Source organism: Saccostrea cucullata, unplaced genomic scaffold, assembly GCF_032062105.1.
Source record: "Saccostrea cucullata isolate Sc308-1 unplaced genomic scaffold, CSIRO_AGI_Scuc_v1 ctg5015, whole genome shotgun sequence".
Classification (NCBI taxonomy): domain Eukaryota; kingdom Metazoa; phylum Mollusca; class Bivalvia; order Ostreida; family Ostreidae; genus Saccostrea; species Saccostrea cuccullata.
In genome coordinates, this window is record NW_026923186.1 from 73,531 (window position 1) to 212,734 (window position 139,204).

The 139,204-nt window shown below is 32.8% G+C and overlaps 8 protein-coding genes and 2 pseudogenes across 11 annotated transcripts; 2 read left to right on the forward strand and 8 right to left on the reverse strand.

Moving 5' to 3' along the window:
* Positions 1–4,437: 4,437 nt before the first annotated feature.
* On the reverse strand, positions 4,438–21,195 carry LOC134263387 (serine/arginine repetitive matrix protein 2-like). 4 transcript variants are annotated; one of them, XM_062745718.1, is made up of 7 exons: positions 21,176–21,195; positions 20,103–20,232; positions 16,806–16,926; positions 9,379–9,446; positions 9,027–9,155; positions 8,851–8,912; positions 4,438–8,762 (listed from the first exon to the last, which is right to left on the reverse strand). In XM_062745718.1, the coding sequence occupies exons 3-7, from the start codon at positions 16,912–16,914 to the stop codon at positions 5,216–5,218; spliced, it is 3,915 nt and encodes a 1,304-aa protein (XP_062601702.1). In that variant the 5' UTR covers positions 16,915–16,926; positions 20,103–20,232; positions 21,176–21,195; the 3' UTR covers positions 4,438–5,215. The 4 variants fall into 4 exon arrangements, with proteins under 4 accessions (XP_062601702.1, XP_062601704.1, XP_062601701.1 ...); XM_062745720.1 differs by lacking the exon at positions 21,176–21,195 and adding an exon at positions 16,168–16,187 and having other exon boundaries at positions 20,103–20,436; XM_062745717.1 differs by lacking the exon at positions 21,176–21,195 and having other exon boundaries at positions 20,103–20,438.
* Positions 21,196–29,302: 8,107 nt separating this feature from the next.
* On the forward strand, positions 29,303–40,234 carry LOC134263389 (uncharacterized). The gene is made up of 11 exons (XM_062745723.1): positions 29,303–29,855; positions 30,371–30,522; positions 30,958–31,145; positions 31,536–31,687; positions 31,789–31,923; positions 32,189–32,316; positions 33,902–34,061; positions 38,387–38,535; positions 38,999–39,114; positions 39,431–39,554; positions 39,913–40,234. The coding sequence occupies exons 1-11, from the start codon at positions 29,308–29,310 to the stop codon at positions 40,167–40,169; spliced, it is 2,109 nt and encodes a 702-aa protein (XP_062601707.1). The 5' UTR covers positions 29,303–29,307; the 3' UTR covers positions 40,170–40,234.
* Positions 40,235–44,369: 4,135 nt separating this feature from the next.
* LOC134263378 (complement C1q subcomponent subunit B-like) lies at positions 44,370–45,337 on the reverse strand (annotated as a pseudogene).
* Positions 45,338–47,744: 2,407 nt separating this feature from the next.
* LOC134263379 (complement C1q-like protein 3) lies at positions 47,745–49,057 on the reverse strand. The gene is made up of 2 exons (XM_062745709.1): positions 48,865–49,057; positions 47,745–48,145 (listed from the first exon to the last, which is right to left on the reverse strand). Exons 1-2 carry the CDS (start codon positions 49,055–49,057, stop codon positions 47,745–47,747), a joined length of 594 nt encoding a protein of 197 aa, XP_062601693.1.
* Positions 49,058–58,437: 9,380 nt separating this feature from the next.
* LOC134263388 (uncharacterized) lies at positions 58,438–59,764 on the reverse strand. Its single transcript, XM_062745722.1, has one exon. It carries the CDS (start codon positions 59,350–59,352, stop codon positions 58,744–58,746), a length of 609 nt encoding a protein of 202 aa, XP_062601706.1. The 5' UTR covers positions 59,353–59,764; the 3' UTR covers positions 58,438–58,743.
* A 7,241-nt stretch (positions 59,765–67,005) lies between these two features.
* On the forward strand, positions 67,006–67,806 carry LOC134263380 (MDS1 and EVI1 complex locus protein EVI1-B-like). Its single transcript, XM_062745710.1, has one exon. The coding sequence runs from the start codon at positions 67,006–67,008 to the stop codon at positions 67,804–67,806; it is 801 nt and encodes a 266-aa protein (XP_062601694.1).
* Positions 67,807–80,421: 12,615 nt separating this feature from the next.
* Positions 80,422–82,578, reverse strand: LOC134263381 (complement C1q-like protein 2). Its single transcript, XM_062745711.1, has 2 exons — positions 82,389–82,578; positions 80,422–80,837 (listed from the first exon to the last, which is right to left on the reverse strand). The coding sequence occupies exons 1-2, from the start codon at positions 82,576–82,578 to the stop codon at positions 80,422–80,424; spliced, it is 606 nt and encodes a 201-aa protein (XP_062601695.1).
* Positions 82,579–93,685: 11,107 nt separating this feature from the next.
* LOC134263383 (C1q-related factor-like) lies at positions 93,686–95,114 on the reverse strand. The gene is made up of 2 exons (XM_062745712.1): positions 94,922–95,114; positions 93,686–94,122 (listed from the first exon to the last, which is right to left on the reverse strand). Exons 1-2 carry the CDS (start codon positions 95,112–95,114, stop codon positions 93,713–93,715), a joined length of 603 nt encoding a protein of 200 aa, XP_062601696.1. The 3' UTR covers positions 93,686–93,712.
* Positions 95,115–101,952: 6,838 nt separating this feature from the next.
* LOC134263384 (complement C1q-like protein 2) lies at positions 101,953–104,089 on the reverse strand (annotated as a pseudogene).
* A 4,874-nt stretch (positions 104,090–108,963) lies between these two features.
* LOC134263385 (complement C1q-like protein 3) lies at positions 108,964–111,002 on the reverse strand. The gene is made up of 2 exons (XM_062745713.1): positions 110,813–111,002; positions 108,964–109,379 (listed from the first exon to the last, which is right to left on the reverse strand). Exons 1-2 carry the CDS (start codon positions 111,000–111,002, stop codon positions 108,964–108,966), a joined length of 606 nt encoding a protein of 201 aa, XP_062601697.1.
* Between the last annotated feature and the right edge of the window lie 28,202 nt (positions 111,003–139,204).

Sequence of the window (139,204 nt, forward strand, 5' to 3'; positions counted from 1 at the left end):
TGTTAAAGCCGTGACTGAATAATTTTTATTAAACAGAAAACAAAATTATTATAACAGTTCAAGTTAAAATTATTGTTTATTTAGTTCTTGTTAAATTACTTAATTGCTTGTACCTTGTCTGCCTTAGCATGCTTTACAACAGGGATAGTGTCAACCAATTAGCCGCGCTTCACTGACCACACGCACCTGTGGCGGTATATCGAGATAATTGACACTTAAAAATGGACGTTTGTTGTGAAAACAGGGATTTGTGGGAAATATATGCGAAAATGGCGATGAATCGAATGGCGATAATTCGAGAATTGACTGTACTGTGGTTCTCGCTCCTTTATTTTGGCTGATTAAATATGATCCCCATTGATTAAAATTTAATTAAACTCGGTTATAAGTAAGTCATTAGTACCTATGAAATTACTTCGCTATATCAGTAATTTGTTATATCCATGTAAGGAATTTGTTAAATGTAAACAGCTGGGGATCCAAGATAACTTCACTATATCGGTGAATTCACAATATCCGTGTTCATACTAAAGTTTTACTGTAACTGCTTTCAACACATAATTGCTGCTTCTTTAAAAATGTGACTGTTGAGGAAGAAGGAAATTTTCAAATATTTTTCAAGATAGCAACAAAATTTTATTTGATTACCATCTGTGTTCAGTAGTTTTTCACCAAAGAACATTGAGCATTAATGAAAATCATTAGAGTGTGTGATTTTAAATTTTCTTGTACATTTGCTGTAGGATTCTATGGTGAGTGCAATTTACTATCATTTCAGGGATAATTGAAAATGATTTGCAGCTAATTGAAATTATTTAAGCACCAGTAGTTATGTTATGTTTGTTAGCCTTAAATTTTGTTTGTAATAGAGGTCATTATATATACTTAATTTTTGTGAACCAAAGGGTGCAAGAAGTGAGTACCATGTCTAAGAAAGTGCTACTTTTGGAAACAAATGTATTTATGTGTTTAGTGTAACTATTGTATTAATCAGTTGTTAAATTCGTGCTATTTTACTGTTATTTTTTCAAGGTTAGAAAATCTATACTTATATGCATATTATACCATCTAAACCTATGTATTGGAATTGTATCATCATCTCTATGATTTTCATTGGGTTAGGAGGAGAATAATTCTATCAATATATTAATTATGAATCAGATTTTTGTTAAAATCTGATAATTTTATTTTTGTTTTTGTTTGGAATATTTTGATGACAGAGTATGTATTAGTGTCCCAGTCAGGGAATATTTACTGGTATGATAACAGTTAAGGGAAATATTTATCCAAATGCTCACATTCCAACAAACCCCAGTGCTGTGTTTATTATTTATTTATATCGATTGTATGATAGTCCATAAATATGTTTGATTTACACACTTTAATTTAAGTGCAAAAACGATTGAAAATTTAGTGGGAAAGTTAATTAATGTTTTTCATTTTGTGTGTGCCATTTTGTTTTTTTTTTTTTTTTTGTTGAATTTTTATGGTTTCTTTCATTTAAGTTGTTCTTTTTGTATGTAACCACATTGTGCTTACTAGTTTAAAATTGTTTCTGTACATACGTAATACAGACCTGTCTGCTCTCCTTGTTTTCTCTTTAAATTGCCAATTATTGCCATGATTAAGTTTATTTTAAAACATACATGTATCTTCTGTGAGTTGCATGTAAACAATGAGTTTATTTCTTTCATAAGAAACCTTTTAAATTTTCTTCAGCATAAAAGTCCAATCTTGCAGAAAACTATGGAAAATGTGGGTTGGCAGGTCTGTTAACTCTGTCTTTTGTTCCAAGTCCTCAAGAGTAACCACCTTCTCGAAGTAAATGTATTTTTATGTGGCATACTTAAGAAGAAAAAAAAATGAATTCATAGCAGTTGTTTTTGTACTCTGCATAATATATTTTTCCCCATATGTGTTTCAGTGGGACATGGGTAGTTTTAATTGAATCATTGTTTTAATATTTCATTTATGGTAAAATTAGCTAGTCTACATTTACCGAGTCTAGATTAACATGAATTTCGATTATGATATTTCTTTAATTATTATGCAGTCCACATATACAATGTATGAAATTTTGATTCTGAAATTACTGAGTGTAGATTAAAGAAAAATGTTTAACTGTTTGTAATAAATTGTATTCTTGTACTAGTCACTGCTGCATGGTAACTCTACTGAATTTTGTGTAATGCTATGTTGTCAATTTTGTGCCAATTTTGCCTCCCTTTTTCAAGTGAAGTGAGGCCTGATGTTTGTTTAACATCCAATAAATTGATTGTGCTGTTGAACTTGTACATGTAAAAAATGGAATATCTGATTGTAGAATATTCTCTATATTCTGGATAATTGTGTTAACAATTAAACTCCAAGAAAAATATTCGCCTGGGTTGATATTTACATATGGTGAATGACAAACCATATTCACCTCCAAAGAAGTCCATAATTGTGTAATATTCTCTAGACCTATATTCTAAAACTGTGTTATTCTCTGAATAATATTGAATATTAGAATATAGAATATTACTCAATTATCTGAGAACATTTTGTTTGACTTAAAACTGATGCTACATTTAGTGTTAACAGTGACATTTATAAAAGATTATAATAGGAAAGCAAATGTTATTAATCTATTTTGCATTAACAATTAAAAAAAATCTACAAGTGCTGTAACAATTATTACCACCTTGACCATGTCAATTTTCATATGTTAATATTTATGAATATATTAATCTCCGTTTGAATTTTTTGTATTGTATGGTATACAAATAGTTCATACATGATTAAATTGTTGAACCTAACCATTATTGTTTTTATTCTGCTTGCTTTGCATACTTATCCAATTTTAAATCTAATGAGTGGTATTATACCTCACACTGAAGACTTGCTCTGTTGCAAGTGTGTTGCTGAAAGGCTGCAGGAAGTTTGAAAGAGGCAAAGACACAGTTGCAATGTATTGTGAAAGGACGTTTAAAAACTTTTTTTGTTTGAGAATTAACAATACTAGCGGGAGGTTATCACACTACATGACAATTTCATGGACAATTTACCCTTGCTTTTAGCAAAAGTTGGATACCGATGTATTAATAAAACTACAATTAAAGAAGCCAGAAAATAAAACTAACACACCAACTTCGTCAGTTCCTGTTCAGTGTACTGTTTTGTGTGTAGTCTTAGCAAATCAAACATTAACACTAAGGGAGGTGGCTATTGGACATATAACTTCTTTATCTTGGTCACACTTTCATGAAAAAGATGTATAGTGGAAATTTAATTTGACAATCAGAAGTGACATCAACTAAGTTCAATGGTCTCTGAGCCAGTTTCCAATTCACAAAAAGTCATATGACAAAGATAAAAATTTTACATCTCTCGTACATAATATCTTTGTTAAAAATAATTTTTAAAAACCTTATTCGCAATATATATTGTTATGCATTAGAAATATGGTTTTTGATAACCTACTTAAGCTTAAAAGACACTTTTGTCTTTGTCATGGTATTTTGTGAAAAGGTGCACTGCAGTCTATGTTAGCAAATGGGGCAAAAAGGTATTTAAAGCTCACCTAAATCAAGTTCAGGGAAAACGCAAAACCAATAGCACTGACATCTAAGGTGTTTAAAGAACTCTGCCCAATGTAAATCAGTGATGCATGGATGCTGTTTCTAGTCTGTATCCTGTTCTAGTTAATGTTTCAGATGCTGTGATTTCAGCTAAAGAATGATCAGGTTAATGTTGAAAGTTTTTGGGGCAGGGCTCATTTCATGAGACCATTATTGGCCAAACTTGCTTGGTTGAAACATACAAGGATACACACAAACAGACTTGCTTGGGATGCCGAATCTGACCGCCATTTTCATTACGAGTGACCAGGTCCAAGGTACTGGACAGATTCTATTATAAGTAACAAGCTAAATTTTCACAAATGCTGCACCGATGGTTCATCCATGGGTGTACACTGGACTAATGCTTTGAATACTTCATCTCATACTTTTGAATGATTGACCAAGTTACCATTTTTGGAGCAGTCTCAGTCAAGTGTCTTGGAAGTCCCACTAATAACAATGGATGAAGCTCTGAAAGATAAGCACATTCAAACTTGCTTCAGATGCTGGATTTGACATACCAGTACTTTATAATAGTCCATTCCCAAGTAACTGCAAGCCCTATCAATTTTTAAAGAAGTGCTTTTATAAACAATCTACATCAAACTACTGTATACAGGGAAATTTTCACCCCCAATTTATTTTCGCCCTTGTCACAAGTGGGCGAATTCAAAGAACACAGTATAAATTCTTACACAGAACTCGGACAGGGCGAATTTAAAATGGGTCAGATTAGTAAGCAAGTGTATAAGGGCGAAAAATAAAACAAGGCGAAAATAACCCTGTATACAGTATCACCAATGTCCTACTTTTTTGTGATCGATAACACACTTACGATTTGGTGTATTTGTTTTATTCCATGTTTCTCTTGCTTTGAGCAACATTGATGTTGTAACAAGGCATTAACAAAATAAAGGTTAATCAACATAAAAATTGTGTTCCTTTCAGAAAATTGTTACCATACATGCTAATATTACACCCCTAACAATCAATAAAACAACATTCACACATCTCTCTTAACGAACACATCATGCTATGAAAATAAGAATTTTTCATCCAAAAACACGAAAACTGCTTTTGACAAAAAAATCTGTTTTCATTTTTACTAAGCATTGATATAAATATGCCTAATAAGCCTCTTATTATTTAAGATGAATATCCCCCTATCAAATTACATTGTATATTGTTTTAAAAAACTAAGCAGCAAAAACATTCAGTTTATCTTTAAACAAAATATAATTCCAGGGGGTTTAAACATAAATACGACCATATGTAAACATTAAAATTGTAGCACTGTCTGGACACACAAACACACCATACACGAATCACCAGAACACCACAATATAAACTGATATGAAATGTTATTTTGTGAAACATAAAATGTATCACATAAAAGCACACATCTCCACGTCCAAGTTGCATAAAAATGTCTGACTAGGCATCAACTGTAATGCTTCTCAACATATCCATGTATTTAAATAGAATTCCACATATTCACATAAATTTGCATAAATGGGACATTCATCAAAGCAATGATCAGAAAATCACAATGTTATGTTCCACATATTATGATTAATACTATACTTGGCACTGGGTCACTGAGTTAGTTTCTATCACTGCCTTACGATACTTGGCAGTAATAGGCGGTTCCCAACTATAACAGGTCCTGCTGCATGTTGCAGTCCTCCAGAAAGCACATGGGGTGATGCTGCATGAAGCTGAGCAGCCGCCAGTTGCTGCTGAGCTAACAAAGGATGCTGAATAAGTGTTGGTTGTGCAAGTCCAACATGAACACCTCCTAAGGGCATCTGTGAATGTAAAGCAGAAGGCAAGTGAGCAGGCTGGGCCCCAGCAGCAGCTGCTGCAGCTAGAGCTGTTATGGAGGAGGAAGCTGATGGGTGGGCAAAAACTGGAGCTCCAGAAAACAGGGGATGACCAGCTTGTGAAAGACTTAAACCAGATGCTTGAGAAAGGGCTATAGTTTGTCCCAAAGCATTCTGTCCTAGAGTCACACCCTGTGGTAATGCCATTCCTTGTGGTAATGTCATTCCCTGGGGTAATGCCATTCCCTGCTGTAAAAGTACATGCTGTGGGTGCCCAGCTTGAATCAGTTGTGGGGCTAGTGTTAGTCCTCCAACGCCTGCCATTTGTGGTTGTGCAATAAGAATTGTTGGTTGAGCAATGGACAGTGAAGGAGATGGTACAGCCACTAAACCTTGTGCTAACTCTTCTGAAATTGCATCCTCTGATCCATCTAGATCTTCCTCCTCCTTTTTGGGTTCCTCTTCCTCGGACTCAGATGATTCGCTAAAAGGTTCACCAGCCTCCAATTTCTTCTGTCTCCTCATTTGTTTGTTGGCATGTTTCTGAGCCTGTTCCTGCAGACGTTTATATTGCTCTGCCTGCTCAGGAGGTATAACAATGGACGGATTGGGAGCAATTTCTTCTACTGGTTTTTCTTCCTCTTTGGGAGGTTCTGGAGGTGGTGGTGTAGAAGTTTTAGGTGGAGGAAGTGGAGGATGTCCATAACCTGGAGGTGGCCTCATTGGAGGATACCTTGGTCCATGGTAGCCATCATGCATTGGGCCCATTCTAGGTGGCCCATATCTCATGTCATGATGTGGTGGTCTTCTAGGTCCATAAGGTCCCATGGGCCCCATTCGAGGAGGTCCATATCTCATGTCATGAGGAGGTGGATACCTCATGTTTGGATGCATTGGTCCTGGCATTCTCTCACGAGGTCCATATGGCATTGCATACTGAGGAATAGGCATGCCATAGGGTCCAATCTCCTGCTGCTGCTGCTGTGATGGAGGGGGAGGGGGTGGATTTGCAGATGCAGTTGACGTTTTTGTGTCTGCAGTCGGTAAAGGAATGTCATTAAAGTCAGTACCTTCAGGAACATTTTTGTTTTCCTTTTCAGCTTGCTTACTTGCTTCAATTCCTTTCTTTACTAAGTCTGAGTGTTGTTGTTTTTTGTCCTGGATTTTCTTTACAAGATTTTCTGCAGGTTTTTCTTCATCATTAAAGTTTGGCAAGGGAATATCAAGAGGATCCTCTTGTTTGGCTTTTTCTACGTCACTACTGCGTATTCTATAATGCTTCTTGGGACTTTCTGTGTCTGATGAATGAGAATGCCTTGATGAATGACTATAAGTGCGAGAACGATGCCGAGATCTTGAGCGTCTGTATGACCTTGATCGTGACCTTGAATAACTAGAACTCCTACTTCTGCTCCTTGTGTAAGATCTATAAGACCTGGATCTTGAACGTGATCGTGAACTTGAATATGACCTTGATGAACGGGATCTTGATCTACTGTAGTCAGAGTAACTACTGTATGAAGAACTAGAGTGGTGTCTTCGCCTGGATCGTGACCTTGTCCTTGACCTTGAGTATGATCTTGAGTGTCTGGAGTCATAGGAAGATGAGCTATAGGACCGTCTGCTTCTGCTCCTTGACCTTGAATAACTTCCAGAAGATGACCTGTGACTTCTACTGGAGTGGCTGTGACTTCTTGATCTGCTGCGGGAATCCATACTGGAATACCTGCTTCTTGATCTCTTACTCTTTTTTTCTGATTTTCTTGACTTCCTTTCCTGAACAACTTTCTCTTTCGAAGTATCAGGTACACTTTTCTTTAACACAGTCTTATTCACTGCTTTATTTTGTTGTGATTTCTTCTTCTCTGCAACCTTTTCCTGTTGTTCGGTTTCACTCTCACTTGTATCCCACTTGGACTTTGGGTTATTGGGTACCTTAGCTTCAAACATATCCTCCATTTTGCTCCAAGTATCCTCTGTAACATTATCCAGCTCTGGCATTTGTTTTGGGGTTACCTTCTGCTTCTTAGCTGCTATCACAGGAGTAGCATTAGCGCTGGATTCACTGGTTTGGCGCTTCCTCTGAGATGACAAGCTTTTCCTTTCAGACCCACTACTACCTTGCTCTTTCTTGACCTTTTTAGCTGCGACAGGTTCCTTTGCTGCAGCTGGAGAGCTTTTACTTTTATCCATTGGAGACTGCTTTACAGTTTTTACTGGAGAGTCATCAGATGTCATTTCGTCTGTGTCATGCTTACGTTTCTTTTCATTTTTCACTACAGTCTGTTTCTGTGTATCTTTGACAACTTTCTTATCCACATTTTCATCACCACTACCAGATTTCACACTTCCTTTACTTTTCACCCGTTTTGGTTTTTCCACTTCTGCTGCCTTCTCCTCATCTGATGAATCACTTTCTTCCTTGATCTTCTTCTCTTTCTCTTTGTTACCTTCATCCTCATGATGGGATTTCTTTTTCTTCTTCTTCGACTTCTTGGTTTTCTTCCTCTTCTTATGCTTGGACTTTTTACTTTTGCTGTCCTCCAAATCAGAATCAATACTATCTTCAACATCACCCACTTCAGCCTCAGAGTCATGGCCATTATCATCAACATCTGCCCCCTCAATTGTTTTCTCATTTTTGCTTTTCTCTTCAGCCTTCTCATCCTGGTCTTTTGAGCTTTTATGCTTCTTCTTTCTTTTCTTTTTCTTCTTTGACTTCTTTCCATTTTCTTTTCCACCAGATTCTTTCTCTTCTTTGTCATTATCATTTTCTTTCGCTTCATTATGATGTTTGCTTTTCTTTTTCTTGCGCTTTTTCTTGTGCTTGCTACGACTACGTCTAGAAGACTCTGCCTTCACCTCCTTTTCTTTCTCCTCTTGATCTTCTTCCATCTTCTCCCCATCGCCCTTCTCATCCACTGAAGTTTCAGACTTTATGGCCTGCAATGCTGTGATGTCATTTTTAAATTTCTCCAAGGATGCAGGTTTTCCAGACAGTAACTCACTAAAGTCAAAGGAGAGGGGGTTACAGCTGTAACTAATGCGAGGCTCAGTGGTGGTGACCTTCACCATTTCTGTGGGCCAATCTAATTCTGTAACCTCGTCCTTACTCATCACTTTCAAAAAGTTTTCCATCAGAACTGGTCTGAATGAATTGATTTCCCTGGGTTCCTCTGGTTTTACGTTCTCTTTGGGAGATGGTGTGTTGCTGCTGTTCCTGGGTTCCTCTTCACCATTGACCTCTTCATCCTTCTCCTCTGGAAAGGCTGCAGAAGATCCAACTTTACTCCCCATTTTCTTGAAAGAAAAGGAAACGGCAGCAGAATTCTTCTCCCTGAAAGATTGAAATGAAGAGTAAAGCAGTTGTAACCCCTACAAAAATGTAGTAAATTTTGAATTAGAATAAAACAAGCAAAACTCACTTCTCTGAATCATTTTCAACTTCTGGGGTGTTTTCATCCTTCTCTTTGACTTCATCTTGTTTCTATAAAAGAAGTTAATCAAAAGAGTTAACTTTTCAGCCCAAATACATGAAAGCAAGAATATTTCTGAAATTGAAAATATGTCCCTGGAATGTCTTTTTTGTTATTCCTAATACCTTGGCTCCTCCTTTGAGTGGATGCTCCACTTCAAATATGGGCGAGTTTCCACCACTGAGCTTAGCATCTGTCTTTTCCGCAGGTTTGTTGGCCTCCAATCGTCCAACTGTGATTCGTCTGCGTTTCTCCTGCAAAACAAAGGTATATGTTAATAGAATGATCTTTAACTCACAAAAAGATAAATCAAGGCACTTGAACTCATACACAGGTGTTGCTCATAATTTGAACTGTGACTGAAACTGGTTCAATTTGCCATACTAAAAATAAATTCCAACTTTTAGGGTAAAATAACTCAATACACTGTACAAGGAATTTTGTAAAACTTAAAACTATAACATCAGAATTACTCACCTCTTTCACTGGAGCACTTGGCTGTAATTCAGACTTGACTGTAATTTTACTTTTAACGTCAGATTTTCCTGTTAAAGATAGAAATCAAAGCAGTTAGAGTCAGCCCAAAACAGCCAATTTCCTGGTCATTAAAATAATACATTATGGCTGGTATATAAAATAGCAACCCTATAATGCAGGCAGGAGGTACGTACTACACAGCAACTATCATCTAAATACATCAAAAAACTCTTTTTTTTATTTTCAAACAGGAAAGGAATAGGAATACAGATTATATATACATATATATAAAAATATATGCCTGTGGAGTGTTACCTTTGTGAAGAAAAAAAAACAATTAAACAGATAAATCATTATCTGATATTTTGGCTACAAATCCATAACCATGGTTACCACCGAAAGCCGATAATGCCAAATTGTGACAGATTTGAAAATGGTGTTAAAAAAGAGAAACATACACACTTGCTAACAACCCTTTCTACCATCAGTTGTCGAACATTTACCATCAAAGTCAAACAAGTAAAACGATTAGGTAAAGTTACTACAATAACATGCATTATAATTTTTCTTTTGAATGACAAACTTCTTTTGGCCCAGAGTGTTAGCAAGGTTTTCTGTAATTATGCCTAAATGATGCCCTACAGTCATGCAGATTCAAGATCTCCCATATATAAGCCACTACTTCAAACAAGGGGGGAAATTAGTAGGCCAAATATTACAGACAAAATCCACATCGGGGGGCCTCTCTTGATTACAAGTCATATTAACAGACATGTTACATGTCACAAGCAGATATGTATACCAATAATGTTCATGGTGCAACAATGAACTCTATTAACTCAAAGTATCACTTTATACATTAATTTTTATTTAATTCTTAAAATTATTTACTTAAAGCTAGTGTAAAAATTTTAAATTTTTAAAATTAAGTTAATTAAATGTAATTGCCCATTGAAACACCATGAAATTTGTAAGTGAATGAAGTGAAACATGTTTTGAATTGTTTAAAAATAAATAAAGGAAATAAATAGAAAAATATGAATGAAACAAACTTCTGGAAGTGGGCAAAGCACACTTGCAAAATAGAACAAAACATGTTTCTGAGGTGGATTTGGTGGGGGGTTTGTACAAAATCTTTCAAGATCCACTTCATTTTTCAGGAGTGACAGCATTACAAAATTTTAACTTTGAATTGAAATAAGTTTGTCCAACTAAATTTTAATCAATATTAGTACAGTGCATTCAAAAATGAAAATGAAAGTGGGTCACTTTAAAACTGAAAGTGAAAGTGGATCTCTGCTGGATGCAGCAAGACAAGTGTATGAAACAATGAAAAAGTAACACCACTACATACACAAAAGCATGGATGGTAAATCCTGTTAACAAAATAAATCAGGCTAGCAAAATACAGGCAGAATTCACGATTACATTTAGAAAGAGATTACATTTGAAATTTGAGTTCTTTACTTCTTTGAATGCAATTTAACGAAATGTTAACAAGTATTATAATTGAAAATTTCATCTGCCGAGAATTTAAGAATAAATATAATAGAGCAAATCCTGGATTTCACCAACAACAATTATATTACAATGTCTATATAGTCACATTATGAAGGTACTAAAGAAAGAGAAAACTTGTAAAGACTGAGGTTACCACAAGTCCTAAATATTGTCCACTGGAAAATTAACAAACAAGATCAACTTATATTCCCCAAGAAAAGTTTATACTTAAAAAAAACTAGAATATTTCAATACTTTAAAATTTAATGATAAATTATAACAAAATAAAGATGTTTACATTTTTAAATGATAAAAACTTCAACTATTATTTATAAGCAATATTAGTGCAAACAACCCAGGTCGGCTGAGCGTTTGATTCTGTGAACTATATACAGTGTCAAAAACTGTGAATGACTAGGTTACCAACATTCACTAGTTTGGTTTAGCAAGTGAATAATGCTTCATGATTATCTTTTGCATTTTATAGACAGGCACACACAAGAAGTCATTTCATTAGAGTTATAACTGATCCAGTGTAAGTATTAATCATATATATATACAAAAATACAAAATCTAAACTAGATAAATGAAAAAAGAAGAAAAAAGAGCCAAAGTCTTCAACCTTAGATTGATCATGCAAATTTATTTTTGGATTGTTAAAAAATAAGACAGAAAAGAAAACTACACACATATGACCGTTCTCACATGGTCAGAAAAACTCTGCAATGGTATATTAGATTTCATATCTTGTGTTTTTGTCTCAATCTCGGCATGCACTAAATTTTACACAGTCTACAATCCTAGTACAATATATGCCATACACAAAATATGCAAAGCCCAAATTAGTATATATATAGTAATAACACAACTATGTTGTTCTGTGAAGCCAAAGAAATGTGTTTTTGCATGTTTATCACAATTTTTTTTAAGTATCAATAATAACTAAATCAGAATATTTTATATTTTCTGGTCAATATTTTAAAATAAGGAAAAGGCATGTTGTCCAAAATTGATTGCAAATGTAATTTAAATCTTTATATCAATTAAATGTAAGTAATGTGCATTTTTGCTCAATTCTAAAGGTATGTATTATACATTGAACAACCTCTTTAGCAATTAAGCTATAGAAATGTGCAAATATCAATATGTATTGTGCAAACAAACTCCAGTTAGTATAAATGCTTTCTATATAAACATTAGCAATCATGTAATAGTCCTATCTTCACAAATTTCTTTTACTTTCAATTAATTTGACTGCATGAGCTCTTTAAGTTTTGTATATGTAAATTATTATTTGAAATCTTTTAAGTATAATTATTTCCAACTAACTTTGAATGTTTAGTGCATTACATATAAAAACTAAAAATCACGCCTGTTTGCCTCCACATATAATTCTATTAAAGAAACTTGACAAGCACATGGTAAGCATGAACATGGGTATGTAATGGAAACGAATGTCTCTCCACTTATTAAACCACAGCATGCTGAAATAAGCAACAACATAACAGTGCATTTTACCCACAGTGAGCAGGAGTTATTTCCCCCTGTTTATAACAAAACACTTTGTATAGTTACTTGGTTTTGAAAAAAAAAAAATCAGTACACATTCATTGAAGTTCATTTCTACAGCTTGTTCATTTTAAATATTTTAGATTGACATGAACTTTTCTGTTATATTGAAAAATCATAAAGCGATTTGCTTTGCTTGTTTAGAAGCTTATCGTAACCAAGAATATTATATTTTCTGTAACAAAGTCAATGCAAATTCAACTAGTTTCAATCACCTTACAATACACATGCAAACAAACGTGGGGGGAAATTAAGTGGGAATAAATGTGTATAGAAGCAAAATCCATGAAGAATTAAAAAAAAAAAAACTTTTACAATAACCAGTCTTGATTTTTCTGTGATTTTTGTATAAGAAGTGTACAGATTCTTTTGATAAATAGTGCTTTAATAACTTTATATATATGGTAATGATGAAAATGTTAAAAACACTGAGGAGAGAGCCAGAAAGGATGACCAAAACCACACAGTTAGTAAAAATATTTTTTGTTACATTATTCTAACTACCAGAATACTGTCTGTACACTGTTGTTTGTATTTTTTTTACCCACAAAACATCAAGAAATATCTAAGTGGAAAAAGAGAAAATGATTGACATTTATTCATGAATTCCCATCAGCTTCTGTTTTCTATCTGAATATCTAGGAGCACAGTGGCATATCTCGTTAATATTGACACAAAGTTAAAAGCATGAAGGTTTTGTCTGTTTATCAATAGTTTATCAATATTGGAAGTATAAGCAAACATTACTTCTGTTAAAATAAGTTTTTATTGTTAGAGCATTCTCTGTTTATCTTGATATATGCTTTGAAAGAAATTTAAAGGCATTGTAAAGAAAATCAAGGTTTTCCAAAAAAAAAAAAATAATAATAAAACTTATGGAAATGATAAAATGTAAAATCACATTGTGGTTTCATACAAAGAATAAGGGTTAGAATGACTATTTCTTCTGATTCTCTACAGTCAGTTGTGGTAATAATGGTTAAGTTAAACGTTTTGTGAACCTGGTACTTAAATTTCTGTCAATGGTGCTCTTTGCAAGCATAAAATGAAGCCAAGGTGGTGATTACATATTTGAAAATGCACACCCGAAGTACACAATCATACAATGGATTAGTTGCTTCTATTCTATGTCAAAGCACTAATAACACCAACATTATAATTTTGTAGAAATTTTCAAAATGTTCCCACTAATCAATAGTCAATATATTTTTTGAATATTTTTATGTTTTAATATATATATATATTATTGGAAGACAAAAAGATAAAATATTTCATATTCTTTTTAATTATGTTATCCCACATTTAAATTGCATTGGTGTTTGCTTTGCATGGACATAAAAAGATTCAGGAAATGTGAGAAAATTTCTATGTATTTGCATACATGAAGGTGTTTTTTTCTGCTTTTTTTTGTATAATGCAAGTAAGTATACCTGTATTTTATTGTCAATAAAGACATGATAATGCAATACATGTAATATAAATGTATATATATATACAAAAAGGACAATTAAAAAAAAAACTAAATATATAAACAACGACCAAACCCTGCGGAGCACGCACATAAGACATCTAGCAGAGATTATAAGAGAGCAGAAAAAAAAAAAGATGTTTGGGTGTTAGAAATATAAACACTTGATGTGAAGATGTTAAGAGCTGACCTGTGTAATCTAAGTCTGGCCTAGTTATAGAGGGTATGACATATAAAGAAGACAAACAAATGATTTACCAATCATAATTATCTGTAAACTCGCCACAAAATACGTCACATTGTTAATACATCATTCAACAATTCAGGTATAGATCCAAAAAAATTTTTTTACTCTCGTTTTTTCAATAAAAGCAAGTGAAACATACATATTTCAAAAGACAAAACTATTTTATAAAATTGTGTTTTAAAGTTTGGAGCATTGGAAAGCAATTTTATTGCTCCGTATCCCTAAAAACATACAATATGAAATGAAAAAAATAGTTCCTTTTTATTTGGAATAAAAACCATACTGTAACAATCGTTACTCTGTAATATATATACTCATTGTTACAAAGAAACACCCATGATATCTGCAATCCAGTTATTTCATAAAAAATAACACTTTTTTAGGGGAGGATGGGGTCATTCAACAAAGATATAAAAAAAAACTTTTTGAACATCAAAGATTTGCCATATATGAGAGCAAGCTTTGATCCTGACACGCTTGATTGCTCAACAGAGTGCATGACGCTTAGGAGCCTGTAAATTATCACTGAAACAATGCAGCATGCTAGCACGTATCACAGTTCCCAAATACCCATGCAGCCGCTCTCTCTCTTCCAAGTAGGGGGCGGCACTACACGAATACACACTTACAGAAAAGTTGCATCCTCCCAATATTATCGTTAACATGTATTAGATATGACCCAAGGCTAGTAGATATGTTACGTATAGGAAGATCAAAACACTACCTTTGTGTACATATTCTAAGAAGTCTATATAAGTAAATAATCATATGGTCTAGAGATTTTTTTTTTTTTGGAAAGCCATGAAATTGAATCCGATCAAAATTTGACGAAAATTACTTCATTTTTATTTTCACAGTTCAGACATCTTGAATTCTAGTCCATAAACAGGTCAAATGTGGTATGCAAGAAAAAAAAATCTTTTTTTAGTATTAAAAAAATGAAAAACATCTTCCACACTTGTAAGTAACAAAAAAAAAATCAACTGTATAATAAAAAGAGTTCTCGTACTACAAACCAAAGGCACGCAATATATAATGTATATATGTATATTTAATACTTAAATGTTGTCTCAGCGTTGGTAACTTGTATAATACAGAAGGCAATATTGTGAGGAGAGCATACTGTACCTGGTTGGTGCCTACATTGTCACCGACCTTGAATGCAGACAAATATGGAACAGATTAGAAATTCTGATATGCTTCGTTTATACCTATCTGTTTATATACACCATCATACAAAATACATAAATATAATTATATGTGTTCTAATATCTATACAGTATGTGTAATTTTTACGAGTTCTGGAGTAATTTCTGCCCACCCTTACAGCCCATCCCTAGTTCCCTACAACTACAGAAATATTATTCTTATCTCGAACAATAACTCCCAGAATAAAACATTTTCTCCATAAAATAAAATAAATATATTTTGATAAATAATGTGTTTACCTGGTTTCCTCATTTACTCCAAAATATTATCTTAACTGAAAATCAAATCATATAAGTAAGTTTGGACATTTAAAATTTTTTCTTTCCATTTCATTTTTTCATTATTTTAATTCATTTATCAAGAATATTAATTTTTTTTTTTTTAAATATCAATTTAACCCAAAAAAATTAATGGAAAAAAAGAGAAAATATAATAATTAAAGAACAAAAGCATGCAACATCAAACCTTGTATAAATAACCAGGGAAATAACTCCATTTACAAAATACTATCATCACAGGACAGTGATGAGAACACTTTCTCTAGTTTGTCTATAGTTACTGGTGCATAGAGGTGAATTAAGATGAAAAAAGCAAAAAAAAGTGAATGAAAAGGTAAAAACACAATTCTGTTGAGCAATCAATGATGAAACGACAAGAGACCCAAAGCAATCAACTGAAACTGGAAACCCCCCCCTTTTCTTGAAAAATCATCCACATATATGGCTTTCTCAAGTCCACAAAAGGTGTCTTGGTTGCAAATATCATCTAGGTGAAACCTATAGAATCTGGTACTTACTCATCCAGGATCAAACGAGTCTAAAGTGTAGGTACAATGAAGTTATGTTAGAGTTTGATCTCATTTTTGGATTATGCATATGTTTCATATCAATTAAACAGAGAAACTGTCATATGCATTTTTTTTTAAACAGAGAAAATGACTCCTTTTCCCTAATCTACTACACACACAGATCATTTCTCTGTTTAAATGCATAAAAATGACCATACCTAAAATGCCCTCATCTGAAAATAAAACTCCATACAAACCATTCATACAAATGTTTTTTTTTTCTCTTTTTAATTCAATAACAAAAATCCCTGAATACATGAACTGTCTGTCCATTTAATCTCCCCGGTTGCTCATTTGATTTGTATTGCAGTGGCGAGTTCTCTCATGTTTAGAGGGCAATTGAAACTTTAGATTCACAGGGGAGCATCTAAAAGTTTGGACCAATCAATGGGATTGCCAACTAATAACGGCATTCATTAACTGTAAATCAAAAGCCCACAAAGTGAGAAATGGTACCTCTGTCAATCATTCAAATTAACAACCACAGAGAGAAAAATCGGAAATCAGCAGACAGTTCCTGTTACGTTGATTTCCAGCCATTTTAGGCCTAAAAAGCAAATTATCGAATGAAGGGAAAGTCTTGATACCTGCGCTGACTTTTGCAGTTGTCTCCCCTGCTTTGTTCGCATCACTGTTGCTGTTCTGGGCGGGGGCTGGGCGTGTCACCATAGACTTCATCATGGTTTTCTTTGTCATCAACTCAAAGTCCTGCAAAAAGACGCAAACATGATGAATACTTCCCAATAAGACCACTGCCAGAAGATTTCATTGAGTCATAATCAATATGTATGAAAATACTTAAAAAGTCCCCCAAGACTCATTGCTGACATCACCTGTCCCAAGAGAGAAATCTAATGTCCTCTCATTAACAGTTTCCTCACTGCCTCAACACAATGTGAATGACAGTGGCCTGGATCAGAGTATCTCTGGAGATTTTGTACATACACTGGGTACAGAGTCAGGGAACCCTGCTCAACAGCAATATGTAAAGCACACTGTAATTCAATCTCCACTATCCAATCAGTCAATAAATTCTCAGCATATTGTGGTATACCTACTTTTTGATGAGGCAAAACTATTGGTTTAGGGAAAATAATTATGTTCCCCAAACGAAGTTGGGGAACATATTGTTTTTACTCTGTTTCTTATTATTATTATTTTTCTTCTCGGGAAAATTTTGTCCGCGAATGATCTTGTAAAGTACACATCCGATTAAGGGGAAACCTTTTTAGGGTAAGTAGGCATGTTATGTAGATTTGCGGAACGAAGGTCATTTTGCGCGCACGTGCTTGCAAGAGCGCGCACGTGCAACACGTGAAATCACCAATATACTTGAAATTGCCGTAACTTTTACATTTCTCGATGTAATGCTTTAATATTTATAATATATAGACATATTATAAATGTAGATAAGATGACATTGTCAACATGCCATTTTGTGTGCACGTGCTTGCAAGAGCGCGCACGAGCAACACGTGAAATGACCGATTTAATTGATATAGGCGTATATTTTTACCTTTTTGATGAAATGCTTTGAAACTCATAATATAAGGATATAGTAGTAGCATAGACAATATGACATGGTCAAAATAGCAAGATCTCACGCGCATGCACGTGTGCTTCGCTCTGATTGGCTGAAACTAAAGTCTCAAAATCTTTCTTGTTTTTTGATGAAATCATTTGAAATTTTGAACATAGCCATGCATTAGGATATCCTACACCATGAAATATAACAATTTTCATGAAAACACGTGCATGCACGTGCGCTGCAATCTGATTGGCTGAAACTTTAAATAGCTATAACTCCCTAGGTTTTCAACCAAACAGGATGGGATTTGGAACATAGATAGATATAATAAACTTCTACAAGAAGGTATGGTCACCATGCACATCCATACACCTGTGTGTACGTGCGCTGCAATCTGATTGGCTGAAACTTTAAATAGCTATAACTCCCTTGGTTTTCAACCAAACAAGATGGGATTTGGAACATAGATAAATAGTATGGACTTCTACAAGAAGGTATGATCACCAAACACATCAATACACGTGCGTGTACGTACGCTGCAATCTGATTGGCTGAAACTTTAATCAGCTGTAACTCCCTTGGTTTTCAACCAAACGGAGTGGGATTTAGAACATAGATAGATGTAATGGACTTCTACAAGAAGGTATGTCACCAAGCTCATGTATGCACGTGCGTGCACGTGAAATAAGTAAAATCAAAAAAACACTTGAATGAACGCATTTTTAATACTTTTGGATTAAATACTTTAATATTTAGTAAATTTAAGTATATAGATTGTGTAAACAAGATGATATGGTCATTACGCACATACATTAACATGCACACGCGTGCAATGCTAAAATTTGAATGAACTTGGTATCCATCTGGGTAAACGTTGTTAAAGTCTCAAATGCATAAAGATTGTCTTATTTAATGAAGCTTATAAGGAATATGGCACCAAAAGGGAGATGGGGAGCGTTTGGGGAACATCTGTAACGGTCCCCGTTACAATTAGCACTAGTTTACTCTTGTGTTAAAGATGACATATAATATCACAAATTATTCTGCTAGAAAAAGGTTTCTGATTACTTTTTACTGTCAGTTTTTCCATGCTCTTTTCTTATGCTTTTGTTATTTTACAGCCTGTTTTTTTTTTAAAAGGAAATTTTTTATGTCCTGTTTAATGTATGTCAGAACAAAAGGAAGTTTAAGAGAAAATGTCTTTTGTGAAATCAAGGAAGTCAAAAAAACATTTCCCTGACTAACAATTCAGATACAATATTAAAAGACCTCTTCAGTGCTAACTTTTGTTTCTCTTTATTTCTAATGGAGCTTATTAACATCAAACTTGTCTAATTTGGTGAGACAAAGGAGAGGCGTTCCATCATAAATTTTCACTGGTTCCAATTAAGTTATGCTTAATTACAATGCCTTTTGGAAAGGTGATGGGAACAAGATCTCTTGTCAAGGCAGACACCCCGTAACTAGACAGGCAGTGTTAATAGGATGCTTCTCTCTCAGCTCATTACACAAGGTGTCACATGAAAAACAAAGCAAAAAGAAAAATTTCTTTTCTTCATTTCTTCACCTTTCACATTAATGCCATGCAGTACACACCTTATAATAAATAAGTGTCAAGTCAAAAATGCAGTGAATTTTTTTCTTGGCAAGGAAAAAGCATGACATGTCCAACAGTAATAGTGAAAAAAGTATAAATATTTTCTTTTCTCATGAGGTGTACCTGAAGAAAATTAGCTTCTTCACAGCCTAGTGAACAGCTGCATAAGCAATTTCTCAGGAAAATTATTTCAATTATTCATAAGTAAAACAGTTGGAACTTCTTTTATTCTCTACCTGTGCATGCACTGAATTCCCCGGGTTGATTTACTTCACACATCAAATTTATCTTTAATCTGCATCTTCATTTTCAATCAACTCTATTTGTAATATGCCCCAACGGCTTCAAAGCCTCAATGTAATGGATTCATTATCTGGATTAACAAACTTCCCGTGAAAAATCTCATTCCCCGATGCTTGTGCTAACTTGTTCATCCATGTCTGCACTTTGCATTAATTATTTACCAGGCACTGCATAGTGCACTAAAGAAAAATTTTGTCTTAATCCCCTTGTGCTGTTACTTACCTTCCAAAATGTAGATTCTAGGTGACAAATATTTTCCTTATAATGTAAATTTATATAATTTCCTTTCCACACAGACAAGAATTCACGATCAAACATTAAATATACAGAAGTTAAATAACCCTAAATATTTAACTTAGAATTGATAGCAAATAACAACTTTGATAGCTGACATTTGTTTACTTAGGTATTACATTTATCACGTATACTTTAAATAAAATACAACACATACAGTACCTGATGAATTGAAGCTAACAGGCCGGAATCAATACCACCACCACTATGTCTTTGAAGAATCGAGATCCGCTCCTGGTTCTTTTTGGCCGGGCAGAAAAACACTTCGTAGGCTTCAAATTATCAACGCCACCTGTTGCAAAATTGAAAAGATAATGAAATGTCAACCCCCTCCATTGTCCACACAACTATAACTGTAAGTTCCTCACTCTCAAACAATCATCTCCTCTGCCTGAGGCATTGATTCAGGAAGTCATGTCCCAGCAAAGATTGATTTTTATAATTTTTCCATACAACAAAGAAAAAACAGAAGTCTCTCCATCATTTGCTGGGATTCCCTGCTCATGATCACAGACTTTTATATGCACATTGACATATAGATTTTAATCCACTCGGGGACACGATAGACTGATTATATGTCAGTGATTCAATAAAAGGGGTATTTGAAGATTTTCAAAGCGTATTAATAATACACTGTTTCACTTGAAACACTAACAACATAGCCTTGAAATAGGGCTTAACGATGTCATAATAGTTCCCTGTCGCTGTTACAGCATAAGGAAGAGGCGGGCAGGGCCTTTTCCTGATTATAGGGTGGGAGAATATACAGGGCATTCTCTGGAGACAGAGGATGTTTATTTACATAAAATATTTAAATCTGCCTGACAAGTGTTTTTCTTTCAAACTTTAGAGGAAGCTTTAAGATTAAGATTAAACATTAAGGTTTTTTTAAATTATAAAAATATTTTCTTAAACACATCTGCAAGCAACATTTTTATGAAACAAATCTATGAAGTATTTACAAATCATTTACTGCTTTGAACATGGAGAAGCAGATGTTATAATCAGGCCTTCATACAATCCTAAAATATAACACAAAGCATATTTTTACACGGAATGTTGAAACAAAATATTCCCTAGGCTACAATTACATGTACTAAATCTGCATTCAATCCATCAAGAAAATTCTGCTCATATGTTTAATAATGCACTTCAACTTAAACTCAAGGAAAATTTTATTTGCCCTCTCTATAAATCGTAAGATCATTAACAAACCCCAGCAAGTCTTTACTGACCTGTCCAGTTGGTCAGTTTGCAGGAAACTAACAAGACCCGTGTACATGTAAATATATCCCCCACACATATTACAGATACAGTCTTCATACACTTGTTCTTACTAAAGGTTATCTCCTTATACCCTTTGTCTATTTGGCTTACTGACAGCAAAACCGACAGCTGGTAAACCAAGGCTATGCTACCATGCACCGGCTAGGTAATGTCTTAATTAACACTGTCATAAATAATATTTAATTAAACACACATTCTCTCCAAAGAATATGATAACAAATACACAGACACGCATGCCAGCAGAACCAATCATCAATGGGATGCTATCCAAACTTGTTTTTCCATCTAGTCCCAAAAAGAGGGAGGGTTTACTTTTGATTTCATATTCTTTCTGCCACCAAGTGTCACTTGCTTGTTCAAAACCACAACGACCCAGGACATCAATGAAGTCAACCAAGCAAGGAAAAAGACAATGGCCTACCATCTGTGTTTTCAACCAACATTTCACAATGTCTGCAAACACATGTAATAACAACTATCAATCAATACTATTGATTTCTGAAACTAATATTTTCTTTTCAAACTCTGACAACATTGTTCATATTTAATGGCCTAGCTGCACTGGACACTCCTGCTTAATTTGCATTTATACAACCATTAGATTGGGTCAGGTTTCAAATTCGATAAGTCTCCAATTTCTCTACATGCATTATTTAATGCACTTGTATATATGAACTGTTCAACTTGATACCAATAGATCAGAGCCCAGCGTTATTCAATAATCCTGGATGGAATATCACAGGCTTTCGTACTGCACCGAAATAGAAAGTGAAGTCTAAATGTGGATCTTGGGAATTCAAGTCAATGATTTCTCCCCTGAGAATTTTGCAATTTATTTTGTTTTTCATCACTGCAAAACTGAAGATAAAGTATACATCTTTTAAAAATATTTCATTCTAAAATCCAGTCAAGTATACTTTCATTATATTCCAATGATGCACAGGCACCCATATAATATATATTGACATTTATACAATATTCCACCATCAAGATAAATTCACAGTTTAATACATTTTTAATCTTTTTTTTTAATTAGGACAACATGGCTTATATCTAATTCAGTACAATTTTACGATATGTAAGAAAGAAAATCATATAAAATGTCAGCTATCACAATTATAATGAAGTATTTATAATCAGGAAACCCAGATCCTAATGAGTCACAAAGCTTGTCTGTATTTATTAGGCTATCTCAAATCTGGGTGCAAAATACAAAGATACATCCTGTTAATGGTTGACATCAAGGATTTGTTTGCACATGTCAAGAAAATTATACTTCATCATTGAAGATACATTTACCAGATACATAAAAGATGTTAATCAACAGTGGTCATTCTGTGATATTAACTAATTTGACTATGTTATTTGTCCAGTTGTGTCCACACATCTCTGGCCCAAATAATAATCAAGAAAATTAATGACTGAATGAAATATTTACACATGCATAATAAAATCTACAACATTTTGGCTGGTACAACTACAAACCTGTCCAATATTGTTATGTAAATTTTGTGTTTATCTCTAAGAAGATTAAGCCATATCTTTTTTTAAATCTTTTGCATGAGAGAATTTGTTTTTATATAAGTTTTCTGAACATTATATATGCCTTTGCACTTTAATTTACAGAGGCACTTTAATCTCCTTTCACATAACTTTGCGACAAACTAGTCCTATTTTAGCAAGCTTTTATCTTTGGAAAGTGCAGTTTTTCTTTCAAGCATTAAATACACTAACTGACTTCCTGAATATTACAACAAGTTGGTTAATTCCACTTAGCTAACATGCAAATATTACCTTATAAAGTCAAACTTCTGATATATCCAGAAAAGTGTGTCTTTCTTCCTTTCAGTATTCTTCTCTTTATACAAATTTATCCAACCGAGAACTTATTTCAAACTTATCTGCATCTGAAAAGAATGCTTCAATTTATTCATATGATATATATATAATGCATTAACATGGCATAAGCCTAACTTTTAATAATATCCCTGCATTTAAATGTAAAAATATTTAATTATATTATCAAGCATAAAGAATAACCACTTATACTCTCTGTGTCTAATGACACATAAACATTTTGTATACAAAGAAAAGACATTGAATGTTTTTAAACCTGAATGTCTTGACTTGTTTTGTACTGAAAACAAGATACATGTGCACTATTTGTAGGTAAAACTTCCTGCTGGCTTTCCTTGTCAAGTTAAATTCAACAGGACATTTTTCCATTGTTATGTTTCCTGCCTAGCATTCGCCCAATGTTGATGTAAGTAAACATGACCCTGTGTGCACATTAAAGCACATAAACTGAACTCATTATACATGTACCAACAAGTCAATAACCCAGAACTTATTATAATGGACCAAATAAAAAGACTGTTGGGACTCAGATGTTATTAGGGTTTTACTGCATTAAAGATAATTAATTTCCTGTAAATTTTGTATGATGAATACTCTTCTTGAAAATAAATATACTCTAATGATAATTTGTCCCTGGGTTTTATAGACAGAAGAAAAGTCTGACTTACAAAATGAGTACCGGTAATAAATCCCTGTTTAAAATTGTAAATAAATGCAACATACACCAGTTTTTATTTCCAGGAAGTAAAAGATGAAGACAGGTGATAAAAAGGAAAACTGTGTCAAAAAATGACAGTGTTCAAGGAAGAAGATTTCACTGAAATAATGTTCTATATGAGTATATCCCTTCAAAACATACAGTCATATGGATCTATACTGGTATCTGTCTGTATTGCTCCAAAGCTACACAATTTTTTCCCCAGGATAAATAGTATTTAAAATTTTACTCTGCACTGAGATGTATCAGCATGAGTCCACATTATTTGAAGCAAATTCCATTCAAAAACAACTGATCAGTTGAAATTTTTCCTACGAGGGTTGAGAAAATGCAATTATCTAATGGGAGAAACTGGAGTTTAAATTCCGCAATTATGGAAATCAAGCCACAGTAGAATTAAACCATGACAATTACATTAACTGCAGTGTTTCAGGTCCTAAGCTTCCCTTCTAATGGGACATGCATTAATATGATTAAGTGCAAGCATTAATCTAAGCATATATCAGATGAGCGTACTTCATATAAACATCATATGTTGTCCAAAAACCAGGAACTACTAAAGATTTCTCTAAAAAAAATCATAACAAGTACCTATAAATATATGACAAAGTAATCCAGGGCTCCACTATATATCAGGGTACTTCCTTTTTATAGGGTTTTTTCTACATTTCAAAAATTGGATGGTAAATAAATCATACCTCAATTTTTAACCTTAAATATAATCAACGGAAATCAAAGCTTCATATCTAACACAACGACATGCAAGTCTAGTAAAGGGACCATGTCCCAATACATGTACTTAATAATGCATTTAATTAACTCTTTTGTGGTGAAGGTAGGTAATGCCCATTAGCTGGGGATGATGTGCCCTTGAAAACAATCCAAGACCTATCACTGTAGACTTTTCAAGGACACATAAGACAGCAGTGTTGATGATATTCTTGCCAAACATTCAATAAACTATGCTAATAAAACTAAGTAGGAGCTATAGCTTACTCCACTTATATTGAACTCACTTATCTTGAAATTTCGCTTATTTTGAAATGAACATAAATACCCAGTTTTTGCCTCTTATATTCTTTGCGTTATATAACAAGTCCACATAATTTTTGAACGGCCAATAATGAAATATTGTACAGAACACAAAACTATATTGGAAAATCAATATATGGAGAACAAGATGTGTTTGTGAAACACTATGCGCCCGACGGCAACAAAGTTCAAAAAAATATTTTCAGAAGATAAATCAAGGTCACAAGGTCATTGACCTTGGTGTCATTTGAAGAACTTCATTAGTGGAGTATGCACACCAAATATGAAGTCTCTATCTGTCAGGGTTCAAAAGTTATGGAGAAAGTTTGCAAAATCTATTTTTAGCATAAAGGTCAGTCAAGGTCACAAGGTCATTGACCTTGGTGTCATTTGAAAGAGCGTCATTGGTTGAGTATACATATCAAATTTAAAGTCTCCATCTCTCATGGTTCAAAAGTTAAGGCGAAAATTTGAAAAAGCTATTTTTAGCAAACAGGTCACAGTCAAGGTCACAAGGTCATTGATCTTGGTGTCATTTGAAAGAACTTCATTTGTGGAGTATGCAAACCAAATATGAAGTCTATATCTTTCATGGTTCAAAAGTTATGGCGAACGTTAAAGTTGACAACAGACAGACAGACAAACAGATAAACAGACAAACAGACAGGACAAAAACAATATACGCCTCGGATCTATCGATCAAGGCGCATAAAAAGATCAAGAACTCTCAAAATCCCCCATCATGGTTCCAAAGAGTTCCAAAGAGTAGGTATGACTTAGGATAGAGCTGAAACGAATGTTCGAACATTCGCGAATGAAAAGTTTTTCACGAATATTCGAATGGAAAATTTGTATTCGAATATTCGGTCACACGTTTAATGCCCGTATTTCATGCAATAAATTGTGTAGGCCTATCCACTAAGTTTTTTGATTATGGTGGAAAAAGAAGCAAACGAAAGCAAATACATGTACAAGACAGGTTGTAAACTTTGTCCACATGGTACTACTGGCCTGATAAAGACACGACCTCAAATTTATTTAATCATCTTCAAGCCAAATATTCATCAACCTCATTTGACATGTATCTCCGATTTAATTTAGATATATGACATTGACCGCCAAGATAATTGAAAGTAATAATATTGTGCAGAGAAAAATATTATGGACCAACAAACAGAATTATTTTTTAAGATTTATAATTTATAAATAATTGCAGAAATCATATATGAAAAATATACATTATATTATACTTACTTTTTTGAGAATGTTATATATTCTAAATTTAAATATAAATTAAAACATTTACAGGAGGTTTCCGGAAACGGACCTTTTTTTGTTTTGTTAATATAAAAGTAAAACATGGCGAGCACCTGTTGGTTGTGTGATTGCAGTTATACGTAATCGGAATGCAATACAGTGACCTAATTTAAAGAAGCTTATGATTGTTGATAAAGATTCTTTTTCTAATTTATTTTTTTTCTTGAAAATAAACGCGAGTCCTAATGTACTTTGTCCTGTACATGTCAAACGATTAGAACAGACGTTTTTTTCTTACATCTATCTTAAATACAAAGATATATTGTAAGAAACAATAGGATTTGTAAGTATATGAAAAGGCATAATAACTCCTTTATTTAATTACCGAATGTTCGAATACGAATCGAATAACAAGTCACGAATATTCGAATGCTGATTTATGGTATTCCTTTCAGCTCTAACTTAGGATGAGCATTTTTTCTTTTTACACATGAAGCCTATATATCATCATTTCTACTCAACCCAATCTATTTTACAACATGCTGTTTGCTAATGATATCTTTAGACTTTAAAGATGTCTAGTTCATCAAAATGTGTATAAATCAAAATTTTATTATTTTACACTTGATATAAAAAGTTTTACCTTGAATGTCACATCTTTGTGAAATCAGAAAACACACAGCATCATCAAGGTAAACCTTAGAGTTCTAAAATTAAAAAAAAAATACATTATTCAAAACTTTTTTACAATTTTATACAATCAATAACATTGATGAACAGAAGAACATTTTGTAAGAATAAAGAGAAAGTGGATTTAATGTTTTTAATCAATAAACCAGGGAAAAAATTTTCTTAATTCAATTAATTACCCAAAATATTTCTGCCATGCGTGCTAAATTTGAAATTCAACACTGAAAAAAAAAATCAACAGGTTGACCTCCCAAAATGGTGGCCATGGGGAATAACTCAGAGGAAAAATATATATTAACTATAAACCATAGCTAAATAAAAATTAAATGTAAATATCTAGCAATTTTATTCTTCCATTATACTGGTTGAGACCAATTGCCCAAATGGGATAAAATAGTCCGTTTGGGATATACTATCCCAAATGGGCTATAAATTTACAAAGCAAAAATTGAAGATTTTTATTTTGGCTATGAATATCATATATCCGCATCAGAACACTTAAAAAAGATAACTTTTGGTTGACAAGTTTTCCTGCATGCCCATTGTTTAGGAGATTGATCCCTCGGAAGTTCCTTAACTTCTTGGGGATCAATCTTACAAACTTTAGGGTTGCAGAAAAACTTGCTTACCAAAAGTTATTCGTTTATAAGTGTTTTGATGCAGATTTATGATATTTATTGCCAAAATAAAAATTTTCAATTTTTGCACTGTAAATCTATAGCTCATTTGGGATATTATATTCCAAATGGACTATTATATCCCATTTGGGCTATTGCAAGGATTTATCAAGGCTGTTTTTACTACCGGTAAACGGTACCTTTCCCCTCTTGAAAAAAGTGAAAAATTCCCCTTTTAAGATAGAAAATTCTCTGATTAAACAGAGAATATTTAAAACATCGTACTGAAATTTTCCGTTTTTGTCCGATTGAAGTTTAACAGCATATTCTAATTTACCATCCTAGTCATTCAAACGCTTTTAAAAGAGAGAGTAGAATATTCAAGCTTCTATTTGATATTGATCGGTAAACATGTGCCATGTCCATGATGTCAAAATATACGTCTGGATTGCAGAGTTAAGAAGAAAAGTGTAGATTAGTAAGACGGAGCTTATATCACTATGGATCGGAAGAATGGAGTAACAACAAAAACAATGTTAGTAGTGAAACATGAAAAACAGAATTGATTTGTGATAGATATTGAGAGAAAAAATTAAATAAAGTATTGACCTGGTTTAATTTTTTTTTTTTTTTTGTTAATTAATATTTTGTCTAAAAAGTAAAGTTTTTGTTGCCTTTGTAAAGGTCTACAAATGGCCTTCAGAAGCTCTAAGAATGCAGGATTTTGCTCCATTTATTTAAAAATTTTCCGGGGGGGGGGGGGGGGGGGGGGCATGCCCCCGGACCCCCCTAAGAATTTCGCGCCTCCGGCGCTCAGATCGAGCCTGCGGCTCTCATTTTTCCCCTTTACATATAAAACGGTAGTAAAACAAAATAGCTAGATAAATCCCTGTATTGGTCCCAACCTGTTATATGGATCAAATGGTATCCACAATCACAAAAGGTTTGTTATGATATTTTCAAAGTCACATATGTGACTTTATTTAATTTCTAAGAAGTCATTTTGGAATGATTTTGCAATTTTTTCTGCAACATTGCAGCTCAATGGGAGACATTTCAACTATGGTAACGACTGTCTTGATAGATTATTCTAGTTATAAACTGACTGAAAATGCATGATTAAAATAAGTAATCAATTCCATACAAGTGCATGAATGAAAATATATTTAATGATAAGGGGAGGCATTCCTATATAACAAATAATAAATGGTTAAATACTCAGTGATGATATTCACTGAGTGTTTTACATGTACCCTATAAACATTAATTCTATAAAATCATTATGAAAATACTACAGATAACCAATTTTGTCAAAAATGATTGAAAAAAATTAAACAAATAGTCAAACTATAATAGCAAAAAATATTAATGGTGTCTTAACTTATCTGTGTATTTTAGAGTCAAGATTAACGATATATTTGAGGCTGACCTGCAAAATGCACAAGAAAACAAGACTTGACATGAATATTTGGCACGTTTACAAGACCTATTTAAAAAACAAATCTGCAAGTTACTATTGATTAGTTATTGGAATATTATTTATTTTCATGAAAAAGAAAACATAAAAGTGGTTGAAACATAGCAAATTACCAAGAAAGTAACATATTCAAGTTGCCAATTTGTCCTCCGTGGTCGCCATATTTCGTTGGCATCTCCTAAGGCTTCTTGATTTTGATTGGTTGACGAGAATTGTCTTTCGATCCCGATATGTTTGAGTCCTTGATTAGATTTAGAGATTTAGAGACCCTGTAAAAATTTCTCGCAGGATATTATTTTCCTTTAAATTGGAATGTAATTCTATCCATGGTTAAACATATAATGAATACATCACTTAAGAATATCTTATGAAAAAAGAAGATAATTTACCTCGGACTCGCTGTCATGCTTAAATTGGTCACATGATTTCAAAATGGCAGACGACGTGAAACGAATGTATTTCTTAGTATGCAGTATTTTTTATTTATATATTCCAATTACTTTATGCACAGGGAACGACAACCAATTTGTGGAGGAATTTTCATTTGATTCATCAATCAGAAAAATTAAGGATTTCAAATTTAATTCATTACAAGAGGAAAAGGTTAATATTGAAAACAACAATATAGTTTTAAATAATGTGCGTTTAAGAAAAGAAGGTCATTTACTGAAGGATGGTGAAGTGATGGTCCTTAAGCCAGGAGACCCGGCACATTCTTTTAGCTTGTGGACACTGTCAGGAAAATTTGAATATCCCTCCAAACAACTAAATCGAGTGCCTTTAATAATACATTTCTTTGACCCCACAAGTTCTGCATTTCTAGATTGTCTATGGAATTCAGATGAAGCACTTTTGCCTATTGTTCAAAATGATATGAGAACACATTTCCTTCTTATTCCTTCTGCTGATGAAGTACATGCACAATATGGGGCAGCGTGGATGTATAATAGAATAAATACATTACTAAAAAGTATTGTAAGGTATTTATGCAAGTTTTTCTTATATAGGATTTATAACTTATGAATGATCTTTAGTGTTCATTAGTTATCCTGAATTATAACATAAGTTTTGATTGGATAAGAAACTAATGTAGTAAAACACACATATAACAAACTACCAGGCCTGAGAGACATATAATTTTGCTTCCTTTAGTTAACACATGCTTAATGTAATTTGTTACATCCATTTAGATCACAATATATTTTAGAGTCACTAGGAATAAAAGTTACTTTGTGGTAAGCATCAATTCTTTTTAAGCATGTATACTATAGGTGTGTTTTACTATATTAACCTTGAAAGATTTCTACTGAAGTTGTAGGTAAATCAAACTCTGGATTATTCACTGTAATACATGTATCTTTATATTGTACTGTACATCATGTACATAGAATACAAAGCATTTATTTTTTATTTCATAAAATAAACATAGAGTTTTTTTAATCTTTTATAACTAATTGATATACTGAATATTTAAATAAAGTTATTTTGTTTTTAGGTCAGAGGCAGAGAGAAAGACCACAATGAATCGGTTTCATTTTTCAGTGCTTCCACTTTGGAAACTTGGGAATTGGTTACCAACATTACTGAGGGAGTGGGAGTGTGTTGATCATAACTGTGGATATGACCAAGTTCTTATCCAGTCAGATGGTACTAACATTTTTTATATCTACTCTGCTGAAATCTATAGACCATGCTGAAAAATGCCTATTTACAGTACATTTTATTCCCTCAACTTTTTGAATGATGTGTATTTACTCCTGATTCCTCTAGTCTTGTTAGTAGGAGGATCAGAAAAAGTATAATAACTTCTGTATTAGTTAGACTAAAAACTTGATAAGGTGAAGGCCCAATAACACCCATGCAGTTTTATTCATCAATTACATGTATCTATAAAATCTGTACGATCTATTGAATAAGAAGTTCAAAGTAAGGGAACATGTATACTTGGTTTCATATTTTAATGGGCTATAAATTTCATGGTTTTTGTTTGTTTGTTTGTGCTTGCTATTAAACTTTTTTAAAAATTTCAATGAAAAATTAAGTCTTCTTTATATTATCTTACATGTTTATTGTTTCAAACAGCATTAGATTACCCTACAGTGCTAAAGAGGCTAGATGCACACTATGATTGGTTACCAAGTCCAGTATCTGTATTTGGAAACAAAACACTGCCACTGGTTCTTACAAACTCAGATGGATGTCAGCCTAGTACCAGTGTCAATGGTTCAGTTGCTCTTATAACAACTGGAGGATGTTCATATTTCAAAAAGGTATTAACCGACATATCAGCAAAAAGGAACTATAATTTATTTTAGGGAGTTATTTACTGGCGTATTATTTTTATCTCTGAACAGTACCGGGTATTTGTCTTAAAAGCATGCTTTATAAACTTCATTAAGTGAATTTTATGCAATACTTTATATATTGTTACAGATAACTAAAAAAATGATTAATACTTTCTGGTGATTTACGGTCAGTTTAAATTTGCCAGCCTAACTTGTATAAATTCAGTTTTCTTGAATTTGATTTCCCGTATAAACTGTGATGTTGCTGTATGTTCCTAAAACTTTCTCTTGTCTATTATTCAACAATGGATTTAACAGTCCATTTTTTCTATGAAATTGATTTTAATTTCATATGATATCATACATGTATTTTAGGTTCAAGTGATGCATGATTCAGGAGCTATTGGAGTTTTAGTGATGCAGAATAAAACAGAAGCACCACAAGACATGCAATGTCAAGACAATGAGTGTAGCAGCCCTGTACAAATCCCTGCCAGCATGATTGAAAACTTCAGCTTTCCTCCCAAGTCAGTATAGCTAATTATTAACAACATTTAGCCTATTCTTGGCCTTTTTTATGAACTTACTATGTATTTTATCTTTTTTTTATTTCTGGCTTCATTTTCAGGTCTCGTCTCAATGTAACTTTCCAGAACACACCTTCCCCAAACTTCTTTGCAGCCATTGATCCTCAGGGCTTACTACAGGAAGTTGGGTGGTTCCTCTATCCCTCAATGAGTTTCATTAACTGGCAAACACAGTGGTAAATTGTCCTTTTTATTTCCTTATCTCACTTAAATTTAAGATTTCAAGGTAAAGGTTCATAAATTCATGTTATGTTGTGGAGATGTTATGTTTTTAGAGAAAATAGAGAACAGCTGCACAAAAAATATTATAAAACTTAAAATTTACTTTTTAATTAGATGTTGCATAATATAAATAATTTTATAGATAAGAAAGTTTTTTGTTTTTGTTCCACATTATATCAACGTCTTGTTTTCCCTACATTTAAAACAATCCTTTTCAAGGTTTCAGTACAAAGAAAATTTGACTCAAAGGTTACAGAGACCAGCCCAGGTCATCCAAGTTTTTAAAGAACAAGTCATGCAGGGACAAGCAGGAGTGGTTGCCAACATTTCTACAGCACAGTTAACAAGTTAGATTCCCATGATCTTCATACTAATTGTAGAGGAATCATAGTTTTTACCCTGGCCTTAATTGTAACCTTTAACTGGTTCAAATGAACTCCTTTGATTAAAGTTATTCAGCAATCTCTGCCCAGAGTTATCATTCTCGCTACTCTCCACTTATTGTGACATAGTGTAATATGTCGTCTACTGAGAGATTGATTCAGCATCTGACCACAATCATTATAATGACTTATATAAAATGACTTACATGAAATGACTTACAATTTGCATTGTAATGCAAATTCAGGAAATATGACATTATATATTTTGCATGATCCCATCAAACTACGTATTTCTCAAAGATTTGAGTTACTTAATGTAGACGTACTTTGTTCCACAAGGTCATAATTCCACGGAATCTCAATTTCCATTTAATCCGCAGATTGAAAATTACGCGAATTTCTCAGACTGTTACTATGTGTCTTTTATTTATATTAAGTACTGTACAGCAGGTTAAAATCGCGGACGGAAAAGATCGCGATTTGTTCAATTTTCAGCAAATCGCGGTCGTTTGAATTCGCGCAAAGGAAAAAAACCATATATTTTTTAAATAGTACTTGCAAGCATTTTTCTTTAGGTATATATTGTGTGAACCTTTATTTTCAGTCTCTATCTTACGAAAGTATGTTCTTGTATATCGCGCATATCAGACAGGAGAGGCAAGTCTATATATTGTGTCAATTTTGAGCCCGATTAAATAATATATTTAACGAAACACCGGACTGATCCTGATTTGAAGTCAAAATAATGTTACGCATGCAGAATATTTCCGAGGCCAAATAAAAAAATATATAGTAGTCAAATTGTTGAACTTTTAACCATATAATTGAAATAAATTAATTGTCTTTATAATTACCCTGTTTACTTCGCAAGTGCCTTGATTAAAGGTAATGGCTGAGTGATACACACGGGTGAAATTATACAAGTTTGTTTAATTAAATAATTACATTGCACGTCTACTAGATGGCAAACTACTGTAATCGTTAGCTATAAAAATTTAACAATTAATAAGCTTTACAAAACACCAACAACTACGTGTTTGTATACACTCTCATAATTATAATGACAGTCTACATCTAATCACAGATAATAATAAAATTTCAGTTTACCCTTATAAATCTTTTCAAGAATTATTCACTATATGTTGAATTCGCGGAATTTCTTTTTCCGCGAATATAGCGAATATTAACTCTGCGAGTTAATTTCCTGCTGTACAGTATGCTTGGACAAATTTCCATAGAAAATTTGTGACCGTTTACATAGCGTAAATTAATACCAAGTGGAAAAAAGTACTTCTACAGTATATATATAAATATTGTATATTATATGTATAATTGTATATTGGAATAAGATTTTTTTGGCTGCAAGAAAGAAAAATTCAAAAAGTGATTAAAAAAAATCTTATGATTAAGATGATTGTCTAATAACTTAGTTTAAAGATCTGCATTGTAATCTGAAGTCAGCTAATTAACACTTTCGTGTTTCTTTTACATTTTAATAATTTAATATTTTGAAAATGTACACCATAATTCAAATTTGTCACTCTTTCAGACTATCAGGGATTAGAGCTGGACATGTCTCTGTCTTGTCCTGGTGACAAGGATACAACATGTGGTCATTGGGATCATGGGATCAGTTTGTTTGTTTGTTGTAATCCCAAATCCCCTCTCTGTGGAATGGAGATAGGAAGATGGATCAGTCCATTTAGAAGGTTGGTAAAATTGTTCATATTTATTCTGTATGATTTAAGAAAACTGCACTTCCACATTTTCTATATGCAAGGAAGATTTCATGTACTTGAAATGAAAACATGAGGTCTCTTCTTAGTCTTTTCTTAATAAGGTAAGTCTCAAGTGGCAACTGATTCAACTGATGCAATCATTCCAACATTCTCTAGAGTTATAATAAGTATGTGTCAATGTACCCAGAAGGACAGTATAGAACCCAAGAGGACCTAAAAGAAACCCCAAAAGACTGGCAATTGGTTTTTATGACTATTGTTTACTTAAAGGTGCATGGACACAGATTTGAAGTTAATATTTTCTGTATAACGATAACATTTCACACAAAAATAAATAAAAATCTTATTTCATCTAAAAGTTATTAAAACTTAAAATTTTTAGACGTGTTTGTCTGTTTGATTGACACATCCTTGCACTTTCACAAATTTTAATTTTATTCTTAATACTTAGGAAAAGCGGCAATCTTGTTGTGTATAAATGGAAAATATTAAAACTATAATCCAGAAAATTCAGAATAGATATGTTCAAAAGCAAAACATACACACAGTTTATTGTCAGTCCGTGCAGTTGTGATGAGCAGACTTTAACAATTGAACGCACCCGTTGAATAGTAATCATCAACAATATTAAACAGAGCTCGTGCCCTGTTTACAAAAACTGTGTACATTTCACGGGTGTGGACAATTTGCTAAACTCCGTACACAACACTTAGCGTGGAATGACGATACTTGTGAAGGGGTTTTGCTTTCTAACATTTCTACTCCGAATATGATTATTTTCTGGATTAAAGTTTTAATATTTTTCAATATAACACAAGATTGCCACTTTTCCTAAGTATTAAGAATAAAAATTAAAATTTATGAGAGTGCAAGGATGTGTCAATCCATCCAAAAATTTGAAGTTTCAATTAAGATGAAATAAAATCAATATATTTTTGTGTGAAATGCTATAAAATATATATGTCGTGATATTATACAGAAAATATTAACTTCAAATCTGTGTCCATGTACCTTTAAAATCAGTATTGTTTAATATTCGTATATCATTATATGTTCCTTTTGAGTTCTTTTGGGTTTCTATTGGGTCCTTTAGGATTCCTTTTTAAGCCTATTGGTTCTTTTGGGTCCATTTGTGTCCTTTTATGTTAAATGATGCATTTAAGTAATAGTTTTGTCTGAGTCCTGATCAGTTGGAATGAAGTGGGCCAAGACAGGCATCTTTAGTTTAAAAACAGACTCTCATGAGTGTTTGCCTACCAGCATGCTTTTGTTATGCATGACATCCAAGGGTATATAATTATACAGTGTTACATTTAATTTTTACCAATTGTTAGTAGTAAATAAAGAATTTCGAGTCATTTTCAACATACATGCATAACAATAATTTTTTAAACAAAATTATAGTCCCAATATGTTCATCAATATTCATTTCCTTCATCAAATGTTGAGTGTGCCTTATTACATGTACATAAGAAGATGGCTAGTGCAAATGACTTCAGGATATATTTTCCTCCAATTTATGTTTTTTTCTTTTTTTTTTTTAAAAAAACATCTTTTTTTTCTTTCATTGGGTTGTGTTAGTAAAGCAAAGTTCCTGTAAATCCTGAATATCCACCTTGACACATTTTAAGATTTCCATCACCTACATTATCTACTTTCACATGCTCACCATTCTTCAGTTTTACTATCACAGTTCTGCTTGTCTGATTCCAAGGACCCTCATTTTTAGGAGAATATATTCTTGCTACAATTTTCTTGTTTACTTTTATGGCAAACCAAGCTTCTTTATCAGAGAGATTATCAACAACAAACATGTATGTTCCTGCCACTGGACATAAGAAAACTCCTGTTCTATCATCATATCCATTTCCATCATTTGTTAGAATTTGGTCATATTTAATAGTCTGATCCTTTCCAATGACAAGAGATAACAGAAAAACTGACTCCCTTTGTTGGTTTTGATGAACCTGCAAACGCATTGTTTACTACATTATTCTGACATCACTGGCTCCATTGAAACTTGCTGGATTAACTAACATTCTGGATTAGACAATATTTTAAATATGGAATTTACTAAAGAGACAAACAACATTCTATGCAGAATTTTGGAATACACAATATCTGAATTAGACAAGTTTTACTGTGTTTTTTAAAATAAAAATCATGGACATGCAAATACCAATGTAAGAAACCAATTAATTCTATACTCAAAATTAACCATTTTTATTCCCCCATATTAATGCAGTACGTGTTTTTCCTGTTTAATGTTATGTCTGCGTAAAAATTTCTATTCCTTCTTTTATTAGCTTAATTTCAAACATATTGTCAAGATTTGAAAAAAAAAAAGAAATGCTTAATAGAAATAATACTTTGAATGATATAAAATAGTTATGTCATACAATATTTTAGTTCTGCTGGTCAGGTACCAGAAGACTTTATGCAAATGTAAGGTGTCAATCATTTATCTGCCTTGCATAATTTTGTATTTTGGTTTTTGATTTTGATGAATGTTGTTACAATGGTTTCTAAAAATAGAAATTTCTGGGAAATACTTTCTGCTTTAATGAATATATAATATTTTAATTCTATTGTAATCTGACAGCCATGCATTCTATAAATGTGAAAAGACATGAAAATGGCAGAATGCTAAAATTTGTTCTTTGAACACTTTTTATTTTGTGGGTTTCTGGTCCATATATAGTATTCAGGTACAAAGGGTCTATCAGAAGCTTGGGTTATTGATTTCTTTTTCATTCTGGTATTTTTTTTAAATTGTCAATACTTAAAAATGCTACATATATGTGCATAAATGATGCAGATTGCAAAATGGAAACTCATGTTTTTGATATTAAAAAAATGTACCTGATGTTGATAGTTTGACCAGTTCCTTCAGAGATGTAGAGTCCAGTGTAACTGTAGCCTTAGCATTACTGTAGATCAAAGACTTTATGGAATTAAGCTTTGTCCGTGTTTCTGACATTTTAGTCTGTATCCCTCCAGATGTAGGGTGATAGACATTAATTACAAATGCCAAAGTCAACATCACTGCTTGAAAATACATCAGCATTTCTTGCCTTTTAAACAATATGCAAAATATTATCAGAAGATAACAATCAAAACCTTCAGAGACTAGCTATTTATAATAAAGGACATTTGCATCTGTTACAGTTAAACCTCATGAAATAAGTAAATCAAAATATCATGTTACAAAAACTCATTCTCTTGTAGATCTCATGCAATAAGGTGTCCACTATCCCTAGCTGACTACAAACTGACATTGACTTTGTATCTCTTATCTCTTTGAATCTTTTTAGGCATTTAACAACAACTTATCTGGATAGTTTAATTTCACTGTGACCTGTTTAAAAATTTCTTAGGTCTTCACCATTTTTTAAGGGGAAAAACTTAACAGAATGTTGGAAGAAGAATCCCTTCCACGTACCTTTTAGATGTTATGAAAGCCTTTATAATTCAGACACTTTGTATAAAAATAAAGTTTCATAGAACTTACAGAATAAGGTAAAAATTGCAAACTCTTTGGTATAATTGTGTCATACAGTATCACATGCCTGAATAAATGGAATTTTGAAAGAAAAATTCTTGTTTCAATGGAGTTTTACTCAGTAACATTCAGGTAGAAAAAATGTCATGTTTGAGGCTGTGCTGCATCAACATGCTAGGCCACTGCTTACAAAATCATTAACAATATTTCTTAAATAATAATAAATGTTTATGACTTGTGATGTATTCTAAAGAGAGAAAAGGTAATGCTAATTAATTGTGTCCAACTTTATTGATGTACCTAAAATGCATGATTTTAATTTAATGCATGACACTTGTCCATGAATTTTCTGATATTTACCCTTTTTAAGATACATAATTCTTTTGTTGATTGGATTTTGATGTTCAGAGGGATTGTTATCATGGTTATTACAAATAGAATATTTTTGTAAAAATCTTTCAAAATGCTACTGGTTTAATTTCATGAAGACTGGATACACAAGTACACTCTACTAACTAAAGTTACAATCCTGTTTATCAGATGTTTATTTGACAAATGTTTTTTTTTTATCATGGACTAGTTACTAAATAAGAAATCTCTGTGATTTTTTTTTTCCAAAAAGCTACTCCTCATACAGATTGAGCCCAATTTCCATAAGGTATTAATACACTAGACTTTATAAAGATACACTGATAAACACAAAGGTAGAGCTAAAGTCTCATTAGAGACATCATGTTAATTGACACAGTACATGTATTTTCTTGCATTTGTATTCACTTCCTTTATTTTTCAGGAGAATTGGTCGCTGGTTGACTGATATTTCTCCCTTGCTTCCCATGATTCAGAACAACCAATCAGCTGTCTGTAAATTTACAATGAAAACAGCACCCTGGGCAATGCCTTGGATACCTTCGCTTAACCTTAGACTTTACAAAACAAATGGTAAAAAGACATGAAAATACATGTATTTGTTCTTTTTAGAGATTTATATTTAGTGGATGGACTGTACCTTAGATATTACATTTTACTCTTTATTGTAAAATATTTTTTTTTGTAAAAATTTGTTTTAATTAGTACATACAGGGTACATAAGAGTCATTTTCACCTGTGCAATTTTTGCCCTTTTGCACTTGCAAACAATTTTGCCCCATTTTAAATTCGCCCATCCATAGTCCTGTTTAAGAAATCATGCTGTGTAATCTAAATTCGCCCCGTTTTAAATTCGTTAATCAAGAAGAGGGCAAAAGGGGTGAAAATAAGATGGGGGCAAAAATTTCCTTAATACAGTAGTATGTGGGATCTGCTTGATTTAGTCAGATTTCTGGTTCAAATTGTTATTCACTTTAAAAATTTTGTATGACACAAGGATTAGAATTTTATATAATTTATAATTCTTATTTTTTAGATATCATTTCTCCATCAGAAACTTTTGTGCTATACCAACCGGGTGCAACATTTGACAAACATTATAATTCTCATTTCAAACCATACATCTTCACCCCTCCAACAGATGTCAAGAAGGCAAGTCATTTGTATAAATCTAAGATGATTAGTGGCATTAAATTATGACAATATTCCATAATTGTTTGCATCAGTCATTTTATATCAGTCTTACCAACAATAACTTGATAAGAAGTGACTTTGCAAGTTTCGAAAATGAGGGTATTTTTTGTTTACTCTAAAACAGTTTAATAACTGAAAATATGATACAATTTAAACTTTATAAACAAGATACATTGTATAAAATTTTAGGGATTGCTATCACTTTGTATGCATCATGTTGACTTTAGAGACACTGAAATTATTTTAGTAATTTGTTTTACTGTACACCATGTAGGTTGTGATATTTGCTGTGATAACTGGTCACGGAAGTGATGAGAATGGCTGCGGAGAATTCTGTGTTACTTCTCATCATTTTTCTGTCAATGGGCATATCAATAATATAACGTTCAGTGAAGCAGGTGAGTAATCTTCCTTAGAAGTTTTTGTTTATGACTTAGAACATCTTTTTATATAAAAACCTGCTCAGGTACTGTTCATCGCTATATTAACAGAAAAGATTAGTGTACATGAAAACTGGATCATGCATCAATGTCTTTGTTTCGTTTTCATTCTTTGTTACTTTAAAGCATATTTGTCAAAAATAGAAAAGTTAAAAATAATTCAAATAAAAAAAAAAAATTAAACTAATAGTTGAAGTATTACATTCACCAGTACTTTACTAGTTGTCATCATATAACTTTCCACTGAGAATTACAGTTAATTCATGCTTGTACACTTTGCCTAGCTTTCTAATTTAATATTTTTTCTTTTAAATAGGAACACCTCTTGGATGTGCCAACCAAGTTTTAAGTGGTGTAGAACCAAATGAACATGGTACTTGGTTGTATGGTAGAAATGGTTGGTGTGATGGTAGAAATGTGTTTCCTTGGGTTATTGACATTACTCAACAAGTTTCTCTTGGCAAAAACAATCAAATTACTTACTTTGGCTGGTTCAATGGAACTGATCCAAATCCAAAACAAAACCCAGGAATGATATCAATTTATTCATATCTAGTTTATTATAGATCTTGACTGTACTGTTAAATTAATTGTAGTGTATGGACAATTTTTCAACAACGAATTTTAAACTTGCAGAGGACTTGAAAAGATATGGACCACAATCATGTAATCAATTTTGAACCCTTCTCAAATGTAAAACGTGATATCATCACACCCTTTGTTTATTCCATTTCTTTACTTACTACTGTATCTCATCACACCCTTTGTTTATTCCATTTCTTTACTTACTACTGTATCTCACTTTTTTAAAACAGTGCCAAAATCTATGTATTTATTTAAATGAATTAACAATGATCTTGGTTTATTAGATTTTATATTTAAATCTTGTCATATCTGATGTTACTATAATTGGAGTAATCCTGCTTACATGGTAACTTAAGACCCATAGGTAACAAGCTAAACTGTATAACAGTCAGATTAACAATGTTCTAAAGGTGTGAATTGGAGTTGTACTTTTATTGATAGTTGTAACACATGTGCAGATTTTGTTTAAAGTTAACATTTTGATTTTAAATCTTGATCTTCCCTCCTAGTCTCTGAACTTCTTTTGTGTTCACACAAGCAAGGATGCTGTCTTGTAAGACATACATTTGTAACACAGTAGATAAAGAAAAATATTTCAATATGACAACAACTATTGTTCATAGCTTCCTGTTATTTGTTTTCCAAATTACTTTTTGACATATTTTGTTCAATTTATATGTAAGCATTCCAAAGAATTGCAAAGGTGATTTTTTTTTCCCCATTTTCTTTTGTTTTGGTTTTTTTTGTGTGTGTATAATGGACCGTATTTTTGACCATATTTTTTTTGACAAATAATTAAATGTACATACATGTATAAAGCCATTGCATTCTGATTTTATTAACTCAACTCATGTACCATTACATTAGAAAAAAAATAAAGACATATATTTTTTTTTTTTTGATTGATTTTTTTTTGTGCATTTTGTAATGAATCATTGTGGTTGTCATCTTTGCTAGCCAAGAGTTTCTAATCCTCTACTCTCCTCACAAATTCCTCAAAAAGTAGAGATTTTCTGCAGATTGAAATTCCAAACAAATGCAACAAAGCAGAACTCCTGGCTACCTATGATGTTTTAACTTCTATACAATGTCTTGACATTTTGTTTTTAGTAAAGCAATGTTCCAGTAAATGCTGAGTATGCACCCCTATATATTTTAACATTTGCGCCTTTACCTACATTATCTACTTTTACGTGATCACCAACTTTTAGCTTCACAATTACATTTCTACTTGTCTGGCCCCATCAGCTCTTCTCATGAAGTGACCTATATATTCTTGCTACAGTACGCTTATTTACTTTTAAAGCAAGCCAGGTCTCAACATTGGAAAGAGTATCAACAACGAACATGTAAGTTCCCGCCACTGGACACATGAATACTCCCGTTCTATCATCATATCCATTACCATCGTTTGTTAGAATTCCATCATATTTAATGGTTTGTCCTTGACCAACAGTAAGATGTTCAGACCCAACATAAACGGAAAAACTGACCCCCCTAGTTGATTTTGGCGAACCTACAAAATACAATTCTTAACAGCGTGAAAGAAAATTATTGAACATATAAGAATACGAATAAAAATATCTTGGAATCAACATTTATGCATGACAAGTATAAAGCCTAGAATGCAATGCTTACAATGTTTTAATGATCTTTATCTTGTATTTCCTAATCATTGTGTGTTAACGTTTCTTGAAATCTGATTAAACATCAGTATTTTCACTTTAGATGAGAATCTGAGTAAGAGGACAAAATATTGACAATATTTGAGATGATGCAATTAAAGGTCAAGATTGATTTTTTTGTACTATATATCTCAAGGCCGATATTTTCAAGTCTTCTACAGCTGTAATGTAAGCATATAATAAGCTACATCTGTTGAAATAGGAGTCACTTGGTCAATAATTAAGGGCAATAGGTCACTGATATAATATAGTGGGATCTGCATAATTTTTTTAGTTTTCTGATGCAAATTGTAAATCACTTTAAAAATTTTGTCTGAAACAATGATTAGAATTTTATATCATTTAGTAACACTTTTTTTCAGATACCATTTCTCCATCGGAAACTTTTTGTGTTACATGTATACCAGCCTGGTGCAACATTTGACAAACATTATAATTCTCATTTCAAACCATACACCTTCACCCCTCCAACTGATGTCAAGAAGGCAAGTCATTTGTGAAAATCTAAGATGATTCATGTGATTAGTAGCATTAATTATGATGATATTCCATAACTGTTTGCATCCAATCATAATTTTATATCCTGTTTTACTTACGATGACACTTTATTGAAAAGATGTGACTGCAAGTTTTCAAATATGAGGATATTTTCTGTTTGCTATAAAGCAGTTTAATAGTAGAGAAAATATACAAATTAGACTTTAAATGACGATATTAAATTTTAGGGCTTGTTTCACTTTGTATTCATCATGTATATTGAAATTATAATTTAGTAATTTGTTTTACTTAACTCCTTGTAGGTTGTGATACTTTCTGTGATAACTGGTCACGGAAGTGATGAGAATGGATGTAGAGAATTCTGTGTTACTTCTCATCATTTCTCTGTCAATGGACATATCAATAATATAACCTTCGGTGATGCAGGTGAGTAATTTCCTTTAGAAGTTTTTGTTTGTGGCATAGAATATCTTTATATTGAAAGATATGTCCAGGTACTGGTCATCCCTATACAGAAAACTTAGAGAACTTGAAAATTGGAACATGTATCAATTTCTTTGTGTCATTTTCGTTCTTTGTGACTTTATGGCATTGTTTTAAAAAATAGAAATGATTAAAATAAAAAAAAAACACAATAAACAGACTATATTCCATTCATCAATACCCTTCTGTACTAACTGTCATCATATTAACCTTCTACTGAAAATTACAGTTAATTCATGCTTGTACAGTTTAAGTGGTGTAGAACCAAATGAACATGGTACATTGTTATATGGTAGAAATGGTTGGTGTGATGGTAGAAATGTGTTTCCTTGGGTCATTGACATTACTCAACAAGTTTCTCTCGGCAAAAACAGTCAAATTAATTACTTTGGCTGGTTCAATGGAACTGATCCAAATCCGAAACAAAATCCAGGAATGATATCAATTTATTCATATCTTGTTTATTATAGATCTTGACTGTACTGTTAAATTAATTGTAGTTTATGGACAATTTTTCATCAACAGCGAATTTTAAACTTGTAGAGGACTTGAAAAGATTATAAACCAAGAGGTCCACAATTATGTGATGACTAATTTTGAACCCCTCTCAAATGTAATACACGTGAATTTATCACACCCTTTGTTTATTCCATTTCTTTACACTATTTTAAAAAAGTGTCAAAATTCATGTATTCATTTAAATGAATTAACAATGATCTTGGTTTCTTAAATTTTATATTTAAATTTTGTCATATTTGATGTTACTAATTGTAGTGATTTTGCTAACATGGTAACTTAAGACCCATAGGTAATTTCAGTCAGATTAACAATGTTCTTACAGTGTGAATTGGAGTTGTACTTTTATTGATAGTTGTTACACACGTGGAGACTTTGCTTAATGTTAACATTTTGATTTTACATCTTGATCTTCCCTCCTAGTCTCTGAACTTCTGTGTTCACACAAGCAAGGGTGCTGTCTGCAGCTGGTAAGATATGACATTAGTAACACAGTAGATAAAGAAAAATATTTCAATATGACGACAACTACTATTATCCATAGTTTCCTGTTATTTGTTTACTTATTGACATATATTGTTCAATTTATATGTAAGCATTCCAAAGAATTGCAAAGGTGATTTTTTTGCCCCTGTATTTTTTTTTTCATCTTCATGCTATGCAAAGTTATTGACCATATTTTGTTTGACAAATAATTAAATGCATATACATGTACACTGTGTAAAGATAGCCATACATTGCTTTCTGACTTTAAAGTAAAGTAACTTAACTCATGTACCATTACAGTAGAAATAAAAATTAAAGACATAATTATATTCTTTTTTTATTGTTTTTCTTGTACATTTTCTTATGAATCATTGTGGTTGTCATCTTCACTTGCCAAGAGTTTACGATCCTCTACTCTCCTCATAAACTCCTCAAAAAGTAAAGATTTTCTGCAGATTGAAGTTCAAAACTCCTTGCTACCAAAATGTTAATTTCTATACACAGTCATGTCATTTTGTTTTTAGTAAAGCAATGTTCCAGTAAATGCTGAATATCCTCCCCTATATATTTTAACATTTGCGCCTTTACCTACATTATCTACTTTCACGTGATCACCTATTTTTAGCCTCACGATCACAGTTCTGCTTGTCTGACCCCATCGGTTCTTCTCATGAACTGCCCTGTATAGTTTCAACATTGATGAGGGTATCAACAACGAACATATAAGTTCCCGCCACTGGACACACGAATACTCCTGTTCTATCATCATATCCATTATCATCGTTTGTCAGAATTCCATCGTATTTAATGGTCTGTACTTTTCCAACAATAAAATTTTGATCAGTCCCAACATAAACGGAAAAACTGACTCCTCTAGTTGATTTTGGCGAACCTACAACATACAGTTCTTAACCAATTGAAAGACAATTATTGAACATATGAGAATACGAAAAAAATATCTTGGAATAAGCATTTATGCCTGACAAGTGCATAGACTAGAATGCAGTGCGTACAATGTTTTAATGATCATTACCTTGCGTTTCCTGATCATAGTATGTTTACGTTTCTTGAATAATGATGATGGACTTGTTCACTTTAATATCTACCTAGAAATGTCTTGCTGAGTGTAGTTTATCATAAGAGAATCTTGCAACCTCACTTTCTATATGAACGTAGCTTATGTTAAAAAAAATTAACAATGAAGATAAAACTTTTAAGAAAATGCATATATACTTTTTTGATACACTATGTTTAGTTAATTTTAATTTCTTATTTTAAAAAAGCTCTATTCCATATTCTTCCTTTTCAAATAAACGTACCCGAGATTGAGAGTTTGCCCAGTTCCTTCAGAGCTGTAGAGTCCAGTGTAACTGTAGCCTTAGCATTACTGTAGATCAAGGACTTTATAGAGTAAAGTTTTGTCCGTATGTCTGACTGTGTCCCTTCTGAAACAGACTGATAGTTATACATCAAATGTAGTATCAACATCATTACTTGAAGATATGTCAACATATTTTGATTCTAAACAATATGCAAAAAAGTAACTGAAAACAATAAGCAAAGTATCATTACTTTTTATATCAATAAAATGTACATCTGTTACAGTAAAGATGCATGTACCGGTAATAAGTTCATCAAAATATCATATAATATTTGATACTGAATTTGTTGATATATTCTAATTTCATGCACTTAATAAACATTTTATATTTCAGTTGGTCGCTGGTTAATTGATTTGTCCCTTTTTTCATCCATAATTCAGAACAACCAATCAGTGTCTGTAAATTTACAATGAGGACAACACCCTTGATAGTGCCCTGGATATATACCCTCTTTAAACTGTAGACTTCATAAAACAAATTAAAATAATTATATGTTAATATAATAAATTTGAAGTAACGAACAGTATTTAGGCTCAAAAGTCATTCAAACAATATAAATCAGGAGAAGTGCAAACACGGACTTCTTTAACATCAGCAATGGGATCAGGTGACATAGAGGAGTGAGCATCCCCTGCCAACAGGTCACACTCGTCGTGTGCTTCTTGTCATGATTGGAAAATAATGGGAACATATCCGTCGACAATTTGTTGCGAAAATAGTTGTCTATCAACTAGTTTGAAAAACGTCAGTCAACATTTGGATTAATGATACATGTAGATTGTATTTGCTGACAAGGTCATTGAATCGAATGTATATCTTTCTGGGAATTTATCGAATTGACTGGACTGCCTGATAAATATTACAATTTCCTATGATAATATTTTTGTAAGAGAGAATATGTTGTAATATTATACTTTCATGTAAATTAGTTGAATGTGATTGGTCGAGAAGCATTTGTTAAAAAACACAATTACCCGCTGAATAATGAAGCCACGCCCTCCAGCGTAGCAACAGTCAACATTGCTTGACGACGGGTGATATTCCAAAAAAATATGCGCAGAATATGTGCGCGCACGATTCACTTTTATATGTATTTGTACAGAACATTCTGTATAATATAATAAATATTGCATGTAGATAAGTGTAACATTGAAAATTTTCACCCCTCGAAAACAGTTGTCATTCTCGGCTGCGCCTTGGTTTTCTTCGGGTGAAAGTTTTCGATGTTACACTCAACTACATGCAATATTTATATAATACCGCATAACATGATATACCACCGTAACACATTATAACATTGTTAAGTTATGGGTCCACGTGATGGTAAATCACTGTTGCAAAACATAAGTTGCAGACTTCAGGTTCAGTGATTCCTGAGATGCAGATTGACAATAATCATACCCATGCCTGTAGTATATATATTTAACTTATTGGAAGCCCTGAAAATGCCAAGGCTATATTTTTAGGTGCATAGTAGAAGTAAACATTCCTAGTTTACCGTCACACCCGCCCTGAACCTGAATTGATGTTTCGTAATGAAATTCAATTTAAAAACAAAGGCTTAACAATTGGTTTTAGAGAAGTCAGACAAAATACAACCCACTGATAAGTTAGCCGAGGTTGTTGAAATCTATACATTAACTTATCGTACATGAGTAGTAGCATGCCTTTCTTTGAAAATGGTTGTTCTCATTGCAAGTTCTTAGCAGAAATAAGGAAAGTAAGTTGCAAGACATGAACGTCATAAATAGCTGATTGTGGAATATTTCTATATTATTAGACTTTTATTGTATCAATTTATCCTCAAATACAATAAAATAATATCCTGCGCTGTACATAACCGTTGAAGATTATGATGTACAACAACGATTCGATGACCACATCCTCTGTTTCTATACACTTTTATTAATGAGATTCCATAGATTATTGAAAACTGATATAATTCTTAACAATATCAGGGGCAGATGATTTGAAATCACAATATTTTAATTAAATGATGGAAATATACCAAAGGGAAATATCCTCATTTGACTTTGTTAGCTCAAACTGCTAGTCGGCGTTCAATTTCTACCTCAAAGAGACTACAACAAATTCAACAAAACTGACTTAGGTTACCCGGACTACAAATCAGCATCATTGAAATATTTGCTTCTCCTCTTTATGAATCTTATCCGCATTTAAAATCAGGTAATCATAGAATCAAAATATGAAGATAAAAATACAATTTACAGAACAATTGTATAGAACCAAGTGAGGAAATGAAGGCAATTATTGGATGACAATTGAAACATCACACGAATTTTTCCGTGAGTCTCACGTCGAATTTAAAGGTTTTGTTGCATGGTCAAACAATTTATTTACAAACTGAATTACGGACAATGTTTTAAAACTTAAAACATATGATTAATCATTTAATTCTCATATTAAAAACATTATGCTAAAATAAATATTAACTTTGGAGTAGTTTTGAGCATAATCAGAGAATTATGAACAAATGATATTTTTTTAGTCTATTAGTAAAGCAATGTTCCTGTAAATCCAGAATATCCATTGTTATTTATTGACGTTCTTCCACCTACATTTTCAACTTTGACATGGTCACCACGTTTCAATTTTACTATCACAGTTCTGCTAATCTGACTCCAAACATTCTGATGAGCTGCCTTATGTACAAATGCCACAGCTTTCTTGTTTACTTTTATGGCAAGATAAGTATCTAAATAGCAGAGAGTATCAACAACGAACATGTAAGTTCCCGCCACTGGACACACGAATACTCCTGTTCTGTCATCATATCCATTGCCATCGTTTGTCAGAATCGCATCGTATTTAACAGTCTGTCCTTTTCCAACTGTCAGAGCATTGGTCCTAACATGAACAGAGAAACTGACCCCCCTCGTTGGTTTTGGCGAATCTAGGAATTAACAATGCAAGAAAAATATTATTTATTGATGTTAATCAAATAATCAAAAGAATCAACGTTTAAACAGACAAAGTTCAAAGTCAATTCATGTATATAAACGTGGGGTTATTCAAGTGAAAAAAAAAGTTCACAATTTTGATTTGAACCTAACATGTTTATCTTAACACTTAATCTCGTATCATTTTTGCTCAAATAGGCCATGTAAAGGTAACATACCACTAACATCCACTTTGCATTTCTTAATCAGAGACGGTGATTTTATACCAATCTAAATGCAGGATCTATTTATTTAACTTTTTACTTACGTTACATCTCTCGGAGAGAACGTTAATAACAAGATTTTCCAACTCTAACCTTTTTTATGAGGCAAGCTTACGTTTTTAATCTTTGCAGGACAAATACGTGGTAATATGGGGGTGATTTTAATTTTCTTATAATGCACTTTAAAGATTTTAAAGATCATTGTTGGGGAACAGGAAAATATGGATAAAGTGTACAATTTACTAGTTTGACATACAATATTTGATATAAATATCGTAGGTTATGCTCAAAATTTATACGATGGCTTATTGGACACTGAAAAAGCGAAAACATATTGACACCAAAACACATTTAAGTATTCCCCATTTTTACAGTAATTAATTTTTAAATAATTACCTGATGTTGAGAGTTTTTTATTATTTCACTAAAATTCTATTTAATATCTTTACCTGATGTTGAGAGTTTGACCAGTTCCTTCAGAGCTGTAGAGTCCAATGTAACTGTAGCCTTAGCATTTCTGTAGATCAAGGACTTTATGGAGTCAAGATTTTTCCGTGTGTTAGACAGTGTCCCTCCTGACACAGGGTGATAATTATTCACAAAATGTAGTATCAACAACAATACTTGAAAATATGCCAACATTTTTTAAATTCTAAATGAAATGCAAAAGAATGACTGAAAACAAAAATTAAAGTATCACTACTTTTTATATCAATAAAATGTCCACCTGTTACAGTAAAGGTGCATGCAATAAGTTCATCAAAATATCATATAACACAAGATCTCAATCTGTAGAGATGTTTTAATTTCTTTATAAACGTTTTATTTTCAAGGTACTCCAATCTTCAGGTTCTGAAAATCAAGCATTGATAATTGAAAATGCTCACAAAAATGTCTCTGAATTTTCAAAGTCACACGTTTTTACCCACAATAATGCTTCAAACTTCATCTTTCAAGTTAATCATATTATATAGAGAAAATTAGTAAATCTCAAATCTATTTTTCAAGAATTTCCTGATATATGTAATTTTAAAATGCTTATACATGGATAAAATTTTGACTTTTTATTAGACCTTTCTGAGAACTTCAAAGAACCTTGAAGCACATTGAGAGGTATATACACCCATTCTCAATATAAGGGCACAAATGCCTCTCTGATTTTTTAAAAAATGAAGTTCAAGATAACAATTTTTCTATCAATTACCTTTGAAAGAAAGTATCTGAAGATTTTGCTACAAGTTTTTTTTTTCATCAAATTTTAATATATGGAATAATGACAAGACGTTGAAGTAGGGGGTGATTTTATTCAGAAATTTAGCTGGAAATGTACGTTACTCTTTCTGCAATGTCCAAAAAGGTCTACAGAAAAAAATGTAGTCATTAAAAATCACAATTGGAATATCTCATCTTAACACCAGCACATCCTACCAACACTGTCAGCAACATATTCTCTCGGCATACTAACGTGCGTTTGATTTTTCCTTTCAAAAAACAAAGGTTACTTTTTGATCCAGATGTATAAAAATATTTTTTATAATATATGCTTTAAATTCTTCTCTCTGTTTTGTTTAGAGCGATCAGTTTGGAATCTTGTAATTTTCTATAGATACTGGAACTTAACATGTACATGTAGTAAAATTTTATTTTGTAATTACTGTCTTTTTTAACATAAATCCATGCCGATTTAGAAAACTATGTAAATATAACGTACATTTCATGATTTATTTCTGTTTGATAAAAAGCTTAAAATTCATCTAAAAATTCATCGTTTTGTTTCAGTTTATTCCAAAATAGATTCTCTAAGTAATCACATTGTGTTATATGTCATAATCACCACTATAAAGACACGATTGCCTCAGAATATGAGTAGGTAACGTACATTTCAAACTTGTAATAATATGTAAGTAAATATTGAAAAAAAAGCAATTATAGACATAAAAATCATTTCAATGAAGCGTTTTAACGCAGTAATATAAGAAATCATAATGTAACAAATGAGGTTATTTGTCATCAGCTACATGAATGTCACGTCACTTCGGTAACGTTCATTTCACATACTAGTATTATTGGGGAGTCCCCTCCACCTCTTGTGCTGTTTCGCTTAAATTGACACCGTAGCCTAGTTACTTCTACCTGTGTGCAAGGGTACAGACAAAATCAAATAAGAGTAAGACATATTTTGCTATGATCCAACAAAAACTCACGTTTGGCCATTGAAACTTAACATAAATGATCAAAATCTATTCCGAATATATCTATCGACAGTCTTGTTAACAATTTCATTTAGTATGCTGCAACATCGTTTGTCAAAACACAAACATACCTGCTTTTCAGCAGATCTTGAAAAATATAACCCAAAATGCAATGAATCGAACAAAACTGAGTATTGTGTGCCTTTCAGTATTTGAAATGTACGTGACCGTCTTGCGTTTTGGGTTTGTTTTGTTTCTTTTTTTTTTTTACCAATTAGAAGCCTATGCATGCCTTGTTTTAAATTATCAACAACAATTAAATGATGAATATTGACGAAAAGTAGCATATTAAAAGTAAACAAACAGCAAAAAGGTTGCCATAGATAAATTTACGACGATTAGAAATAAATTTTCTAGCATGTGGTAACAGTCTACCACATTTCCGAGGATTGGGGGTGCATTTAGATGGATTTATGTGGTCAGTTGTCAAATGGATTGTACGATATCTTTGTTTCGCTCGTGTAAACGCAATTCATTGACTAAATTAAAAAAAAAATGTCGTTAGAAATACGCAAAATGTACGTTACCATACGTAACGTACATTTCAAATATAAAAATCAATTCTCTTCCACAAGCTTACGTTACACACGCAATATATTGATATTATTTGAACTTGCATAACATAAGAAATGCATCATACAGGTTTCGTATTCAAAAAAATATATCAGGTATCAAAATTATATTACATATAAATGACCATAATATAAATTTTTTCCTCAGCAGAAACGTTTCTTTTCATTTATTTTGGGATTTAGCCGACCTCCAACCTTTGAAACTTTCCTTTGTGTACACATTCGAGTGTGTGAAAGTTTGAGAATACATGAAAATTCGTGCGAGATTCACTTACTTCGAATTTCATGGTAACGTACATTTCAGTCACGTACATTTCAAATGACCACTTTTCATGTAAAAAACAAATTTTTATTGTCTTAACCAAAACGGCTTTGCCAGTTTACAGGGTACAAGGGGTTGCTTACTCAGAGTCGTCTCATATTTTCTACTTAATATATATTCTTAATGGAAGAATATAATGTAACGTACATTTCTTTCTTATCTCTACGATTGAAAATGTCTTTCATTCCGTAAACATATTTATAAAAGTTGCTCAAATTGTTCAATTTCATGTTACATTATCTAAGTATAAGTAAATTATCCTTTGAAATTTCAAATTTAGCCCATCAATAAATAAAGGAGAAAAAAACTGACAAGTGTATAATCTTTGTGTTTGCTTGTAATGTGGTTGAAACAGAATTAAGCGACAGGGACATTGCACATTATCACAAAGAAATAAATGTATTTATTGTTATGAAAAGAAAGATATATGATACAAGGTTTAACTTATCAGAAAATTTTTACTTGAGAATCAAAACTGCATATTACACAGAGGGGATTCAGCATAATATTTGCCTCGGCGACAGTAACGTACATTTCAAATACGCTACTATATTTGAATTTGGAACTCCTTAAATATCTTTTCAGATCGATTATTATATGAATTCTTATTCATTGTTATATGACTATTCATAATGTTGATTTGAAAATTACATCAGTGGTATTTCTTCTAAATGAAAATGAGGCGACATTATTTGAGCCCTTATATTGAGAATGGGTGTTAATGATAGATTGTATTTGCGGACAAAGTAATTTTATCGAATGCTCATCTTTCGAAGGATTTATAGAATTGACCGGCTGCCTGATAAATTATATATACCACTAATAAGATTTTATGTAAAATATAAAATGTTATTATAATACCACCATAACCACATTAAATCATTGTAATAAAAAGGTGTTTAGGCCTATGTAATATGGTAAAATACTGTTGCTAAATATTAGTTTCAGCTTTTCAGGTCCACTGATACCTGGGAAGAAGATAAACAATTATCATAATCTTGCCTGTAGAATGTAATCTTTATTGAAAATGCCAGGAATTGGTTTTAGGTGCATAGTAGAAGTAAGTGTCAATAGTTCACCGGTCACAACCGCCCTGAGCCCTTTAAATTGATCAAATAGATGGCATTTTTTGTAGTGAAATTCAGTTTAAAAACAAAGGCCTAACAATTGGTATAAAAGAAGTCGGACAATATACATTTTAGCGACCATAGAAATTATGAAATGCCGACTTTAACCGAAGTTGTTGAAATCCATACATCAACTTATCAGTGAGTAGCATGCCTCTCTTTAAACATGATTGTTCTCCTTGCAAGCTCATAAGAAGAAAATACAAAATTAAAGTAAGTTGGAAGACATGAACGTCTTATATAAGTTTGTAGTTAAGAAGAACGAACTGATGCTTGTTTTAAAAACCAGCATTAATTTGGATTCAACGCATACACGGAGGCATAGCTGCAGATCTGTAGCGTTATGGTTTTATATAATTTTCCTTTGACCATAACGCTACAGATCCCGTAATGCCAAAAAAGGTGCAATTTACGGCGCAATTTTTTTTTGCGCACTTTTGGGGAGAATTTCTCCACTTTCTAGCATTGGTCTATCAACTACCTTTCACTCCCTAATTCTAGGCACATTATTAAATAATCTGTATATTTTATCTATCTCCTAACCCTCTTATAGTCATCTCTACAGGTGATAAACCTGCTTGATTAAAATTATATGTTGGATTGCAGAAAATTCATTTCAAGCGAGTCTATTGCCTGTAGAGTCAACTATAAATGGTTGGAAGGTGGATAAAATATACACATTGCTACAGAATATGTCTAGAATTAGGAAGTGAAAGGTAGTTAATTGGCCAATGCTAGAAAGTGGAGAAATTCTGCCATAAAAATGGCCCAAAAATATTGCACCTTGTAGCTTTTTGCATTACGGGATCTGTAGCGTTATGGTCAAAGACAAATATATAAAAATATAACGCTACAGATCTGCAGCTAACGGAGGCAGAGATATGATATTTTTCCGAATGTCTTCAATTCTGGTGAAATTTCGATGATATTTTTCCGAATGTTCTCAATTCTGGTGAAATTTCGTTGAATTTGAAATACTTTTCACTTGGGAAAACATGGAGCACAAGCTTGGCTTTCTGGAATTTTTACACACAAGATTCACCTGATACTAGTTTATGAAATATATGAATTTTGTAGATAGGCAAGTTTATGCTCTATGTTTTCTGAAACAAAATGTGTTGTAAAATTGATAAAAATTTGCATAAAAATGAGAAAATTCGGAAATTGACAGATTTTTTGACATTCCTGTGACCTCTGTGTATCACATAATTTAGAACCAATACTCATTTTGTCGCAGGAATGATAAGAAGTTTCAAATTATAAAGTGTTGCATTATTTTAAAAGTCTCGTTCTTATCCTCAAATACAATAAAATTATTTTGTCCTCATGTGTTGTTCATAGCTGTGTTGTTCAAGATTATGATTTACGACAACGATTCGATCACCGCTCCCTCTGTTGTGCAAAATCTTTACTTCAAGAGGACGTTATAATGGTAATCTAACAACCAAGTCATATGATAAACGTGATGACTTTAACTCTTCTACTGTCAATTTTCCCTACTAATGCAGTAATGAACCTTCATCAATTGCAAACGGAGTTTTTATATCTCAGTTCATTCGATACGCAAGAGCATGCTCTACGTATGAATGATTCCTTAAAGGAGGGAAAATATTGACAAACAAGTTGATGAAAAAAGAATTTCAGCAGTCTCGTTTAAAGTCATCATTTCGTAAGTTGTATGGTCGATACAATGACCTTGTCAGTAAATACAATCTATCATTGAGTCAAATGCTGACTGACATTTTTCAGACTCAATTTGTTAGTACATTATTTATACACTGAATTGACGACAGATTTTCCCGTTATATCCCGTTCAAGGAGCTACGGCGGGTGTGAAAGGTCTGCAGGGGATGCTCTCTTCTCCATGGTACCTGAGCCCACCTCTGATGTTTTTGAGGTCCGCGTGTGCTCTGCTCCTATTTTATGCTGTTTTATGGACTTTTGATCTTGAATACTGTTCGTTATCTCCATAGGTTTTATTCTAAACATTTTTATTTATTAGATTCCACAGACTAAACAAGAGGCCCACGGGCCTTATAGGTCACCTGAGTATCATGCAACAACTTTCCAGTGATTGTATTTGGTTCGTGTTTTAATCCAAAAGCCATGAAATTCACAAATTTGGAAAGAGGCACCATTGCTTAACAAAGGGCAGATTTCAAAGCATTAATTTATTTTTAGTTAAAGTACCCCCCTGGTACCTCTGACCCAGCGTCCCTGAAATTATCTATTTTGAAAGAGGCCCCTTTCTTCATTACAAGGCCAGCATTTTTTTTTTTATGTTTAGGTTTAGTTATGAACATGAGAATAAAAATGTTCTGAATGAGAAGAAAATAATTTTTTTTTGTTAAATCAATTATTATTATTTGTACATTCTTTTTTTATACCATTCTGATAGGCTTTTTACCACTGGACACATAATGCTTACAAATATGAAAGTAGAACATTGCTTATTTCATCATCTGCCAGTTTGGGCCAGTTATATAAATTTTGTGATGTTGGTCAATATGTATGTAAAAAAATCAATTCTTTAAATGTCTTTCAATATATCTTCATTTTTTGATATGTGTTAGGTGAATGTGTAGGCATTGTTCTAAAATTTACTTGATGCCTAAAATTATATAATTCCTATCATAAAACAGACAGGGAGTATTAGGGAGTAGGGTGAACATTTTTTCAATTAAGTGTAAAATAATTTAAGTGGCTGATGCAAATGATACTTCTTGCCTGTATATATTTGTATATTTTTGCCTTTTAATAGTTGAATTTTTTCTTTATTTCTTCAGGTTATTGTTTATTTCTTCCTCAAATGGACTCAAATTCTCCCATAGTTTTATTCATTACATATGATGCATAAGCAATTAACCCTTTTCTGAAGAAAGATGCTTAGACTGTAAGCTATAACAGAGATCTAAACAATGTCGCTGACAATATGCAATAGCTACCACTGGCAGTTTAAAACCTGGGGGAGGAAAATAATTTACAGAGAAATACTTTTGAAACTAACACATAATTATCTCACCGGCATGTCATTGTGCAACAAAGTCGTCAGCATTTTATTTGTCCTTTGAACGGGTGAAACGTTTTGAATGGCACTGGAATCGATGAATTTTACACTTAACCAAGCTATCTTCTCAGATAGATCTAGCATTATTTACCCGGCGTTTCATCTTAAAACCGGAAGTGCGACTTTGTAAATTTGAAATCTCGATCCCGACTCAAATTTGACATCGGATAGAAAAAATTGTTTTATTTTTTCTGAAAATTCTAAACCTTGAGCGGAGGGTTTATAAAACTGAAAATAAAATAAATCCTGGCCTTAAGTATGTAATTAGATCATTAGCATATTAACCAGGAGCAAAGGATAAGATGTTCAAAGAATTCATGCATTTCACTATATAATCATTAGAGCCCCACCCTAAAACAAGAACCCTTGACCCTGGGGCCATAAAATTCACAATTTTGGTAGAGGCAATCTTGCTCATCATAACTATGTACTTAGTTAGTTTATTTAATACCCAGGAGCAGAGAAGAAGATTTTCAAAGAAATAATGTATTTTCACTATATAATCAATAGAGCCTCGCCCTAACACCAGAACCCTTGACCCTGGGGCCATAAAATTCACAATTTTGGTAGAGGCACTCTTGCTCATCATAACTATGTACTTAGTTAGTTTATTTAATACCCAGGAGCAGAGAAGAAGATTTTCAAAGAAATAATGCATTTTCACTACCTACTTATTTAGCCCCGCCCTAACACTAGAACCCCTGACCCCAGGGCCATGAATTTCACAATTTTGGTAGAGGACTCATTGCTGATTACAATCATGCAAACAGATTGACTGCTTGATGTCCAGGAGTAAAGAAGAAGATTTTTAAAGATTGCATTAATTTTAGTGGTTTTGGCCCCACCCCTCAGGCCCCAGGGGGGCAGGGATCATGAAATTCACAATTTTTGTTCCCCTTCACCCATACATGCTTTGTGCCAAATATGGTTAAAATTGGTTCAGTGGTTTCAGAGAAGAAGCTGAAAATGTTCAAATGTTAACACACGACGCACGACGGACGACGCACGACGACGGACGAAAACAGATAGCAATAGGTCACCTGAGTTTACTCAGGTGACCTAAAAACTGATACATGTATAATTCTTATGAATAGCAGGAGCAGATGATCTCAAATCACAATAAATGTAATTGATGGATCTATACAAAAGGGAAAGATCTCATTTTACTATGTCAGCTCAATTCGCTAGTCGGCGTTCAATATTTGTAACTGCAAACAGACAATTAAGGTCTCTTATCGACGAAACTGACTTAGGATATCTGGACTACAAATCAGCATCATTCAAAAAATTACTTTTCCACTTTATGAATTTTTTCTGCATTTAAAATCATCTAATCATAAAATGAAAAAAAAACTGAGTAAAAATTACAATTTAACAGAACAATTGTTTAGAACCAAGTGAGTGAATGAAGGTAATTAATGGATGACAATTTAAACATCAAACGAATTTTTCCGTGATTCTCACGTCGAATATAGAGGTTTTGTCGCATGATCAAACCATCTATTTGCAGACTAAAATACTGACAATGTTTTTAAACTATATGATTGATCATTTAATTCACACATTAAAAATACACTCACCGTCAATAGAAACGCAACACCCTAATTTAAGGGGTGAAAATTATGTACGGGATATAACTATGTACCAAAAAAGTTAGGACATCTTTTACTTTGCCAAATCAGTTATTTAACAGTTGAATGATTTTCATTCCATTACCGGAAGTTGATTTTTAGTCCCCTGGACAGAAAGCAAAAATTAGCATTTTTAATAAAATTATTGACAATATTTTGGGTTTTCAAGGTTTTGTACCTGTTAATCATAAGTCTTGTACTAAAATCATGCCAAGAAAACCTTAGCAGTCTGTCCGGAGAGCGAACTCAATAAAAGTCGAATTAACGTTAATCTGTGAAACTCCCCCGAGAGATGTTTGCGAGGCAATTAATGTCAGCAGTTTTGAGGAAGGGATCTTAAGTTTTACTGGGTTTAAAACATAGGTACAAATCTAATTATTTAGAAGTCTTTGCACCCCTTCTTTTTTTTGGGGGGGGGGGGTTCATATTTATCAAATACTGTTAAAAAAAGTAAGTTAAAGAAAAAGAAAGTTAAAAATAATTAATTATAGTAAACTAATTCGTCAGTAGAAATAAGCTGTCTTTCAATTTTTTACGTATTTCCATATAGTTTTTTTTTCCTGAGCATAAATTAACGTCGGGTACGATGAACTTGGTAGTTGTGGAAGTACCGCGCGTCGAATTATGGGGAAAAGGGTACCAGATTCCCGGAAGTTGACATCATTTCCTGGTCAAACAAGAGGGGAGAGGAGTACTAAATGGGTAGAGGTATCACACCGGTAATTGACCAATCAAAATGAACTTATCAAATGTAGGTCCATACATATAAAATTGATTTTCTTTTCTTTTGAGACATTTTTCTATTGTCTTCCGAGCCATTTTTACAACTTTGGTACCTGTGCCTAGTGAATTTTATGTACTTTTTGAACAAATAAAGGTTTTTGACAGGAACTATTTTTTTTCCCGGGAATAGGAGGCTACTTCCTGCGGTACACTCGGAATGTTTATAAACACATTTATGTCTAATGTCATACCGATTGTAATCAATAATAATCAGACAGAATATATACTTTGACTTCTAGTTTCCTACCTATATTGTACGAAAGAAACGAGATAATGCGAAACAATGCCCAGATAAATAACTGCTTCATAAGACGAAACCATTGTCATTATGAGCCACCTGGTCCTGAGTATGTCTCGTCAGTAACAAGTTCACCAAACATGCATGCATGATTCTAAATATTTCGAACATTGATTTAATTGCCTAACAGCAAACAGCCATCAAGACATCAACTAGCCTTTAACAAACAGCACTGACTGACAGAGCAATTAATTCTATCTTATGACCTTAAAACTTGGTAGCCTACCACAAGCATAAGCACTCCAGTATGCAATTCATGTAGAATGAGACAAAAAGTTATACTGGCCTTAATAAGCTTGGCGATTGAATAACTGCATTCCTTATACTTCGAAGGAACTTCCGCATAGGCTGGTCGTGCGAGGGGGTGCAGCACAGATGTACACCATCAGGACCAAGATAGTTTAGGTCATGCCAGAAACCTCTGTGACGCCAAAAATGGATTCCCGGCAAAGAATGGGTCCTGATCTCCAATTGTATATTTGTTTTTACTACCTTGTCATTGAAGCCATTGCAGGCTGCGAAAGGCAATCGTCTTATCAACTGTCCAATTATCACTATTTTAGCACCAACACCATCCCGCAAATATGCTGCCACAGATATGAGGTCACCAGCTAACTTTTCACAAGAAGTCAAATCACATATATCATTTTCCCCAACCTGCAAGAATATAATATCTGGCGGCGAAACAAAATGAAAAAGTTCCCTTCTATCACCGAGTCCTGCAGATTCATTAAGACGGCGTAAACGAAGACCTCCTTTTCCACGGAGAGTCACATTAAAACTGTCATCCAACCTCAAATTAATTATACCTTTATTAGAACAATATTCCTTCAATCTGCGAATATAGGAATGTCCAATTATACACACATTAAGTCCAGGAGCCATACTTAACAGCGTCACACCGAAAAAAAAAAGAACTCTTTGTATGGGAGCTTAAACGGTACCCTCGCACTCCCAGACTAAACACCCACAAAATAATACAATTATTTTCAAGCAACGAAACTTACAAATTGCAAATCTCTTGGATTTCTTTAGGAAATATCTTCAAAATATACGTGGTTCCAAAATTACTGTGGACAGCGCGGGAATAAAAATACAAGTGGTCCGCTTAGCTGGCCACGTGATACTAGCCCGCTAATCATTGGCTGGAAATTCGCATACCACAGGCGTAAAAATCCCAGCCTGAAATATCTATTACATAAACCATCACACCCATGTAAATACAACGTATTTAATACATAAACAACGCATTTAATACATAAATTCAATTATAATCATAATTGCTGTTTGAAAACACGTGGAATTGCGGGTAGCCCTGTTTACAGATGGAAAAAGTAAGAAAATGCCGTGTAGGTAACGTTTTGTGTGTGAGAGTGTGTCAGCTAGTGTGACAGGTAATGTTTAACACCTCCTGCTAGTTATGTTTTCAAGTAAACAAATACCAGATTTTTTTACGACTTTTTATTCTATTATATGGAATTTTATAGTGAAAACAATTACCGGTGTGACGAAACCTGATTGGCTATGTTAATATTTTCATTTTAATGTATAAATATCACTGATAGAAATAAATGGTGGAATATATCAAGTTTATTTTTCTTTAACTAAGAAAGCTGAAAACTTATAATATCCCCCCCACCCCAAAATCGAAATCTGCTGCCGTAAATTGTCTTGCTAGCGTTTTGGGAATATGGGTGATTTGCATCAATTACACTTTTATTGACTTCATCAGTGCGTAAACCGGACGAGATTTCTTGGCATGTTCCGGAAAAATATCCTTCTTTCTTTTACGGATTTGATGCCTGTATTTCCTCAAAACAAATGAAAGCACGCATTTTCATTGCTAATGTTGGAAATTCTCAAAATAAAAAAGGGAGAGCTACAGATGCAAGTATGCACTACATAACGAATTTTCGGGCTCATGTGTTTCAAAAGCTTGAATGACAGTTCCTTGACCGGAAGTCCAAGGGTTTGTAGTAATTTAGTTTAACTGAAAAAAAAATGTTTTGTTTACATAATTCTTTAACGGTCACTCATTGTTTATATAACTATTTTTAGATATAGCTACTCGATGCTCCTCGCGAGGATCGGTTAGTTTGATCTTTACGTAACTCTTTTGTTTTGAACGCGATGCTCCTTATGAGCATCGGCCAGCGGGTATATATATGGGGGAATTTTGGGTCAGTTAGTTAATGTTTCGCTGGGAATTTATTAGTATAGTCACTGTTTTACTTGGGATTTACATGTACATAGACCGTTCAGAAGATAGTGGATTATTGTGTAAATATTAATATTGTGATGTGTTTTACGGGCACCTGTCCCTGTAAATAAATTGTGTATAAAACTTACTTATCGTTTTATTTCAAACAAGGAGGAGATTTTAAGACAGAGGAATATTATTTTTACTGAATAATGGATTAATTTAGCCGTTTACCGCTCGACGGCACTACAACTGGTGGCAGCGGTGGGATTTTCTGCATTATTCCAGTGATTTTAATTTATTATTTTTGTGTGTGTGGATTTATTCAGTGGATTTATTCGTGAAGATGAGGAAATTTTCTTATATTACTTTGTATACTATTCAAAAGAACGGATCTGGATTTAGAAAGTCTATAGTGGATACTGAAAATTACAATCTTACATGTGAAAATTGCGCTAAAGTATTTCCGAGGAATCAGGCAAAGAACAAAGTGTTTTTGTCTTGTGAAAATTGTGAGCTTTCCGTGTTCAAATTCAGATGCGTACAATGTGATCATGTGAATAGCTGCTAGTGTGCGGAAAAAAGATTAGTATAAAGTGACACCGTTTGAATTATTGTGTTTTTAAAATACTAGAAATGGATTCCAGGAATAATCAACCTCCAAGACTTGCATATATATACGACTATGATGATTCCGAAAAATAAGTTTTAGTGAGGATCGAGGATTTTTATTTACGGAAGGAATGCCCAAACTGTTATAACATGTTTGTAAAAACGGAAAACAGGCATGAACATCTGACCAGTGGACGCGTTGTTCAGTTCTATAAATGCCCAGCTTGTGGATGCCGGATTAAAATACCCAATTAGTGAAAGTTAGTGATTTATCAACGTGGATCCGTTTGCTATATTTGTGTTATTTGCCCACTGTGCTCTTCTACTTAAAATGCTTCAATCACCGACGAATATGGAATCACAAAGAAGAATTCCAGAGCGTCCAGCTCCGTATTATACGCCTTATCCAAGGACAAGTGCGCGTAGAAATTTAATGAGTGAATTTAACAGGATGTCGCCATCTCCTGTGATATCAAGTACACCGCTTAATTGGAGTTCTAGTGGGAATGAGCGTGAAACACCAAGCAGTGCAGAATCCGGAAGCGCCGATTCCAGTACTTGGGGTTCATATATATCTTATTTTCTGCTTGGAGTGGTTTTATGCATGTTGACAATATTTGGAAGTTATAAATTCTTCCCTATGGATTACCTGAACAGTCTGACTCGTGGAGCGGGAGTCGTCGTTGGAATTGTGTTATTCATGTTTATTTGTGCAGTGTTGTGGAAATTGTTCAACAAACGACGTGCCAGTTTCGAGAATGAGACATCTAACGAGCAGATGCCAGGAAGAGGATCAGGAGTTAGTATTCAAGTCAAACGCACCTTTAAGGGCGAAGGGGCCGAGATATGGAGCGAGTTCATTCGATATTTCGAGAATATCGCTATGCTTAATCATTGGACTTTAGATATGAAACGGCGAGTTCTTATTACTACGTTTAGAGGACAAGCGGAAACATTTGCCTACGGATTGCCAGAGGATATCGTAGAAGATTACAATCAACTGAAGCAAAGTATGGATGACAGGTTTGGTCATCATGCAATGAAGGAAAGTTACATCGCCGAGGCAAAACTACGGAAAAAGAGGAATACTGAATCTTATAGAGATTTTGGACAAGCTATTGCTGATCTTTATAGGCGAGCACATCCAAACAACAGAGATTATGTAGAGGAAGCCAGTCTTAAGACATTTCTAGACAACTGTGATGGTGACGAGGAATTCCGCCTTGCTGTAAAGCGAATGAGACCGAATACGCTACAAGAAGCTGTGACCGCGGCAATGCAGGAGGAATGCATTAGAATAACAGAAAACAGAAGTTCTAGAAATAGTCAGAATCGTATTGTTAGACCTGTCTACAGAGTTAATGACTCTGTGAAATTTGATGCTAAACCTCAGATACACCCCGCGCAAAACAGTGAAGTACAAAGTAATGAAGCTGCACGGAGAATAAAGAAATGTTACGAATGTAACTCAACACATCACTTGTACAGAGACTGTCCTAAGAAGAAAAATGTAAATGACAGAAAACTGCAAAAACCTTTAAACCTGAAAGTGTCGAGGCAGTAGGCCATGCATCGGCACAGGAGTTTGTAAAGCGGCCTTGTATAGGTAACCAGCAACCCCGGGATACTGCGGACGTTGTTAGTAAGGGAAATGTTACTGTATCAACGCAGACTGTTGTTGCTGAGAATATGCACTTGAATTATGACTCTAAGGATGATGAAACTGGGGACTTTGTAGAGATTCAAGGGAAGTCCGGTATGAAGTTAGATGGTTTAGTTGAGGGCACGCCAGTAGAGTGGAAATTAGACACGGGTGCAATAAATACGTTTATTACAGAGGATACTTATCTTAGCATCCTTCCAGAACATCGACCTGTACTTGAGCGCGTTAAGAAAACATTCAATACCGCCGATGGCAGGAGGTTAAAGGCAAAATGTTACTTTCATTTAAAAGTGTTCAAGTGATTTTCCGTGTATTTGTTGGAGAAGTTAAAAGTAACTTATTAGGACAAGACTTTATCACCAGGTTTCAATGCCAGTGGAATTATACATCTAATCTGTGTACCCTAAAATCACAAAATGAGGAAATTATGCGAGGTAATTTTGTACAATGCATCGAGGATAGTGTCGTTCCTGCTCATTGTGAAATTGTGATTAAAGCAGCGTTCGAGCATAGTGCAAATGTTACTGATGGTATTCTAGTTCCACTAAAAACTTTTGTGTTTAGTTATGGACTTGCTGTAGCGCGAGAATTAGTAACTGCGACTACAGGCCAGAATATCATATTTGTACGTGTATTTAATCCAAATGATCGTGATGTATTTGTGAGGAAGAATTCTGAAATAGCAGTGTTTGATCCTGTGGATGCAGTTTCAACTGTGAACATTCCGGAAGTGAGCAATGTGACGTCAGTGGATAGTCGACTGCCTGAATATCTAGAACCACACTTTAATGATGCGTGTAAAAATATGACAAAAGAGCAAAGTGTAAAGTTTAAGGACTTTCTTTTGTCGCGTGTAGATGCATTTGCAGATCCTAGAAAACCCGTGGAACGTGCTACGATCGGAGAGCATCGCATTAAACTGAAGGAGGAAGTACCCTTCAAGGAACCAGTGCGCAGGGTTCCGATATTTAAGAGAGAAATTATGGACGAGGAGCTCCGTAAACTGGAAGAACAAGGGATGATTGAGAGATCTAATAGCCCGTGGTCCTCACCTCTTGTGTTAGTACAGAAAAAGGACAAATCATGGAGATTGTGTGTCGATTATCGTCGACTTAATGCAGACACCATTAAGGACGCATACCCCATACCTCGAGTGGCAGATGATCTTGACTCTCTCGCTGGATCTACATGGTTTTCGTCATTTGATTTAAACATGGCATACCATCAAATTCCGATGCGTGAAGAAGACAAAGAGAAAACAGCGTTTGCTACACCTCGTGGAGGCCTTTATCAATACACAGTTATGCCCTTTGGATTATGTAATGCCCCGGCAACATTTCAACGAGTGATAGAACAGGCACTAACTGGATTGCAGTGGAAAATCGCAGTGCTTTACTTGGATGATATTATTGTGTACAGTCGAAGTTTTGATGAACATCTTAACAATCTTAATTTAGTATTTGACAGGCTACAGAGTGTGAATTTAAAACTAAAAGCTAAGAAATGCAATTTCTTTAGACGTGAGGTTAGTTTTCTGGGACATATTGTATCTGAGAGTGGCATTAAAACCGACCCATCAAAAATTGAAGCTGTAAGGAACTGGAAAAAGCCCGAAACTGTGTCAGAACTTCGAAGTTTCCTTGGATTATCAGCTTACTATCGACGATTCATACAAGATTTTGCTAAAATTGCCAGATGTTTGCACGTCCTGACTGGAAAGAATAGTGTGTGGAATTGGACCAGTGAGTGTGACATAGCCTTTCAAACTTTGAAAGAGAAACTTATTTCAGCTCCTATTCTAGGATACCCAGACCCAGATGGTGGAGACTTTGTGTTAGACACTGACGCTAGTAATAGTTCTATTGGTGCTGTGCTATCGCAAATACAAAATGGACGAGAAGTTGTCATTTCATATGGAAGCCGTGTGTTGAATAATTCTGAGCAGAATTATTGTGTTACGCGTAAAGAAATGCTAGCAGTTGTGTATTTTGTTAGACAATACAAGCATTATCTTCTTGGTAGAGAGTTTTTACTCAGAACAGACCATGGATCGCTAGTATGGCTTCATAGATTTCGAGAACCCGATGGCCAAATTGCGCGTTGGCTACAACAACTTGGACCATACGTGTTCCGGATTGAACACCGGGCAGGAAAACGGCATGGAAATGCGGATGCATTATCTCGTCTGCCGTGTGAATTAAACTGCAAACAATGTAAACGCGAGAAAAATGACTACAATGGCAATAAGAAATTCTCACATGTAACAGAACTAAGGAATTATTCTGCAAATAATGACAAAGACTGTGTGTTAGAACTTAACCTGTTATTTGATGAGGAAACGAATTATGTTCGTACTTCGGAAGGTGCTGTTGTTTCGCCTACTCAAAATCCGAGATGTAATAGACCTGCCAGAGCCAAAGCACGGAAGCAGCCAATGATATCTTTAAGCTATGAGAGCATTCGTGAGAATCAATCTAAAGACAACGGAATGCAAGTCATAAAACGATGGCTGGAAAATGGTGAAAAACCGCCATTATCAGTAATATCTGGAGAAAATTCGGAGTGTAAATTCTGGTATTCGAGATGGGACTTATTGTGTATTGACCGTGGTGTGATGTGCATTCGTTGGATTCTAGACAACAAAGAAGAAATAAAGATATGCTTACCGCGAAACATGCGCCATGTTGTGTTGTGGCACATGCACGATTCTAAAGTAGCTGGACATATGGGAATATCAAAAACATTAGCGAGAATAAGAAATTCACGTTATTACTGGCCTAGAATGCGTCAGTATACTCAGGACTATGTATCGGCTTGTGATATTTGTGAGGAGAGGAAAAACCCGTCCCGGAAAAAGAGGTCACACATGAAAACTTTCCTGAGTGGAGAACCATTTGAGAGAATAGCAGTTGACATTGCGGGACCATTTCCTAAATCAGAACACGGATATGCGTACATTTTAGTAGTGATGGATTATTTTACTAAGTTTACTGAGATATATCCGTTAATGAACATCGAAGCTAAAACAGTGGCCGAAGTTATTTTCAAAGGTTGGATTAAGCGATATGGATGCCCAGGCACAATTCATTCTGACCAAGGCAAACAATTTGAAAGTAAACTTTTTCAGCAGATGTGCAAATTATTGCAAATTGACAAAACCAGAACAACACCGTATCACCCACAGTCTGACGGAATGGTGGAGAGAATGAATCGCACAATCAAAGACATGCTTTCAAAGTATATTAGTGCAAACCAGACAGATTGGGACAATTATACTGACGGAATTGTTCTTGCGTATAACACTACCCCGCATGAGACGACAGGGATTTCACCATACAGACTAGTATTTGGACGAGAAGCTAGGTTGCCGATTGATGTTATTACCGGAGATGAAAATAACCTGTGTCCAGAGATCGAGCTGAACAAATCAGAGTATGTCCGTTTGTTAGAAGAAAAACTATTTGAAATTCACGAATATGCCAGAGAAATTTCAAAGAAATCTTCTTTAAGACAAAAATCATACTTCGATCGAAATGTGCGTGAAATTAATTACGACATTGGTGATTTAGTGAGACGAAGTCAAACAAAAGTAGCTAAAGGAACTAAATTAAAATTAGCCAGAAAATGGACAGGCCCGTGGACTATTGAAAAACGGTTGAGTGATGTACTTTATCAAATACGACATTCACCACAATCAAAACCAGTAGTTGTTCATGCCGACAATCTTAAACCGTACAAAGGGGACCAGCGACAAACTCTCCAGTCTGAAGAATCCGAATACACAAGTGGCGAGACACCAGATGTGCGCTACCGACGCGTGCCAGCTGTGAGCGAGAGACCCGACTGCACTCGTTTGAAGTCACCGCCAGTCACCCCTTTGACCGGAACTGCCGAAGCAGAACAGTCACATGCCGACAGCCAATCAAATTACGATAAACAAGAGGAAGCGTCTAAGGACCGCCCTACAAGTCCCGTTACCAAGACGACTCGTCTTGGTCGACTAGTTAAAAGACCGTTGAGATACAGAGATTGACACTTTCAATTTGGATTTTAATGAGATTAGATGGGATTTTTATGTGATATTTGTGGATTTTTGTTTAATCATCAGTGCAATTTAAGAAGACACATAAAAGAACAGCACCAGCCTAAAGTTCAATCGTTAAAATGTAACTTTTGCCAGCAACTTTTCCTGCGACCATCAAACTTGAAGAGACATTACAAGAACGTGCATAAACTTGATGAAATGAATGTGAGTGAAGAGATGGATCGGACTCAAGGAGACAGCGTTACGTGTAACAGAGACTTCTATCATTCGTCAAAGAAGCCTGTATATGTGTTGAGTGACCTGTACGAGGATATTTCCTCTGACGAGGATGAGGTCATTCGTATGGAGGAGACGCCCCAAAACTGTGATCTGATGGAAGACTTAGAAATTATTTCCGTAAATACGAGTGATTTTGGAGATCAGGCCGATGACCTGTTGGATTTCTGCGAACTCGAAGACGAGCGAACTGTAGTGGCCGCGAGTGACGAAGAAGACCAAATTGAGGAGGATCTAACCGACGAAAGAAACGTGGAATTCAGAGACACAAGTAGTGAACAAAGTAGTGATCATAGTGATACAGTGCGCGAGAATTCCACCGTGACAAAGTCAACTGTGTGCTTGCTTCTAAACAAAACAACCAGGAATTACCCTGACGGTACTATGGAGGTTAGCCGGGACACTCATGTGGTTTATTCCGAGGATTTAACACCTAGTGACATTGACTATGAAGGTGTGGCTTCGGAGGTGTTATCAGAGATTCCGAGACATTTCGAGGAGGGAAATGTTAGATTCGCGTGTGGAGACTTTACCCATTTGTGAAAAAAACGAACATATTTTACAGTAAATATTTAAATGTACATTCAACTTATAACTTATTATGTTTTTATTGATGTTTATGTGTATTATTATTTTTATCTTTTGAACGGAGCCAAAAGTTAAGCGTGGGGGAGTTGTAGTAATTTAGTTTAACTGAAAAAAAAATGTTTTGTTTACATAATTCTTTAACGGTCACTCATTGTTTATATAACTATTTTTAGATATAGCTACTCGATGCTCCTCGCGAGGATCGGTTAGTTTGATCTTTACGTAACTCTTGTTTTGAACGCGATGCTCCTTATGAGCATCGGCCAGCGGGTATATATATTGGGGGAATTTTGGGTCAGTTAGTTAATGTTTCGCTAGGAATTTATTAGTATAGTCACTGTTTTACTTGGGATTTACATGTACATAGACCGTTCAGAAGATAGTGGATTATTGTGTAAATGTTAATATTGTGATGTGTTTTACGGGCACCTGTCCCTGTAAATAAATTGTGTATAAAACTTACTTATCGTTTTATTTCAAACAAGGAGGAGATTTTAAGACAGAGGAATATTATTTTTACTGAATAATGGATTAATTTAGCCGTTTACCGCTCGACGGCACTACAGGTTACTACACTACACCAAGTTAAATTCGACCTTAGTCTCTGAAAAACAGGCATTTAAAGATGCACAAGAATATTTATTTCACTCAGGTTAGGACATTGATAAACCTACTGCATGGTAGAATTCGGTCTGTGTTTGTTGTACATGGCGGACTAGGACGTTTTAATTGAATGGTCGCAAGGGGGGATGTTTTAAAGTTATGTGTTACTTTCTAAGGTCTTAACATAACATTTAAAGTTTAAATGAAGTATCATTGTTTTGTAAATTTACTTTTTACATTGATGTATTCATTTTTAATCTTATCTTTAAACCTTATAAAGTAACATGTATGTTACTTTATAACGTTATGTAGTGTATATTTGCATCTGTAGTTCTCCCTTTTCTTTATTTTGAGAATTTCTAACATTAGCAATGAAAATGCGTGCTTTCAGTTACTTTGAGGAAATACAGGCATCACATCCGTAAAAGAAAGAATTTTTCCGGAATTTTAGTACAAAACTTATGATTAACAGGTACAAAACCTTGAAAACCCGAAATATTGTCAATAATTTTATTAAAAATACTAATTTTTGCTTTCTGTTCAAGGGGTTAAAAATCAACTTCCGGTAATGGAATGAAAATCATTCAACCGTTAAATAAATGATTTGGCAAAGTAAAAGATGTCCTAACTATTTTGGTACATAGTTATATCCCGTACATAATTTTTACCCCTTAAATTAGGGTGTTGCGTTTCTATTGACGGTGAATACATTATACTAAATGACTTAAAGTTTGAAAGAATCATTGATGTACCTTAAGAAGTGTTAATTTACAGGCGCCAGACCAATAATTTTTTTTATAATCTCTCGTAGTGTCAATCAGGAACTCAAGCATCTTTTTTTTTAAATTTTAATATCAACTTCGGAGTAGTTTTGTTTACAACAGAGGAATGTTTTTAGAACATAATTTTTTTGTCTGTTAGTAAAGCAATGTTCCTGTAAATCCCGAGTATCCATCGTGATATATTTCGGTATTTGAACCTAAGTTTTCAACTTTGACATGGTCACCATCACTGGCGGATTTAAGGGGGGGGGGCGTGGGGGCGCACGCCCCCCCTAAAATTTTCAAAGTATGATGTGACTAATATTTATAATGCCACATTTTGGTACAAAACTAACCAAGTAAGTGTTATTCTGCCTGGTTTTATTCTTAAAATACACAAAAATCCAGGAGCTTCCGGCGGCTGCGCCCCCTGGGCCCCCACTATTCAAATTATGACATGACTAGTATTAAACACGTCGTACTTTGGTACATCACTAAAGATTACCACTATTAGTAAGTAATAAGTAAGTAAATCGTTTATTATATAGTGGCATGTGTTACAATACAATGAGAATTGAGAAACATTCAATACATTTATTATTCAAACATCCGGACCTATATGCTATTTACTTTTACCAAAAATAATTGAAAAATATGCACTATTATTGTGCATGGTTTTACTCTAAAATACACGAAAACCCAGGAGCTTCCGGGGTCTTCGCCCCCTGGGCCCCCACCGATATGCTATATACTTTTAACAAAAATAAATTGAAAAATATGCACTGGTTAATATGTGCCTGGTTATACTCTAAAATACACGAAAACCCAGAAGCTTCCGGGGGCTTCGCCCCCTGGGCCACCACTTATATGCTATATACTTTTAACAAAAATAATTGAAAAATATGCACTATTACTGTGCCTGATTTTACTCTAAAATACACGAAAACCCAGGAGCTTCCGGGGGCTTCGCCCCCAGGGCCCCCACCAGGGCTTCGCCCTGGACCCACTGGGGGCTTTAAGGCGGCCCCCAGACCTCTTGCCTCGACAAAGTTGTCCACGCCCCCCCCCCCCAACCACAAATCCTGTATCCGCCCATGACCATGTTTCAGTTTTACTATAACAGTTCTGTTCATCTGACCCCAAATACTGTTCTCATGAAGTCTCCTATGTGTATGTGCTACAGCTTTCTTGTTTATTTTAATGGCAAGCCAAGTATCTACTTGGCAGAGAGTATCAACAACAAACATATACGTTCCCGCCACTGGACACACGAATACTCCTGTTCTATCATCGTATCCATCACCATCGTTTGTCAGAATTTCATCATATTTAACGGTCTGTCCGGTTCCAACTGTTAGAGCTTTGGTCCTCATATTAACGCCCCTCGTTGGCTTTGACGAACCTAAGAATTTACAATACAAGAAAAATCTTTGATGGATGCTTATCAACTAAGCAAGAGAATCCAAATTTAAATAGCAAGGTTTAATTTCAATTTAAATTTAGAAACATGAGGTTATTGAATTTTTTAAAAATCGGCGATTTTATATTAAAACTCTTATCAATATAACTTTTTGCTCAGATACGCCATATAAAGCTAACGCACTAATAGCCTCAACTTTGCATTTCTTTATCAGAGACGGTGTCTTAACTCCTCTCCAAATACAAGATCTATTCAATTAACTTTTTATTAACGTTACTCCTTTCTGAAAGAAATTTAATTATGACAAGATTCTCTTAATCTGACCTTTTCTATGAACCAAGCTTTTTTTTTTAATCTTTGCAAAACAAACACAGGAGAATGCATGAAGTATCATCATTGGGTAGTTTTAGCTTTCTTAATAAAACTCTTGTGGAATGTATTGTAAAGATTTTATAGATTAACAGCGGCTGTTTTTTTTTCACACTCATTAAATTCTTCGACAATAATATAATTCTATATTTTATCGGAAAATATGGATATAGTGAGCATTACTAGTTTGACATACGATATTTGATATACATGTATAAATGTTTACATTTAAATACCGTCGGTTATGTTCAAAACATCTATAATCGCTTATTGGTCACTGATTAAGCTGTAATCGAGAACATAGTGAAATTCAAACACAATAAGGCATTCCACATTTACAGTAAGTGATTTTTTTAAAAAATGTACCTGATGTTGAGAGTTTGACGAGTTCCTTCAGAGCTGTAGAGTCCAGTGTAACTGTAGCCTTAGCATTACTGTAGATCAAGGACTTAATGGAGTCAAGTTTTGTCCGTGTGTCTGACTGTGTCCCTCCTGACACAGGGTGATAATTATACAACAAATGTAGTATCAACATCACTACTTGAAAATATGTCATCATTTTTTTATTTCTAAACGATATGCAAAAGGGTAACTGAACACAATAAGCAAAATATCATTACTTTTTATATCAATGAAATGTCCACCTGTTACAGCAAAGGCGCATGCAATAAGTTTATCAAAATATCATATAACATAAGAACACAATCGGTAGGTAATTTCTGTTTTCGTATCTTGCACTTTTAAGGTGGAATGCCACACCAACTATTTATTTTATAGATCTTTGAGTCATCCTTTTTAAACAATGGTTTCAGCATTGAAAGGCCGATATTAGCTCTTAATTTGTATTTTTTCAAAGAAAATGAAAAAAATATTTATCCAAATAAGTTGTTTTCAAGTTAAAGGTTTGCTGTAAATGAATGCATCATATGAATATCTTAGAAAATATGTAAAGAAAGGCTGGTTACACTTTTTAATTTTTTTTTACAAAAAATATTTATGAAAATAAAACACATTATTTGTGAATATTTTTTAAATCTATGGCTAAAAACACCAGAAAGCTAGTCACAACTAAGGAAAACATGTTTGTCAATCATAACTTTAAAAGAAATTGAAACGAAATTGAAAAATATTAGAGAAATTAATTTTTTTAATATTTGGACCTAACCCGATCAAAATTAACACAAAATGAATAAAATGTTAACTTATTGCCTCTTCATGTATTTACAATAAAGAAATCTATTTTATTGTCAGGTTCAATAATGTTTTAACCCTTATCACACCTAATCAGACTAGTGTTCTTGGGGGAATATTATTTATTTCCAATAATTGTACAATTGTGGTTGGGATCGGTTTAATTTTGATCGGGATTGGCCAAAATTAAAAAAAAAATAATTTCTCTTAAATTTGGCTATTTCGTTTCAATTTCTTTTATAAATATGATTAATGAACATATTCTTCCCAGTTGTGACTGGTTTTAAGAAGATTTTAACCACAAGTTTAAAAAATATTCACAAATTACGTGTTTTATTTTCATAAATATTTTTTTATTTAAAAAAAATTTAATATCTATACGGCTTTTCTTTACATATTTTATTAGGTATTCAGGTGATGCATTCATTTACAGCAAAATTTTTACAAGAAAGCATTTAATTTGGATGTAAATAATTTTTTGAATTTTCTTTGAAAAAATACAAAAAATTCATATAAAATAATTAAGAGTTAATGCCGGCCTTTCAATGCTGAAACCATTGTTTAAAAAGGTTGACTCAGAGATCTATAAAATAAAAAGTTGGTGTGGCATTCCTCCTTAAGGTATGCCTTTACTCAGAAGACTAAAAATTCCACTGATAAGAACGAAAAACCACCTATTGCACATTGTACAACTATGATTCTTGTGTTAAATTTCAATTTCAAATAACTGGGTTAACGACCTACTTTTCATCCTAGTGGCCCCTGAGTATTTCTTGGAAAAAACTCAATTTTTCACACTATATGATTCATTTTTTCTTTACTCAGAAAATATTAGAAGCAACACAACTCTTGAAATAATGAAATATTATAGCAATGGAACAGTGTTGCTTCATATAAAGAAACGATTAAAGTTTGAGCCATAAACTTAATAATTATTACAATCCGAATTTCCTCTGTCATATTTATATTTTTTCCCCATTTTTAATTAAATATTTTTAAAAATCTGAATGACAAGAGCTCTAAATTATCTATAGCCTCAGGGGTCAATGATCAAATTATTGAGATATATTGTCCGGAATGGTTTTTGCCCATATTTTTTAATTTCTTTATTTCATAGCATTCAATTATTTGAAATAAATTATGAGTTTTTACACCTATAATATTTGCAAATTGTGTTTTAAAATACATGTTACCTTTACATTGTAATTAATATCGTAAGAAATGATAAATTTTGACAAAAATGAAAAATTAAAATTTTAGTCCGAATTTCCTCTTCATTTCCATACATTGATTTTTGTTCCCGTTAATTTTCTTCGAATAATAAAATATTAATTTTTTAGATTGATATTGAGTTAAAACTTGGTTATTTTATCCATTTAGAACAATTTTTGACTTAACATATTATACTTTATAAAATTTCCTTTCTGTTTTCTGAAACCTGAGTAAACGTCATCCTTAATAGATATTTATTTTTTAGGAGAATTGGTCGCTGGTTGACTGATATTTCTCCATTGCTTCCCATGATTCAGAACAAACCATCAGCAAATTGTAAATGTACAAGACAGCACCTTGGGCAATGTGGACTTTATTTCACAAATTGTAATAATTCTATGAAAATGCTTTTCTTTCTAGGGATTTATAGAAGTGGTGTAACGACGAAAAGTGACCCCCGTAGAATATTGACCGGGGGTCATTTTTCTACGTAGAAATTTGACCACCTGGTCAATATTCTACGTAGAAAAATGACCCACTTTTCTGTGGAAATAATGGCCTTGGGGTCGTTTTTCTCCGTGTGCATTGTAGAAAAATGACCCCGTAGAATAATGACCCCTTGTCATTTTTTGATGCAAAAACAATCGTTATGGTAGGAATGTTCTTGTTAGGCGAATGTATATGGGTAATATCAACTTGCCTTATGCTTTGAAGTGTTATTTCTGAAAGCTTTTAAGCTTAGATAACGAAATCAAATCTATACAATATATACCTTACATTAATTATCCCCATTGAGGGAAAACAATATTAAAATGTTCTAACTAAAGGCTGTTAGAGCAAAGATACGCACATTCGTAGAAACGTTTAATACATTTTATACAGTAAGGTAGGATTCTTCTAACATTTCTTGTATTTAAAAATTAATGAAATTTTCACAGAATCAACAAGACAATATCACTAAGTGATGGTATATCAGTGAGATTAAATTTGACCGTTTAATAAGAGGCAAGGTCAGGTCAAGGTCATTACCTTTTTCCTGGACATTAAGAATAAAATATTACTGTTTCCAATCATGCAATCCCTATTTGGAATTCAAAAGAATGAATGTTTTTCTTTTTGCATAAAAAGATACTACCACATAGGGCCTATAAGATGATATTACCAAATTGACATAAATAATTTAAATAAAATGGATATTTGCTAATCCGAATTTCCTCTACTTTTCTTAAATTTCTAGGATATATTAGTTATTCTTATATGCTTCCTATATTTAACTTTTTTCTCATATTCACGTATGGTACAGTTGTCACATAAAGGTACAAAATGATACAAAAACTTGAAGTTTGATCGTTTACTAAGAGAGAAATAAACACTTTTTACGGATTTTTGGCTCAAATATGTACTTAGATTCAAAGCATTTAAAAGCCAACATAGTTCTAGTATGTGTGAAAAATATTATTTATTTGATATATTTTGAAACTTTAGTCCCTTATTATTATTTTACCTTGCATTTGAACATTTCGTCTAGTCTTTCATTGCGTAAAAATTATAACCAAATTCAACGTTCAATAATAATATTGAGAGGCAGTTTATAAGATATTTTCATACACCGCCATTCCGCCAAAAATATGTATACATGTGTAGTCCCTGCTAGTTTTCAAACGCAGTTTACCATTTTTATTTAAAGTTGTACAATTGTGATGAGGAAAGAAAAATATGGTCTTTTAAATCTCTTACACCTAAATATATAAGACATATAAGCAAATGTACTTTGAATATTTCATCTAGTCAGAAACTAGAGAAGAATCCTACCTTAAAAAAAGTTATTTTCTAGCTGGTGTCAAAAAAAGTTTCATAATTAATTATAAACCTCTTTAATTTTACCCTGGATAAATAATTCGCAAAAATCAAAATCAAGTTATAAAAGTTTAAAGTTTTTGATCCCTACTTTTAAAATTGGCGCGAAAAAGGGCGCTAGCTTAGAAAATTAGATATTATATCAAAATATTTGATTTCCTATGAATGAAGTTTCAAACTTCTCTTTAAAAGATAGGGATGTATTTCTGTGACAAGACCTTTTTTGTGTACAACCAATTTTGACCTTTTGACATTGACCTTGGAGTTTGACACACTTTTACAAAAAAATTCCACACTTTTACTTTGGCATTAACTTTTGGACGGTATGTGCTATGACTTTATATCGAAGTAATGGCTTGATAGACTAAGAGTTCATTAATTTGCAAAGGTAGTGTCTATAAAATCTCAGAAGAAAGGGGATGTAACAGCAACCATTGGTCAGGTGTCTGCGGGCTAAAAAGTGTTGAAAAGGGAAGTTTTTTATTTATAGATACCTCTGAAGGTTGCACTATTATTCACTCATGATAAGATGTAAATTTTTGCCAGTTTTGGAGGAATTTTTAATATCATTACAAGAACGTTCTCGGTGTGTATTGTATTTCCTGTATATACAGGAATAAGAGGCCCACGGGCCTTATAGGTTACCTGAGTATCCCATAACAACTTTCCAACAATTAAATGAATTTGATTCATATTTTAAACCAGAGGCCATGAAACTCACAATTTTGAAAGAGGCACCATTGCATATCATAACTACACACTTAGAATGTTTACTTTGATTACTTATTACCCAGAGGTAGATCAGAGTAACAAAGAGAAAATGCACGTCCAGACAGGAACCACTGAGCCTGGGGCTATATATTTCAAAATTTTGGAAATTTTATCATGAATTTTATTTCATCATAAATTGTTGATTGATACAAAATTTTTAAAGCATTAATTTATTTTCAGACTACTCGTATGTACACCCCCTCCAAATACCTCGGACGCAGGGGCCCGAAAATTAACCGTTTTGGAAAAGACAGCTTTCTTCATCATAAATATTTACTTAGGTCATTGGCATAATACCCAGGAGCAAAGAAAAAGTTTTTCAAAGAATTCATGCATTTTCATTATGTAAACATTAGTGCCCCACCCTAACACAAAAACCCCTGACCCAAGGGCCCTGAAACTCACAAATCTCAAAGAGGCATCCTTCCTCCTCATAACTACGTACATAATTAATTGGTTTAATACCAAGGCGCAAAAAAGATGATTTTCAAAGAAATAATTCATTTTCACTATATAATCTTTATAGCCCCGTCCTAGCACTAGAAACCCTGACCCTGGGGCCATGAAATTCACAATTTTGGAAGAAGCAGCCTTATTCAACATAAATATGCACTTGGTTGTTTATTTAATGTCCATTAGCAAAGAAGAAGAATTTCAAAGAAATAATGCATTTTAACTATATAATCTATTTAGCCCCACCCAAGCACTAGAACCCCTGACCCTGAGGCCATGAAATTCACAATTTTAGAAGAGGCAGCCATATTCAACTTAACTATGCATTTGGTTAGTTTATTTAATGCCCAGGAGCAGAAAAGAAGATTTTCAAAGAAATAATGCATTTTAACTATATAATCTATTTAGCCCCACCCTAGCACTAGAACCCCTGACCTTGGGGCCATGAATTTCACAATTTTGGTAGAGGACTCAATGCTGATTACAATCATACCAACAGTTTGACTGCTTGATGTCCAGGAGTAAAGAAGAAGATTTTTAAAGATTGCAATATTTTAGTGGTTTTGGCCCAAGACTTTAAAGTCCAGACTTTTTTTATTGACAGCTGCTTTTTCAATAAAAATGGAACTCGTGAAATTACCTACCTAGTAAATGGTCATTCGCAAAATTATTTTGTTAAAAACACTCTGATTGCACACCCAAGTACTCTGAAGTTGACACCTAAAAGATGCTTGAGTTTCGGATTGACAATATCTATGTGTTTTTTTGAGTCCGGGCCTTCCAACAATCTATTGGAATTTCCATGGGTACCAAATGCGCTCCGCTATTAGTAGACCTATTTTTGTATTCATATGAAGCAGAATTTGTGCAAAATCTTATGTTTCGGAGGTCCGTGTTTGCTCTGCTCTTATTTTGTATTGTTTTTTGGACTTTGATATTAAATACTGTTCGTTATCTCCATATCCTTCTTCCATACAGATGTATATGTAAGTTTAAAGGTAAGAGCTAAGGGAATTGAATTTATACAGTTAAATAACGTTGCTTTTTTTGCTTCTATGCTATGTTTTTGGATTTGTAAATTTTTTATAAGTTTATAGTTATCAGAAACGTATCATGCCATTTTCGAAACAAAACCTTTAAATGATAAAAAAACACCCAATACTATAAGCATAAATTTATGCTCCTCAATGAATATATTCCGTTGAATTTTGCAGGCCAAGAATAAATACATATATATAGCCTATATAATACTTGATACATTAATTGTGATGATACTATTAAGATCGACATACAATCAAATATATGTTGGAAAGGATTAAAGTACATTAAAAATTCCCCCTTTTTGCATTTGAAAGTATGAAAAAATATCAGGAGACACACATATAAGGTTTTATTGTATAAAAAAAGTAGGGGGTCAAATTTCTATGGGGGTCATTTTTCAACGTGTGTGGAGTCGTGGAATTACTGGTCTGGAATGTTTTTCTACTGTCGAAAAATGACCCTACTTGTGGTGGAATATTGACCCGGGATCATTTTTCTACGTAGAAAAATGACCCCCTGGTCAATATTCTACGGGGGTCACTTTTCGTCGTTACAGTGGCCGTATTGTTTGACAAATTACATTTACCTTTAATAAAGTTACTTGTAAAAGAGAACGTATTATAATACTACCATAACAGTCATGATATACCACCGTAACACATTAAAACACTGTTAAGACCAGACATCAAAGTATGGATGTGATGTTGCGTTCTATTATCTTTCTCTGCCTATGAACACTAAGGTACATGTATTAAAGTATAATTGAATGGCTGATAACATACTTTAAGATTTGAAAATTTCTGTTATATTGTATTGTTTAAAGATGTCCAAATTTTTATATGGCTGATATTTGTAGTAATCCTAGCTGCTAACACGAAAAAAGACCCATAGACAAACTAAACTGTTTAACAGTCAGATTTTAGAATGACACCAACTTTTATTTACAGTTTTTGTCATTTGTATGCAAAATTAATTATTGACATATTTTGTTCTTATGTACCGGTAATCATTCAAAAGAATTGTCGAGATGATATTTGTGCCTTTAATTTAAGCCATTATTGACCTGTGTCCGAAAGAGAGAAAACAATAGTGGATTATCAGTGTTGCAAAGCAACAAATTTAGTTTTATCATTTGCAATCATCGTCATGCTGAGTAAATTCAATTATTGTATCATCAATAATTTGCAAGGTTGTTTGACAAATAAATGTACGCATGAAAATCCCCATTGCGGTCTGACATTAGCTAAATTCATGGACCATAAAATAAGAAAAAAATAAAACATATTTTTTGTTTTCAATGTTTTTCTTGTATATTTTCTCATGAATCAATAAAGCTATCATCTTTGCCCCCCCCCCCAAGGGTGTCAGATGCGCTGATCTCCTTACAAATCCCCCACCCTAAAATACAAGTTTTCTGCAGAAAGCGGGTTCAGAACAAACCTAGCGGGTCAGAAACCCTTGGCTGGCAAAGATGTATCTCTATATACACTGTCTTGTCTGTGGTTTGTTTTTTTCTGTTAGTATAGCAATGTTTCAATAAATCCTGAGGTAAAGCAAAGTTTCAATTAATGTTTATTATGTGTTTACCTACATTATCTACTTTAACATGATCACCAACTTTTAGCTTCACGATCACAGTTCTGCTTGTCTGCCCCCAACTGTTCTTTTCATAAACTGGTCTACATATTCTGGCCACAATTTGCTTGTTAACTTTTATGGCAAGCCAGGTCTAAACATTAATGAGAGTATCAACAACAAACATGAATGTTCCAGCCACTGGACACACTAATGTTCTATTATTATATCCGTTCGTCTGTCCTTTTTCCAAGTGTAATAATTGAGGCTTCAACATTAACAGATAAACTGGTACGCCCTCGTTAGTTTTGTTTTTGAGGAACCAGTTTGAGAAAAATCTTATCTTTGGTATTCATAATTTATTCAAATGAATTTTATTATTATGTACTTTTATAAATAATAATAGAATTAATAGTTAATGTACTTTTATAAATTAACTATTAATTTTATGTTCTTTTATATACTTTAGGACGTATAAAGATAGGAAAACTGTGATAGTCATGTCCATATTTTTTTTTACTATTTTGTATATATCTTTATTTTATGTAACTTGTTATTTTCATTCAACGTTTTACTCTTTTTTCTGAATGATTTAATTGTGTCAAGATTAAGTAACCTTAACTTTCTCTATGAACGAAGCGTTGTTTGTAAATTTTTCGAGACAAATGCAGGAAACTGCATGCTATCATACTTTTGGCCTAAGCATAATTTTAAAATAATGTTTAGTTTGCCTTATTGCAAGCCTTATTGGCTTAGTATGTAGGTGGCACCCCCCCCCCCCCCCGAAAACCCTAGCATACACAATGACAATATGAGAAAACCCAGAAATAAAAAGGGGAAAAGTCGGTCGGGAAAGAGGAAATAACCATTTTTTAAAGGTACACTAATTTTAATTTTCTTACCAAAACTCTTACTTAATATTTTTGATTTAAAAATATACCTGATGTTCATGTAAATTTGATGTTACCCAAAATATAAGATGAATACATTATATTTCGAACTTCAATGTATTAACTCATCCATATATTTAAAATAATGACAATTTTTTTAAAGTCATTTTTATCATATCAACCCTTTTTATAATGATAAGCGTCATTAAAAAGACAAAGTAACCCAGGTCTTTCTCTAATATATTAATTTACTAGTATTACATAAAATTGAACTTTACCTTATGATAAATTATCATATTTACATGTAGATATAATCAATGCATTCCGACTTTACTCATTTAACATTGTTTATCGTCTTTCAATTTCTTTGCTTCTGCATTACTAGTATTGTGCCTGAACAAGCTCTTCTTTTTAATTTGCTGGTCTGTTAGTAAAGTAGTGTTCCCGTGAATCCCGAGGTTCCACTTTTATATATTTGAACCGTACTATACTCGTTTTCCACTTTGACATGATCACCAAGCCTTAGTTTCACTATCACAGTTCTGCTTGACTGACCCCAAATGTTTTTATAATGTGGTCTATGCATTTTTGCAACAGTTTGCTTATTTACTTTTATACCAAACCAGGTGTCCACATTGGAGAGAGTATCAACGACAAACATATAAGTTCCGGCCACTGGACACACGAATACTCCTGTTCTATCATCATATCCATTACCATCGTTTGTCAGGATCCCATCATATTTAATGGTCTGTCCTTGACCAACAGTAAGAATTTTGTTCCCAATATAAACAGAGAAACTAATTCCTTTGGTTGGTTTGGGCAAAGCAGCAAATGTATTTCCTACAACATGAAATAATATTCAACATATATGTATAAACAATACTTGAATTATGTTTAAGAATTCAGATCTTTCTTACCGGGATCCAACATAAAATAATACAACCTTAATTCACCCACATGAGACTTTCCATGTGATTATAAGACTCTGTTTAATCTCAGCATGAGATTAAAAAGAGATTGTGAAATTTAGTTTATGTATGGATTGCTGAAATAGTTTGTGTCACTTAATCATTGAATCATATAATAAAACGATTATTGGTGGTGGTGGTGGTGGGTGGGGGGGGGGGGGGGTCTGATCAGTAAGATGATTTAGGCACAGTCGAAGTACAATATTCACCGAGCCCGAAGAGCTCCGCAGGTGTCTAAATCATCATATAAACCTAGACATCAGTAATACTTGTGTATAAAATACCTATGTAAATAATCAACAAGAAAAAAAATAATTTAATTATGGTCTATGATTTGAAAGTCTTTTCTTGTTTATAACCAAGGATATGATGCTCTTTACGTCTTTCTCTCCTCTCATCCATTCATTATTATAATATGCTCAATTTATATAAATTAAAAAAAGGGTTTTCCAGAAAATTTCATGGAACTTCCATTATATTTCTGAGATAAAGTGTTTGTCATTTTTTTTGTTTGTTCCCATACAAAAGAGAGCAGATGCAATCTAACAGGATCATGAAATATCTTAAGGAGGCACAAATTAACCACCATATACAACTTAATTTTTAGATATGATATCCTAAGCTGTCAACTATCATTTGGAAAAAAACATTTTCATACATTTAAGTTTTAAAATTTGATCATTATTGTATATCTCTATATAGGACTTTTTTTCTAAAGTAAACCAAAATAGTCTGAAAATGGCCACAACCACCACCCCTTTTAGTTTAGGTTGAAATCACTATGTTATGATCAAATTTTGTAAAAATTAAACGGTCAAAATCAAAAATATTTGTCAATATTACATATCACCAAAAGGCCTGTGAAATGCTAATTTTGAAATGAAGTTAACAAGTAATCAACACTTTAAAGAAAATTGAAATTTTGACTTAAGTCTATGTTTGTTTCATGATCCTGGGGCACATCTTAACCTTATGTCAAACATTTTATATCATACATTTAATGTTGTGGAAGTCAAGCAAATCAAAATTAAACTAGGTTTTGATATTGATTCACAGTAGCATTGTTATTTGTGAGTTTTGAGATTAATTATATAATTAATAAATATTTTACAGGTGATTAAAAATTTGACTTAATTCTAAGTTTTTCATGATCCTGGGAATAACATTCAGTATTTGAGTAAAAACCCAGACTGACAGTCACTGTAGTTTGATTTTTACCATAAGTTTTTTTCGAGGATTCCAAACCAGATATCTTCATATAACATAATATATGAACGCATATTAATTAAAGCTAGTGTTCAGTAACATTGACTTTTTTGGATTCTTGGTCTCGGTATTTCTAAACATATTTTTAGTTTCTTTTACTTGTTTAAATACATGTAAAAGCTAAAAGAATTGCCACATTGGATTTTTGAAAATCTACCTGATGTTGAGAGTTTGACGAGTTCCCTCAGAGCTGTAGAGTCCAGAGTAACAGTAGCCTTAGCATTACTGTAGATCAAGGACTTTATGGAGTCAAGCTTTGTCCGTGTGTCTGACTGTGTACCTCCTGACACAGGGGAATAATTATTTACAAAATATATTATCAACATCAATAATTGAAGGTATGCCATCGTGTTTCGTCTTTTAAACAATTCGCAAAAGAAGAAAAAAACAATGTAAGGTACCAAACATGGAGGAATATTTATAAATAAAGGATCCATCTGTTACAAGAAGGACGCACGCAATAATTTCATCAAAGTATCAAATTACTCAAAAACCTGATTTGGGGCTAATTTTTTATCATTGTATAAAAAGGAACTTCTGTACATTTACTTTATCTTTAAGAATCGATCAATGGCTGACTGATATCTCTGTCTCTATACCCTTAATTTAGAATAACCAATAAGCTATCTGTATAATGGGTATTAACAATACATCAGCACCCTAGACAATTTCATGGACATTCCCTCTTCTCTGAAACTCACACTATAAGAGACGAATAGTTGTCATTGCATGAAAATACTTCTTTTTGTGTAAAGTTATATGAAAGGTCTGAAGAGAATAAAAAAAACTAACCTGATAATATTAAAATAACATATAAAGTTGCCTTAAACAAAAATATTGTTTGGTGTTTTTACCACGTGCTGTGTATAGTAAGTCTCTCTATTATTCTATTTTATATTATATTATTCCTTCTTATACCCATCAAGACTTTAACTTAATTATTAACTACAGTTCTGATCAGATTGGATTTTTTAGACAATAATTTCATATAAAATACATTATAGCTGGGTTTTGTTGGATTGTTTAGCAATTTTCCTTTTCCCCTAATCTATACAGAATCATTGTCATAATGTAGAGAATTGAAAGCAAAATCTTTAAAATCACAGCATAATTAAAAGCTGTCAAAGTTTTCTAATAACCTACCCGGTATTTTTTCCTCCAATAGTTATATATCTTTTTTCAAACTGCGACCGATTTTTAATGAAATTGCAATTAATAATATTTTTTTCCTTTTTTTGTTTGTATACAGTAGTCATCTTGAATGTGCTTTCCAAGTTTTAAGTGATGTGAAATCAAATGAACAAAGTATCATTATTTGGCAGGAATGGTTGGTGTGATGGGGCGTAAATGTGTTTCCTTGGGTTATTGACATTACTGAACAAGCTTCTCTCTTCTTAGGGCAATCTGATTATACATTTTTGTTGGTTTAATGGTACATATCTAAATCCCTAACAAAATTCATTTTAGGGGTAGTTTTAGTTATTCCTACCTTATGTATAGAACACAATTGATAATTGAAAGTTCCTTAAATCTGTTGCGTACATGAAATAACTTTTGTATTAGCATTTTGCATTTTTCTAGGCAGTTGTGGTCTAAAATTTATAGTCCATGTTCATGATCTTTCAATTTTTTATCCACTCCCCAAATCAGTGTTGGAAAAAATAAAATAAGTATCACCCTACTCATCTGACTCGATCGATTTACCAACTTGACTTTGAATGTTTATTTTTAATGTGTATGGTTTCTTAACATACATGTACATATAGATTTTAAAAAAGCAACTCTAGCATTAAAATTACAGTTTGGTGCCTTTTTTATAAAGATACTTAAAATATATTGCTTTTTATGATTAATTAGCACTAATTTTATTGAAATCCGTCATCAATTCAGTGTATAAAATACCGGTATACCCTTCCGCTTTTCAACCGGGGGTATAATAATGTACTAACAATAAGTATGAAAAACGTCAGTCAGCATTTGACTCAATGATAAATTGTATTTGCTGACAAGGTCATTGTATCGACCAAAGAACTTACGAAATGATGAGTTTAAAAGAGACTGCTGATATTCTTCTTTCATCAACTTGTTTGTCAATACTTTACCTCATCCTAAAAATTGTTCATACGTAGAGCATGCTCTTGCGTATCGTATCAGCTGAGATAAATAAACTCCGTATGCAGGTGATGAAGGTTTATTTCTGCATAAGTAAGGGAAGTTAGAGGTTGGTTGTTAGATTACCATTAACGCCTTTTTCAAGTGACAGATGTGTCAGGCTCTGTGGTGTCTTTTATCTCAAGCTCATCAGGACATATCGTATCGACATAGGATTAAAAATTACCATCGTTAATTCACAATACGTCGTCGATATATCTAAATGTCGAGTTGAAGGCCACAGCAAGTGTTTTCTTCTTTTTACGCATAAGATTTTGCAATAAAGGTCTGCTAATAACGGAGCGCAATTGGTATCCATGGGAATTGCAATAGATTATTGGAAGACCTGATCTCCAAAAACCATATAAATACTGTTAATCAGAAACTCAAGCATCTTTTATGTCAATTTCAGAGTATTTGTGTGTGCAGTCAGAATGTGTTTTATCAAAATAATTTTGCAAATGACCAATGACCAGAAAAGTAAATTTACGAGTTTTTATTGAAAAAGCAGCTGTCAATGATATCAAAAAGCCTGGACTTTAATTTATCGTGGGGAATGGTTGTGTATAAATTTGAAAAGTCGTAAGTTTTAAGCTGTTGATTGTGGTAAAATCCTGTGATTTTAAATTGTCCAAAAGTTCTTTGGAATTTTTTAGTATCCACATCTGATTCACACAACTTCTTGAATATATTGTTGCACAGTATTCTTGAAGTTTTTCCTTGACTACTGTCAATATCATAATGAGGAGTAAAGAAAGAGGCTTGGTTGAACATTTACTGAAACCAGTAATGTATCTTTGTTAAGGTCTTCCGTTTCCAACGGAAGACCTTCTACTGATTCTGTTGGTAAAGATTATTATTCTTTTTTTTTTCTTCTACTTCCTAGACGCCAACTTTGAAGCCTCATGTCTCACTCATTTCTCAATTGATTTCTCTCAAATTTTCAGAAGTTACTAAACTCTTTCAGAATGCTGTCTAAAATCTCAAAAAGTCACTTCCGGTTTTGAGTTATTTCCCTTTAAATGAAAATTTATAAGCTTTCGTTTCCAGATAAAGGCTCAGAGACGGCTAAAGCTGGAGCAGAAATTCTACTGATTTTAGATTATAGAAGGATTGAAGTTGTGCACATTGGTTTTTGTTTTTCGATTTCCCCATTCAAAATGGCGCTATATAGGGGTCAAAAATAAGAACGCTTAAAAGAACCAAAAATTACTCATATTTTGCTTTTCATCTTCTAAACTAAAAATATTTTCTTAAAATATATAGAACATAATTTGTGCAGAATTAGAAGATCTTTCAAATGATATCTTGGAAAAAGGGCTGACCCCTAAATTAAGGGATCTAGAGGGGCCACATTTTTTTCCAGATATCTCAAAAAGTATTGAGAATTTGTTATACATCAAAGAAGCAAAGTTGTTGAAAATCTCTTGTAAAATCTACTGATGTCATAAAAGTACGTCCTGTAAGGTCACTTCCGACCGAACCGGAAGTAGACCGAAACTGCATATTTTTGCCTTTTTTGACATGTTTTGGGGAAATATTTGTCACTGGAAGCATGAAACTTAATTTTCCGTTCGTCGACGTCACTTCCGGTCAAACAGGAAGTAGCAAAAATGGCTTACTTTTGCAATTTTCAACATAGATTTGGAAAATTTAAATCATTAGAGACGTCATTTCTCTTTTTTTTTTTTTTTTTTTAAAAAGATAAAAGTTACTTCCGGTCAAACAGGACGGAAGACCTACTTGTTGCTTTGCAACGAGCTTTGCTCTAGTTTGTAATGATTTTTATGAAGTTTCGGAATCCAATATATATATATGGTAATTCAAATTCATTTTGGTTCTTCGGGATATTAAAATTATTATTAAAAAAAACTGACATATGATTTTGAAGAATTTCTTCCCCAGAAAGGGAACTATTAGTATAAGTTGGATTAATAGTATCACTTGTAGAATTAAATCGAATTTCTTCGAAACTAAAATTTATATAATGAGGCATACAAACAAAGACAATGTTACCTGCTTTCTCAGCAGGTACCAGTACGTATTGATCATGAAATCTAGTATCTTATTCTTTTTTCACATCTGGATTATTGAATACAGAAGGATATATGGTTTTCATATTGCCCCTAAATCTTTTAATACGCGATTTTAACATGGATCTGATATATGTACATTCTATCCATTCTGACAAAGTGTCAACACTTTATATCAGAAAGCCAGTGAATTTTGACTTTGCTGATGAACAAGTACATCGCAAAAATAACATGTTTTCTTTATTATTGAATTTTATTACATACTGTATATATGTCCTTTTCTTTAAAATCATTATGACTGCACAAACTCTTTTATTTTATTTGCTTTTTCTGTTAGTAAAGTAGTGTTCCAGTAAATCCAGAGTGCCCACTATTATAAATTTGAACATTTACACAATGACAGTAATTATCAACTTTGACATGGTCACCACGCTTTAGAATAACTTTCATAGTTCTGCTTGTTTGGCCCCAGTCATTTCCTTTGTGAGCTGCCCTAAACACTCTTCCTACTGTTTGCTTGTTTACTTTTATAGCAAGCCCAGTCTCGGCATCGGTGAGCCTATCAACAACGAACATGTAAGTTCCCGCCACTGGACACACAAATACTCCTGTTCTATCATCATATCCATTACCATCGTTTGTCAAAATCCCATCATATTTAACGGTCTGACCTTTTCCAAATGTAAGAATTTTGTTCCCAATATAGACAGAGAAACTAACTCTCTTTTTGTGATTCAAGGAATCTGCATATACTTTGTCTGCAATTTGAAACAATGTTCATCATATATCTACATCAATACAAAAATAATCAGAATGCAAAATAATTAATTTTTTTATATTCAGGTTATCATAAACCAAAGAAGGTACAAAAGCCTTATTTTTTAGTTTGGTTCATTCATTCTAACTATCTTCATTTGACTTTATGTCAGAATGTAACCTTTACCCAGAGATCAGTGACATTGAACTCCTTTGTTGTTCTTGGTTTTTTTTTCGTATTTTGAATATTATTTATCTCTCATTTACGAGGGGTGATCAAAAAGTTCGCGAACTAATTAAATAACTTCCATAAAAGAAACACTATTTGGTTTCAATGTTAATTATATTTTAAATTGATCCTCTCCAATTTTAATGCACATCAATCACCGTTCTGCACATGCGTGAATCACGTGATATTGGCGGTCACGTGACCCCCTCCGTAGCGTTCTGTCACAAAAGTTGAAAGATTTTTCAGAGTTTTATATTTCTTTCCATGTGAGTTAATTTTTTTGACAAGAACAGTTTATTTGTTGAAAATGGTCAAATCTCGGCAACAGAATGGGTCGATAAGAATATCCTTTTCAAAAATAAGCATGGCGACCATTAAAACACAAATCTTTCGTCTCGGGAAAGACCTTTCTTCAAGGTCGATAGAGAATGGGTGCCTCCTTTTTATCATATCTAATATGTTTAAAATCTAAAGTAAACTATATCTTAGGTATTTAATGATTATATTATTGTTCAAATATTTAATTATTTTTCAAAGTGTAAATTGGAGGTCTTTGATAGCAAATTGCTTAATTAAAAACACGTATCTTTTCAAACTTGCTTTTACTGGGTAAGATGACAAGTATCATATTTAACCATCTGCCTTCCTTCAATAAAACGATCAATCCAATCATTAATTGAATTTATAGGAACTCATTTATCTTAATATACTGTGTACAAATTATTATATGATACAGCAGAGGGATTTCTAAGATATACAATAAATTGTACAGTCGTTTGTTGAACGAGTTCGACTGAGACAACCATTTTTCGTCACAAGTGACCTACATAGTGACGTCATTTTCACATTGTGACGTCACAAACAAGGATAAAAACTTTATTCAGCATATGCTATTTATAGACCTTGTGTATGGCTATGTGCGTACCGAATTTCATTCTAATCTGAATTGTGGTTTTGTAGATATAGAGATAGTTCGCGAACTTTTTGATCACCCCTCGTATGTATCTGTTCCATTTGTAAATAGATCAATGTCATTATATAATATACCATAAAGCATTATATTTCATTTCATTTAGCTGAGAAAAATATCATTCAGATTCTCAGAGTTCGTTACTTTCATCCATCCTGTGATTCCAGACTTTTGTTTTCAAATGCATCTGGTCGTCCGCGTGGCGCAGTGGTAGAACGTCTGCTCTAGAGTGGCGAAGTAAGGAGTTGATCCTTACCTCGCGGGTTCGAATTTCACTGTGGGTCGTGGAGACCGGTCCTACGGATAAGACCAAATAAATCAAGATCCTGTGTCGCAGTATTTGCTAGCTTGAAAAAGATCCCTCACTGGTCCATAGCCGAAAGTGTCGAGTATAGGTGTAATTTATGAGGATATCCAAATTATGAACCCTCCAACAACAAGTAGTGATGTCTCCATATGAGTGAAAAATTCTCAAAAGGGACGTTAAACAACAAACAAACAAATGTAGTTGTCAATGAAACACTTAAGTAGGTCCTAAATTTCCTATTTAAAGGTTCATATGTACCTGATGTTGATAGTTTGACCAGTTCCTTCAGAGCTGTAGAGTCCAGTGTAACTGTAGCCTTCGCATTACTGTAGATCAAGGACTTTATGCAGTCAAGCTTTGTTCGTGTGTCTGACAGTGTCCCACCTGACACAGGATGATAATATTTCACCAAATGTAGTATCAGCATCACTACTTGAAGATTTGTCATCTTGTTTTGATTTGTTTTCAAAAAGTTATAAAAGAAATGAGAATAACACGTTAAACCTCAGGAACTATTTATATGATAAGGCATACGTACATCTGTTACAGTAAAGGATCACGCAATAAGATCTTCAAAATTTCATATATCTTTTAGTTTATGATTTTTATAAATAATTTATATTTTTGCTATCCAGTCTATTAAGATTTAAGTTTTCTATCTGATTTATGATGCCTTGGAGTGAATAAACTAGTTTGACTATTTTTTTGTGAAACATTTCTTTCTTTCATATGTTTTTATAAACAAAAACCTTTACAAATGATCATTCACGCACAATCACAAATTAATCCATATATAAACTTCAATTGATCCATACATACTTGTATATGTTTTCAGTAATTTTAAGCAATTGATACAATACATATCGAAGAGATCAAACACTCACCATCTTTTGGTATACTTAACTTCCTTTGATTCATTCATGTACTTTTCATTTCTTCCTGCAATAAAAAAAACTTTCTTTTTTAGCTATTTTAATGAAAGATAGTGAAACAGACTTTGAAAATATATTAATTTTTGTTACCAAAAGAGCATTGTTTAAAATACTTGAATTACTGAAATTAGTAATAATACTGTGTCCCTTTCTCATACATTTATATGCAAAATGAACATTTGCTATTTCTTTGTATTAATTTACTATATCATTCTGGAATCATAGTTCCGTGATTGTTCTGTTTTTAATTCGTTATCTTTATTTTGCGTCTCAGCACATTTTTGAATTCAAGAAATGCCCCCCCCCCCCCCCCCAAAAAAAAAAATCTGAGAAATTAAGAGAGATTCGAAAAGATACAATTAATTATCTTTAATTGTGTGAGCCCTGTACATAATAAAGTCTACAAAATACATAACATCTTGCATTTTTTTTCTCTGATAGAAAAATCTTAGATGTCGTTTTCGAAAAGGAAATATTCCCTCAAAAGAAATAACGCTGTAAGAAATTATATACTTTGATATTTCCTGTTGAGAATGCTGTGTAATTTTACAAGAGCCCCCTTTGAAGACAATTTAATAAAATGTATACTAAAATATGTACATTTATCTCTGTTTAGTACTGAAAATTCTTTTTTTTTATTCTTTTGTATCCCTTTCAACTTTTTTACTGAAATCATTTTCACTATGAAGTACAAATCTCAAACTTTACATTCTTATATACTTTTTAATATTCTAAATGATATCGAATACTAGTAGCTGCAAACATGTTTTCCAAATGTATCTCAACATTTATGCGTTTAAAAAAATACTTGCATTTTATAGAATCTTAGGTTATAAAGTTATGCAGATAAAGAAGAAATATTGTATATCAGGTGTTTTTTTTTTGGTTTTTTTTGGCGATGATAATTTTTTCGCTTTTTCTACGACCATTTTTTAATTTGCAAAATATAAAACACACCGAAATTATATCAGTTATAACTGCAAATTTAGACCTGTAGTCGGCAATAAGGGCCTTTGAGCAGTAAGGAATTTTTCGCACCAGCATCCACTGGTTTATACGGCCTCATCCTAAAGGACGATTTCACACAGAGGATTCGCACCTGCGACGTTAGGACCAGATCGATGTTCATTTAAAAAGATTATCATTTAAATACTAGTAAAATGAATTCAAAAACATGTCTTTTCATGAATTTTCTAACAATTGGTAAAACTGACACAGGTGGATAATTATATCAATTAAATTTTCACCTGATTAAAAAAATAGGGGGCTATCTCTAGCTTTTTTTCTTTCGGATGGAACCTGACCTGACCACTTCTTATAAACATTTTGAACACAGAAGTTAATCGGCGATCACATCTAACATAATTTTCAACCATTTAAAGAAATAGCATCTAACCTAGTTGCCTTGGAATTTGACGTAGCTTTTATTTCCTGTTTAACTAAATCAATTGAAAGATATTCAGTACATATACCAATTAATGTTCTACTTTTCATACTGCTTTTCAATGTTCAAATGTGCTATTAATTGTTATATGTACCTTGACCTATGGAGAGAACGATTACAGACATTTATGTTGCTGTTCAATCTGTTCAATTCATATGTATATATAATGAAAAATGTACTTTAAACAAATATTCACTACAAAAAATTAATGACATACTAGTAGTTTAAGGGTTCTCAAAAATTTCGATACATTTCTCTTTAACGTACAAACTGTCCATTTAAAATTGAGGATATTAGCATAATAATCATAATAATAAGAATATAAATAAATGAAGTAAAATATAAATTGTGAATATCGATTCATTGATATCTGTTTTGTGTTTTGAATGTAGTACCGCTCTCATAATCAAAATTTCAAATCGCGACTTAATTTTCAACGGACTAGGGTCTAGATTCAACACCTTTGGTCTCAATTGTCATCGTTGAAAAACGACCACGGATCAATTTTCAACCCGGGTTAAATTCTTCGTTAAACCGGCTCATCCAAGTGTAACTTCAAGCCCTATCTGTACCAAACTTTAAGGGATGTTGCTTCTAGAGATTCACTGTTTTAGACTTGCTTAGAATGCTGGATTTCACATTTCTGGATGAGTGCCCAATTAAAGTTAAAAGTTTTGAAGCAGGCCCATTACATTGTACACTCAAGGCCTACCTAGACCAAAAGGATGAACACTCCACATTTAAGATTTGTTCATTTACTGGATTTTACCTACAGATTCTAGTTGAGTGACTAGGGTAAAGTTTTTGGCACTGTCTTATATAGTTTAAGTCCAATTAATCGAATTATTCTTTTTGGACTAAACAATGATGGATGATGCATCTATAAAGAAACCTAAATTGCTTCTCCAACCCTATATTTGACAGGTACATTTCTGGATGAGTGGTCAAATTAAAGGTTTTGGAGCAGATTCAATCTCTTATAAAGTATAGAAGGGTGTTTGATTGATATGGATAATAACAAATGAATTTTTAGTAAGTTGAAATTAAGTTAAATAAATGATACCTGCTTTAACTAGTTTTTCCGGTTTTTTATTTAGTTAATTTTTATTCATTATTGGTCAGAAAATTAAAATTTTCAGTGTATTTTCTTCTGTAAATAATACTTAATATATACCCCCTCGGCAAACAACACAGAAGTTTTGGTATGAATTTGCAAAATTAGAATTTGATTGATTGATTGTATATTGTTTAACGTCCAAAATTAGAATTTGTAATTCTAAAACTGAAGCTGCAAATGTATAGCTGGCTAATCTGAAAAAAATTGGACGACCATCCAATTTTTTTTTACAGGACAAGAGAGTTACAAATCTGCAAGTAATAAATTGATCTTTTTTGTTTCGCGAGTTGGCTTGGGAGACTGTTTTTACATTTTTCAACCTCTCCTGAACCACTGGTCTAAATTCAACCCAAACTTGCTACAAAGCGTTTTGGGGTAGAGAATCCAGGTATTCAAATAAATGAATGTCTTCTTTTGAGGGGGTGGATAATCAATCAAGAAAAGGCAAAAATAGGATGGGTGTCTTAAAATCTTATGAACCACGGGGCCAGAACAGATGAAACTTGTGAAAGCATCGTGAATAAATTAAAACTCGTTTTTTCAAGTCATGATCCCAGGGTTAGGTTTCATTTGGAAGCATCTTCTGGAAATGTATGTTCAATTTTGTTCGAATCTTTTTAAAAACAGCAAAGCCATAAGTCGTTTAGATATGGAAGCATCCTGAGGTAGTGAAGATTCAAGTTTGCTCGAATCATGACCCCCGAGAGCAGAATGGGGCCACAACAATTTTACATAGGTATTTAGAGTGGAAAATTCTTCAAAATGAACACCAAAGCTATAATTAATTGTATATATATGAAAGTATTTCCAATTAATGTAGATTCAAAAAATTCATTTAATATTCATCATAACCGGCCATGATAGATCGTCAAAGTCAAAGGTGAACTTTTTTTTAGAACACCAAGGCCATGATACCCAAGTAAGGAGGAAGCATCCTCACTTAGTGAAGATTTAAAAGGATATTCAAATCATAATCCCCGGGAATCAGGTGCGGCCACCTTAGACAATAAAAGTTTTACGAAGGAATATATTTTAGGAAAGATCTCCCAAAGGACATTTAAGCAATAAGATACTGCCACGATAGACAATCAAAGTTTTACAAAGGAAAATATACTGGGAATGATCTCCTCAAGGACACTGCTGTCCTTAATTAGTCATATTAGTATTAAAGCATTCTAAAGTAGTGTATAGTTAAATCTTACCCCTTTCCCGGGGGGGGGGGGGAACAGTGAGTGAAAAGTTTTACAAAGGATATACTTGAAAATCTGCAGTCAAAGAACAGCAAGACCAAAGTAACTCATATGAGCATTATGATCCATCAATCTCTTTTTTGTCAAACTTTCACCTTTTCATCGATCATTCATTCATAAAATCCCACTTTACCCGCATGCTTAGCGACGTGATAAGAAATAACCAGTGTATATAATGCATTCTGATTTAAGTTACACATGCAAAAAAGTAAATATGCAACATTTTTGTATTATATACATTTTTTTATTGTGACTGAACAAACTCTCTTTCTTAATTTGTTGGTCTTGGCTGCTAGTAAAGCAGAGTTCCGGTAAATCCTGAATGTACATTTTCCCATATGTCAACGCTTCCAGCATATCCTACGTTATCCACTTTGACATGGTCACCACGCTTGAGTTTTACTATCACAGTTCTGCTTGATAGACCCCAACGATTCTTCTCATGAACAGCCCTATAGGCTATCGCTACAGTTTGTTTGTTTACCTTTATGGCAAGCCAGGTTCTTACTCTGGTAAGACTATCAACAACAAACATGTACGTTCCTGCCACTGGACAAACGAACACTCTTGTTCTATCATCATATCCATTACCATCGTTTGTCAGAATTCCATCATATTTAACAGTGTGTCCTTGTCCAACAGTTAGCCGTTTGGTCTTAACATACACGGAGAAACTGATTCCTTGAGTTGGATTTGAAGATCCTGAAAATGTAGTTTTTAGATGAAAGATATTTTTTAAAAAGGTAAAAAAGGACTTCAGTAAAGCGACTGAAAAAAGATGTGTCTAGAGTTTTTATTTTTTATCCAATGATGCTTATTACCAAAGCAACTATATTAAATATTTCTGATCTTGGGCGTGTTTCTGACATTGGCCCTACATTGCCCGATCCTTGTTAACATTTTCTTGAAAAAAAAAGGGAGGTCCTTAAATATGCAATTTGATGAGAGAATACGATATATTGTTAATTGATCTTGAACATCTTTAGCCTAGTGTTTATTTTTTTTAATTTTGCATGCAACAATTCATCTACTTATATGTCTAAGTTCTATGTGCATTCTTCTTACTTTGACTTTATATTTTGCGTTTTTCTTCTTCAACTGATTTATCAAATTTATATATTTCCATTTCTGTTTACAGGTATCTCGTAGAAGATACAATGTGATATCAACAAAATCTTATTTGTATTGAAGAATCATACAGAATTCTTATTTTTGCAAAGGTTTTTGTTAGTTATTTTCAATCATGTACTTATAGATATATCTTATAGCATCTAGATATTGAATGGATAAAAGTCTTGACTTTTAAAATAAGATGACCTTGTTTTTCCTTAATTTTGATTAACTCTTATCCCTAAATGTATAATTGATTTTATTGCGTTATATAGTTCTTCCATTGGATATTGAATCAATTTTCTAAACTTTTCATGTTAGCAAAGAGTAATAATTTTCTTATAAAATACAAGCTTATGAATACTCGAATATTGATTTTTTTTTACTGTACCTGATGTTGAGAGTTTAACCAGTTCCTTCAGAGCTGTAGAGTCCAGTGTAACTGTAGCTTTAGCATTACTGTAGATCAAGGACTTTATGGAGTCCAGCTTTGTCCGTGTATCTGACAATGTTTCTCCTGACACAGCGTGATAATTAATCACAAAATATAGTATCAACATGAATGCTTGAAGATAGGTCATCATTTTTTTATGTTATCAAACGATATTCAAAGAAAAATAACGATAACATTTTAAACCCCAGGGACTATTTATATGATAAGACATACATCTGTGACAGTTAAAGATCATGCAATAAGTTCATCAAAATATTATATATCTTGTGGCTTAATGATTTTATGTTAGATTTTTGTTGTCCCAACTATTTCACCTAAAGCTGACTATATGTGTTATGGAGTCTTGGAGTCAGTAACTTTTTGACTCTCTTTCGCATTAAAATGAGACATTTCTTTCTTCCTTATTTAAACAAAAACATGTATACATAACCATCCCACCAAAATGTACATATCATTCAAAACATACATATCGAGGAGATAAAACACTTACTATCTTTTGGTATACTAATACATGTACATGTATATAAATTCCTTCATTTTCATTCATTTATTTTTTTTTTTTAGGAATACAAAAACTTTTTAAAAAAAATCTTTTTAGCTTTTGTAATGTAGACTACTTAAGGACAGATGAAACAAACAATTTTCTTCTTTGGAAGAGACTTAATTTCATGTCAGAAGTTTAGAAAAGTGGATGATTCTTTGAATTTTTTCTCCTAAGAACTGAAAAATGAAATAGACTTGGAAAATATTTCAATATAATTACAAATATGGATAAAACACACACTCAGTACAGGTTTACAGATGAGAACAAATTTTAGAATATCTGTTTTCACCTGTAAACCTTTACTGAGTGTTAGTTGTCTATATTTTTTTATTGAAATATTACTAATATTTTCCAAGTCTATTTTATTTTCCAGTTCTTAGGAGAAAACATTTTACAAATTATACACTTTTCTAAACTTGTGACATGATATAAAGTCTTTTCCAAAGAAAAAAAAATTTGTATTTTCTGTCCTTAAATTGACTTCTAGAATAAATTTTTTTTGTAATCAGAAAAGCACGACTTAAAATACTTTAATATATGAATGTTGAAATAATATAACACTGTACTCTTTCCTCATATTTTTTTTCAAAATCGAATTTGTGATTGCTTTGTATGAATTTGTTATACTATTGTGGATATTATACGTGTAATAAAGAATATAGATCTAAATGCTTTTATCATTTTTAAACATATTAGGATATCGAGAAGAAAATACGTACGATGTGTCAGTAAGTGAACTTCTCATGAGATATAAATGCAAAGAAGGCCTTTTTCGCTCCTGGTCTATCGTTTGGCAAAATTTACATTTCAGTATAGAATGATTAAGAAATCAACTCAACTTTCAAAGAGTTATCATAGAGAAAACAAGTAGGAATTGTAACTGTAGCCTTAGCATTACTGTAGATCATGGACTTTATGGACTCAAGCTTCGTCCGTGTGTCTGACTGTTTCCCTCCTGACACAGTTTGATAATTAATCACAAAATGTAGTACCAACATCAATACTTGAAGATTTGTCATCATGTTTTGATTTTTAACCGATATTCTAAGAGAAATTACATGTAAAACCAAACCCCATGGACTACATGTATTTATATGAAAAGACATACATCTGTGACAGTAAAAGATCATGCAATAAGTTCATCAAAATATCATATATATATATATATATATATATATATATATATATATATATATATATATATATATATATATATATATATATATATATATATATATATATATATATATATATATATATATATATATATATATTTGTGTGTGTGTGTGTGTGTGAATCAAATTGTTTTGATTAGTTTTCACACTTTATATAATTGATAGCTTTGATTGCTTGGGGTGTACATATTTTGAAAGCCTGAGTTATAATTACCGCATTTGATAATTCAACGAGATGCCGCCACATGCAGACATAATAAGCTTTGAGTTGTAACAAAAGAACAGCTGATTCAAAATCTCTTAAATCACTTGAGCTTAAATTATTCTGAAACCAGCGATTTACTGGACACACCAAATATTAACAATTAATTATGGAGTATGAAAATAATTATTCTCCTTGATTGCTACATATTTCGGGGGGTGAAAAAGAAAGTGTAAACTGGTGATTGACGGTGACGTATTTATTTGTCTTTGTGTGTGAATTCCCTATTAATTTTCGTTATTTTAAAATCGTAAATCTTTGACGATATCGAATGTGTGTATTGTAAATATAATGTCTCTATACAGTATTACTACTATCGATAAGTATAAAATAAGATAAATAAAAGTTATTGATACTTTTACCAAAAATCATCCGAGTAACCGGGTACTCGATCGAAAGATGAAGCGAGTAACCGGTTACTTAAAATCGTCCGATTTGCCAACACTAATATATATATATATATATATATATATATATATATATATATATATATATATATATATATATATATATATATATATATATATATATATATATATTATAACAGTAACTTGGTCCGAAGGGTCGTATCACGTCAATTTGACGGACGCGGATCATCATATCTAACGAGACGCGATCTTCGGATCAAGTTACTATTATAATGATAAATTTATTATATACCCCCTTATAACTAGCTAAATATAGCAAAATAAAACTTTAGAGATCATTTGTATAATATTTATTCATAAAACAAAGCATAATAACAATGGACTTTTTAACGCGCAAGAAAAATAACGTCATCAGTTTCAGAGAGTGGTGATATGGATTCAGAAAACCACAGTGTGGTGATCCGGAGAGTCGGATCACGACGTCACGTGATTGCGTTAAATTTACAGTAAAACTGAGTGATACACTTTAGGTATATAATAAATCATGTTACTTAATGATTTTATGTTAGATTTTTGTTGTCCTAACTATGCAATAAGTTTATCAAAATATCACTTTCTTTTTAAGCTATTTTAATGTAAGATAGTGAAATAGACTTTGAAAATATATTCATTTTTGTTACCAAAAGAGCATTGTTTAAAATACTTGAATTACTGATATAAGTAATAATACTGTATCCCTTTCTCATACATTTATATGCAAAATGAACATTTGCTACTTCTTTGTTTTAATTAATTATATCATTGTGGAATCATAGTTCCGTGATTGTTCTGTTCTTAATTCGTTATCTTTATTTTGCGTCTCAGCACATTTTTTAATTCAAGAAATGCCCCCCCCCCCCCAAAAAAAAAAATCTGAGAAATTAAGATAGAAAGATTCGAAAAGATACAATTAATTATCTTTAATTGTGTGAGCCCTGTACATAATAAAGTCTAAAAAAAAATACATAACAACTTGCTTTTTTATCTCTGATAGAAAAATCTTACATGTTGTTTTCGAAAAGGAAATATTCCCTAAAAAGAAATAACGCTGTAAGAAATTATATACTTTGATATTTCCGATTGAGAATGCTGTGTAATTTTATAAGAGCCCCTTTTGAAGACAATTTAATAAAATGTATACTAAATTATGTACATTTATCTCTGTTTAGTACTGAAAATTCTTTTCTTTTTTTAAATTCTTTTGTATCCCTTTTTTATTGAAATCATTTTCATTATGAAGTACAAATCTCAAACTTTACATTCTTATATACTCTTAATATTCTAATGATATCGAATACTAGTAGCTGCAAACATATTTTCCAAATGTATCTCAACATTTATGCGTTTTAAAAAATACATGCATTTTACAGAATCTTAGGTTATAAAGTTATGCAGATAAAAAAGACATTTCGTATATCCGTTTTTTTTTTTTTTTTTTTTTTTTTTTTTTTTGCGATGATCATGTTTTCGCTTGTTTTGCGACCATTTTTTAATTCGCAAAATATAAAACACACAGAAATTATATCAGCCAAATTTAGCAAATTTAGACCTGTACTCGGCAATAACGGCCTTTGAGCAGTAAGGAATTTTTCGCACCAGCATCCACTGGTTTATACGGCCTCATCCTAAGGGACGACTTCACACAAAGGATTCGCACCTGCGACGTTAGAGATCGATGTTCAGTTAAAAAGATTATCATTCAAATACTAGTAAAATGAATTCAAAAACATGTCTTTTTATGACTTTTCTAACAATTGGTAAAACTGACACAGGTGGATAATTTTATCAATATCAATTAAAAAAAAGGGGGCTAACTCTAGCCTTTTTCCTTTCGGATGGAACCTGACCACTTCTACATTTTGAACACAGAAGTTAATCGGCAATCACATCTAAGCTAATTTTCAACTATTTAAAGAAATAGCATCTAACCAAATAGCCTTGGAATTTGGCATAGCTTTTATTTCCTGTTTAACTAAATCAATTGAAATATATTCAGTACATATACCAATTAATGTTCTACTTTTCATACTGCTTTTCAATGTTCAAATGTGCTATTAATTGTTATATGTACCTTGACCTATGGAGAGAACGATTACAGACATTTATGTTGCTGTTCAATCCAATTCATATGTATATATAATGAAAAATGTATTTTAAACAAATATTCACTACAAAAAATTAATTACATAGTTTAAGGGTTCTCAAAAATTTCGATACATTTCTCTTTAACGTACAAACTGTCCATTTAAAATTGAGGATATTAACATAATAATCATAATAATAAGAATATAAATAAATGAAGTAAAATATAAATTGTGAATATCGATTCATTGATATCTGTTTTGTGTTTTGAATGTAGTACCGGTCTCATAATCAAAATTTCAAATCGCGACTTAATTTTCAACGGACTAGGGTCTAGATTCAACACCTTTGGTCTCAATTTTCAACGTTGAAAAACGACCACGGATCAATTTTCAACCCGGGTTAAATTCTTCGTTAAACCGGCTCACCCAAGTGTAACTTCAAGCCCTATCTGTACCAAACTTTAAGGGATGTTGCTTCTAGAGATTCACTGTTTTAGACTTGCTTAGAATGCTGGATTTCACATTTCTGGATGAGTGCCCAATTAAAGTTAAAAGTTTTGAAGCAGGCCCATTACATTGTACACTCAAGGCCTACCTAGACCAAAAGGATGAACACTCCACATTTAAGATTTGTTCATTTACTGGATTTTACCTACAGATTCTAGTTGAGTGACTAGGGTAAAGTTTTTGGCACTATCTTATATAGTTTAAGTCCAATTAATCGAATTATTCTTTTTGGACTAAACAATGATGGATGATGCATCTATAAAGATCTCCAACCCTATATTTGACAGGTACATTTCTGGATGAGTGGTCAAGTTAAAGGTTTTGGAGCAGATTCAATCTTTTATAAAGTATAGAAGGGTGTTTGATTGATATGGATAATAACAAATGAATTTTTAGTAAGTTGAAATTAAGTTAAATAAATGATACCTGCTTTAACTAGTTTTTCCGGTTTTTTATTTAGTTAATTTTTATTCATTATTGGTCAGAAAATTAAAATTTTCAGTGTATTTTCTTCTGTAAATAATACTTAATATATACCCCCTCGGAAAACAACAGAAGTTTTGGTATGAATTTGCAAAATTAGAATTTGATTGATTGATTGTATATTGTTTAACGTCCAAAATTAGAATTTGTAATTCTAAAACTGAAGCTGCAAATGTATAGCTAGCTAATCTGAAAAAAATTGGACGACCATCCAATTTTTTTTACAGGACAAGAGAGTTACAAATCTGCAAGTAATAAATTGATCTTTTTTGTTTCGCGAGTTGGCTTGGGAGACTGTTTTTACATTTTTCAACCTCTCCTGAACCACTGGTCTAAATTCAACCCAAACTTGCTACAAAGCGTTTTGGGGTAGAGAATCCAGGTATTCAAATAAATGAATGTCTTCTTTTGAGGGGGTGGATAATCAATCAAGAAAAGGCAAAAATAGGATGGGTGTCTTAAAATCTTATGAACCACGGGGCCAGAACAGATGAAACTTGTGAAAGCATCGTGAATAAATTAAAACTCGTTTTTTCAAGTCATGATCCCAGGGTTAGGTTTCATTTGGAAGCATCTTCTGGAAATGTATGTTCAATTTTGTTCGAATCTTTTGAAAAACAGCAAAGCCATAAGTCGTTTAGATATGGAAGCATCCTGAGGTAGTGAAGACTCAAGTTTGCTCGAATCATGACCCCCGAGAGCAGAATGGGGCCACAACAATTTTACATAGGTATTTAGAGTGGAAAATTCTTCAAAATGAACACCAAAGCTATAATTAATTGTATATATATGAAAGTATTTCCAATTAATGTAGATTCAAAAAATTCATTTAATATTCATCATAACCGGCCATGATAGATCGTCAAAGTCAAAGGTGAACTTTTTTTTAGAACACCAAGGCCATGATACCCAAGTAAGGAGGAAGCATCTTCACTTAGTGAAGATTTAAGGATATTCAAATCATAATCCCCGGGAATCAGGTGCGGCCACCTTAGACAATAAAAGTTTTACGAAGGAATATATTTTAGGAAAGATCTCCCAAAGGACATTTAAGCAATAAGATACTGCCACGATAGACAATCAAAGTTTTACAAAGGAAGATATACTGGGAATGATCTCCTCAAGGACAGTGCTGTCCTTAATTAGGCATATTAGTATTAAAGCATTCTAAAGTAGTGTATAGTTAAATCTTGCCCCTTTCCCGGCCGGGGGGGGGGACAGTGAGTGAAAAGTTTTACAAAGGATATACTTGAAAATCTGCAGTCAAAGAACAGCAGGAACAAAGTAACTCATATGAGCATTATGATCCATCAATCTCTTTTTTTGTCAAACTTTCACCTTTTCATCGAAGTGGTACATAAAATCCCACTTTACCCGCTTGCTTAGCGACATGATAAGAAATAACCAGTGTACATAATGCATTCTGATTTAAGTTACACATGCAAAAAAGTAAATATGCAACATTTTTGTATTATATACATTTTTTTATTGTGACTGAACAAACTCTCTTTCTTAATTTGTTGGTCTTGGCTGCTAGTAAAGCAGAGTTCCGGTAAATCCTGAATGTACATTTTCCCATATGTCAACGCTTCCAGCATATCCTACGTTATCCACTTTGACATGGTCACCACGCTTGAGTTTTACTATCACAGTTCTGCTTGATAGACCCAACTATTCTTCTCATGAACAGCCCTATAGGCTATCGCTACAGTTTGTTTGTTTACCTTTATGGCAAGCCAGGTTCTTACTCTGGTAAGACTATCAACAACAAACATGTACGTTCCTGCCACTGGACACACGAACACTCCTGTTCTATCATCATATCCATTACCATCGTTTGTCAGAATTCCATCATATTTAACAGTGTGTCCTTGTCCAACAGTTAGCCGTTTGGTCTTAACATACACGGAGAAACTGATTCCTTGAGTTGGATTTGAAGATCCTGAAAATGTAGTTTTTAGATGAAAGATATTTTTTAAAAACTTAAAAAAGGACTTCAGTAAAGCGACTGAAAAAAAGATGTGTCTAGAGTTTTTATTTTTTATCCAATGATGCTTATTACCAAAGCAACTATATTAAATATTTCTGATCTTGGGCGTGTTTCTGACATTGGCCCTACATTGCCCGATCCTTGTTAACATTTTCTTGAAAAAAAGGGAGGTCCTTAAATATGCAATTTGATGAGAGAATACGATATATTGTTAATTGATCTTGAACATCTTTAGCCTAGTGTTTATTTTTTTTTTATTTTGCATCCAACAATTCATCTACTTATATGTCTAAGTTCTATGTGCATTCTTCTTACTTTGACTTTATATTTTGCGTTTTTCTTCTTCAACTGATTTATTAAATTTATATATTTCCATTTCTGTTTACAGGTATCTCGTAGAAGATACAATGTGACATCGACAAAATCTTATTTGTATTGAAGAATCATACAGAATTCTTATTTTTGCAAAGGTTTTTGTTAGTTATTTTCAATCACAGGGGCGGACCCAGCAATTTTTGAAAGGGGGGGTTCCAGGGTTATGCCCCTCTAACCCCCCTCCCCCAATACATATTCTCAAGCAAAGATTCACAGACGTGTATGGAAAGATCTAAGGTTGTGGTAAATACTATCTTTGTTTTATGTCCTCAAAAAAAAAAAAAGCGTACCCCCATTCCGAACAAAACAAAAACAAGAACAAAAAAAAAATAATAATAAAAAACTACGGAAGCCTTACAATTGGATGGATTCGTATCACTTCCGAAGATTATAAAGAATTTTCTTTAAGAATTTGAAAAACCTTTTCGAGGTGGGGTGTGGGTGGCATGGGCTTTAAAACAAAGAGTTACATATGTTAGTTCGTTCAATTGATCACGATATGATAAAAACGGTACATATATATAGCCAACACAGCCAAAGATCGCGGGAATCTAATATCAAATTAAACCTCGCATGTTACATATCATACACAAGATATATAAATATAAGTAGAATATTTTCTACCATTCTCTCATAAAAAATATAATAGGTGATTGGAGGAAACTATTACTAAATTGTGAGAATCTATCTATTCAAGCAATAAATAAATAAAACGTACAAACATATAATCTCGGAAAACGTTTTATCCTCTCTCATTCTCTCTCTCCACTTGGCAAAAAATAAAGGGGGGTTCCAACCCCCGGAACTCCCCCTCTGGATCCGCCAATGAATCATGTACTTATAGATACATCTTATAGCATCTAGATATTGAATGGATAAAAGTCTTGACTTTTAAAATAAGATGACCTTGTTTTTCCTTAATTTTGATTAACTCTTATCCCTAAATGTATAATTGATTTTATTGCGTTATATAGTTCTTCCATTGGATATTGAATCAATTTTCTAAACTTTTCATGTTAGCAAAGAGTAATAATTTGCTTATAAAATACAAGCTTATAAATACTCGAATATTGATTTTTTTACTGTACCTGATGTTGAGAGTTTAACCAGTTCCTTCAGAGCTGTAGAGTCCAGTGTAACTGTAGCCTTAGCATTACTGTAGATCAAGGACTTTATGGAGTCCAGCTTTGTCCGTGTATCTGACAATGTTCCTCCTGACACAGCGTGATAATTAATCACAAAATATAGTATCAACATGAATGCTTGAAGATAGGTCATCATTTTTTGATGTTATCAAACGATATTCAAAGAGAAATATCGATAACATTTTAAACCCCAGGGACTATTTATATGATAAGACATACATCTGTGACAGTTAAAGATCATGCAATAAGTTCATCAAAATATCATATATCTTGTGGCTTAATGATTTTATGTTAGATTTTTGTTGTCCCAACTATTTCATCTAAAGCTGACTATATGTGTTATGGAGTCTTGGAGTCAATAACTTTTTGACTCTCTTTCGCATTAAAATGAGACATTTCTTTCTTCCTTATTTAAACAAAAACATGTATACATAACCATCCCACCAAAATGTACATATCATTCAAAACATACATATCGAGGAGATAAAACACACTAAACTAATACTGTATACAGGGAAATTTTCGCTCCCCCGTTTTATTTTCGCCCCTTTCGCCCTCTTCTCGATTGGGTGAATTTAAAACGGGGTGAATTAAAATTACACAGCATAATTTGTTAAACAGAACTATGACTGGGCGAATTTAAAACGGGGCAAAATTATTTGCAAGTGCAAAAGGGCGAAAATAACACGGGGCGAAATTAACCCTGTATACAGTACATGTATATAAATTCCTTCATTTTCATTCATTTATTTTTTTTTTAGGAATACAAAAACTTTTTTTAAAAAATCTTTTTAGCTTTTGTAATGTAGACTAATTAAGGACAGATGATACAAACAATTTTCTTCTTTGGAAGAGACTTAATTTCATGTCAGAAGTTGATGATTCTTTGAATTTTTTCTCCTAAGAACTGAAAAATGAAATAGACTTGGAAAATATTTCAATATAATTACAAATATGGATAAAACACACACTCAGTACAGGTTTACAGATGAGAACAAATTTTAGAATATCTGTTTTCACCTGTAAACCTTTACTGAGTGTTAGTTGTCTATATTTTTTTTATTGAAATATTACTAATATTTTCCAAGTCTATTTCATTTTCCAGTTCTTAGGAGAAAACATTTTACAAATTATACACTTTTCTAAACTTGTGACATGATATAAAGTCTTTTCCAAAGAAAAAAAAATGTATTTTCTGTCCTTAAATTGACTTCTAGAACAAAATGTTTTTGTAATCAGAAAAGCACGACTTAAAATACTTTAATACAGGAATGTTGAAATAATATAACACTGTACTCTTTCCTCATATTTTTTTTCAAAATCGAATTTGTGATTGCTTTGTATGAATTTGTTATACTATTGTGGATCTTATACGTGTAATAAAGAATATAGATCTAAATGCTTTTATCATTTTTAAACATATTAGGATATCGAGAAGAAAATACGTACGATGTGTCAGTAAGTGAACTTCTCATGAGATATAAATGCAAAGAAGGCCTTTTTCGCTCCTGGTCTATCGTTTGGCAAAATTTACATTTCAGTATAGAATGATTAAGAAATCAACTCAACTTTCAAAGAGTTATCATAGAGAAAACAAGTAGAAATTTTAACTGTAGCCTTAGCATTACTGTACATCAAGGACTTTATGGACTCAAGCTTCGTCCGTGTGTCTGACTGTTTCCCTCCTGACACAGTTTGATAATTAATCACAAAATGTAGTACCAACATCAATACTTGAAGATTTATCATCATGTTTTGATTTTTAAACGATATTCTGAGAGAAATTACATGTAAAACCAAACCCCATGGACTACATGTATTTATATGATAAGACACACATCTGTGACAGTAAAAGATCATGCAATAAGTTCATCAAAATATCATATATATATATATATATATATATATATATATATATATATATATATATATATATATATATATATATATATATATATATATATATATATATATATATATATATATATATATATATATATATATATATATATATATTATTATTATTATTATTATTATAACAGTAACTTGATCCGAAAGGTTGTATCACGTCAAGTTGACAGGCGCGGATCATCAGATCTAACGAGACGCGACGCGTCTTTTTTTATCTGAAGATCCGCGCCTGTCAACGAATGATAAATTTATTATATACCCCCTTATAACTAGCTAAATATGGCAAAATAAAACTTTAGAGATCATTTGTATAATATTTATTCATAAAACAAAGCATAATAACAATGGACTTTTTAACGCGCAAGAAAAATAACGTCATCAGTTTCAGAGAGTGGTGATATGGATTCAGAAAACCACAGTGTGCACGTGGTGATCCGGAAAGTCGGATCACGACGTCACGTGATTGCGTTAAATCTACAGTAAAACTGAGTGATACACTTTAGTTATATAATAAATCTTGTTACTTAATGATTTTATGTTAGATTTTTGTTGTCCTAACTATGCAATAAGTTTATCAAAATATCATATATCTTGTGTAAGACTGCTTAATGGAAATTACTGAAGTTACAGGAATAAAGTCAAAAATCAGGAGATGTTTCACTAAGTAGTTTCATTAACTTAACTGAACCGAAATTCAAGTGAGTTTCTCTGATCACTTGTTGTCTGTTTGTCCTCCTGTTAACTAGTTTTCATTTCAAAGCTCTTCAAAAGCATTGGACTAAATTCAACCAAACATGCTACAAAGCTTCCTTCAGTGAATGGAATTTAAGTTTATTCAAATAAACGGGCCATGTCTTTTTCAAGCTGAGCTGAACAAGAAGAGGCAGAAATGGGATTAGTGTCTAAAAAAAATTATGAACTCAAGAGATGGGCTAAGAAAGATGAAATTTGTGAAAACTTCCTTAAGAAATGAAGATTCATTTTTTTAAATTTCAAATCAAGATCCCCGGGGAAGGGGTGTATATATCCACAATAAACTATTAAAAATTACATAAGACAATTTAATTAAGAACAGCAAAGCCTTCATAAATCATTTTCATAATTAATTCTCCTTAGGTAGTAAAATTTAAGTTTGTTTGATTCTCGTTGAACCAGCAAGCCATGATAAGGCAGTTTGATAAAGAAGAATCCAAAGGTAGTGTAAATTTAAATTTGTTCGAATCTTGGCCCTGGGGGTAGAATGAAACAACAATAGGCGATCAAAATTTTACATAGGAATCTTAAGAAAAACACCTTTAGAAATATATCTGTTTAAGAGTACAAAATCTCTAATTAATCGTATTTATATGAAACCATCCCCAAGTAGTGTAGATTGAAATTTATTCAAAACATGGCCCCCGATTGTAGGATGGGGCCAAATTGGAATTTTTACATAGGAATATAAAGATAAACATTTTAAAACTTTTTCATTCAAGAAAATCACATTGTTAAGGAAGTTTTACATGGGAAGATAAATTTGAAAAAATAATCTCCTCAGGGACAGCAAATTAAACGCTGATTAGTCATTTTATCAGTTAAGCATCCTGAAGTAATGAATATTAAAATATACAAAATTAAATAAACAGTAGTTAAATACAATAAATTTCTTCACATATTTCATTTACAATTTTGACATTGAAAAAAAAATCCATTTTCCCCCTTTAAAATGTTTACATTATTGAAAGACTTTTTAATTACAGAAAAAGAGTCGCCAGAATTACCGTAAATCTGGAAATTTTTACGACGATTTTATTTTGCGAATTCGGGTCAATTCGTGCCTGATGATGTGTCGTTGAGAATTATTTTTGGTCCTCTTAGATTCACTGGGGGGATTCTGTATAACGTCATTATAAGTGTTAATTCTTTATGAGATGTTGATTAATTTTTACGTTTCAAAATTTAGCGAATGACCACTACTTTGTTTACATTATCTTAATGGTAATTTATTTTTAAGAAAAATACTTTTGCGAATGCAATAAACTCGCAAATTTGCTAAAACTTTATCTACAGCAAAAATTTCCAGATTTACGGTATTCTAGAAGTAAAAGAAATGCAAGCTACTACTGTTGATATTTTAAATGTTTTTTAAGGTACTCTGATTCTCAGTTTCTGAAAATCATGTATTGACTAATTGAAAATGCTCACAAAAATATCTCTGAATTCTCAAAGTAATGTGTTTTTACCCACAATAATTCTCAAAACTTTAATTTTATAGTTAATTATATTATATTGGGAAAATTAGTAAATCTGAAGTAAATTTTCAGGAAATGGGAATAAAAACACTAACTATGCATTTTCCAATGTAAATGATCAACAAACACATTTTAGAAATAAAAATACAAGCTTTTGAAGAAATTTTAAACATATAAAGTACTTAAAGTTTCTTCTATGTACTTCAGTTATTTTACAATGCATAGTGTATAAAGATTTTCCTATAAATGCAAAACGCCATAAATCAGTTCTAATTTCATATCATGTTAAATAAATACTGACATCTACGGTTAGATTAAAAGAACCACAATTTATATAAATATGTAATTTTAAAATGCTTTTATGAAATTTTTTTTTTTACTTTTTATAAGACCTTTTTGGGAACTTCGAAGAACCTTGAAGCAAATTGAGAGGTATAAAATGAAAATTGTTGCATGGAAAGATCAAATTTTCAAGCTTCATTTTGAGACTTTTCGAATTAAATTATAAATTAAAGAGTTATTTTCCCTGGCTGTGGATCAGACTATCTTAAAAGGCTTCAATGGATGTCTTCAGTACATGAATATTTTATATAAAGTGACTAGTATGAGTATTTTATGACCCATGGGCATTTATTTTGACAAACGTTTCACCTTTCATTGAAGTGGTAATTCAAAATCTTTCCATAAAGTCCTGCTATACCTTCATGCTAAGTATCATGAAATAGCTGGTGTATTTGATGCACTTTGATTTTAGAGAATTAAAAACGCATGAATGAGAAAGAAAATATGCAACATTTTCACAATATTATATTTATTTTTATCAAATTTGACTCTATAAACTCTTCTCTTTATTTGTTGCTCTTGGCTACTCTAAATACAGCAGAGTTCCAGCAAATCCTGAGTGTCCACTTTCATATACTTCAATGCTTTTACCAAATCCTTCATTATCTACTTTGACATGATCACCACGCTTCAGTTTCACTATCACTGTTCTGCTTGATAGCCCCCAACGTTTCTTCTCATGAATAGCCCCATACACTGTCGCTACAGTTTGTTTGTTAACCTTTATGGCAAGCCAGGTTTCAACATTGGAAAGAGTATCAACAACGAACATGTACGTTCCCGCCACTGGACACACGAATACTCCCGTTCTATCATCATATCCATTACCATCGTTTGTCAGAATCCCATAATATTTAACAGTGTGTCCTTGTCCAACAGTTAGTCGTTTGGCCTTAACATAAGCGTAGAAACTTATTCCTCGAGTTACTTTTGAAGATCCTGAAAATGTAGTTTTTAGATAAAATATATTTTAAAAAACTTTTTAAAAGTATATCAGTAAAGTGTCTACGGTTTTTATTTTTTTATTCATCGATGCTTATTACCAAATCAACTGTATTAAAAATTTCTGATTTTGGTCGTCTTTATGACATTGGCCCTACGTTGCCTGATCCTTGTTAACATTTTTTTTTTGGAAGAAAGGGGGGCTCACATAATGTTGCATTAAATATGCCTTTTGATTAGAGAATACGCTATATTGTAAATTGATCTTGAACATACTTTAGCCTTAGTGTTTATTTTTTTCTAAGTTAAATATTTTGCATGCAACAATTCATCTCTAAAATCTCTGTGCATTCTTCTTACTTTGACTTTACATTTCGTGGTTTTCTTCTTCAACTTATTTATTAACATTATTATTTATATATTTCAATTTCTGTATAAAGGTATCTCGTAGAAAATACTGTCTGACATCACCCAAATATTATTTACATTTGAAGAATCATACAGAAATCTTATTTTGACAAAGATTTTTCCGTCAATTATTTTCAATCATGTACTTATAGATTCATCTTAGAACATCTAAACATTGAATGGATAAGAAATCTTGACTTTTAAAATAAGAGGACCTTGTTTTTCCTTTATTTAGATTAACTCTTATCCCTACATGTATAATTGATTTTATTGCATTTTATAGTTCTTTCATAGGATAATATTTACATTCAGTGTAATTTTCCTAATGAAATCCATTAGAAATCCACGACGTTCAAATTTCTATAACACACGAGAAACCTTGTCACCGCGCGTTAGAATACACAGTAGGAACTATAATGTATTTCAATACTCTAGGAACACAAAAATGTCAAATGTTTTACTTCAATTTAATGGAAAAACTATAATCCTGAAAAAATAACGTAAAAATTAACGTAATGTGCGTTAAGAATTAATTTGTCAATTTTTTCCTCGCAATGTTTGTTTGCGTTATTTAACTTTGCAACGTCATTTACGGCTCTTACATTTATTAACCACAGCAGTTTTGAAGGGCGTTAAATTCACATTTAAGATTAACAAAATAACCAAATATGAAGAAGGAAAATTAGAAAATGTAAACATAAACATTGAATTCATATTTTTGGATGTCTTCGGCCCTAAAACACACCTGGCCGTGCCAACAAATTGAATACCGCACGTTAGCTTAAATGAATTAATTTTCCTAACTTTTTATTATAGCAAAGAGCAATATGATAATACTCAGATTTCTGTAATCTTTCAAATTCCATAGGACAGCGTTTTTCGACATTAAATTACAACCAAACTTAAAACTGTCAAATTGTCCTTCGTTTCTGCTTGAAATATATATTTAAGTCATGTTGAACTTTCTTATACAGTAAAAGCTTTTAAATACTCGAATATTGATTTTTTTAATGTACATCTACCTGATGTTGAGAGTTTGACCAGTTCCTTTAGAGCTGTAGAGTCCAGTGTAACTGTAGCCTTAGCATTACTGTAGATCAAGGACTTTATGGAGTCAAGCTTTGTCCGTGTGTCTAACTGTGTCCCTCCTGACACAGGGTGATAATTATTCAGCAAATGTAGTATCAACATCACTACGTGAAGATATGTCATTTTGTGTTGATTTTTTCAAACGATATTCAAAGAGAAATAGAGATAACATATAAAACCCCAGTGACTATTTATATGATACATGTAAGACATACATCTGTGACAGTTAAAGATCATGCAATAAGTTCATCAAAGTATCATATCTCTTGTAGCGTAATGATTTTTTGCTTTATATTTTTGCTGTCACAATTATTTCACCTTAAGTTTACTATCTGGGTTATGGAGTCATGGAGTCAATAACTATTTGACTATTTTTGCACAATATCGAGGAGATAAAACAACCATCATCTTTTAGTATATATAACTTTATTTTGAGATATGTGATTTTTCAAAGCAGTTTACATAATATATCCAAAAATTGAAGTGGGCGACGATTGCAGACACTATTTTCTAAAGGAAAATATGCACAGAAATGGGTCATTCTGAGGTTTTTCTGCTTTAAACTTAGAAATGTACCAAATTAATGCGGACGTCATGTTTCCAGAACGGTCCTCTTTCATGCCATATTCTTTAATAATCTATTATATCCATTTATCAAAAAACTCTTGTTAAAGCCAATTTCATAACTTTTTAAGAACATTAATTTTTTAGGGCACAATAAAGCCCAAACTGTACCTTCTTCTTTCTAATAAGTTCATTATTTTAGTCGCAACTACAATTAATCTAAGGGAAATCCGTGATAAATAATTTTCTTTTGCTATTTGGGAAAGTTTTTTTTCAGATCAATATTGATATTTTTTTTTTCATTCATAGTTTTACATGTTTTCTTACTAGACAATAAAAACAGTAAAACTGGGAGAGAAAGATTCGAAAATATACATGTAATTATTTTTACATGTTCAAGTCCTGTGAATAAAAAAGCTACAAATACAGAATATGTGCACCTTGGATGTTGTTCTCAAAAAGGAAATTTTCTCTTCAAAACAAATGACGCTGCAGGGTACTGTAAACCAACTATTATTCGCGTCATCTTTTATTCGTGATTCGTCAGTTTAAAATCAATCCGCGACGATTAATTTCCGCGACCGAGGAAACATTCTCTACAAATCCTTAGCAAAATGAATGGTTCGCGGCGATTAATATTCGCGAGTTAAAGATGGTCACAAAACTCGCGGATATTTCTCGCACGCGAATAAAAGTTGGTTTTCAGTATTATTTCCTTTGATATTTCCGATGAATGCTGTGTAAACTTATTAGACTCCTTTTTGGAGACAACTAAATGATACGCATATTAATACATGTACCATCAGGACATCATTGGGCTCTATTTTGCTTTAAGCATTTTTAATTTTTATTATTATTTTTTTTAATGTTGTATTTATTTCTACTTTTTTTAATCAAAAATTGTTTTCAGGATCAAATGAATAATTTATTTAAATTTCACATTTTTATGTACATTTGTTTATTCCATTCTATATCATAGTGAATAACTGCAAGCATGTTTTTCAGAATATATTTCTCTGCATTTATATGTTAAAAATTAAAAAAAAAAGGAAATTATTGCATTATAGGATTTTGAAGGTATATTTTTCTGGTAAAAAGGTATTAAATCAAAGAAATCATAGATGAAAAACAAATAAGTTTTTTTTATTTAATCTGGGGATTAAGGATTATTTTAAACATCAACACTACTCTATGTAAATCTTTGACCTTAGAATTCTTTATTCAATTTCGTTAGAGAAAAAAAATATATCAAGGGAATTTATTGATATCATTATAAGTCAAAAAAAAAAGAAAAAATATATTGAGGATAGAATTATTTATTTATGTGCTGACACCATATCTTAAATCTTCGAAATGATGTATTAATTATAAATAAAATGTCTGTAATCCGAGCCAAGATTTGGGGGAAATAATATTTATAATGAGCTTGTGGGGCAGTTGTTCAGCGTTTACTATGGGGTCTTAGAGAGAGGAGCTGATCTTAACTTCGCCGGACCAAAATCTTTGTGAAAGATCGATCCTATGTTGACTTTAAAATAAAATAAATATCACAGTTTCTTAAACAGAATAATCTAAAAAGGAAGCAAACAAAACACAATTACTTCAGCAAAATCCCTCAAAAATAAATACTAAAACATTCAAATAAAGTAATATGATGTTTTTTTTTTCAAATTGTATTGAAAAATAATTGTATGTATATTACGCTGAATTCTGTTGGCAAACGAGTTCCTACGCGCTTGCTGTCTTTGTGCAGGATGGGACCAATTCAACCAGTGGCTACTGACACAAAAAAATACTTTCGTGTCAGTAGCCATGCAAATGAACTCAGACTCACTGGAGAACAAAACTGATTGTTTCATGTTGACAAATAAAAGGTATATTATGGAAACAAAATACGGAATGAAAATTTAAAGTTACTTAGTTATGGAAAAAATTGGGTGACAAAAAATACTTTCAGCCACTGGCTGAATTACGGTCTCATCCGAAGGATCGGTCTTGCACATAGGATTTGAACTCGAGACGTAATGACCAGCCCTATTCTCTACAACTACATGGCAATAGTTGTAGCAACCGTCCCACATGCAGACAAGTTAGAAAATGATATAGCTAAGGATAACATTTTCGACAAAGTTATTAAATTTACAAAATAAGAGGGCGGGAAAAAATTACAAATCTTGTGACGAAAAATGGTTGTCTCAGTCGTACTCGTTCAACAATCGACTGTACGATTTATGGTATATCTTAGAAATCGCTTTGCAGTAGCATATGAAAATTTGTACACAGTTTATTAAGACAAATGACTTTCTATAAATTCAGTCAATGATTGGATTGATTGTTTCAGTGAAGGAAGGCAGTAGATTGAAATGATACTTGTTCTATTGCCCAATGAAAGTAAGTTTGAAAAGAGATGTGTTTTAATTAAGCAATTTGCTATCAAAGACCTCAAATTTACACTCTGAAAAATAGTTTAATATTTGAACAATAATATAATTTTTAAATACCTAAAATATCGTTTACTTTAGATTTTAAGCAAATTAGATATGATAAAAGGAGGCACCCATTCTTTATCCACCTTGAATAAACGTCTCTCCCGAGACAGAAGATTTGGGTTTTGATGGTCTCCATGCTTATTTTTGGAAAGAATATTCTTATCTACCCATTCTGTTGCCGAGATTTGGCCATTTCTGACAAATGAACTGTTCTTGTTATAAAGATTAACTTACATGGAAAGAAATACAAAACTCAGAAAAATCTTTCAGCTTTTGTGACAGAATGCTACGGAAGGGGTCACGTGACCGCCTATATCACGTGATTCGCGCATGTGCAGAACGGTGGTTGATGTGCATTAAATTTGGAGAGGACTAATTTAAAATATAATCAACATTGAAACCAAATATTTCTTCTTTTATGGAAGTTATTCAATTAGTTCGCGAACTTTTTGATCACCCCTCGTATTACCATCAAATTGTAAAAGGGGGTGCTCTAGCAATAATTTGCTGGAATAATTTCTCTATACGTGGTATTTTTAGATGAAAATGAATCGATAGTTGTAATTGATTTTAACAAAATCATGTCATAACCTTGTTAACATAAAAAAATGAAATGATACCTGACATTAATTTATAATCCTATTATTTATTTAAATTATCTTATACTGATACCAATCAAATATTTTATCAGATACCAAAAAAAGAAGAACCATTATAAATATTTTTTTAAAAACTCAGCTTAGTTGACTTTGTGTTAGAGCGAGATATTTGTTTGCTCAAAGAATAACATCAGATGTGACTTTAATTGTCTGGCTCGTGCACCATGTGTCAAACCCTGACTACTATTTAGGCATAGTGCACGCAAAACACAACAATATTATATGAATAGTTAACTCCTCCAAACGTAGCTTGAAGGATGCCAAAAATCGCAATATATGATGTGTAAATAAGCAAATAAAAACAAACCAGGATAAAGACTTACAACAAGAAGAGATTTGAAAAAAAAGCCATTAAGAAATGCAAAGGGCAAAATAAAAAAACAAAAACATGTATCACGTACAATAATTATACAAATGCTCATTTTTCAAGATAGAATAAAACACAGACAAGTAATAAGACCAACAATAACAGTTAAGATGAACACATCTCGACTTCAGCTACACATTTAACAAGTTCAGAATACAAGTTCGGACACATTGTGGCGTAGTGTAACGTATCCATGGAACGCAGTTTTTATTGTGGTTAGAAAATATGACGTCAAAGATGTTGTTCCGGACAAAGGAAATGTTTTGCTAAAATAAGTTAAGCATGGAAGTTATTTAGATGTTTGTGGTTTATTGAGGAAATTTATACGTTAATTTTAAGGGCAATCTTAAAAAAAATATATCTCTTTCGTGATCTATTCATCTCTATTCAAAGTAGAAAAATCTACATTTTCTACCAAATATATTTTACTTTTAATTTGTTTTGATAAAGATATGTCAAACAAGATGTTTTTGTGAAACACTATGCGCCCGGTGGCAACAAAGTTCGAAAAAAACTATTTTCAGCAGATAAGTCAAAGTCAAGGTCACAAGGTCATTGACCTTGATGTCATTTGAAGAACTTCATTAGTGGAGTATGCACACCAAATATGAAGTCTCTATCTCTCATGGTTCAAAAGTTATGGCGAAAATTTTGTAAAATCTATTTTTAGCATATAGGTCACAGTCAAGGTCACAAGGTCATTGACCTTGGTGTCATTTGAAAGAGCGTCATTGGTGGAGTAAGGATATCAAATATGTAGTCTCTATCTCTCATGGTTCAAAAGATATGGCGAAAATTCAAAAAAGCTATTTTTAGCAAATAGGTCATAGTCAAGGTCACAAGGTCATTGACCTTGGTGTCATTCAAAAGAACTTTATTGGTGGAGTATGCATACTAAATATGAAGTCTTTATCTTTCATGGTTCAAGCTGACAAGAGACAAACAGACAGGACAAAAACAATATACGCCTCGGATCTATCGATCCGGGCGCATAAAAAGTTTTTTTTTTTTCAATCATATTCTCGAAATTTTATATATATATAGATAAAAAAGTATATTTTCACATTCGACTTTTTTAAAAATTAAATCATGAAAAAAAAAACTAAATGTCTAGCTTACTTTTCTTGGCGTTATTAGATATGTTTACATTATCATAGCTCTGGCGTGTCTTTTTAGCAGCCAAAACATTTCTTTTACATTTTCTTCCAGAAAAAAAAGATACAAAATAGAACATATTTCTTTCCTCACGACGACTTTTCGCTCCTAAATAAAAATATCCATGTCTTTATGCACGATATCTCTAATGCATTTTCTGTGGGACGTGGAGACCGGTCCTTCAGATGAGACCGTATAAACCGAGGTCCCGTGCCGAAGTAGATGCTAGCTCAAAAAGATCCTTCACTGCTCAATGACCCTGAGTTCCGAGCATAGGACAAAATTTGAAGCTCTCCACCGGCAAGTGCAAGGGGGCGTCTCCATACGAGTAAAAATTCTCGAGAGGGACGTTAAGCAGTATACAAGCAATCAATCTAATGCATATTTTGCCCGCGTGGCGCAGTGGTCAGAGCGTCTACTTAGTCTAGAGTAAGGAGAACATCGCGGGTTCGAATCCCATTTTTTGGACATGGAGACCAGTCCTTCGGATGAGACCGTATAAACCGGAGTCCCGTGTCGCAGAAGTTGCCGTTACGACAAGGATCCCTCACTGCTCAATGGCTGTTACTGTCGAATATAGGAAAAAAATCTGTAGCTTTCCATCGACAATTGGTTGCGTCTTCATATGAGGGAAAAATTCTCCATTGGGACTATAACAACATACAATCAATCAATCAATCTAATTTTGAAAACGATGGGAAAATGTTTAAATGGAATGACAAATCCATTAATAACCTTACAGCGTGCATTCGGATGACAAGGGTAGCTCTATTCTTTAATATAAAAAAGCGTCCGCTCCATGATTAAAAGGTTGTGGATAGGAACCTCGGTCGCGACTTATTTAAGTCGAAACAAAAAATAGGTAGACAACTGTTCCTTTGTTGAGAGTTGGGTACTTTGGAATGAAAGTAGTGGATCTTTCGAATGAGACCGTAAAAACCCGAGCCACCTGTCACTGCAGGCGTTGGTACGTTAAAGAACCCTCACCGCTCATATGTCCTAAATGTCTAGCGAAGGTTTAAATTTTGAAGCCTTTACCGATATGTGGTGACGTTTCTATAGGGTGGCGGCATAAAATAAAAGAAGAATTCATGCAAATAAGCAAAAACATACAAACCAGGATAATAACAACCAATATGCAAAAATCCAAAAAGCGGTAAGAAAAATACCATAAGCATTACAAAGATACATAAAGCAGACACATATATAAAACAAAGGAAAACCACATTACAGCAATAACAGTCCAGGCAAACATATCTCGACTTCAGCTGCACATTCTGCTTTATGACAAATAGCGCAATGCAGATCATAGTACTGGACACGGCGAGATCTGTTCATCACAGAACAGTGGTAAACATGCAGGAAAACGCAGTATTTATTATGATTAGAAGCATGTGACGTCAAGGATGCGGTTCTTTAACCCCCTTCCCCGCAGTCACGCATTTTAACGCATATACCATTTCCTATTTCTAACGCAAAATCACGCATATACCGTTTCCCCTCAATCACGCATTTTCACGCACTTTAAAAAGTTAATTTAATCGTTAATTTAATGCCAATTTCCTTCTATTTTATACTTACAAAAATCTCATTAAAAGAAGAAAAGTTATTTTTGTATTGAAATATAGCGTCATAATATTATTTACGCTAAACTTTAGAGAAACGTGTACCACGCTAAAAGGTGCTTGCGGGGAAATGGTAAATTTCTATTTCTATGACGTGAACATTAAGTGTATGTTACATAACAGTTCAGTAAGTTGTAAAGAGTTAAAGGAAATGTTTTGCTTAAAATAAGTGAAACAATGGAAGTTGCTCGGTTGTTTGTGGTTTTATTTGGAAATTCCTAAGTGTGTTTTCCTGAACGCAAGTTGGAATTGTATATATTCTTTTCATGATCTATCTATCTTTATGTAAATTAATTTTTTTTCCCTTAAATGTTTATTTATTTCGATTTTTAATGCACAATTTCTTTTTTTTTCTAGAAATGTCATACTGCTTGTTTTTCCTCTATATATTTAAAAAATATTCCTTTTTATTAGATACAAATTCACGTTAAACAAATTCAAATATCTTTCTGACACTTCTTGATATTTTTATTAGTTATGAATAAAAGTGTGATAACTATAGCAAAATTTTAGCAAATGATTTTTTTTATCCTGTCTGAAAAAAATAACAATTGAAAAAAAGTAAGTTAAATTTTCCTCTTTATGACCACCCAAAATTTAGCAACCCGTTCAATTTACATTTCTAAATAATCAAATTTCTTTTAAAATAGACTTGCCTGAGATACCGGTGTTTATTAATCTGGAATGACATTAGATTTATACTATCTTGCAAAACTATTGAGGATACATTATACCCATACTTTTTACCTCTAGGCCTATACTATGACATTAACAGAAGAGCTAAAATATCATATATTTTTTTCAGAATGCCTGGATACATTTGTTCTTTAATCCTAGCGTATTCCTGTTTATCAATTTTCAATTAGAAAATACATAACTTGTTCTTTTGTTTATCTTTCTTAATAATATATATGAAATATTCCCCAATTAAAGGGGTATGGACACAATTTCAGGTTAAACTTCTAAATTTATTTTTCCATTTTTACAAATGTTTAACAAGGGTCTTTCTAATGATCATCAAAAATTTGAACGTCAGTTGTCAAGATACAAGACAAATTTAGAGCTCCAAACCTTTGTTATGTAAACAAGGTCTGTTTCATGTTTTTGTTTTCACAGGTTAATATACTAATACTAGTATACGTTTGTTCAAAGTAGATGATTTCAAATAAAAGTTAATTTCAAATACAATTGGACAGTTACTATTGATTTGCTCAATTTCATTTTGTTATAAATATGATATTTTCTATATGTGAACAAAAACAAGGCACGAAGAACTTTAAGTTCTGTATCTTGTTTGTTAATCAACAAATGATGTTCAAATTTTTGCTAATCAATAGATGATACCTTAGGTAGGAATTGTAAACATTAAAATTAGTTTTAAAAATTCATTTGAAACTGTGTCCATGCCCCCTTAAGGTCAGACGATACGTTCCCCAAATATCTGTTTTGTATATTAGAAACGCAGTATTTTATATCAAGATTTTAAGGAGTATTAAATAATAATTAGTAATTTGAACAGTCCTTGTATTTGATGATAATCTACCATCATATTATAATAACAGAAGAAAAGAACAGCCTGCCTATGCTCAATACATTTTTAATGACTCTTTAAAGATGTCTTTCACTATTTAACAATTTTCAATTGCCAATGAGTACATGACTAATTAGTCATGTACTCATTGGCAATTGAAAATTGTTAATTAGTGAAAGACAAAGATGAAAGGAGGAAGGGGACCATCGTCTTAAATTTGGGTTTGTATTGGAGATGTATGTCGTTTAAAAAGGTTTGTGTTATTTCCTGATACATGTAAAGAGGCACCTCACTTTTATCTAGAATGGAAAGAAACAGATAAAAACACACTAATTTTCAAATAAAAAAACAAAAATTTTGTGTTTTTTATGATCCTTAAAAAATCGAATATACTGGGTATTATTTAGATAAAAAATGCTTCACGGTGCATGTCGCATTTTCACACGTTTACATTCATAGACATTTTTGCACTGTTGTAGCAAAAAAAAAAGATGAATGCTTTTTCACACGTCGCTACAATATTCATCCAACGTCGTTTGAAGATGTTTTTATAAAAAAAAAAGTGGTGGAATGTGTTTAGTTTATCGCTAAGTATAGATGATTAATGCATTCGAGGGCTGTTCAATAAATAATGTCCAAGGTGCTCGCATCTTCGAAGATGAGGTGCTCGGAAAGAAATAAAAAACGCTTTTCAATGATTTAGTTTTTATAATTTCACTTAAATATTCTCATTTAATTAAAACGCATGTGCGTATCATTTCTATCCAATTTCTGATTGTTTTTAACACATTTTTGAGTATGGCCCTTCGTATACTGGAATATGGCAGATCCTAAGAATTCCTGGACTTGTTTATTCTTTATGAAAGGTGTTTATTTTATCAAGTTTGGAAAATGAAACAAGTCGAAGGGTGAAAGATCTGGCGAATATTGTTGGTGTGACAAAACATTAACTTTCCGTTTATCCCCCAAACTTGTTTGCTCTTCAGGGCGTGTGGATTTGGACGCTGTCATGAAGAAATTTTAAGTTGTAGATTCCTGAATCTGGTTCCTCTCTCTCAAAAGCTTTCGATTTTTTTTATTTTGCTTTGTAGACTCCTTCAGGTATTGAATTTCTTCCACGAATAAAAATTTGAACAACAAAACCACTAATATTTAAGAAAATGGCATATAAAACTGTCTGTGTGTTCTTGCAATTCTTTGCTCTTCTCAGACCTTGACTATTTTTGTCACGTGCATCTTATTTTAAATTTGTTTTGAGGATTTAAAACAACTAATTCAAGTTTCATTATCTGTTTAAATTTCAGACAAACGTGGAAAACTACAATTTCTGATCTTTTAAAATAATTGTTGATATTCTTATACGCTGTCGTTTTCACTCATTTTTCAAAATATAAGGTGCCCATTGAGTACTAAGCTTTTTCACTGTCAAATGTTTATTTGAAACAGTGTGAACTACCCTCAAAATGCTGCCTATCAAATTTGCCATGTGTCTTAAAGTCAATCAAACATCAGCGGTGATAATTTATTGAATTTTGACAAATAGTACATTGGTTGTTGTAAGTCCTTGTCGCCAAGAACGGTACCCATTTTTGATGTCTGATATATCATTTCTGTTAGCTCATGCGTCTATAAAACAGTCATTGGTTGCTGTTAATTTCAAATATTTCAGTTAATATTAAATTCTTTGGGAATCTTAACAAGTATTACAGCAGCTTTAATGAAGCGTTTTATTTCACTCTAGTTTACTGATTCTTTAATGAAGTATTAAATTTCACTCTAGTTTACTGATTCTTTACCATTCATTTTTAATGCAGTGTCTCGAATAGCCCTTGTATTCCAGCTTCATACAATGAAACTATGCTCTGAAAAGTGGTCACATAAACTGTTATCAATTCATTAAAGATTGTCATCAGAGAAATTCAGGTTTAATGAATGAGCAGCCTTCGTAAATACCAAGTCCAAACTGACAACGCCATTGAACGTCTTGGAGCACCTAACCATTGAAAAATTACGCGTGTAGGCAAGGAAATGTCTAAAAGAGACTAAGCTGTGTAAAGATCCTGCTTGATTCTGATTGCGTACATGTACCTATGACCAAAGCGCTTGAAATGTGGTAACTTTGTAAGAATAGAAGGATTGACACTTTGACGATCAATTCCCCTGATACCCAAAAATCTTACATATCACCCGGACTTTGTATGCGATGAATTTTACATTGTTTCCACACATAGTTTAACTGTGCAGACAAAAATTTCATACCTCAACCATATCCTATACCCATCAAAGACATTTTTTAAAGAAAATAAATCACATGTCTCGATATATAGTTATAATTATTTCATTTTTAAGAATTAAAAAGACATAAATATGTATAAATATGAATTATGGTTATTTTTGACAGGTTTGACATTAAACTTTGATTGTTCCATTACCGCATATTACTAGTGTAAAAATCATCATCAATTTTCAAAATTTTTGGAAATGGAACGAATTTATTACTTAATACTAATTTTAAAAATAAGGCTTTAACCCGTCATCTATCATTCTTAAAAATACACAGTATATTTTTTGCTAATTGATAAAAATCCGAGAATTTTTCTATCAATCTAAGTGTTTTATAAGAGCTTTCGTATTTAACGTTTGATCATTTTCGTCGCTTTTCATTGAATTACAGCTGTTGGTTTCGTTGTTTTTTTTGTCTTTTTTTTTTTTTTTTTTTTTTTTCTTGGGCTTTGGGAGATGATAATTTTGTTTTGTTTTTATTTCTTCAGCTTGATAAAAATTTTGATTTACAGATGTTCAGAGCATGCATAAAACGCTCAGTCGATGAATAAGTTGCATGCATTAAAGCAAGCAGAGCAAATAGAAAGTGGAATGAAATATTTCTAAGAAAAAAATATACATTTTCCACAAACAAATAATGATTCTTTCAAACATTTTAAAAGGTGTAACGATATATATTATGTTTAGTCAATTCGGTCTCTTTTCAATGAATTGCAACTGTTGGACTTGTTGCTTTTGTCGCCATTTTGTTCTAGGTGCTGATGTTTATTCCTGGTACTTACCATTTAAGGTTTGTTGGTGTTGTATTTTTTTTTCTAGCAGGTTAGAAACTTAGTTATAAAGATGTAAATATATCTACTGCATGCATATTAAAAAATCTTTCAACCCTCCCCCCCCCCCCCCTGTCCAAAAGTACATTACGTTCATTTTCATCTTTCTAAGGAGGACAATATACAAGTAAATGTAGATTTTGCTCACAATCATAAAATGAAAAAAACCTTAAAATCGAATCAAATTTTTACAAAATGTTTACAGGAATTTATTTCCGAATGCAAGCTTATATGCAGATAATGCAATGTACTTTTGAGAGATAGCTAATGAATAACGATGAACAACTATATAAAAGGAGAGAGAAATACATCAAATTAAAAACACTACAAAAGTATTGCTTAATAACCTCAATGGACAAAATCAAAGAAAGTTCTGTGTCTAACATGCAGACACCAACCCTTGAATACCATTGACTGAGATAAGAGAAACAGCTTTTATGTGAAAAATTGATCTGAATAGTCATTAATTTTTTTAAGTCTGACAACACGTTTAACCTAATGATTACCTTTGTTTGAAATATTTCTTAAGACATAAAAATTTACCTGATTGGAGAATACTTACATTAGATATGACATTTAATATAAGATCGTGTCTTCTTTTCGGTTTCTTGTGGACAATCCTAAAACAATGCAATGGGATTGGTTCAAATGTCAACTTTTAAGCGCAGAACTTTGGTGAATGAAAATTTGTTATAGAGCATAAAAAATAAGTTACAATAATTCATATAAAATCATTACATGAACTTACAAAAATATCGTAACCACTGCTGTTTGTGGTAACCCCTACAGCAACAACCATGAAGACAACAAGAACCATGAAGACAACAACAACCACGAAGACAACAACAACAACCATGAAGACAACAACAACAGCCATGAAGACATAAACAACAATGAAGACAACAACAAAGTGCAATCAAAGCAACTGACAGGTGGAGAATTCGGAATCTCAACCATGATATTGAAATATCAAACCATCGCCACACAAACTGAACAGGCAAAGAAGAACGCCATTACCGAACAGTAAAGAAGTTAAAAGAATCAACGACCCAGTCAAACAGTCATTTAATTTTTCCTAGCTTTGTGTTCCTGAGAAATAACATTGCCAAATTCAGTTTAGACAGAAAGAGATGCAAGCACAGTGTACGACTACAGAGTGAGTCGTCAGCAAAACTCCTGTGCCTTATATCATGGTCAGCAAGTCGTGACGTCATAGATGTTGTTTTTGCCAAAGGAAAAACTTTTTTCCAAAATAAATTGCGACAGGAAATTGTTTTGCAGTTTGTGGTTTTGAAATCTATATAAGTACTGACTTTTGAGAGACAACAGAAGACACCAGATACAGGGGTTAATTCACTTGTTTGAAAAAAAAATGTCACATCAAGGAGGTGATATAGCTTAAACTCTCTAAATTCGTTTTGATCGTTCATCAGACCCCTGTTTTATGAGAAATTTTTTCTTAAAGTTCTATCATAGTCTACTGGTGCAATTTTATTATGATTAACTTTTCTTAGAATATAAATTAATATTTTATGGTTAATTTAAGGCAATTACAAGGTTTTTTTTTCTTTGTTTAGCGTCTTTACGTCATGCTTTTCATCACCACATATGAGGAAAAAAACAAATTTAGGAATCTTAGAATTGATTATTCCTATCAAATCCTTAAATATTCGTCAAAATAATTTAATTTTTTAAATCAAAATATTTGTCTGCAGTACATGTATATCATGTTAGATATTTTTTAAGCATGCAAGATATGGAGATAACGAACAATAGTCAATATCAAAGTCAATAAAACAATACAAAATAGGAGCAGAGCAAACATCGACTTCTAAAACATCAAAGGTGGGATGAGGGGCCATGGAGGAGTATATTATGTTAGATATTTTTTAAGCATGAAAGATATGGAGATAACGAACAATATTCAATATCAAAGTCAATAAAACAATACAAAATAGGAGCATAGAACATCGACCTCTAAAACATCAGAGGTGGAATGAGGGGCCATGGAGGAGTGAGCGTCCCCTGCCGACCCGTCACAACCGCCTTGTGCTCCTTGTCATGATCCGGAAATAACGGAAAACCCCATGGCATCGTCAATTTAATATATTAATAATGGACTAACAATTAGTATGAAAAACGTCTGTCAGCATTTGACTAAATGGTAAATTGTATTTGCTGACAAGGTCATTGTATCGACCATAGAACTTACCAAATTATGACTTTAAACGAGACTGCTGATATTTTTGTTTCATCATCTTGTTTTTCAATAATCGACCTCATTTTAGAAATTTTTCATATGTAGAGCGTAAACTTGCGTATCAAATGAATGAAAAAGGAGGGGTCCAAAGATTTTACATATAAATTAGGTCGGTGTGATTTTTTAAAGGTAAAAAAGGAGGCGATCATAGTGGTGGCAAAGGGGGAGGACATCATTCGGTGGGACAACACCACGGACAACAACAACAACAACGGGGTTTAACTGTAGAACAATTACGACAACTGCTACAGACGGCGCAACAGCTGAGCCAACAAGACAATGACAACGAGTTCTTTTGGACTATAATAATACAGACCCTACAGTATCTTATCAGACATCATCGTTAAAAGTATGGGTAAATATTTATTGGTTCTAATAAGAATTTAAGGATTTTTTTCGAAGAAGATTCTGTGTGTATTGATAGAAAGATTTCTGATATAAACATATTTTTTTTTTCAGACAAGGTGACGGAGTTTCATGGGTCCCACGAAAAATACGTGGAGTTTCTCACTATCTAACTCAAGAGCTTACATTTTTTTCTCCTATGAACATTATTTATTATATATCTTAAATGATAATAAATGCACACTGATTTAATGATATATGAAATGATACATGTAAAGACCTAGATATAAAATACTTTGGTTGGCTGTTATCAATTTTTAACTTTAGAGAGAGAGGGAGAAAATAAAAATGTCGTAGACTTTTTGAAATGAATTGTATTGTGATAACGAACAGTGCTCAAGCTCAGAAGTCCATTAAACAACACATATTTTGAAGCAGAGCAAACACAGACTTCCAAAACATCAGAGGTGGGATCTGGTACCATGGAGGAGGGAGTATCCACTGCCGAGCGGTCACACCCGCCGTGTGCTCCTTCTCATAAGCGGAAAATACCGAGAAGATCTGTAGGCAATTCAGCGATTGGAACATATTTTATCATATAATAACACACAAAAAGGATTGGGCAGCAGACATAGCCTATATGAACCCTCTCGACAATTCCATGTATGAATAATGGACTAACAACGTCAGTTAGCTTTGGCTTAATGTTAGGTTGTATTTGCTGACAAGGCCATTGTATCGACCTTAGAACTTACGAACTGATGGCCGTTGATATTCTTGTTTTATCAACTTGTTAGTCCATAACCTACTTCGTTTTAGAAATTGTTCTTGCGTGTATATTGCTGCATAAATAAGGGAAGATGACGATTAAAAGTTAAAGTCATCAAGCTTATTATAACGTTTTGTTTTGGAAGATTACAATTTACGTCTTTTTTTAAGATAAAATTTTCCTTAAATATACAAATGGGATATAAGTGTGTCAGACTCTGTGGTATCTTTTATTTCAAGCTCACAGGGATATGTAGTATGGAGGACTATGGACATAAGAATGGAAATGAGCTATGTTAATTGACAATACTTCGTCGATATACAGTATCTTAATATCGAATTGAAGTCAGCAGCATATGTTTCCTTCTTTTCGCGTATGAACAAATTATGTTTGGTAGAGATACAAAAATATGTCTACTTATAACTGGGTGCAATTGGTACGCATGGGAATTCCAACAGATTGTTGGAAGACGTAGTCTAAAAATCACATGAATATTGGAAACTCAAGCATCTTTTTAATACTCGTAAACTTCAGTGTGCTTATCAGAGTACAATCAGAATGTTTTTACAAAAGTTTTTCGTGGGGAGCGGTTGCATATGAAGTTGAAAAGTCGTAAGTTTCTATGCTGTTGGATATGGTAAAATTTTCTGATTTCAAATTTTCTTATTGTTCCTTGGAATGTTTTTAGTATCCACATCTGATTTATACCGCTTCTCGAATACATTGTTGCAAAGTACTGACGTTTCTCCTTCAATACCGTTTATATTTTATTGAGGAGTAAAGAATGAGGTTTGGTTAAACATTTACTGGAACACGCTATATGTCGCTATGTGTCTATGCTTGTAAGGATTTTTATGAAGTTTCGGAATCCAGTATAGATATGGTAATTCAAAATCATTTTGTTTGTTAGGAATATCAAAGTATTCAAAACTGATATATGATTTTGAAGAATTTCTTCCTTAGATAGAGGACTATAATTGGATTGCCACTTAAAGAATAAATCCCAGTTTCTCTAAAATACAATTTATAATTACAGTAATGAGCCTTACAAGCAGAGACAATGCTGTTATACCTGCTCTGTCAGCAAGGAACAATACATACTGATCGTGTGAACTATCTTATTCTTTTTTCACTTCTAAATTATTGTACACAAAAGAATAGTTTGCTTTCATTTTGCCCCTAAAGCGTGTTTTAGGTAGTTGCAGGCTGTGCCGGGAAATAACTGAACTGTTTGCTATACCAGACAATCTGCAGCTTCAGGGATAAGTGTACTAGTACCATGAGTAAGTAGTAAGATAGGCATCTTTGATTTATTAATTGTAGTTGTTCATTTGATTGTATTTAGATATCATGTTTATTAGCTAACCACTGTCTATGTAGAACCTATGTTAAAGTAAATACTTGCCCAGTACATGTTTTCAGTTATACATCATGTTGTAAATTTTGAATTTACTAGGGGGAGGTCAATGCGAAATTTACAATATGATAATTATCATGTTGTAAATTTTGCATTTACCTTCCCTAAGTTAATTCAAAATTTACAACATGATAGTTAATTGAATCATCTGTATCTTTCTTTTAGTGTCATGTAATTGTTTTTATACTTTAAAATGTTTTGATGAAAAATTTGGATATAACGAACAGTATTCAAGAGCAAATGTCCATAATACAATACAAAACAGGAGCAGAGCACACACCGACTTCCGAAACATCATAGGTGGGATAAGGTGTCATGGAGGAGTGAGCATCCCCTGCCGACAGGTCAGATCCGCCGTGAGCTCCTTGTCATGTTCAGGAAATGACGGAAAAATACGTCGTCAATTCAGTGTATAAATAATGGACTAACAATAAGTATAAAAAACGTCAGTCAGCATTTGACTGAGCCGTGATAAACTGTATTTGCTGGCAAGATCATTGTATCAACAATAGAACTTTCGAAATGAAGACTTTAAACGAGACAGCTGAAATTCTTGTTTCATCAACTTGTTTGTCAATAACTTACCTCGTTTTAGAAATTTTCTATACGTAGAGCATGCTCTTGCGTATCGAATCAACTGAAATATGTTAACACCGTATGCAGGTGATGAAGGTATATTGCTGCAAAGGTAAGGGAAGTTGACGATAGAAAAGTTAGTTATCATAGAGTTTGGTTGTTAGATTACCATTAACTTCTTTATCAAGTAAAATATCCAAATATGAAACAGATGTGTCAGACTCTGTGGTATCTTTTATCCCAAGCTCACCAGGATATATCATATCGACATAAGAATGGAAATTACCATTGTTAATTGACAATGCATCGTCGATATATCTAAATATCGAGTTGAAGTCCACTGCAAGTGTTTTCTTCTTTTCACACAAAAGTTTTTGGACAAGTTCTGCTTCATAGGAATACAAAAATAGGTCTGCTAATAACGAGGCACAATCGGTACCCATGGGAATTCCAATAAATTGTTGGAAGAGCTGGTCTCCAAAAACGACATAGATATTGTCAATCAGAAATTCAAGCATCTTTTTGATGTCAACTTCAGAGTACTTGTGTTTACAATCAGAATGATTTTTAACAAAATAATTTTGTAAATGACCAATGACAAGGTAAGTAAATTTACGAGTTCCATTTTTATCGAAAAAGCAGCTGTCGGTGATATCAAAAAGCCTGGACTTTAATTTATCGTGGGGAATGGTTGTGTATAAAGTTGAACAGTCATAAGTTTTTAAGCTGTTGATTTTGATAAATTTCTGTGATTTCAAATTGTCCAAAAGTTCCTTGGAATTTTTAAGTATCCACATCTGATTTACACCACTTCTTGAATATATTGTTGCACAGTACTCTTGAAGTTTCTCCTTCACTGGTGTTAATATCTTAGTGAGGAGTAAAGAAAGAGGCTTAGTTGAACATTTACTGGAACCCGCTATGTATCTTTGTTTGTCAGGATTCTTATGAAGTTTCAGAATCCAATATATATGTGGTAGTTCAAATCCATTTTGGTTCTTTGGAATATTTAAAATATTTAAAACTGACATATCATTTTGAAGAATTTCTTCCTTAGAAAGGGAACTATGAGTGATTAATTTATATTAAACTAAAACAAAAATCTGGCAAATAATAAGATGTTACAAAGATTTCAGCAAAATATTCACTGTTATAATGGCCTTTTTTGTAAAAAAAAAAAAAAAAATCGTATGTTTCATATCATTTGTTCAGTGTTTTTTTTTTTTTTACTAAATTTGAATAGCAATTTCATTCATCAATGAAATATAAAAATAACAAAAAGTAATCAAGTTCAAAAGTTCATTGAAACAAGACAACTTTGTAGCAGAGCAAGCAGAGGCGTATAAAAACATCAGAGAAAAGATCGGGTGTCATGAAGGAGCAAGCATCCACTGAACTATCATTTATGTGAGGAAGTTTCCAGACGATAAACGAGGGTTGTTAGAAAAGTTCGCGGTCACATTGATTTACGGAAAATCTATTGTGTACTGTGAAGTATGAATTATGTCTGATTAAATTGCTATCTTTTGTTTATTAGTATGTAAAAAATCAGGTCCATTTACTATAATTTTGAAAATTTACGAAGATTTTAAGTTTGCGGTCATAGGATTTACAGAGAAATCACTTGACGTTGAGTGACGTGACAATCAGATTTCAAACCCGTTAAGCTTTTTCATAGATCTAAATATCTTTCGATCTTTAGACTTTCTTTTCTTTTTTCTACTGTTTCGGATATTACTGAGATCTTAAAATACTATGTAAATGACAGCGCAGTTAAGCGATCGGGTATGAAAACAATGCAAAAATCCATATGCGCATCATCCATGCAATATTAAAGTGGGGTATTGAGATATCGCACGAGTTGATTATTGAAAATGTTATTCTTATAAAGCTACTATCTTTTGAATACTTTTGTAATTTGGACGTGTAGGCAATTTTCAGCAGCATCTAAAAGCATTTAAGTCTTTTTTTTTTAACTTTCTTGTCTGCACACATATTTTTTAGTAGATCGGTGCTCCATGACGTTCCCATTCTTAGCTTTGTTTTTACGCGCTGATTACTAGTATTTATAAATCGTTTTAAAACAGTCATATTCCCCCAATTTCATTAAAAATTTCGCCAAGTGACGTTTCATGAATACTGTAGCAACAGGTAAAATATCATTAATCTATTTGCGCTACAAGTATGCAATTTTTAATATCAATAAAACGTCTATGTAATGTAAACGTGCGAAATTAAGCATGCTCCGTGATGCATGTATTATGAAAATGAAAGAGCTGTATATTTTTAAAAGATCACCACAAAACACAAAATCCTAGTATATTTATTGGAAAATAGGTAAAGTTTATATCTGGGGAGTTTAACTGGTTTCATTGAAATAGCGTGTTTACAGTAGAACTTGTCCGCGAACTTTTCTAACAACCCTCGTATGCTATATATATTTATTCAGAGACTTCTCAGCGAGAAGAAGAAAACACTTGATGTGGCCTTCGAATATCCCTGAAAATCTTAAATATATCTCATTATCTACTCCAGAAGCAAGATGCTCCAAAGTTGGAGGAAGAAGAATAAAAACAATATATGCATATCTATAATTTATAATAATCTACATAAAGATTAAAGACGAAACATTATCACAGATATAGATTTTTCAAAAAGAAGGGTACATAATACAACTTCAGACAATCCAAACAACATCAAAAGCACATTAATGGATACCAGGTTTTGGTACAACCTACAAAATAATGAAAACATTCACTTCACTCATGCATCTTCATGATATGTTACATAATTCATTATTAAAATTGCTTGAGATTTTTGTACTGAAATATGACGATCCCAAAGATTCTTTTGAAGAATGTACATATTTTTCAACATACAAGTAGAAAACACTTAATCTCAGACCTCAATCTTCCAAAATAAAAAAAACTGAGTGATAATATATAACCAACACTAATCATACCATCCATTAAGGGAGTGATTAACCAATCGGGACAGCCAATCTCTCTGTAAATCTAAAGTGATAAAAGTGTTTCATTCAGTATCTGCTATATTGGTGTCCAGATTCACAAGGTACTACTGTGACAATAATTGCACTAACAAGATATGACTAGAAGATATGGCGTAAAAGAAGTCGAACATGAGTTATCGTTCATATAATGAGTTATCGTTCATAAGATGCGTAATACGTCATCACTAGAGACCTATTCACTCGTACATGGAATATTCCACATGCACTAAAATAAACAGAAATAAAATAAATATTCTTTAATAATATATAATACATCTTTGGTTGGTAATTTATTTCTTATTTCATCTGTAATTTACAATGGGGTTATTATATATAAATCCGTATGCTGGAAAACGGAAATGTCAGTAAATATAAACAATTTATCAATATAAATTATGGATAAATTATAGACTAGCGTGGATTGATTTTAATGAAAAATAAAAGGAGTTGATGTATTTTGCTTGATATATTTTCCTTTTATATATTTATTTGTATTTCGGTTAATGCATTTTGGTACTGTGTATTGTGAATGGAGAATGCACGTGGGGGGGGGGGGGTTACCTACTAGAGACAGGCATCTATCGTTAAATGTGGTCCTGTAAGAAATGAAAACCAAACGTGATTAAATGCTGCAATAAGTTCCTCGTTCCAATTTTTCACTCATGGGAACACTAACAATTGCCGTTGGAAAGCTGCTCGACACTCTGGGTCACTGAACAGTGAAGGACCTTTTTCGTGCCAGCACCGGGAGGGGTGGAGCGGTTGTTTGTCAGAGTTAAGGAGCCCACAACCACACTAAAATTTTTGAATTATTAAAGTTTATGCTTATATTGTAAAGAAAAGGGGGCCCCTGCACATTGAAGGATCTTTTTCGTGCCAGCGACAAGGGACCTCGGTTTATAAATGCGGTCTCATTGGAGGACCGGTCTCCACGTCCTTCAGATGGATTCAAACCTGCAACACAATGATTATCTCCTTAATCAGCGACTTGAAAGCAGACTTTCTTATTACTGTTTCACACGGCGACGCAGATTTCAGTGGAGAATCCATGAATCTTGAAAAGTGAGAAGAGGGGGGGGATGCGCTGTTGTTTATTAGAGTTAAGAGTTTGTCAGTGTTAAAACATACCGAAATATATTAAATATTTTTGATAATATAATATTAAATATATGACATTGTGTTTACTTTATTTATATTTCTTCACTTAAGGCAGTGATTTTTGTTTAATACTTGTTGTAAAATATGTTTGAAATATTAAAAAAATTAATGAAACTAATTATAAAGTCCAAATTACTAGATTCATTTCTTATCAAATGACCATGTAATGAAGGGCAGCCCCGCGAGAATTCCGAAGCATTTAGGTTATAATGTATAGCGACCATTTTACGTACCTAATACCCGGTAAATGAATGGTCTGATAGTTTAAATATTGATAAAATTTTGAAGATGGTATCAAATAATGCTTCACTGAGAATTGTACAAAACTTTGATTTTTGTCCAATTAATTGCACCTTGAATTTTACATTAATTGAAGTTCTATGGTCTGCACATGTTTTTATTTAAGATATTGTAAAAAAGTTATTTGATTTGCAAACAAATATCTTTGTAAATATTTGAATAAATTATATCTTTATTAAATTAAGATACTTTGAGAAATAATAAATTTTCTTCTTTTCATCAATTGCAGATAACTCTTCATAAATCTTTAAGGTGGAATGTCACACCGACTTTTTATTTTAAAGATCTTTGAGTCATCCTTTTTTTTAACAATTGTTTCAGCACTGAAAGGCTGATATTAGCTCTTGATTATTTATATTAATTTTTTGCAGTTTGACCCATTTGTCATGAAAATTATAAACTTTTACTTTGGCCATATCTTTTGAACAGTAGATGCCAAGACATTTATGCTTCACATATGTAATCTTCTTTGAATGACCTTTCATTTGATACCAACAGCCTCGATCCTTTGACCTTGAACATGTAGATTTCCGTACTTATGAAGAAACTTTAACCTTGGCTATAACTTTTGAACGGTAGGGGATAGGATTTTCATACTTCAAATACTTTATCTTTGTGAGAAGTTACTTCATTGGATACCGAGAATTTTGACCTTTTGACCTTTAAGATTGACCTTCTTTAAAAAAGCAGACATTGACCCTAACTTTTTAAGTATTATGGCTATTGCTTTCACACTTAACATATTTAATCCTTGTGAGAAGTTACTTCATTGGATACCAAGAACATTGACCCTTTGACCTTGACGTTGGAGTTTGACCTTCTTTTTAATAAATAATCTAGGTCATAACTTCTGAACGGTTAGGGTTAGGGCTTTCATACTCTATATAAGAATTATATGTGGCAAGACCTTTCATTTTGATACCAATTACATTGACATTTTTGCCTTGACCTTAGAGATTTTTGTACTTATAAAAAAAAAACCTTTGACATTTTCACAAATTTCACAATTGTTTTCCGTTGAGAATACCTTATTTTTGGTAACAATTAATCAAATTTGCATTTAAAAACAGCTTAATATTTGCTATGTTGCCATATGGAGGCATCAGTGCTACACAAACACATCTTGTTTATTAGGTATTCATATGATGCATTCATTTACAGCAATTTTTTTTTTAAAAGAAAGCATCATATTTGGATGTAAATAATCATAATCCTACATGTCATTCATTGCTGATGATTTATTTTAGATTGAAATTATTACCATGATCTTAAACGGGTTTTCCTACCTAGCTGTAGCTTGTACCAGCTAAAAATTCGACATCGAACTCGGCGACTCCTTCCCTTTTACAGAAATTAAAAAGATCAGTTTAACCTGAAATTATTACCCTGATCCTACTTGGCAACTCCTTACCTGTTATGGAGATTCAAAAGATAGGTTTAACATGAAGATATGTCCCTGATCTTCGAGCTTCCTCTCACCTACCTGTACCTTGTATCAGATAAGAATACGACCAAGATATTCCAACCTGCCTGTCATAGATTCTAATTTATCTTATACAGAAATTATTACTCTGGTCTTACTCGGCAACTTCTTACCTGTTATGGAGATTCAAAAGATAGGTTTAACATGAAGATATGTCCCTGATCTCAGAGCTTTCTCTCACCTACCTTACCTTGCACCAGATAAGAATACGGCCAAAATATTCGTCTTATTCCAACCTGTCTTCCATAGATTCGGAGTAATTTTATACAGAAATGATTACCCTGGTCTTACCCGGCAACTCCTTACCTTTTTTGGATATTAAAAGGATAGGTTTATCATGACGATATGTCCCTGATCTTAGAGCTTCCTCTTACCTACCTGTACCTTGTATCAGATAAGGATTCTACAAAATATTCGTCTTATTCCAACCTGTCTTTCATAGATTTTGATTTATTTTATACTGCAATTCTTATCCTGATCTTACTAGGCAACTCCTCATCTTATATGGACATGTAAAGGATCGGTTTAACCTGAAGATATGTCCCTGATGTTAGAGCCTCTTCTCACCTACCTGTACCTTGTATCAGATAAGGACACGAAAAATATTCGTCTTATTCCAACCTGTCTTTCATAGATTCTGATTTATTTTATACTGAAAATCTTACCCTGGTCTTACTCGGCAACTCCTTACCTTTTATGGTTATTTAAAGGATAGGTTTAACCTGAAGATATGTCCCTGATCTCAGAGCTTCCTCTCACCTACCTGTACCTTGTATCAGATAAGAATACGACAAATTATTCGTTTTACTCCAACCTGTCTTTCATAGATTCTGATTTATTTTATACTGAATTTCTTACCCTGATCTTACTAGGCAACTCCTCACCTTTTATGGACATTTAAAGGATAGGTTTAACCTGAAGATATGTCCCTGATCTTAGAGCTTCTTCTCACCTACCTGTACCTTGTATCAGATAAGAATACGACAGAATATTCGTCTAATTCTAACCTGTCTTTCATAGTTTCTGATTTATTTTATACTGAAAATCTTACCCTAATCTTACTAGGCAACTCCTCACCTTTTATGGACATGAAGATATGTCCCTGATCTTAGAGCTTCTTCTCACCTACCTGTACCTTGTATCAGATAAGAATACGAAAGAATATTCGTTTTATTCCAACCTGTCTTTCATAGATTCTGATTTATTTTATACTGCAATTCTTACCCTGATCTTACTAGGCAACTCCTCACCTTTTATGGACATTAAAACGATAGGTTTAACCTGAAGATATGTCCCTGATCTTAGAGCTTCCTCTCACCTACCTGTACCTTGTATCAGATAAGAATACGACAAAATATTCGTTTTATTCCAACCTGTCTTTCAAAGATTCTGATTTATTTTATACTGAAATTCTTACCCTGGTCTTACTAGGCAACTCCTCACCTTTTGTGGACATTTAAATGATAGGTTTAACCTGAAGATATGTCCCTGATCTTAGAGCTTCTTCTCACCTACCTGTACCTTGTATCAGATAAGAATACGACAGAATATTCGTCTAATTCCAACCTGTCTTTCAAAGATTCTGATTTATTTTATACTGAAAATCTTACCCTAATCTTACTAGGCAACTCCTCACCTTTTATGGCCATTTAAACGATAGGTTTAACCTAAAGATATGTTCCTGATCTCAGAGCTTCCTCTCACCTACCTGTACCTTGTATCAGATAAGAATTCGACAAAATATTCGTTTTATTCCAACCTGTCTTTCATAGTTTCTGATTTATTTTATACTGAAATTTTTACCCTGATCTTACTAGGCAACTCCTCACCTTTTATGGACATTAAAACGATAGGTTTAACCTGAAGATATGTCCCTGATCTTAGAGCTTCCTCTCACCTACCTGTACCTTGTAACAGATAAGAATACAAAATATTCGTTTTATTCCAACCTGTCTTTCATAGTTTCAGATTTATTTTATACTGAAAATCTTACCCTAATCTTACTAGGCAACTCCTCACCTTTTATGGCCATTTAAACGATAGGTTTAACCTAAAGATATGTCCCTGATCTCAGAGCTTCCTCTCACCTACCTGTACCTTGTATCAGATAAGAATACGACAAAATATTCCTCTTATACCAACCCGTCTTTCATAGATTCTGATTTATTTCATACTGAAAATCTTACCCTAATCTTACTAGGCAACTCCTCACCTTTTATGGACATTAAAACGATAGGTTTAACCTGAAGATATGTCCCTGATCTCAGAGCTTCCTCTCACCTACCTGTACCTTGTATCAGATAAGAATACGACAAAATATTCGTTTTATTCCAACCTGTCTTTCATAGATTCTGATTTATTTTATACTGAAATTCTTACCCTGGTCTTACTAGGCAACTCCTCACCTTTTTCCGGACATTTAAATGATAGGTTTAACCTGAAGATATGTCCCTGATCTTAGAGCTTCTTCTCACCTACCTGTACCTTGTATCAGATAAGAATACGACAGAATATTTGTCTAATTCCAACCTGTCTTTCATAGATTCTGATTTATTTTATACTGAAAATCTTACCCTAATCTTACTAGGCAACTCCTCACCTTTTATGGACATTTAAACGATAGGTTTAACCTGAAGATATGTCCCTGATCTTAGAGCTTCCTCTTACCTACCTGTACCTTGTATCAGATAAGAATACGACAAAATATTCCTCTTATTCCAACCCGTCTTTCATAGATTCTGATTTATTTCATACTGAAAATCTTACCCTAATCTTACTAGGCAACTCCTCACCTTTTATGGCCATTTAAACGATAGGTTTAACCTAAAGATATGTCCCTGATCTCAGAGCTTCCTCTCACCTACCTGTACCTTGTATCAGATAAGAATACGACAAAATATTCGTTTTATTCCAACCTGTCTTTCATAGTTTCTGATTTATTTTATACTGAAATTCTTACCCTGATCTTACTAGGCAACTCCTCACCTTTTATGGACATTTAAACGATAGGTTTAACCTGAAGATATGTCCCTGATCTTAGAGCTTCCTCTCACCTACCTGTACCTTGTATCAGATAAGAATAGGACAAAATATTCGTTTTATTCCAACCTGTCTTTCATAGTTTCAGATTTATTTTATACTGAAATTCTTACCCTGATCTTACTAGGCAACTCCTCACCTTTTATGGACATTTAAACGATAGGTTTAACCTGAAGATATGTCCCTGATCTTAGAGCTTCCTCTCACCTACCTGTACCTTGTATCAGATAAGAATACGACAAAATATTCGTTTTATTCCAACCTGTCTTTCATAGTTTCAGATTTATTTTATACTGAAATTCTTACCCTGATCTTACTAGGCAACTCCTCACCTTTTGTGGACATTTAAAGGATAGGTTTAACCTGAAGATATGTCCCTGATCTTAGAGCTTCTTCTCACCTACCTGTACCTTGTATCAGATAAGAATACGAAAGAATATTCGTTTTATTCCAACCTGTCTTTCATAGATTCTGATTTATTTTATACTGAAAATCTTACCCTAATCTTACTAGGCACCTCCTCACCCTTTGTGGACATTTAAAGGATAGGTTTAACATGAAGACATGTCCCTGATCTTAGAGCTTCTTCTCACCTACCTGTACCTTGTATCAGATAAGAATACGACAAAATATTCGTTTTATTCCAACCTGTCTTTCATAGTTTCTGATTTATTTTATACTGCAATTCTTACCCTGATCTTACTAGGCAACTCCTCACCTTTTGTGGACATTTAAATGATAGGTTTAACCTGAAGATATGTCCCTGATCTTAGAGCCTCTTCTCACCTACCTGTACCTTGTATCAGATAAGGACACGAAAAATAATCGTCTTATTCCAACCTGTCTTTCATAGATTCTGATTTATTTTATACTGAAAATCTTACCCTGGTCTTACTCGGCAACTCCTTACCTTTTATGGATATTTAAAGGATAGGTTTAGCATGAAGATATGTCCCTGATCTTAGAGCTTCTTCTCGCCTACCTGTACCTTGTATCAGATACGAATACGACAAAATATTCGTTTAATTCCAACCTGTCTTTCATAGATTCTGATTTATTTGATACTGAATTTCTTACCCTGATCTTACTAGGCAACTCCTCACCTTTTATGGACATTTAAAGGATAGGTTTAACCTGAAGATATGTCCCTTATCTTAGAGGCTCTTCCAACCTGTCTTTCACCTACCCTAATCTTACTAGGCAACTCCTCACCTTTTATGGACATTTAAAGGATAGGTTTAACCTGAAGATATGTCCCTTATCTTAGAGGCTCTTCTCACCTACCTGTACCTTGTATCAGATAAGAATACGACAAGATATTCCTCTTATACCAATCCGTCTTTCATAGATTCTGATTTATTTTATACTGAAATTCTTACCCTGGTCTTACTAGGCAACTCCTCACCTTTTATGGATATTTAAAGGATAGGTTTAACATGAAGATATGTCCCTGATCTTAGAGCTTCTTCTCGCCTACCTGTACCTTGTACCAGATAAGAATACGACCAAATATTTGTCAATATATAATTAATCATATGCCTGTAGATTGTACCACATGAGAACCCAGTGGAATGGTCGACATCATCTAACTTGCCTTTGCTTTAATAAAAATCTTTTGGATTGTTAAATTATTGAGAATTAGATTTTTACGTCCCGGCATTACTATTATTGTGCACTTTAGTTAATATTTTGTTCATTTGATATTAGGCTCTTACAATGTATCCTTTTTGGTTATTCAACGACATTGATAAACTTAACAAAACTAATAAGTGTTCATTCTAATGAATGTTTTTATTTTATAACTACTTTATCGAATGTTATGAACAGATATTTTCATTTTCTTACTGTAACAATAAATGTGTCTTCCAAAAAAGAATGTTTGAAAGGAAATCAAATACCAGCGATGAAAACGAATGTTCCCTGAGAAGCTGAGCAATGATAAAGCTGTACTTTGTGCAACGTGTTGTGTGTATTGAACATTTTTTGGTGATCATTATAAGATTTTGAAAACTTGTCACTAGAAGAACACAAAAGTTGTGCAAATTGATCACTGAGAAAGAAGGGAGAGCCATTGGAATGTTCATGAGTGATATCTGGATTATCTTTGCAACACCTCTTATTCACTTAAATTGTAGTTTTTCGTTGACCTTGATAGTTTGGAAAGTCTATTTCCTAAAATCTTTGTCTTTTCATACCCATTTCACACATATTCACGTTTATTGGGGGGGGGGGGGGGGTCAGCATTTTCCAAGGGGGGGGGCGGGTCCAAGGTAACTTTTTTCTTGCTTTTATATATACATTTTTTTAATCTTGTAAATTCCAAGGGGGTCTCATCCCCCCCACCCTAGATCCGCGCATGTTTAAATTCAGCTGAGATCCATATACATGTGCATTTATATGTACATGAAGTTTACGCAACATCGAACTGAAATATGCCTCATTAATCATGAATTAAAGAAATTAAT

What these genes read in the sequence shown, in the direction of transcription:
- LOC134263387 (XM_062745718.1), bottom strand. Translation starts at nt 16,914, where the DNA reads ATGACAAAGAAAACCATGATGAAGTCTATGGTGACACGCCCAGCCCCC. An exon ending in AACTGCAAAAGTCAGCGCAG is followed by an intron (nt 9,447 to 16,805) that starts GTATCAAGACTT and finishes TATCTTTAACAG; the next exon opens with GAAAATCTGACGTTAAAAGT. An exon ending in CACTCAAAGGAGGAGCCAAG is followed by an intron (nt 8,913 to 9,026) that starts GTATTAGGAATA and finishes CTTCTTTTATAG; the next exon opens with AAACAAGATGAAGTCAAAGA.
- LOC134263389 (XM_062745723.1), top strand. Translation starts at nt 29,308, where the DNA reads ATGGCAGACGACGTGAAACGAATGTATTTCTTAGTATGCAGTATTTTT. An exon ending in AACTTCAGCTTTCCTCCCAA is followed by an intron (nt 31,688 to 31,788) that starts GTCAGTATAGCT and finishes CTTCATTTTCAG; the next exon opens with GTCTCGTCTCAATGTAACTT. An exon ending in TAGACTTTACAAAACAAATG is followed by an intron (nt 38,536 to 38,998) that starts GTAAAAAGACAT and finishes CTTATTTTTTAG; the next exon opens with ATATCATTTCTCCATCAGAA.
- LOC134263379 (XM_062745709.1), bottom strand. Translation starts at nt 49,057, where the DNA reads ATGTTGGCATATTTTCAAGTATTGTTGTTGATACTACATTTTGTGAAT. An exon ending in GGTCAAACTCTCAACATCAG is followed by an intron (nt 48,146 to 48,864) that starts GTAAAGATATTA and finishes GTTAATTCCTAG; the next exon opens with ATTCGCCAAAACCAACGAGG.
- LOC134263388 (XM_062745722.1), bottom strand. Translation starts at nt 59,352, where the DNA reads ATGGCTCCTGGACTTAATGTGTGTATAATTGGACATTCCTATATTCGC.
- LOC134263380 (XM_062745710.1), top strand. Translation starts at nt 67,006, where the DNA reads ATGGGATTTTTATGTGATATTTGTGGATTTTTGTTTAATCATCAGTGC.
- LOC134263381 (XM_062745711.1), bottom strand. Translation starts at nt 82,578, where the DNA reads ATGGCATACCTTCAATTATTGATGTTGATAATATATTTTGTAAATAAT. An exon ending in CGTCAAACTCTCAACATCAG is followed by an intron (nt 80,838 to 82,388) that starts GTAGATTTTCAA and finishes TTCATGTTGTAG; the next exon opens with GAAATACATTTGCTGCTTTG.
- LOC134263383 (XM_062745712.1), bottom strand. Translation starts at nt 95,114, where the DNA reads ATGATGACCTATCTTCAAGCATTCATGTTGATACTATATTTTGTGATT. An exon ending in GGTTAAACTCTCAACATCAG is followed by an intron (nt 94,123 to 94,921) that starts GTACAGTAAAAA and finishes CTACATTTTCAG; the next exon opens with GATCTTCAAATCCAACTCAA.
- LOC134263385 (XM_062745713.1), bottom strand. Translation starts at nt 111,002, where the DNA reads ATGACATATCTTCACGTAGTGATGTTGATACTACATTTGCTGAATAAT. An exon ending in GGTCAAACTCTCAACATCAG is followed by an intron (nt 109,380 to 110,812) that starts GTAGATGTACAT and finishes CTACATTTTCAG; the next exon opens with GATCTTCAAAAGTAACTCGA.